Source organism: Castor canadensis, chromosome 3, assembly GCF_047511655.1.
Source record: "Castor canadensis chromosome 3, mCasCan1.hap1v2, whole genome shotgun sequence".
NCBI classification, from domain to species: domain Eukaryota; kingdom Metazoa; phylum Chordata; class Mammalia; order Rodentia; family Castoridae; genus Castor; species Castor canadensis.
Window position 1 is genome coordinate 66,922,027 of NC_133388.1, and position 144,179 is coordinate 67,066,205.

Here is a 144,179-nt window from a genome sequence, read left to right on the forward strand (position 1 = left end):
CTTTAGAACAATTGAATGTTGAAGATGAATGAGTTCAAAATGGCTTTAAACCTTTTGGCTTTCTTTATTTAGAATAAAAGTACTGTCATTAATCGAATTATTCTATGCAGGAAACAAGAAATGAGTTGAAGTGAAAATGAAGTGAAATGAGTTTGGGTATGCTAGGATTTCAATTAATATTTGTTCAAAGGCTAATTTGGGAACATCTATGTACTAAATTCAGGAGAAAAGACAAGGTAACAGACATTTAGATTTGGCAATAACATTTATCCAGAATTGGAATTAATAGAAAATATCTTAAGATGGAATAGATTAGGTGGTGGGGAGTGTAAATGTGGTACAAAAAATGTGTGCATATGTACATAAATGCAAAAAATTATACCTGTTGAAACTATTGCAGGAATGTGAGGAGGAGGTTAACGGAGTGGGTAGAGAAGGTGAATTCAAGTATGATATATTGGAAGAACTTTTGTAAACGCCACAATGTATCCCCACCCAGCACAACAATAAATAAAAGAAAAAAATATATAGGCATTGGCCTTTATTTCACACTTTAATAATAATTTTATTTACCCTTTTCATGAAGAATAAAAAATAAGTACTCTAGTATGGATGGTCAGAAGGTGTATAAGCTGAAGAAAAATTGAAGATTTGAAAACTAATGACTGCTGGTACTGATGATTAGAAAACATTGTTAGGAGAAAGTAAGAAAAATTAAATAAAAATTAGTAAGTATGGAAATAAAAATGACAAGGAAACACTCAATTAAAATGTCTCAATTCAAATGTCCTGGCAGAAATCATTATTGAAGTTAATATATCAGTATTGATAATTATTGTCAGATGTAGCTATGCAATGTTTTTATTCTATGTCCACTTCTGTACTCTTGTGCTATGAGCTGAATTGTGTCCCCAAAAAGATGTGTTTAATTATAACTCTTAGTATAGTTGAATGTAACCTTATAGGGGAATTGATCTTTGAGATATAATCAAAATTAAGACATGGTTATTAGGGTAGACCCAAATCCAATATAAATGGTATCCTTGTAAAAAGAGAAAAGTGCTATATAGAGATAGAGACGCAGGGAGACTGCCACTGAATGATGGAGGATAAAATTGGAGTCATGCATGTGCAAGCCAAGTTACGTCAGGCTTTGATGGATACCACCGGAAGCTAGGAATAGGCAAGGGAAGATTCTATCCAGCATCTCAGGGCAAGCATGGCCCTGATGATATCTTGACTTTATACTTCTGGCCTCCAGAACTATTTGACAATGAATTTCTGTTTTTAAAAAACCTATCCAGTTTGTGATACTTCATCATGGAAATCCTAGAAGACTAACACATCTTATTTCTCTTTTTAATTGTGTAATTTCTTCACTTAATCAGAAAACATTTACTGAACATATTCTATATAGGCCACTCTGCTCCTTTATTTCCCATCTTTCAGAATTGCCCTCTTAAGACAACATTTGGCATTAAGAAGATGAATAAGTAAGAAGAGATGGTAGCATAGCACAAGCTACTTTGCTTGATCTTTTTTCTCAGTTGTATCGAAGATGTTCCCAGTAGTGTCATCCTTGACAAAGCACAATACATTTAGATAAATATTTCTAACATTTATGGGTTCTTGGCTCAAAGGTGTGCTAAAAATGTCAAGTTGGTACAGAGTTCTTTGATAAGTGTATGCATGATGCTAGGCTCAAAAGCTTGTTTATACTAAAAGTGATAAGATCAAAATTGTGAGTTATCACTAACCTGAGACAAGAGTCAGAAGGTATGAAAGGCTTCTCAGGGAAATGAAACAATGTGAGAAGCTCTAAAATTCTTTTTCAAAAAATTCTTATAGGTGGATTGTACCTCTTCTAGAAAGAGTAATGTGCATCTACTGGAAGATGAGTATGTTGGCGGGGTAAATAACTATGACTATAAAAAGCTGTGGTGTAGGCTATCACATGAAGATATACATTGTGTAAAGTTTAACACGTTGCCTTAGTGGAGTCAAAAATGCTAGTCACAGTTTCCTCCAGTAGCTGAATGTGTTCAGTATGAGTCATTCCTTTATGATCAGACTAACAAATTGTTGGAATGTAGAAAATGCTAATTTTGAAAGCATTTCCCCTCAAGTACCCAAGTGTCAAGACCCAGTCTCCCTAGGAGGCTCTAAAAAGTCAGTCACAAAATTTAGGAATGAATTGTGTCATGCTTTTTTGATTATGCCTTTCTATGAGTGACATAAAGTACTCTTGCTTTTTTATTTATGACAATATGAGTCAGTTATTATGTCTTATTAGGAAGATTGAGAACCAAGGGAATACTAAGAATATTTCCCAGGCACCAATAACCTAAATGATGTAAGAAGTGCCTTTGCAAATCATTTTGTTGAAAGTTACTTTGATAGCTACCAAATTCTACATATTTGGACAATTCAATAATATACTAAACTTATTCTTTCCTGATAGCATTTTGGCAAGTCAAATTTGTTCAGCACAATTTTTAGATACATATGTCTCTTCAGACCTAAAATCGCAGGTGTACATGAGGACTAACAGAGACTATGAAAGCTTTTTCACATTTCTAATTTCTTAGCCTATTGTATTTCCTTGGACATAATGTTGCTGTAACATTTTGGTAAAAGAAACCAGATGGTATTAGTTCTGTTTTCTAAGAAAGGGTAGAGGGTATCACTCTTGAATGTGAATGAAAAAGTTCTGAGTTCTTTTTTTAAAAAAAAGTCAGCAGTGGTTAAATTGAATCTACTTTAAAAAACTGATTTAACTTTTGAAAACAGAAACCATTCAAAATAGTTCTAGTTAAGACCCAGTGAAATGTTGACACTTTACGGATCAGAGCAAACAAATCAGTGATATATCATATGAGGTACTTATAGATAAATACCTTTTAAAGATTTGACTGGACTGTTTTCCCAGCAAGGACCCTTAATTGGCCTAGACAATATGCAGCATTAGATATATAGACATTTGGTGATTGAACAGTGATGCAATAAATTACTTAGAGAATAAGATATAATAAAGCAATAAATATAAGCGAGCTCTCTCTCACTCCTGGTTATTACTGAACCTAACTGGGGCTAACTGGAGGCAACAAGAGATGCAGAAAGGACAAAGGATAGATAGACAGACAGAAAGTGTGATCAGGTGTGCTGGGCACTCAGATGGAGATGCACACACCTCATTGCTTCTTATCTTTGTTAATCTCTTCTCTTTGCTTCTTTTCTCTATCTTTTCTTTAAGGCTTTACTCCTTTACAATTCTTTCAAACCTCACTTCTGAAGTCTTCTTTTCTGGTTTTTTAAAGTCTCTTTCCTTGGACTCTTTCTGTCCCATAGTTTTTCTTAGCTTTTCTTTAGCATAATCTCTCTTAAAGTCTTTGCCCTCAGACTTGCACTGTCCCATGTTCTCTTTAGCTTTTCTTTAGCTTAGCTTTTCTAAAGGCTCTGAATAAATTTCTTGGTGCAGACTTGCACTGCCCTATGTTCTCTCTTCAGCTTTCTTAAAGTCTTGGCCCTCACACTTGCAGACAAACATCAGCAGCAGTCCCCTTGCAATCTGCCAACCAATTCTATCAACCCCTCTTTGGCAATTCCCCTTTGTCAATTCTTTTCCCTTCAGCAATCCTCACTCCAGCAATTTCTCTTTGGTCAAAAACTTCTTCAGTCTAAAACCCCCATCCAAAAAGCCTCCCTTCATCAAAAAGGCTTGTGTCCTCCTTCAGCAAGTCTTTTATATCCAGTGGTAAGAAAGGAGGTGGAGCAGCAGTTCTTGGGGGAGGGGGTGTGACATTGTAATTCTGGGGAACAGGAGGAACCTGTGACCACTTCTCTCTGAACATCAATGTCTTAGGAAAAACAGCTATACTGTGTCTTGCCCACTTCTGTGGCTGGGATTGTGCCAAACTCAAGCCTGCAGTTTATTTGATACAACTGTGTTTATGTACTCTGCTCTTCACAATAAATAAAGTAATGAAATTGCTTTTCTATAATAAGGTAAATGTTAAGTAATGGCCATATGGAAGAAACTGATTGGTAAGGCCCAATTCATGTAGTTCTTTCCCTGGTGTATCCGACCCTGTATAACCCCAGCAACAGCATTTGATTAAAGTGATGTAGGTAGAAAAGCTGCAGTCGGGAAGGAGGTTTGAAAAGATGTTGGGCTTAAGGAACTTGTGTACATCAAGGTCAGGGGCCAGCAAGTACCCATCAATAAAGTCCCTTGTGTCTTCCAGATGATCTGGAAGTGACAGCCAGTTAGCTGGTTTCCATTACACTGAGGATCACACAGCAGTTGGTAATATAGCTGGATCTTGAATACTACATAGAGCTTTGACATTATGAAACCAATCAAATACTGCTTGCAAGAGGGGGAAGGCGGGGGAAGATGGGAATATAACGGATGGGTGAACTTGTTCAAGGTACACTGTACATGTTTGGATTTATAATAATGAAATACCCTATTATCAATGTAGGACAACCCCCCTCCCCCAAAAAAAGACATTTGGCAGTATACAGCAATCTAGACAATTAAAAAGGAGGCACTGTATCCAGGGAAGACATCATTCCTCAATTGTGAAAATTTTTCACAGTGAAGTTGGTAGACTTCTACTATCAACTTGTTAGCATCAGCACATGTGATAAACCTATTTTCCATCCTATCTTAAGATGTTCACAGGCTACACATGCATTAGGGAAGGGATGGAGAACTTAGCAAAGGAGTTAATTCTTTGATGTGGAGCTATTCAATTCTTTTTAATTTAAATTTATTTTAGCTGTTCATAAAAACATAAAATTGTACATGTCTATGGGTACCATGTGATGTTTTCACACAAGAATCTATCTTATGCTTAATCGTCAATTGAACTAAAACTAACACACCATATGTAATTCATGCTGCTTTAATAAAGAGTAGAGGTTTGTATTGGATAGAATCCTAGCAAGAAAGAGATAGTGCACTTGAAGTGTTCATTGAAGAGAGAATAGGAGACAATTTATGGAGATATGGCCAGGCTAAGGGCACTAAAATACTTAGCAACTTAGTAACAGAGTCAGAGGGGAGAGCAGTTACTAGAATGTGGTGAGAAATATAGTGGTGGGTGACATAAATTGTAGGAAGAGGAGTAAGCCACTGTCCAAACTCTGCTTGGCAGAGAGGATACAGAGGAGATAGACACATGAATTCTCTTTCCTTCAGCCTTCTGATCTCCTCCTGGTATCTTGTAGAAGTCATCTTGAACTCAGAGGGCCAGAGAAAGCCTGAGGATTCATTCCAAAGAGTTTATTATTCTGGGGTAGACAGCTAAGACAAGAGGGCAGGAATTGTAACTGGAGTGGGAAAATGAGAATAAGCATCAGAAGTCCGGGCTATCAACCCAATTATTTCTGGTTGGATTGTGCCAATTCAAATTAGAATTGAATGAAGAGTTGATTAAAGCCTAACACCCAAGTGTGGCATTTGGACCCTTTGCTAATGACTCCTAGCCTTCCTTTCTAGATCCTATTTGCTACTATTCTCCACATGAATCTTTGCTCTTATCAAGATGGTCTACTGTCACCATCACCCAAGCTTATCTCATTCATTTCTGCATCCCTGTCTTTGTTGCCATTCTTCCTATATAAAATAGTCTCCACTCTCTCTAGCTAAATTTAATTTATGTGTTGAGGCTAACTGAGTTCCTAAATCCTTTGAAAGGGCTTCTTTTCTATTTATATTAGGCAAGAGCTCTTTGAAATTTTATAGCACTAATGTCTGTGTCATTATTAAGAGTGTATCTTATTCTGTCTATATGCTGTTTTATTTGTTCTATTCTTTAATCTCTAGTCCACATTTTCATTTGGATTGTCCATGGCAAATAAGTTTCATCTTGCATGCTAATTTCAATAAGCAAGAAGGATTCAGAAGTCACTTTTGAGGTTAGGAGGTATCATACTCAAATTGATTAGAAATGTCTGGGAGGCCCACGAGGAATATGCCTCAAGTTTTCGTCATTCTTGAAATAGAGTATGAGCTCTTAGAGGATGATAATGTGATTTATTCATCTTTTCACCCTCTAGTTAGCACCATGCCTTGAGAAGAAGATCTATAATAAATATTTGTCAATTGGTTTTTATTACCTAACAATCTATGTAAATGAAAGAGCTGATGTCAGTGAGAAATGTTGAGCACTAAAATAGAATTTTTATTTCCTTGTCTTCTTTGAGAACATTCTTTGACATTACAAGGAAAAATCAGACTTGCAGAATGTGCAGCTAAAGATTGAATTTGCTCTCAAAATATCTTCCTTGTAGTAGTAAAAACACTGATGTGGAGGTCAAAAGAACAAAATGAAATAAAATGATGGCTGACTTCTACAAAGGGTGATAGCTGTGAGTGGCTCATTACCATACACTGCTTCTAAAATCTGGCTCATTGATTTAATGATCATGCCATACATTGAGTTGCTGAATGTTCACTGCAGTTAAAAAGAGATTTCCTCACCAAAGAAGTGGGGAAAGGCAATTCCAGCATATACTTTGTAAGCCAAATTTGAGTTGAACAATTCAAAATGTTTCATTACTTATGCCCTCATGCCTTTGTGCTGATCTTTCCTTAAAATATAAACTTCATGAATTCTTTTTAGAATTTCATTTTTGCCCATTTTCAATCTTATCTCCTTGCATGATTTACTTAGTAGAATTCATCCTTGGTAACACTTTTTGGTTATTGGAATACTGTTAGAAGTGATATTTTTTGGTCACTAGAATTGAAATCTATGAAAACCTTATTAACAGGTCCTCCTGAATCAAGGTTTGTTTTCTTCTTCTTTTTTCTCAATGAGCTTGGGAGCTAAGTACTTCAAGGTTTGCATATTTTGCACTAATAAAATGTGCAAAAAAATACAGTAAGGATTTGCATATTCAGTTCATGACCAAATAAATGACATAAAAATGTTTTAGTGGATTCAAAGGAGAATGTAATCTCACTTTGTTTCTTGGAGAACAGGTGTCCAGGACCAATGCACACTGCTTTAGGATTAAGAATGCTGTCTTTATTACACTGACATTTGCTCTGTTTTTAATGCTTTTAAAAATGATTTTTTTCTCAAATAAAAAATGCTGAGAAAGCTTGAACAGCAAATGCCTGAAAGAGAGTTCTAAATACCATTGTCATAACACACATGCATACAGAATGAGAAAGATACTGATATATGTGGGCATGTGAACTATAGGTTAGCTTTTGCTATTAATGACTAACATAGGGCTGGACTATTTGCCACAATCAAAATTGAAACCTTAGAACTTTGACACTTCTCATCAATTTGATCTTTCCCATTTCCTCAAGCTAATGAAGGTGATGGTTTTATTTGACACTAAAATATTTAGGAAATGCCTTAATCTAACAATGTGACAAGACAAATTGGGGTTAAGATGGAAAAAGACTGTGGTCCATTAATGAAGGCAATTATATTTCTTAGAAGCCTAAACATAGTTCATCTTGTCTGCTGTGTGCTATGAGCACCCTGTAATAATTAATGTTTAAGAACACAAAACAAGGAAAAACATTTGAGCTTCAAACCCTTAAAGAATTTTGTGTTTCTGTGAAATATTCCCTTATTGTCACTTATCTCTTGATTTGAATGTGAAATCAGTTGTAGATCTCTAAATCACAGTATTTGCTAGCATCACTAGGGTAGACTGAGCATATAAAATTTATTAAGAAAAGTCAAAGCAAAGCAATTTGCAATTTTGTGAAGATCTGTGTATCTACAGTATACCCACACATTGCTATCATTTAATTATCTTTCTTGGTGGTCAGGAACTGGTGATTGTCCTTAGGAAGGGTACTTTCAGTATAACTTTTGCCTAGGCCTGTTGTCCTTGATCTTGTTCATACTTGGCTGAGAAAGCCAATTTAAGATTATTTTGTTTGGGGGATGCTAATGTCAATTGGGGGAGGTTGGGAAAGATGGTGGATTAGAAACATCTATCATTTTGACTCTTTGAATGAGAAGTGGCTGGTAATATAGGAGAAACTAGATTCTGAAGACAAAAAGAGAAGAAGAGCATTGAGAACCATGAGAAACATAGCAGGAAGGCTGAAAAAACCAAGCCAACAGAAAAAACCCCAAAAACCAATGCCAATAAGGAGTTACAAGCCCATTCCTGGCTACATGAGTGGGAGAGAAAAATCTAAACACCCCAGTATAAGGCAAAGTAGATGGTCTGGAAGAGAGACCATGAATTCTATCTGCAAGATAAGTCAACACATCTTACAAGGTTTAATCCCAGTACAGGGATTTGTGACTGTCTCTGGTGTGGAAGGCTAGACTTGGTGAAGAGAGACATTCAGTCACATCTCTTATCTCAGATGGTGATAGCAGGGCACCATCTTGACAGAGGGCTTAGTGTTTGAGACTGAGATAATCTGGTGGCTTGAAAACAAGAAACACTAATGGCTCAGAGAATCTTGGGATACCCTGCCACAGAGTCTGGTGAAGTGGTCAAGGAGAGGGAGAGTGTCTGATAGGGGTCCCACCGAGAAGTTTAAACTTCGGGAGCTCAACTGGCAGCTTAACTGCTGAGAATGGGGAACCAGTAGAGACATCTTGGCCCTGCGGCTGGGGAATCAGTAGCCTGGGCACGAGCAGCAGCATGACAGAAGCTTAGATGCTTATTGGTGACATGCAATTGCAGACTTGGGCATCCAATGATGGTGGCACACAACAGGGCCAGGGTGGTCAGTAGTGGTTTGCAGTGAGCACCAAAGTGGTTAGCAGTGGTTCAGGAATCCAGCAGTTGCAGACTGGTCAGGAGTAATATCCAACCCTTGAGGCTAGGGTGGCAATAAAGCTTGAACTTGTGGCTGACCAAGTGTTCAGTCTCTTGGACGTACCTCCTGGCTACAATTGTAGGCTGCTAGGAAGGTCAGAGCCCAGCTACCCAGACCTTCCAGAATCATTTCACCCCATAAAGTAGTAAATGGTTGGGCAGGATCTGAAAGCATGGAGACTCACTCCTGGAAACTGCATCCTAGCAGGTATGCTGACAGGACTAAGTACCCCAAACTAGACACTCTGAATCAAGAAACTTCCACAACATCTTCCATCACAAAGAAAGGCGAAATGCTTGATGGGGTCTGTAAGTAGTAAGACCAGTAGACAGAGTGACTAGCTCTCTCAGTCCTCCCCTAGCCAGTGCAGAACTCAGTGCTCCACTTGCTTCTTTTTGTCACATTCTGGGCTTATCCTGTGGCTTGAATGCTTGATTGGTGTCCCTGTGAACACCAACTAGGTAGAGGGAGTGTGGAGCAAGTGTAAACCTACGTGGCCCACAAGCTGTAAGTTGCCTGCAGCCAACAGCACACAAATAAGGGAAGCTTCTCTAGTGGAAGCAACACAGAAGTAGGCAACCAATCCTTCTCCAAGAGTTTATTTACCTCTGTGAGCAGTTCTGGAGATCAGGCCCAGTGCCTTGAGCACTGAGTGAAGGCTTGGTTACTGAACCTCCCTCAGTCCAGTGGTGAGAAGTAGCACATCAACCCAACCACTATACTGTCCTGTCTGGTGGTTAAAACTTCCAACCAATGACTTAGCCTCAGATGTGTAAATCTCAACATAAAAACAAGTAATATGATCAAATAAAGCAACGTGTCTCCTCTAAAAATCAGCAACTTCACAATGAAGAACTTGAAGGATGGAGATGAAATTTCAAGCAAGTCAAAAGAACAATGGCAAGAAATATCAACAAAATTAAAGAGGACATGTATAAGCATTTAATGAACTCAAAGGATAAAAATAAACAGCTGGATGAAGTAACAGAGAATTCAAATAAGCAACTGAATGAAATAAGGAAGACAGTATACTGAAAGTCTTACTGAGAGAATGTAACAAGTTGAAAATAGAGTGTCAGGCATTAGAGATTTAAAAAAGAGGAATTAACTCACTTAGACAAAGATAAAGAAAAAATACTAAAAAAATATGAATGGGAGATGCAAGGTTCTGGGACACCATCAAAAGACCAAACCCAGGGATAATGAGTATAGAAGAAGGAGAGGACATATAAACCAACAGGACTGAAAACATATTCAACAAAATAATAGCAGAAAATTTTGCCCAGTCTTGAGAAAGGGAAGATCACCAAAGTACAGGCTTTCAGAAAAGATATACCACTAGATACATTATAATTAAAACATTAAATATATACAACAAGGAAAGAATATTGAAAGCTTTAAAAGAGAAGCAAGGAGTCACATATAAGGCCACTCCCATCAGAATGACAGCTGATCTATCAACACAAACTCTAACAGCAAGGAGGGCATGGAGTGATATTTTCCACACCCTGAAAGAAACTGTAAAGTTAGATTAGTGTATTCATCAAAACTATCTTTCATACTTGAAAAGAAATAAAAATCTTCCATGATAAACAAAACTAAAGGAATTCATGAACACACCAGGACTAGAGAAGATATTTAAAGGAATACTACACACAAAAGAGAAAGAAATGCAACCAGAAAAATACAGGGAAAAAATAAATCCCACTATAAGTAAATAGCATGAGGATTAGAAAAGAAGCAAACATCACCAAAAAAACATTAAAATGACAGGAAATACTATCTACCTTTCAGTATTAATACTGAATGCTAATGGTCTCAATTATCTAATCAAAAGACACAGAATGGTGGATTAAAAAGCAAGACTGACCATGTGTTGCCCGCAAGAGAAACGTCTCACTAACAAAGTAAAACAGGCTTAGTATGAAGAAATGGAAAAGAATTTTCCAAGCAAATGAACTCTGAAAATATGATTCATATCAGGCAAAATAGCTTTCAAACCAAAATTAATCAGAAGAGGCAAAGAATATCACTTCATATTAATAAAGAGAATAATCAATCAAGAGGAGATAGCAATTAATAACACATACACACCAAATTATCTGTGCACACAATTTCATTAAACAAATAGTACTGGACTTACAAGCACAGACAAACTCCAACATAATAACATTGGGAGACTTTGATACCCCACCCTCACCAGTAGACAAGTTTATGTAGACCAATAATCAACAAAGAACTTTGGAAGCAATTGCCACTATAAATCAAATGGACTAAACAGACATATGCAGAATATCATCATCCAGAACAGTATATTATTCTTAGCAGCCCATGGAACTTTTTCCAAAATAGACAATATTCTAGGACATAAACAAAGTCTCACAAAATATAAGAAAATTCAAATAAACCCTTGTACTCTATCAGACCATAATGGAATAAAACTAGAACCAACAGTAAAGAAACTACAGAGAAATTTCAAACTCATAGAGAGTGAACAATATATTGTTAAATGATCAGTGAGTCACTGGAAAGAAATTAGGAAAGAAAATTTTAAATTCCTACATTCAAATGAAAATAAAAAACCAAACATCCTATTGGATACAACAAAGGCAGTTGTAAGAAAAAAATTATAATTATGAGTGCTACATCCCCAAAAACCCAAAGAAAAATGCAATAAATAGTTTCTAGACAAAGTAAAAATAAGCCAAACTCCAAATTAGGTTCAAAAAAAGAAATAATAAGGGTTAGGGCACAAATCATTGAAATGGACACTAAAAAGAAAATACAAAGAATTAATGAAAGAAAAAGTCTGTTCTTTGAAGAGATAAATAAGAGCAATAAGCCATCAGCAAAACTGACCAAAAGGAGGAAAAGGACCCAAATTAATAAAGCTAGAAATGGAAAAGGGAAGATCATGACAAATACCAATGAAATCAAAAGGATCATGAGGAAATACTTTAAGAACCTATATTCTAATAACCTGGGAACTCTATAAGAAATGGATAAATTTCTAAATGCATTTGACATACCAAAATAGAATCAAGAGAATTTAAATCACTTAAACAGAGTTATCACAAGTAAGGAGAATGAAGCAGTAATAAGACTGTCCCAACAAAGAAGAGCCCTGGACCAAATGAATCACTGCCAAATTCTACCAGACTTTCAAGGGAGAATTAACATCAATATCCTTAAACTATTCCATGAAATGGAAAGGAAAGGAATGCTACCACACTTATTCTATGAAGCCAATATTCCGCTCATACCAAAACCAGACAAGAACATAGGTTAAAAAATCGACTATAGAGATTATCTTCATCTCTTTGATGAACATAAATGTAAAAATTCTCAATAAAATACATACAAACCAAATTCAACAGCACATTTTAAAGATCATACACTATGATCAAGTTGGTTTTATTCTGGGGATGTAGGATGGTTCAGAATGTGTAAATCAATACCATAAAATAGCTCTTAAAGAGACTCAAGGACAACAATCATATGATCCTCTCAACTGATGCAGAAAAAGACTGAAAAATTCAACATCCTTTCATGATAAAAGCTCTGAAGAATCTAGAAATAGAAGGAACATACCTCAACCTAAAGAAGGCTATATATGCTATATATGTGAAAACTATAGTCAGCATCATACTAAATGAGGAGAAACTGAAATAATTTTATATAAAATCAGGAAAAAAGACAAAGGTAGACACCTCCCCATTCCTATACTGTATAGTACTGAAATTCCTAGCCAGAGAACTAAGTCAAGAGAAAGAAATCAAAGGGATTCAAATAGGAAAGGAAGAAGCCAAATTATTTCTTTGCAGATTACATGATCCTATACCTAGAAGATCCTAAAGAGTCTACTATCAAATGACTAGATATGACAAACACTTTTAGAAATGTAGTAGGCTATAAAATCAACATACAAAATCAGTAGCTTTTCTACATACCAACAATGAACAGGCTGAGAAAGAAATCTGGAAAACTATTCCATTCATGGTAGCCTCAAACAACAACAACAACAACAACAACAACAAAAACCCTAGGTATAAACTTAACAACCTGCAATTAAAACTATAAAATCTTTAAGAAAGAAATTGAAGAAGACACCCAAAAAAAGGCATTCTATGCTCATGGATTGGCAGAATTAATATTGTGAAAATGACTGTACTACCAAAAGGAATCTACAGATTTGATACAATGCCCATCAAAGTCCCAATGTCACTCTTTACCAAAATAGAAAAATCAATCCTAAAATTCATATGGAAGCAGAAAAGACCTTAAATAGCAAAAGTAATCCTGAGCAAAATAGTAATGCTGAAGGTATCACAATACTGAATCTCAAATTATACTACAAAACCATAGTAATAAAGACAGAATAGTACTGACACAAAAAAGACACAAAAATCAATTGAACAGAATAGAAGTCCCAGAAATAAACCCATACTGGTACAGCCATCTGACTTTTGACAAAAGAGCTACAAACATACATTGGAGAAAAGACAGCCTCTTCAACAAATTGTAGAAAACTGAAGCTAGACTCCTATCTCTCATCCTGTACAAAAATCAACTCCAAATGGACGAAAGATCTCAAGATAAGTCCTGAAACTTTGAAACTAACATAGGGAAAACCCTAGGAGATATAGGCATAGGTATTTTTTTTTCTGAATAGGGCTCTAATTGCCCAGGAAGTGAGATCAGGAATGGATAAAAGGGATTACATCAAAATAAAAAGTTTCTACTAGAATCTAGAGACAACCTACAGAATGGGAGAAAATCTTCACCAGCTATTAGTTGGATAAAATATTAATATTCTGTATATAAAAAGAGCTCAAAAATTAAACATCAAAGAGCAAATAATCTAATAAATGGACAAGTAAATTAAGACAGTTCAAAGAAAAAATGCAAGTGGCTAACGAGCACAAGGAGAAATGTTCAACATCCCTAGCCATAAAGGAATTGCAAATCAAAACTATCTAAGATTCCATATTACCCCAGGAGGAATGGCAGCCATCAAGCAAACAAGCAATAAGCTGGTGGCTCAATGCCTGCAATCCTAGCTACTTGGGATGCCGAGATCTGTAGGATCACTGTTTGAAGCTGGCCCAGGTATAAAGTTCATGAGACACATCTCATTCAAGAGCTGAGCACTGAGGTCGTGCTTGTCATCCCAGCACTATGGAAAGTGTAAAATAAGGTTTTGTGGTCCAGGTCCAGGTTGGCCTGGGCAAAAGATGAGACCTTAACTCCAAAATAATGACAGCAAAAAATAAGGGCTTAAGGCAGGGCTCAAACAGTAGAGCATCTGCCAAGCAAGTGTGAGGTCCTGATTTCAAACCCCAGTTCTACTAAAAAAATAAATAAATAAAAAAGAAAGCACACATCACATTCTGCCAAGGATGTAGGGAAAAAGGAACCCTCATACACTGTTGGTAGAAATGTAAATAAGTGCAACACTATGGAAATTACTATAGAGGGCTCTCAAAAAAACTAAAAATTCACCTTCTTTATGAACCTACCATACCACTCCTGGGTATATAGCCAAAGGAGTAAAGATCAATATACAAGAGAGATGCCTGAATACCCACATTTATTGCAGCTCTGTTCACTAGGGCCAAGCTGTGGACTCAGTCAAGATGCCCAGCAAGTGATGAATGGATAAAGAAAGATATGCACATACCATGGAATATTACTCCACCATGCAGAAAAATGAAATTAAGTCTTAGGAAAATGGATACAACTAGATATCATCATGTTAAGCAAGATAAGCCAAGCTTGAAAAGCCAAATGATCATGTTTTCCCTCATTTGTGGAAGCTAGACCTAAAATGATGAAGATGACTGTAATGGGACATAATGTAAAAGGGAACTTGTCTAGGGGAATCAGCAGAAGGGGGAGGAAGAAAGAAAAGGGATGAAGATGATCAATGTATGTTTCATATATATGTGTTTCCTATATATGAACACATATATATATACATATATATATACACACACATATATATACACACACATATATATATATGTATACATATACATAAGATAACATAATGAAAGCCACCAAACACTGTTTGAAAAAGAGGGGAGGAGGGAGAAAGGGTAAGGGAACATAATGGAGGGGGTGTTCAAATACACTGTGTACATCTATGTAATTATCACAGTGAAACCTCTCATACTGTCAATGTATTCTAATTAAAAAGTAAAATGAAATTTAAAAAGTTAATGTTAATTGGTTTCTTTGGTAACCTTGAGATGAGGACATCTTTCCTGTGAGTGTGCTAAGTAATTCTACATAATGATTCCTGATCTATTTCTGAATTTATTCAAATATCTAATACTCTAAAACTAAATTTAGCCTTTTGAGCATGTGTAATAAGAATGTTTGATAGCAGCTGAATGACTGATAATAAAGCAATTTATTTATAGCACTTTCTTTAGTCTCACTTTTTCATACTTGGAAAATACTACCTACATTTAAAAGTTGAGACAGAATTTTCATGGTTTTATAAATATTAATCTATTCACTTCAAAGAGTTATTCAGAAACTACTTCATCTAGCTATTATAAGGCACTAAGAAGAGTAAGTTATATTATATATCTCTACAAATATTATTAACTGAGAGAGAAATAAAGATATGCACACATTCACACATGAAGATATCACAGAGCCAAAGTAATGATGTACAATATGCCATGGTGATAAAGAGGAAGGATGGATCATGTATATCAGTAAAGATATTACCATGTGTTAATATTTTCCCATCATATTCCCTGAAGATATCCTTTAGTGACTTTTTGCTTTGGGAAAGGCTTGTATGTAGGGTTGGCTGCCTGCTTTATTTTGCCATAAAGTGAGAGTTTATTAAAGAGATCATGCTAAATGTCTTTGTGTCAGTCAGAAGAGTGACTAATTTCTTCAAAACAAAAGTAAACAATTGGAAGTTGAGGTAGAAGAGAATCTGGCTGTATTGTCCAGGGATGGGGACACTCAGAAGGGATATCTATGAGTATAGTCCACTTAGTGAAACAGGACTGAGGTTCTGGTCTTGGTAAAGATTCGTGGATTCTACACAGGCAGAGAAGCAGAACTATCTGATCCACAGGAACCATGTAGGCTGGACAATGGGCACCACAGTATATGTAAACCACTGTAAACCAATGACATAAATGGAGGGATCTTCCTAGTCCCAAAACCTGAAAGTCATCTGAGCAGAAGAGCTTCAGTAATATTTGAGAGAAATGGGAACTTTGGGTCTGATTTTATTTCATTTAAGGAAAATGAAATAATGTGTTATTTCTTATTTATGTGAACTTAAGGACAAGATTTTATGTCTGTTACATGTTGAGATTAGTAAATCTCAACATTAGTTTTGCTACCAATGCCTGTCCAGACTAGATCTGCCTCATGGTCTGATTGTAGTTCCTTAAATGGAGTCCACACATTTTAAGGCAATTGCTAAAATCTTGATTTGCATTCAGGAAAGAGTGTGGCTTCTCTGGAGACACTTATTTGGGGGTAAACCAGTAGATTATGATAAGAATGTATTTGAAAGTCCTTGGAAAGAGAAAGGAAATGAGGGGAAATATACCTTCTAATACTTTGAGATTATGAAAAATAATCTGAAAAGAAGGATGACAAAAGATGATCATTAAAGTCCCTTTTTAAGAAGGGGAAGAGTATCTGGCAGGCACAGTTATAGAATCCTGTGGCAGATGGGCATTTGCATAACATCAGCCCTAGACACAACACCTGTGACACAGAACACTGCAACAGGAGATGTGGTGGGAAAGGCTGTTTTACTGCAAAAGGAAGTTATTTCTTTAAGAAAGAATTTCTGGTAAAGATGTTGCTTAGAAGAGGAAAGTTAATACACTGCTCAACTGTATCAAGATCCTTCCTAACTTAGAGCCTTTGAGGGAACATGCCATTCCCTCAATTTGGAACATTCCTTCTCCCCATTCTACTTTCACCCAAAAGCTACTAATTTATACATAAATGTGCAAAGTTTAATCTCCAGGAACTTGGTAAGGTGCTTTGTTATACATTGTCATTGTGCACTGTATTTTTGTGTTGTACTTATCACAACTGTAATTAAAATTTTAAGTAATCTCTTTAAGTAGATTCTAAATTCTACCAGCTCAATCACTGTGTTTTGGTTATCACTGAATTCTCAGTATCTAATTGAAGGTTTTGCTCAAAGTAGATGTTCAATAACTATGCCTTGAATGAATGAATGGAAACTGAGACACGGGTATGTCACAGAAAGTTCTGGGAGATAGGACTCAAGAGATAGTCTGTAATAAGACCTTAGAGTGTTTTAAATAAAGTAGAATATAGTCTTTTTCTAGGTCATGAAGAACCCTTGAACATTATCAGAGTCCAGAGTGTTCTAACCACATTCAAAAATTAGTAGGAGGGTTACTCTTGGTAAACATTCTTAAGTTGTACACAGTTGTACACAGATCCCCAAAATACATGATATTTATTAACAACCATATTTTTATAAGGCAGGAAAACTGGAGCAGAAGGAAGGAGGAAGACATTAACCTTTATGGAGTTACATTTGTTTACCATAGCAGCAAATCCATACAAGCAAAGCAGAGAGGGAGGAAAGAAGGAAGGAAGAAAAGAAAAAAGAACAGAAGGAAGATTTTCCTTAGAAATCTTTGTGAAACAGCTATTTCTTCTGAAGTTAGCTCAGTCTAGAACTGTCCAATTTCAGTCTAGTAGAAATGACTTAGCAGATGATTTCATATAGTAGTGGCTTGGCTTTTTGTACAGTTGCATGGGAATGAAAGGTCACTCAGTGGTCTTTCCAAGGAGGCAGCAATGCTATATCTGCAGGTGGCTTTCAGTATGCTAATAGCTCTGTTAATGAGATCCAAACAGTACTTCTCATGCATGAATGACTAGGACTTCATCATTGCAAATACCTCATCCAGTGACTTTTCTGGCAGTACTAACTTTGTTCTATAGATCTAGATTAAAGTGGGATAAATGCCCACTTTTAGTATTTCCAACAAAAAGTTCAACTCCAAATACCATAATTTTAAAATCTCATGTCCTAAAAGCCTCACTTCTGAGGACTCAACGAGATAGAGAAATGTGAAAGAGCAAGGGAAAGTGAGTAAGATCCCTTCTCCACAGCCAAATATACCTCTGCCACCCCCACATCTTGGAAACCATCTCCAAGCCTTAAGAACTTACATAGGAAGAAGGGAGGAGGAAAAGGAATTATAGTAATGAAATATGAAAAATAATAATACAAGTTATTGCCTATTGAGTGCTTATTCTGCAACAGCAGGTGATTTAAATTCCTTTTATAGATTTCTCCTTTGATCCTCCCAACAATTTTATGAGGTAGATGCTGCTATTTCCATTTCACATGTGAGGAAATTTCAACTCAAGGCAATGACTAGACCTAGCTTGCAGCTAGGTCTGGTCTCTTTAGCTTATAATTTCATGGATGGAAGAGGAAGAAGAAAGTATGGAGTATGTGGTCTGTGATCCCCCATCATCTGTAAGGAAGATGAGGGATGTGCATGGTTAAGAGAGCAGCTGGTGGAGTGGCTCAAGTGGTACAGCACCTGTCTAACAAGCACAAGGCTCTGAGTTCAACCCCTGGAACCTAAAAATAAAAAAGCAGCAAAGCAGCTTTCTTTGAAGGTCAGTAAAAAAGAAACTAATTAAATGCTGAAAAAGACAACTGAGCAAGAAAAACTGAACCTGAGACATGGAAGACCAAATTATTTAAGCAGCAAGGAAAAAGGACAAACACATGCTACTCAGCTACTCTGCTTCCCACAGAGGATCAGAGACCAGGAGGAGGAAAACATGAGAATAAATGTGTCCATCTAGGGTGAAAGGGAGGAGTAGGTGGGGAGCCTGAATAGCTAAATAGAGGAAGCTGGATCATGGGACTCCCAAATGAGAGGCTAAGGAATTTGGGATGTGCAGAGTATATAACAGAAGTTCCTGGTTTAACTTAAACAGGTAGTAACTGATGAAATGAACGTGTCTGGAAGCATACTGGGGAGGGTCAGTTGAAATGGGCTGAGTTGAAATTAAGTCAAGGTAATTAACAAGCAACTATCATATCCATCTGTGAGCACCAAGAAGAGAGAACTGAATAAGATGCCAGAAGAGAATGTGAAAAATGTTATGAATCATTTGCTTATCTGGAGAATTCTACCAATATTATTCAATTACTAACTTAAATTAAGAATCCAGGTAACTTTTGGCAAGAAATAGTGTCTTCAAATTGCTAAATAAACTTTTCAAATGGTTATTCTAATAAAAAGGCATTATTTATTTTTCATATGTTGTAATTTGCCTAAAAAGTTTCTAGGTACTCTACAAATCATACAATTGAACATGATTACATCTTGGATTGATTGAAAATTGGCTAAGGCATGAGGAAGAATGAAATGTTATCATTTGCAAGTAAGTGGATGGAACTGGAGAGCATCATTCTGAGTGAGGTTAGCCTGGCCCAAAAGACCAAAAATCGTATGTTCTCCCTCATATGCGGACATTAGATCAAGGGCAAACACAACAAGGGGATTGAACTTTGATCACATGATACAGCGAGAGCACACAAGGGAAGTATGAGGATACATAAGACACCTAAAAACTAGATAACATTTATTGCCCTCAATTCAGAGAAACTAATGCAGATACTTTAAAGTGACAGAGGCCAATAGGAGAAGGGAACCAGGAACTAGAGAAAAGGTTAGTTCGAGAAGAATTAATTTAGACGGTAACACACATGCACAGGAAAGCAATGCAAGTCAACTCCTTGTATAGCTATTCTTATTTCAACTAGCAAAAACCCTTGGTCCTTCCTATCATTGCTTATACTCTCTCTTCAACAAAATTAGAGATAAGGGCAAAATAGTTTCTGCCTGGTAGCTAGGGGGTAGGGGGGGGTAAGGGAAGGGGTGGGTGGAAGGGGGGAGAAAAAAATAAAATTAAATTAAAAAAAGAAAGTTGGCTAAGGTTTTTTGTCTTTGTGTTTTAGGTTCTTCATTTTCAATCAATCAAACTTTGAGAGACATAAATTTATCTGGAAGACTAATGTCTTCTACAACATAGAAGATTATTATAAAAAAGAATGAAGATCCAAGGAATCTTTTGAAAAATGCAACTGCTGTACATTCTGGTTAAAAGATAATTTATTGCAATTTCCACAAATAGTTATATTGCCATTTGCATTGTCTTTTGTACAAGATGCCATGGCTCAAATTCTTGTTTAAATAATAGATTAGAGAAATATGTATTTATATTTTTAAAATGTAAGCACAGGCCAAATTATAGGGAAACTGAAAGGACAATAGTAAGTTCAACTAGAACATGAGCTAAACCTGGAGAAGAGACTGCCTATGTACCTGCACATCTGGACAGGGATGGTATAAGGCAGATGCAGAGGCTGAGGCACCACAGAGCTCCGACTTTCTGCTTATTCTTTAAGCAGTACAGGTATTCCTCCCCACTGTATACAAGGCTCTTGAAGTCTTTCTAAACTTTAATGAGTCTTCGTTTACAGTGTTCTAATTTATGAGGATTCACTCATACAATGAGAATTTCTTTTTTTTTTTTTTTCAATATTCTGGATTTTTTTAATGTTTTGCTTTGTTTTTTTTTTCATTTTTCTTTTATTATTCATATGTGCATACAAGGCTTGGGTCATTTCTCCCCCCTGCCCCACCCCCTCCCTTACCACCCACTCTGCCCCCTCCCTCTCCCCCCCCCAATACCAAGCAGAAACTATTTTGCCCTTATTTCTAATTTTGTTGTAGAGAGAGTATAAGCAATAATAGGAAGGAACAAGGGTTTTTGCTGGTTGAGATAAGGATAGCTATACAGGGCATTGATTCACATTGATTTCCTGTGCGTGTGTGTTACCTTCTAGGTTAATTCTTTTTGATCTAACCTTTTCTCTAGTACCTGTTCCCCTTTTCCTCTTGGCCTCAGTTGCTTTAAGGTATCTGCTTTAGTTTCTCTGCGTTAAGGGCAACAAATGCTAGCTAGTTTTTTAGGTGTCTTACCTATCCTCACCCCTTACTTGTGTGCTCTCGCTTTTATCATGTGCTCATAGTCCAGTCCCCTTGTTGTGTTTGCCCTTGATCTAATGTCCACATATGAGGGAGAACATACGATTTTTGGTTTTTTGAGCCAGGCTAACCTCACTCAGAATGATGTTCTCCAATTCCATCCATTTACCAGCGAATGATAACATTTCGATCTTCTTCATGGCTGCATAAAATTCCATTGTGTATAGATACCACATTTTCTTAATCCATTCTTCAGTGCTGGGGCATCTTGGCTGTTTCCATAACTTGGCTATTGTGAATAGTGCCGCAATAAACATGGATGTGCAGGTGCCTCTGGAGTAACAGTCTTTTGGGTATATCCCCAAGAGTGGTATTGCTGGATCAAATGGTAGATCGATGTCCAGCTTTTTAAGTAGCCTCCAAATTTTTTTCCAGAGTGGTTGTACTAGTCTACATTCCCACCAACAGTGTAAGAGGGTTCCTTTTTCCCCGCATCCTCGCCAACACCTGTTGTTGGTGGTGTTGCTGATGATGGCTATTCTAACAGGGGTGAGGTGGAATCTTAGCCTGGTTTTAATTTGCATTTCCTTTATTGCTAGAGATGGTGAGCATTTTTTCATGTGTTTTCTGGCCATTTGAATTTCTTCTTTTGAAAAAGTTCTGTTTAGTTCACGTGCCCATTTCTTTATTGGTTCATTAGTTTTGGGAGAATTTAGTTTTTTAAGTTCCCTGTATATTCTGGTTATCAGTCCTTTGTCTGATGTATAGTTGGCAAATATTTTCTCCCACTCTGTGGGTGTTCTCTTCAGTTTAGAGACCATTTCTTTTGATGAACAGAAGCTTTTTAGTTTTATGAGGTCCCATTTATCTATGCTATCTCTTAGTTGCTGTGCTGCTGGGGTTTCATTGAGAAAGTTCTTACCTATACCTACTAACTCCAGAGTATTTCCTACTCTTTCTTGTATCAACTTAAGAGTTTGGGGTCTGATATTAAGATCCTTGATCCATTTTGAGTTAATCTTGGTATAGGGTGATATACATGGATCTAGTTTCAGTTTTTTGCAGACTGCTAACCAATTTTCCCAGCAGTTTTTGTTGAAGAGGCTGCTATTTCTCCATCGTATATTTTTAGCTCCTTTGTCAAAGATAAGTTGCTTATAGCTGTGTGGCTTCATATCTGGATCCTCTATTCTGTTCCACTGGTCTTCATGTCTGTTTTTGTGCCAGTACCATGCTTTTTTTATTGTTATTGCTTTGTAATATAGTTTGAAGTCAGGTATTGTGATACCTCCTGCATTGTTCTTTTGACTGAGTATTGCCTTGGCTATTCGTGGCCTCTTGTGTTTCCATATAAGTTTAACAGTAGATTTTTCAATCTCTTTAATGAATGTCATTGGAATTTTGATGGGAATTGCATTAAACATGTAGATTACTTTTGGGAGTATCGACATTTTTACTATGTTGATTCTACCAATCCATGAGCATGGGAGATCTCTCCACTTTCTATAGTCTTCCTCAATCTCTTTCTTCAGCAGTGTATAGTTTGTAAAGACCTCCTTGTAGAGGTCTTTCACATCTTTTGTTAGGTTTATACCTGGGTATTTGATTTTGTTTGAGGCTATTGTAAATGGAATTGTTTTCATACATTCTTTTTCCGTTTGCTCATTGTTAGTGTATAGAAATGCTAATGATTTTTCTATGTTGATTTTATATCCTGCTACCTTGCTATAGCTATTGATGATGTCTAGAAGCTTCTGAGTAGAGTTTTTTGGGTCTTTAAGGTATAGGATCATGTCATCTGCAAATAGATTTTGACAATTTCTTTACCTATTTGTATTCCTTTTATTCCTTCTTCTTGCCTAATTGCTCTGGCTAGGAATTCCAGTACTATGTTGAATAGGAGTGGAGATAGTGGGCATCCTTGTCTGGTTCCTGATTTTAGAGGGAATGGTTTTAATTTTTCTCCGTTAAGTATAATGCTGGCTGTAGGTTTGTCATATATAGCTTTTATAATGTTGAGGTACTTTCCTCCTATTCCTAGTTTTCTTAGAGCTTTTATCATGAAATGATGTTGGATCTTATCAAAGGCTTTTTCTGCATCTATTGAGATGATCAAGTGGTTTTTGTCTTTGCTTCTGTTAATGTGGTTTATTATGTTTATTGATTTTCGTATGTTGAACCACCCCTGCATCCCTGGGATGAAGCCTACCTGTTCGTGGTGAATAATCTTTTTGATGTGTTGCTGAATTCGATTTGCCATTATTTTGTTGAGAATTTTTGCATCAATGTTCATTAAGGAGATTGGCCTATAGTTCTCCTTTTTGGAGGTGTCTTTGCCTGGTTTTGGGATAAGTGTAATACTGGCTTCATAAAATGTGTTTGGCAGTTTTCCTTCCCTTTCTATTTCATGGAACAGTTTAAGGAGGGTTGGTATCAGTTCTTCTTTAAAGGTCTGATAGAATTCAGCAGAGAATCCATCAGGTCCTGGACTTTTCTTTTTGGGGAGACTCTTGATTGCTGCTTCAATTTCATTTTGTGTTATAGGTCTATTCAGGTGATTAATTTCCTCTTGGTTCAGTTTTGGATGATCATATGTATCTAGAAATCTGTCCATTTCTTTTAGATTTTCAAATTTATTTGAATATAGGTTCTCAAAGTAGTCTCTGATGATTTCCTGGACTTCCATGGTGTTTGTTGTTATCTCCCCTTTTGCATTCCTAATTCTACTAATTTGGGTTTTTTCTCTCCTCATTTTAGTCAGGTTTGCCAGGGGTCTATCGATCTTGTTTATTTTTTCAAAGAACCAACCTTTTGTTTCATTAATTCTTTGTATGGTTTTTTTGGTTTCTATTTCGTTGATTTCAGCTCTTATTTTTATTATTTCTCTCCTTCTATTTGGTTTGGGATTTGCTTGTTCTCGTTTTTCTAGGAGTTTGAGATGTATCATTAGGTCATTGATTTGGGATCTTTCAATCTTTTTAATATATGCACTCATGGCTATAAACTTTCCTCTCAAGACTGCCTTAGCTGTGTCCCATAGGTTCCGGTAGGTTGTGTTTTCATTTTCATTGACTTCTAGGAACTTTTTAATTTCCTCTTTTATTGCATCGATGATCCATTCTTCATTAAGTAATGAGTTATTTAGTTTCCAGCTGTTTGCATGTTTTTTGTCTTTACTTTTGTTGTTGAGTTCTACTTTTACTGCATTGTGGTCAGATAGTATGCACGGTATTATTTCTATTTTCTTATATTTGCTGAGGCTTGCTTTGTGCCCTAGGATATGATCTATTTTGGAGAAGGTTCCATGGGCTGCTGAGAAGAATGTATATTGTGTAGAGGTTGGATGAAATGTTCTGTAGACATCTACTAGGTCCACTTGATCTATTGCATATTTTAGATCTTGGATTTCTTTATTGAGTTTTTGTTTGGATGACCTATCTATTGATGATAATGGAGTGTTAAAGTCTCCCACAACCACTGTGTTGGCGTTTATATATGCTTTTAGGTCTTTCAGGGTATGTTTGATGAAATTGGGTGTGTTGACATTGGGTGCATACAGATTGATGATTATTATTTCCTTTTGGTCTATTTCCCCTTTTATTAGTATGGAATGTCCTTCTTTATCTCGTTTGATCAATGTAGGTTTGAAGTCTACTTTGTCAGAGATAAGTATTGCTACTCCTGCTTGTTTTCGGGGGCCATTGGCTTGGTAAATCTTCTTCCAGCCTTTCATCCTAAGCATATGCTTATTTCTGTCAGTGAGATGAGTCTCCTGTAAACAACAAATTGTTGGATCTTCTTTTTTAATCCATTTTGTCAAACGGTGTCTTTTGATGGGTGAATTAAGTCCATTAACATTAAGCGTTAGTACTGATAGGTATGTGGTGATTCCTGACATTCAGTTGTCTTAGTTGTTTGAAGGTTTGATTGTGTGTACCTAACTTGATGTTACTCTCTACTGTCTTGCTTTTTCTTATCCTGTGGTTTGGTGCTGCCTGCCTTTTCATGGTTAAGTTGGGTGTCACTTTCTGTGTGCAGGATCCCTTGCAGAATCTTTTGTAATGGTGGCTTTGTGGTCACATATTGTTTTAGTTTCTGCTCATCATGGGAGACTTTTATTGCTCCATCTATTTTGAATGATAGCTTTGCTGGGTAGAGTATCCTGGGGTTGAAGTTATTTTCATTCAGTGCCCGGAAGATCTCACCCCACGCTCTTCTTGCTTTTAATGTTTCTGTTGAGAAGTCTGCTGTGATTTTGATGGGTTTACCTTTGTATGTTACTTGTTTTTTCTCTCTTACAGCCTTCAATATTCTTTCCTTAGTTTCTGAACTTGTTGTTTTAATGATGATATGTTGTGGAGTAGTTCTATTTTGATCTGGTCTGTTTGGTGTCCTGGAGGCCTCTTGCATCTGTATGGGAATATCTTTCTCTAGATTTGGGAAATTTTCCGTTATTATTTTGTTGAATATATTATGCATTCCCTTCGCTTGCACCTCTTCTCCTTCTTCGATGCCCATGATTCTCAAGTTTGGTCTTTTGATGGAGTCGGTGAGTTCTTGCATTTTCTTTTCACAGGTCTTGAGTTGTTTAATTAATAGTTCTTCAGTTTTTCCTTTAATTACCATTTCATCTTCAAGTTCTGAGATTCTGTCTTCTGTTTGTTCTATTCTGCTGGATTGGCCTTCCGTTTTGTTTTGCAGTTCTGTTTCGTTCTTTTTTCTGAGGTTTTCCATATCCTGGCAGTTTTCTTCTTTATTGTTGTCTATTTTTGTCCTGAGTTCATTTATCCATTTATTCATTGTGTTCTCTCTTTCACTTTGGTGTTTATACAGTGCTTCTGTGGTTTCCTTTATTTCTTCTTTTGCTTTTTCAAATTCTCTATTTTTATTGTCTTGGAATTTCTTGAGTGTCTCCTGTACATTTTGGTTGACCCTATCCAGTATCATCTCTATAAAATTCTCATTGAGTACTTGTAGTATGTCTTCTTTTAAATTATTCTTGTGGGCTTCATTGGGTCCTTTGGCATAGTTTATCTTCATTTTGTTGGAGTCTGGATCTGGGTTTCTGTTCTCTTCATTCCCCTCTGGTTCCTGTACTAATTTTTTGCTGTGGGGAAACTGGTTTCCCTGTTTTTTCTGTCTTCCCGTCATTGTCCTTGGTGTTGTTACTGTCCCTGTACTGTGTGTAATTAAGTATTTTCTAGCTTGTAATAATAACAATGGTAATATTGAGAATGGAAGAGTGAGCTGAGATGGAAAGCAAGAAGTTAAAGAAAAGGGGAAAACAAATATACAGACAAGAGGGAGAAAGCAGAACAAGGTATCAGACAAGAGAGTTTCAAAGGTATAAACAGGGAGTGTTAGTGTACTAATCGACAGTAAGCTGAACAGACATTAGAGAGACAGAGAGAGGATTGAAAATCAAAGATAAAAAAATAAAAAATAAGTAAATGAAAGTAATATCTATATATAAAAATGAATTAAAATAAAATGGAAAATAGAAAATAATAAAAAAAAAAAACTTCCAAGTTTATATGCAATGCAGTTTCAGTGTTAATAATTTGGGTGTCCGTCTCAATCTCCAGTCCTGGAGTTGTTGCCTCAGATGTTGTTCCGTAGTTGTCTCATCAAAGGGGATGCATAAAGTAGAACAAAACTATACACTCACACACACACACACACACACACACACACACACACACACACACACAAAAACAAAGCCCCACCAAGTGTCCCCAGTTCAAATGCAATACAGTTTCAGTAAGTTTTTCGGCTTGCAGGTGTAATTCAGTTGTTCTCTCATCAAAGGTAGGGAGAAAAAGAAAAAAAAGCATCTGGAGACAGTTCTGAGAGTGATATCTGCAACTGTGGCTTGCCTGCCTGCTGCTCTCAACCTGTAGCTGGCAGCATTATTTATGCAGATCTCTGGGGTGAGCTAGCACTCACCTGGTCCCACAGGTTTTGTTTGCTCAGAGTTATCCTGTGCGGGAGCCTCTGCTACAGGCTTTCCCCTTTCCAAGCACTGGGAAAGGTGACCCTGCCCCCGCGTTGTCAGGCCTGCATGTTTATTTACAGTTCATGTGGGAGGTGGTTCTTCCCCGCTCTCCTGTGCAGTTTTCCTCCCACTGCCACTTTGAGAAGCTTTCCTGCTCTTGCTTACTGGGCAGTGCTGCTGCTCCTGCCGGCCACCATGTTTGTTTACAGTTCATGTGGGAAGTGGGTCTTCCCTCCTCTCACAAGCTTCCCTGCTCCTGGTTGCTGGGTGCGCGCCCCGCTACCGCCAGAGGCTCTCCGGCCCGCCTGGCTTGTTTATTTACAGTCCCGGGAAGGATTCCCATCCCCCAATCTTCAGCGCTCAGGTGCCCCACCCTCTTTCCAGCGTGTCTTAACTGTTCTTGTTGCTTATTACTCAGTTTCTCTTTTTTTTTTCCTGGGTGGAGGTCAGTCTGTCCAGGGGGCTATGCTGCTCTGGCCCAGGCTTGTCTGTGGGGCTACCGCAGTACTGCGAAGCTCACCTGGTCCGCGTCTTCCCAAGCCGTATGGGCGCCCACCACTGGCGGCCCCGGGGGCCCTCCTCGGTTCTCCGTTTAACGTGAAGTAGAGATTCTCTGCACCGGCTGGAGATGTGGAGGGGTCAAAGTTATGCCTTTTCTCGGTGATTATGCCTGCAAAGTGTGTCTCCAGCGTCTCTCCAAGATTTCACTATAGGAGGGTCGCTTTCTGATTCCTACCTCTAACCGCCATCTTGGAATTCCTCAAGAATTTCTTTTTCTTTCTTTCTTTGTGGTGTGGGAATTGAACCCAGGACCTGCTACTTGCTAGGCAAATGCTGTACCACTTGAGTCTTACCCCCCAATCCTTTTGCTTTTAGTTTGTTTTTCAGAGAAGGTTTCCCTAACTTTTGTCCAGCTGGCCTCCAACTGTAATCCTACTATCTCCACCTCCCAAGTACCTGGGATTACAGTTATGAACCACTATGCCTAGCACTTTCTGAGAATTTTTGCATCCCCTTTAATTTGTAGAAACTTATTACACTAGAAGGAATATAGGAGCAATGGAAGAAAGGAGTTCCTATCTATAGGAAACTCCAAGAAATTAAATGTCTAAAAATATGAAAAGAGAGACTTAACATGAACCATGGCATGAGGCAAGTAAGGATGAAGGAAACCAAAGGGACCCAAACAACACTGAGGAGTCTGGAACCCTGGTCCTTGTCTCAACTGTGGCCCATGACAAGCCACTTCTAAATACCTAAGATACTAAACAATGTTGAAGTTTTCATCTAGCCACAGAGTTATTGTAAAATTTTCAGTTTGAGTTAATTTTCAACATAGAAATTATTTTATTAATATGATTTTTCCAAAATCTGGTAAAAATTCATGAGTTAGAAATATTTAAAGATGCTTGGAAAATCTCCATATTCATTAATCAACCAAATTTAGTTACTAGTTTCTTTTTCTGATGCTCAACAAATATTATGTATATTATTTAGATAGCTATAAACTCCACAAAATAATATTATGATTTTTATGCATATAGTTACATGTATTTTAAATAAGTTAAGGGAAAGTGCTTTATTATACTTACATATGTATTTACAATATCCAATGTTTATCATTCATTCCTAAAGTTCCTTTGGATCCTTTGGAATTAAAAAGTTATCTTTGGTATTATTTCCCTTCAGTTTGAAGAATTTCATTAGCATTATTTGTAGTGCAGTTCTACTGATAAATGTCTTTATTTCATCTTCATTTTTGAGTAGCATTTCTGTTGGATATGGAATTTTGGGGTGGCCAGTTTTTTTCCTATCAGTCATCTTGGTCTAATTTATATTTATATGACTCTAAACCCAACAACTGCAGAATACACATTATTTTCAAAATCACATAGGATATTGATCAAAATAGTCCATATACTGGGATATAAAATAATTCTGAATATATTTTACAAGGTCAAATTAATATTGTGTATGTTTATAGATCATAGCAAAGTTAAATTAACATCTATAACAATAAGATATCTTCAAAATCATAAATAGTTGACAATTAAGCAATATGATTCTAAATGTATGAATCAAAGATGAAATCACAAAGATAAACAGAAAATGTTTAAAACTGAATACTAACAAAATGTAACCTCCCAAAAGTTGAGGGATCCAGGTAAAGCAATATTTGGAAGGAAATTTTATTTTAGTTTAATATATTTTAAATGTGCACAGTAGGAAAGAATAGAGTTCTAAAATCAATGATCTTATATTTTACCTGAAAGCACCTAAAGAATAAAGGCAAAATGAACTTCAAAATAAATAGAAGACAGTATATAATAAATATAAGAATAAAAATCAAAAACAAATAATAGGGAAAATTAATAATGACCAAAGTTGCAAAAATAATCAAATTGGCCTCTGGTTTTCTGTTTTGCTATTTTTACTTGGAAGCTGTCATTTCATTCCCAGAACTGAAAAAAAATAAAAAGAAACTTTGAAATCTAACAAACTAAAAATGAACAGCTTTTCTTAGATCCATCTGATAATTTATGGCACATGAGAAGTTGCTGCTCCAAAGTGGAGAAGACAGAATGATAAAGGGAATCACAACTTATTGGACCAAAAAAGTATAACTAAATACATAGTTCCAAGTTACTTACATAAAAATTACATGAGAGGTAAAAGATCTATATAAGGAAACTATAAGACTAAAGAAATGAAAAGATACAAATGAATGGAGAGATATTCCATATACAGTGAGCAAGACTCAATATTGTCAAGATGTCAGTTTTTTAAACCTTATCTATAAACTTAACATAATTCCAATCAAAATTCTGTCAAGTTATTTTGTGGATATCAAGAAACCAATTTTAAAGTTCATGTGGAGGCAAAGACTCAACACAATACTGAAAGGGAGGTACACAGTTGGGTGACTAACATATCACTCATCTTCAAAACTTACCTCAGGCTTCAGTAAGCCAGAAAGTGTGGTGTTGGCAAAAAAATAGACAAATGTATCAAAGGACCAGAGTAGAAAGCCCAGAAATAGATTCATGTGAATGCAGTCAACTACTCTTTGGCAAAGGAACAAAGGCAATTCAATAGAAAAATCACAGATGTAGACACAGATGTTACATCTTTCACAAATATAATTCAAAATGTACCATACACTCCATGTAAAATGCAAAACTTTAAGAATTCTTAAAGATAATATAGGGGAAAACTAGAAGACCTTGTGTCTAACAATAAGTTTAAGATTAAAAAAAACAAAAGCATGATCGGGAGAGACAAAAATTTGTAAGTCAGTGTTCATTAAAATTAAAAACTTCTACTGTGTGAAACATACTAAGAAAGTGAAAAGATAAGGCATAGATTTGGAGAAAAAACTTCAAAAAATGTATAGGATAAGGGACTGGCATCCAAAATATTGAAATAACCCTTAAAACTCAACAAGAAAAAGTCAATTTAAAAATGTGTCAAAGATCTGAATAGATGCTTAGTGAAAGAGATGGAAAATAGTGAAAGAGATGGAAAATAGTAAAAAAGATGCTCAACATCATATGTCATTACAGAATTACAGGTTAAAACAATGAAACACCACTGCATATGTAATAAAATGGTTAAAATTCTAAACACTGACAATACCAAAATTGGCAATAGGAATCCATTCATGGCCAGTGGTTCAAAATGGTATAAGCACTTTGAAAGATAGTTTGACATCTTCTTATAATACTAAATTTATTCTTAACATATGATTCAGCAACTACGATATTTGGTATTTACTCAAATTAGTTGAAACTTATATCTACATAAATACTTGCAGATGAATGTTCACAGAACATTTTCTCATAAATACCCAAACTGGAAAGCAACCAACATGTCTTTTAGTAGATAAGTGAATAAAAAATTGTGGTATATCAATAAGATGGAATATTATTTGATGATAAAAAGAAATGAGCTATCGAGCCATGAGAACATAAAAGAGACTTACCTAAATGAAATGAGCCAAGTGAGAAAGACAGCATACTTTATGATATTCTTGTAAAGGCAAAATTATGAGGGCAGTAAGAAGATCAGTGGTTGCCAGTGGTTAAGGTGGAAGAAGGGATGAATAAGTACAACACAGAGAAATTTTAGTGTATTGAAACTCTATTATAACACAATAATGGTAGGTACTTGCCATATATTTGTCACCATTAAGAGTGAAACCTAATGTAAGCTATGAACCACAGTTATTAATAATTTATCAATCTTGGTTCATCAGCTTATAGCAAATGCACCACATTAATGCAAAATGTTAATAATAGAAGATCCTGAGGGAAGAGTGTATTATATAGGAAGTTTTTGTACTTCTTGCTTAATTTTCCTATAAACCTAAAACTGCTCTAAAACTGAAGTCTGTTAATTCAAAAGAAAGCACAATGAAATTAAAACATCCTGACTGGAATGACCAAAACAAAAAGAAAAAGAATATGGTTATAATATCACTAATGAAAAGGAGTTGTCACTATAGATTCAAAAAGGCTAATCTGAGTATTATTAAATAGCATTATGTCAACACATTTAACAACCAAGATGAAATAGAAAATTTCCTTGAACATTACAAACTGCTAAACTTACACACAACCAGATAGATATCCAGAAAAATGAACATAAAATAAAGACATTGTTTAAGTAATACAAATGCAACAAGATGTAGATTATTAACTCAAAAATGTGTGTGTAAGAATCAAAGGTGGAGAGATTTTATATGTAGTTAAAATTAAGCTATTCTTAGCTTAAAATAGACTATTACAGATATAAGAAGTTTTCTGAAGCCATGTGGCAACCACAAAACAAAAACTTATAGTATATAAATATAAGATAAGGAGAAAGGAATCAAAACATACCACTGCAAACAAAACAAAACAAAACAAAAATCCATCAAATTATAAAGATAAGAGAGAAAATTAGAAATAAGGGCAAAATAGTTTCTGCTGGGTATTGAGGGGGTGGAGGGGGACAGGGAGGGGGCAGAGTGGGTGGTAAGGGAGGGGGTGGGGGCAGGGGGGAGAAATGACCCAAGCCTTGTATGCACATATGAATAAAAAAAAAAGATTTGAAGCCAACCCAGGCAAAAATATAAATAAATAAAATAAAAAAATAAAGATAAGAGAGGGGAAGCACAACAAAGGAACAAGAAAGCAAAAAGAAACCAATGGCCAAGATGGCAATACCAAGCCTCTACCTATCAATAATAACTTGAAACATAAATAAGTTAAATTCTTCCTTCAAAAGACATACAGCTGCTGAATTCATCAAAAGAAGACCCTACTATGTGCTGTCTACAAGAGACTCAGCTTTAAGGACTACTTCCATATGGATGATATACAAATATAGGGGTTTTAGGTACAATTAAGCATTGTTGAGTAGTAAGCTAAGTAAATAATAAATAATCAATAGTTAATATTTTAAACTTATCATATAATAAAAGTATACTAAGAAACCTACGTAAGTATTCCACTAATGATTCCTACCATGAGCAAGTCCTATATCTATATGCATATATGTGGATAGATGGAATTTGTGAAGTTTTAGGGAATAATGCCTTGTATAGCAGTAAATTGTCAGTGTTACCTTAACTTGGTTGTGATTTTTTATTGCTGTTCTTCTTGCTAACAATAAATTATCATTTTTGTCTTCACTGTTACCAATGTATTTTATTGTAGGTTATTTGCTTAGTCTTATAGTGAATTATAATGCACACTTAGAGCATCAATCTCTCAAAATCTTACCTTAGAGCATAGGTAGATGACAATTCAAACATCAATTAACTAAACCTGAAAAATCTTACAGCAAATACTTGATTAGTATTTTACTTTTTTTCATGCCAGAAAATGGAAGCTGATAATGTTTGTTGTGAAACTTCTTCACCTGCAAAATGTCTGTAGCAAAAATAAAAAAAGATAAAGTAAAATTTAGGAACATTGCAACTGTCTACATTAGGTTGGAACTTAGAAAGAACTAAGTTTCAGCCAGGCATGATAGCATACACCTGTAATCCTAGCTGCTTGGCAAGTACAGGTAGGGGGATGGTTTGGTTCCAAGCCATCTTGGGCAAACTTGTTATGGACAGACCCTATCTGAAAAATAAAACTAAAAGAAAAAGGACTGGGGATGTGTTTCAAGTAGTAGAGCACATTCCTAGCAAGGGTGAGGCACTGAGTTCAATCCCCAGTGCCACAAAAAAAGAAAGAACAAACCAAGTTCCAACAAAGAGTATGATTTATCACAGTAACTCATAAGAGATATGGGAAGCAACTTGAACAGTACTGAGGTACTTCCAAGACCCCAAGTCAAGAAGGTTCCCAGTCATGACAGAGAAATAGATGACTACATTACTGCATAGTTTTGTAAAGGGTAGGGTGGGAACAGTCTATTCTGAGAAAGGCAAGAATTAGGGACTGGGGCATGGGAAAAGCATGTACAGGCAGGCATTTAAAGCTAGTGAAAAATCATTTGAAGAATATATGACTATATTATTCAGAGAGATTCCTATAGGGTAGGTGTATAAATACTTTGGTAATACAGAAATACTAGAGAGGCAAACTAAGCCTAGAGCTTACCATTAAGGGACATCCAGAGAATGATGTTAGCAAGCAGGTGACGATGAAGTCAAGATTTTCTCCAACTCAAATTTAGCTTCAGCTGTAGTCTAATCAGCTTAATGTGCCAATAGGAAACATTAGAAAGACTTGTGATATATAATAAAGTTTCAGGTTCCATTTTAAGAATAGAGTCAGAAGATTGAGCCCAAGGACAATGGCTAAGAGTTCAATGCCTGTGTTACAGTGCTGGTATAGATAAACACAGTTATAAATTAAAGATGAAAAGACAGAAATATGAGGTTGAGTGGCAGGGAGAGTGTACTAGGTAGTCTCTAGCATGGTTCCTAATGACTTATTTTCTCGATATTCTCATCTTAGATCATGCCCTCTACCTTAATATGAGCTGGATTTTTTACTTGCTTCTAGTGAAGAAAATATGACCGATGAGATGGGATACCATTTTCACAATGAGGTTATAAAAAAACTGACTTTGGTCTTTGGAATTCTCCCCTTTACTCTCTCTTAGATCACTCTTCTGGAGGAAGTGAGGTATAATATTATATGATAATCCCATGGCAAGGGACTGAGGTTGACCAAAAACTACATGGGTGAGCTTGAGAACAGATCTTACAATTTCTACCACATATCTCTAGTTAAAATAAACTTCCACATGAACTGCTGCCTTGGCCAACTACTTATTACAATCTCATGAGAAGCTTTGAACCAGAGGCACTCAAGTAAGCCATGCCCAGACTCTTGGTTGACAGGAGCACGCAATAAATGTTTGTTGCTTTAAGCAGCTAAATTTCAGAGTGTTTTGTTATGTAGTAATTGATAACTAGTTATCATAAGCATGGTCCTATTCTACAACCATCATTGGTGTTTATGTGAATACCCCTAATATATAGGAGTGCAAGACATATAATCTGCACATAGAAATGATGGACCGGGCAATTTAGGAATAAGAAATAGGTTTAGGTATAGGATATTTGGTATAGATATGGAGTACAGTATTGGTGCATTGGACTAAGTCAAATCTGAATAGGATATTTCTCAATGTCAATATTTATCAAATGGGCTTTTTGTGAGGATTATATAAGATTAAAAATGTTTAGCAAAAAGCCTGGCCTCAAAATGCTCAAGGATTCATGATGCTTAACATGAACTTGAAATTGTTAAGTAGAGATGTGCATTTGCTTGCTTTCTACTGATAATGTCACAAAAAACTGAGAAAAACCCAAGCTTTTAAAAAGTATAATTAGTATAATGATGTGCAGAGGTTAATTTGAATATTAGAAATATTTGCTTTAAATTGAAGGAAAATAAATCAACTCAGCAGTAGATAGCATTCACCAACTAAGAAGAAACTATGAAGTTAGATGAGAAAAGTTTAAAAAGGAGGCTTTAAGTTTTAAACTTTTTAAGTTTAAAAAGTTTAAAAAGAAGGTTTATGTTTCTCAGGTGAAAGAAGAAAGATGGTGGCATTATGACTTTCCGTAATTTTATTGAAAGTATATCTGTTAAAATTAGAGTCTGGCTAAAAATAAAACATTAATTTTGTTCTTTTTAATTAATTAAGATAATTATGACCAGCATCAAAGAAAATATAATAAATTACTTTAATCCAATTACTCAACCACAACTTTTAATTTTCTGCATATTACTTTCTCAGCCTTATCTTTATTTGTTTATATTTATAGTTGTGACATGGCATTTTGTAATTCAGCTTTTTTATACATAAGATCATGTCAAACACTTGAATAATTTTGACATAGCATTTTAAATATCCTTTTTAATGCCTGCAGAATATACCATTACGTTGCTTGGTATAATTTACTTAAAGCAATCTTGCTTTGTGAGAAGTTTATCTAACTTGCTATTTTAAAGTATTTTAACTCTGTACCTAAACTATAGGAAGGCAGCAATCCTAGAGTTTCACTTTAGTGCGAGACCCCCAAGATTATTATGAGTCCTGCCATTCTTGCTATCCATCCTAAACAACAGACTTCGGTGGAGGATGTTGTGGGTGAAAGAGCACACTGAACAAATGTCTAGGCAGAATTAATCCCTATGTGATCAGTCCTAATTTTTCCATGTTTGATTTCCACAATTTTTGTTGTAGTTGTTGAAAAGAAATCTGATGTTCAATTTTTAATTTTGGTTAACTTTGAAACACAATTTTCTTTCAAATTCAGTCATTCCATTGGTTCAATTTGTATTGTGGTTCTCCATGATGAAACCTATATTTATGTCTGTGTAAGTATTTGAAAATAATCTGTTCAGTTAAGTAGTATTTAATATGTACAACTTAAGTTGCTGCCTCACATGCGATTTGAACACCTTGAAATCCACATTTTACATGTATATACATATATATGTATGTGTGCATATCCTGTATATATATTTTTGCTTAGTAGCCTGCTAAGATGCCCAAGTTATTACTCATTTCTCTTGGTTATGGTGTTGACTTGGGAAAAAAATACCTCCCTCTTCAAAAGAAAAAAAAATATTGCAAAACATAAAAGGATCCAAGAGAAAAGATAAAAAGAAAAACGTGATGTTTTTGCAAAAAATGTGTGCACATGCATGTAAATGCAAAAATGATACCTGTTGGAACTATTCCAGGAATTGGGGGAGGGGAATTAAGGCTAGCAGTAGAGGGGGTGAATTCAAGTGTGGTATATTTGATACATTGTAAGAACCCATGTAAATGCCACAATATACCCCCAACCCATCACAGCAATAAAGAGGAAAAAAAGGATGCAATATGAACATTTTCAAATGATGCCTTTTAAACTTAGCTTGGTGGTTATGTTTGATCCCTTTCAGAAGTGGAATGTGAAAAGATAGAACTGGAGGTACCATGGCTGAAGGTAGGTATGTTGGGGTAAGGAGTGAAGTGTTAGAATTTGACTAGATGTCATCAATAGATGTGAAGTTCCTGCACAGTAGTGCAAAGCGTAAAGGATGGTGGATAGAAATATGGAAACGGAAAGATCCAAGATGGCTACTGGGACACAGACGCAGACTGCCTGAGCTCTGTGAATCAGGGAACTTGCTGAGACGATGGAGACACACTTGGCTGAGGTAAAGCACCAGGGAGAGCTGAAACTTCAGCACCCTTAATCCCTAGCCCATGGAAGGCTTCTCCACATCTGGATACGCTGAAAGAACAGGCGGGCCACCACCCCCATGCCGCCACCGCCTGCCAGGCCTCCACCCTGCAGGCCCACCAGGCTGCCACCCGCTGGTCCATGGGGGAGGGGGTGGGGAATGACCCAAACAATGTATGCACATGTGCATAAATAAATAGTAATAAAAAAATGGGGGAAAAATGGAAACAGCATTATTAGTCACATTTATCTGTGTGTATTTCTTAGCTGTAACAATGAAAATGCAAATGTCCTTAAGATGTCAAGGTCAAATGTCCAAAGCTCAGTGGGGCTGTCCTGGGTTTGACTCTTCATTCTCAATATTTAAACTTTTTGCTTGGGAGTTCTTTTCAAAGTGTTAATAAGGTATGCTATTTTAAGTATGTTCAAGTATTTTGAGTCAAACAATGATTCTCATGGCTTAGTACATGGCAGCAAAATACATTCTCAGTCTAATAGTGTTTAAGGTGTACAGAGGATGGACTTGTGCAGGATTTAGGAGGAAAGCAGGATGTAAATTTACCTGAGTGCATTGTGGCGGAAAACTCACATTGTTGACAAGTATGTTAGTTGCTACTCTATTCCATGCTCACTGGAGTCTAATTTAACAGTTCTTATAGAGTAATAAATTTTAAGAATTCATTCCAAGAGTTGAGCAATGCACTTTCAACCATGGAGGAAATCTCACACAGTGCTTGGCAGTGTATCAATAATACACAAAGTTGGTGTTGTTAAGGCTACTCTTTGTATCATTGATTAGCTTTAGGCACACCAGACTTTTCCTGAATTTATACAATTATCTTTGTCCTTTTGTTTTTCTCTATTTTATATAGAAGGTCTAGGAGCATGTTTTAATCCTACAAACAATAGTGGTAAATAAAACACAAGAAATAACTGAGATGTCTCTGTAGTACAAAGAAATAGATCAACATACCCAAGATCTTTTGTTATCACATCAAGCATATTTTAAAGTAAATTGTCTCATGGCAGGCTGTCTAGTAGAATTGTTTTAGCAGAATGAAGAATTAACATAGCACCATCATGCCTGGAAAACTGAGGTAGATCTAAAAATCTCATTTAGTCTGAATTGATTGTAATAAATAGGTTCAAAGATAATAAAGTAATACATTGTCCAAAAGAAGAGTATATCAGAGCTTATACTTCCTCCTTTCTTGTACTTTTTAAATGAATGATGTCTACATCTTTCATATTATAAAAGCATCACATAGTCATTGTATAGAGAGTTTATAGTATATAGAAAAATATAGAGAAAATAAAAATCAAATACAACGTTCAATACCACATTTCTACTAGATATAGTGGTTGATGATGGAGTAAGTGTATGACTTAAGATGGATGGATTAGGATCAGTGAAATTCAGTCATTGTAAAATTTTCTTGAAACTACTACAGGACCACAGAACTGACAGAGTCCTCAAGGATAACTGAATGAAAAGAGAAGGCTAAAAATCCTATGACATAACTTTGAGCTACCAAATTTGGGCAGGTCATAAGCCAATATTCCTTGACTTTATGTGAGTATTTGTCACTTGCATCTAAAGAGCTTCTGAGTTATAAATCCATTGAGTGAACTTCTGAGCATGGAGCTACTACAAGCAATAAAATAACTACAATTCTTTATTAAACTGTTTTGCATACCTAGCATTTTGTTACATAACATGGAGAAAGACAGAGAAAATAGACAATTCTTGTTCAGGACTATAGGAGAATCTCACTTACATGATCTCTTTCTATTCACTGACTCCTAAAGACATAGTATATTGAATGGGAATGAACATTAGAGATCCTCTTATCCAAGGATATCAAATGTGTAGCTCTGGTTCTACAAAATCCCTCTCTCTTTTCCAGGGAAGACACTGCTAATGTATCATGGCATTCTGTCCAGTTGAACTTAAATTTAGCTTTAGGATGACTGTTGCCATAGCATTCCAGAAAGTCATAATAGTCAAGTGGACTCAGTTCTCAAGACAAACCTACCTCTTACCATTGCTGAGTTCATTGTTCTCACTTTAAAGGTAAGGGAGCATAGTACATACTATAAGTTATTCTTCATGATCATTCAGATAGAGACAAGTAAGCTATTTTTTGGTTATCAATGACTTTTTCCAGTTAGCTAAAATCATCATCAATAAATTTTTTCTGTGATTATGTGTATTGTTGATTGAACTTTATTTGTTCAGCCAAATAATATGACATATTCTTCCTTTTATATTTTAAAATAGTTCATACCTGTTGACGTTATAGAAAAAGAAATCCTAGTTAAGGATAAAGAATAAAGGTCATTAAAAAATTTTTTTTATTCATTTATTCACACGTGCATACATTGTTTGGGCTATTTCTCTCCCCTGCCCCCCAATTCCTCCCTCTCTCCTCCATCCCCCTTGCTTCCAGGCAAAATCTGTTCTGCCTTTTTCTCCAATTCCTTTGAAGAGAAGTCATAAGTAATAATAAGAAAGACAAAGTGTTTTTGCTAGTTGAGATAAGGACAGCTATACAGAGAGATTCCTAGCATTGCTTTCATGTACAAATGTGTTACAACCCAAGTTGATTCATCTCTACCAGACCTTTTCACTAGTTCCTAATCTTCTTCCCATATTGACCTCTGTCACTTTAAGGATTCTGTATTAGATCCTCTGCAGTGGGGACATGAAACACTTTCTTGTTTTGGGTTTCCTACCTATCCCCATTCCTCCTGTATGTGCTCTCCCATAGCAAGTGACCCAAGAACAAGAACATTGCTGTATTTGCCCTAGATCTAGTGTCTGCATATGAGTGAGAACATAAGATTTTTGGTCTTCTGAGCCTGGCTAACCTTGCTCAGAATGATGTTCTCCAGTTCCATACATTTACTTGAGAATAATAAGATTTCGTTCTTCTTCATGGCTGGGTAAAATGCCATTGTGTACAAGTACCACATTTTCTTAATCCATTCATCAGTAGTGGGGCATCTTGGCTGTTTCCATAGCTTGGCTATTGTGAATAGTGCTACAATAAAGGATGTGCAGGTGCCTCTGGAGTAACCTGTGTCGAATTCCTTTGGGTATATCCCCAGGAGTGGGATTGCTGGATCATATGGCAGATCTATGTTTAATTTTTAAGACGCTTCCATATTTTTTCCAGAGTGCTTGCAATAGCTTGCATTCCCACCAGCAGTGTGTGAGTGTTCCTTTTTCCCCACATTCTTGCCAACGTTTGTTGTTGGTGGTGTTTTTGATGATGGCTATTCTAACAGGGGTGAGGTGGAATTTTAGTGTGGTTTTGATTTACATTTCCTTTATGGATAGAGATGGTGAGCATTTTTTCATGTGTTTTTTGGCCATTTGAATTTCTTCTTTTGAGAAAGTTCTGTTTAGTTCAGTTGCCCATTTCTTTTTTGGTTCATTGATTTTGGAGAGTTAAGTTTTTTGAGCTCACTGTATATTCTGGCTATCAGTCCTTTGTCTGATTTATAACTGGGAAATATTTTCTCCCATTCTGTGGGTGGTCTGTTCAGTTGAGAGACCATTCCTTTTGTTGTACAGAAGCTTTTTAATTTTATGAAGTCCCATTTGTCCATCCTTTCTTTTAGTTGCTGAGCTGGTGGGGTTCTATTGAGGAAGTCCTTTCTTATACCTATTGCTTCCAGAATATTCCCTGCTCTTTCCTGTACTAACTTCAGAGTTTTGAGTCTTATATTAAGGACTTGATCCATTTTGAATTGATACTAGTATAGGGTGATAAATATGGATCTAGCTTCAGTTTTTTTTTGTAGATGGGTAAACATTTTTCCCAGCAATATTTGTTGAAGAGGCTGTCTTTTCTCCATCACATATTTTTGGCACCTTTGGCAAAAATAAGGTAGGCATAATTGTGTGGATTCCAATCTGGGTCCTCTATTTTGTTCCACTGGTCTTCATGTCTGTTTTTGTGCCAGTACCATGCTGTTTTTATTGCTGTTATTTTGTAATACATTTTGAAGTCAGGTATTGTGATACCTCCAGCATTGCTCTTTTTGCTGAGTGTTACCTTGGGTATTCGCAGTCTCTTGTGTTTCCAAATGAACTTTAGGATAGATTTTTCAATCTCTGTAATCAATGTCATTGGGATTTTGATGGGAATTGCATTAAACATGTAGATTGCTTTTGGTAGTATAGCCATTTTTACTATGTTGATTGTACCAATCCATCAGCACAAGAGATCTCTCCACCTTCTGTAGTCTTCCTTGATCTCTTTCTTCAGGGGTTTGTAGTTCTTGTAGAGGTCATTCACATCCTTTGTTAAGTTTACTCCTAGGTATTTGATTGTTTTTAAGGCTATTGTAAGTGGAATTGTTTCCATATATTCTTTCTCAGTTTGTTATTGGTGTATAGAAAAGCTAATGATTTTTGTAAGTTGATTTTGTATCCTGCCATCTTGCTGTAGCTGTTTATGGTGTCAAGGAGTTTTTGGGTAGAGTTTTTTGGGTATTTAAGGTATAGGATCATGTCTGCAAATAGGGATATTTTGACAGTTTCTTTACCTATTTATATTCCTTTTATTTCTTCTTCTTGTCTTATTGCTCTGGCTAGGGATTCCAGGACTATGTTGAATAGAGGTGGGGATAGTGGGCACCCTTGTCTCATTCCTGATTTTAAGGGAAATGGTTTCAGTTTTTCACCATTAAGTATAATGCTGGCTGTAGGTTTGTCATAAATAACCTTTACAATGTTAAGGTACATTCCTTCTATTACTAGTTATCTTAGAGCTTTTATCATGAAGTGGTGTTGGATCTTCTTGAAGGCTATTTCTGCATCTATGGAGATGATCAAGTGGTTTTTGTGTTTGCTTCTATTAATGTGCTGCATTACATTTATAGATTTACATATGTTGAACCACCCTTGCAACCCTGGGATAAAGCCAACTTGCTCATGGTGAATAACCTTTTGATGGGTTGTTTGATTTGGTTTGCCATTATTTTATTGAGGATTTTTTCATTGATGTTCATTAAAAAGATTTGACCTACTTTGTGGATGTGTCTTTGTCTGGTTTGGGGATGAGTGTAATACTGCCTTCATAAAATGAGTTAGGCAGTGTTCCTTCTATTTCATGGAAGAGTTTAAGGAATATTGGTATTAGTTCTTCTTTAGAGGTCTGATAGAATTCAGCTGAGAATCTATCAGGTCCTAGACTTTTTGTTTTGGGGAGAGTCTTTATTTCTTCTTCAATTTCTTTTTGTGTTATAGATCTATTCAGGTGATTAATATCCTCTTGGCTCAATTTTGGGTGGTAATAAGTATCTAGAAATCTGTCCATTTCTTCAAGATTTTCAAATTTATTAGAGTATAGGTTGTTAAAGTAGTCTCTAATGATTTCTATGGTGTTTGTTGTTATCTCCCCTTCTCCACTTTTGATTTTACTGATTTGGGTTTTTTCTCTCCTCATTTTAGTCAGGTTAGCCAGGGGTCTGTCAATCTTACTTATTTTTTCTAGGAACCAGCTTTTTGTTTCATTGATTCTTTGTATGTCTTTTTTTTGTTTGTTTGTTTCTATTTCATTAATTTTGGCCCTTATTTTTATTATTTCTCTCCTTCTGCTTATTTTGGTGTTGCTTGTTCTTGTTTTTTAGGAGTTTGAGATATAGCCTTAGGTCATTGATTTGAGATCTTTCTGACCTTTTAATATATACACTCATGGCTATAAACTTTCTACTTAGGACTGCCTTTGCTATGTGCCATAGGTTCCAGTACGTCATGTTTTCATTTTCGTTAACTTCCTCTTTTATTTCATCAAGACCCATTGATCATTGAGCAATGTGCTGTTCAGCTTCCAATTGTTTGCATGATTTTTACGGTTGTTTTTGTTGTTGAGTTCTAGTTTTGATGCATTGTGATCAGACAGAATGCACGGGATTATTTTTATTTTCTTATATTTGCTGAGGCTTGCTTTGTGCCTTAAGATATGATCAATTTTGGAAAAGGTTCCATGGGCTGCTGAGAAGAATGTATATTGTGCAAAAGTTGGATGAAATATTCTGTAGACACCAGCTACGTCCATTTGATCTATGGTATGATTTAGTTTTAATATTTCTTTTTTGATTTTTTGTTTGGATGACCTATCTATTGCTGATAGGGGGTAGTAATATCTCCCATTACCACTGTGTTGGAGTCTATATATCCTTTTAGGTCCTTCAGAGTATGATTGATGAAATCGGTGCATTGACATTGGGGGCATATAGGGTGATAATTGTTATTTCCTTTTGGTGTATTTCCCCTTTTATTAGTATGGAGTGTCCTTCTTTATCACATTTGATCCATGTAAGTTTGCAGACTACTTTGTCCGAGATAAGTATTGCTACTCCTGCCTGTTTTTGGGGGCCATTGGCTTGGTAAATCTTCTAGCCTTTCGCCCTAAGCCTGTGCTTGTTTCTGTCGATGACATGGGTCTCCTGTAAGCAGCAGATAGTTGGCTCTTCCTTTTTAATCCAGTTTGCCAAACAGTGTCTTTTGATGGGGGAGTTAAGTCCTTTAACATTCAGTGTTAGTATTGATAAGTATGTGGTGATTCCTGTCATTTAGTTGTCTTTGTTATTTAAGGGTTTGATTGTGTGCAGCTGAATCAGTGTTACTCTCTTCTTTCTTGTCTTTTCTTCTTCTGTGGTTTGGTACTGCCTGTCCTTTCATGGTCTTGTTTGCTTTCATTTTCTGTGTGCAGAATTCTTTGAAGAATCTTTGTAGTGGTGGCTTGGTGGTCATATATTATTTTAGTTTCTGCTTATCATGGAAGACTTTTATTGTTCCACCTATTTTGAATGATAGTTTTGCTGGGTAGAGCATTCTAGGGTTGAAGTTATATTTATTCAGTGCCCAAAATACCTCACTCAATGCTCTTCTTGTTTTCAAGATATCCATTGAGAAATCTGCTGTGATTTTGATGGGTTTACCTTTGTATGTACAGCCTTCAATATTCTTTCTCTCTTCTCTGTGCTTGTTGTTTTAATGATAATTTGTCATGTGGTATCTCTATTTTGGTCAAATCTGTTTGTTGTCCTAAAAGCTTTCTGTATCTGAATGTGCATAGTTTTCTCTAGAGTTGAGAAATTTTTGTTATTCTTTTGTTTAATACATTAAGAATTCTTTTTGCCTGCACTTTTTCTCCTTTTTTAATGCCCATGATTCTAAGGTTTGGTCTTTTGATGGAGTCAGTGAGTTCTTGCATATTCCTTTCACAGGTCTTGATTTGTTTTACTATTAGCTCTTCAGTTTTTCCTTTAATTTCCATTTCATCTTTAAGTTCTGAGATTCTGTTTTCTGCTTGTTCTAGTCTGCAGGAATGGCCTTCCATTGTGTTTTGTATTTCTGTTTCATTCTTTTTACGGAGGTTTTCCATATTATGGGTCACTTCTTGTTTAATATTGTCAACTTTTGTTCTTAATTCATTTATCTCTCTATTTATGGTGTTCTCTGTTTCACTTAGGTGTTTATTTAGGGCTTCTATGAGTTCATTTATTTGTTTTTGTTTCTTCTCATGTTCTTTGTTTTTGTTGTCTTGGAATTTCTTGAGTGCCTCCTGTACATTTTGGTTTACCATGTCTAGTAACATCTCCATGATATTCTCAGTGATTACTTTCAGGATTTCTTCTTTCAGGATGTTCTTGTGGACTTTGTTGGGTTCCTTAGCATAGTTTGTCTTTGTTTTGCTGGAATCTGGAGCTGGGTATCCATTTTCTTCATTTCTGTTTGAATCTTGTATTAATTTATTTTTTGAAGGGGAGAATTTTTCCATCCCTTTTTTGTGTTCCCATCCCAGCACCACTTGGTGCTGTTTCTGTCCCTGTTCTATATGTAATTTAGTATTAGCTAACTTACAATAGTAAAACTAACAAAACAAAGAAAGCAAGGAAAAAAAAAAAGAAAACCAAAGAGATCAATAGGGAGAAGTGGTGGACAAACAGGGAAGAAAACAAACAAACATACAAACAAACAAACACATAAAAAATTCCACGTTCAGGAAAAATAGAGTTTCAGTCTTAGTAGTTCTGGTGTTACTCCTTCAGCATCCAGTACTGGTGTTGTTATTTATGCAGAGGCTGTGTCTTAGTCTCCCCAGGTGGTTGGGGAGATGTGCCAGTTTTTTTTCCTGTCTTTCTGTGGCAGCTGCTTAGTCAGTTCTTCCCTCAGTGAGGTGTGGCTTGTCCTCATGTTCTGGAGATCAGCTCTGTGATCCACCAGCAATCTTGCTTTGGAGTTGGTTTTTCTCTCTGTTGGTTTACTGTGGGCTTATTTCTTTGCCTTGCCCCCTATCTCTGGGGCAATGTCAGAGACCCATCAGCCGCCCCCTGCTGTCAGCATGTTATGATGGTTTGCTGATTGTTTTCCAATTTTGCAACATCATTTCACTTTGGATGTTGCTTACAGCTCAGGAGATGAGGTTTGTGGACTGCTATCTGCCCTATTTCAGGCACTTGCTTATCACCTGCCTTCTGTTGGCCAGTCTGCCTTTCCAGCCTTTGTTTACTGTAAGTTCACACAGATGTTGGCTCCTTGCCCCTCCTCCCTTCTCCAGTGTGCTTAGAGCACCCTGCCCCTTCTGCTGCGTGTTCCTTTTCAGTTCCTTGTTTATTATTCAGTTTTTTTTTTTTTTTTTTTTTTACTGGGCGGGGTGTCAGTCTGTCCAGGGGACTATCCTGGTTTATCCCAGGGGTGGCTGTGTGCTGTTTATTTGCTCACCTGTTGGTCTGCTGGATCTGGATTTCTACCAAGCAGGTTTGGAGCCGGTATCTGGCAGCATGGGAGCCCTCCTGTTTTCTCAGTGTAATGTGGTGTGGAGAAGCTTTATACGGGCTGTGGTTTGAGAGTGTTGAAGTTTTGATTCTTCTTGGTGCTTTATTTCTGCCAAGTGTGGCTCCAATGTCTCAGCAAAATTTTTGATTTACGGAGCTTATGCTGTCTGCTTCTACACTCTAGTCTCCATCCACAGACATTTTTTTTTCATTTGGCTTTGGCTTGGTTGGCTAAACCTGTTGATTCCTGCTAGGATCAGCTGAAGAGTGTTAAGATATAGGTTGGGTCTGCTACACACATCTCACTCTTCTTAAACTTTGATTACTTCTACCTACAGATGGGGCAACCTAACCACAAAAGAAAATTTCAAGTCCAGGTAACAAGGCCAAGCTTTAAGGCAAGGGATGAAAAACTATACATAACATCTGTAGTAAGAGGTAAAAAGTGGCAGGGAAAAGTGTTTGCATATTGGAAAGATGATAAAAGTAGAGCTAATAATGCAGTGTACCAGTAGAAAGGAAAAGTACACAATACCTGAAAAATTAATAAATAAATGAGAGGAGACATGATCTTCTTTGGAGTAGGGCCACTGACACCCTCGTTAAGGAAGCCAGATCTGGTTTGCAGGTAACAAGGTTAGTAGCTTCCACGTAGAGGAAATAGCTTGAATATGTGTGTTCTGGAAGGTTGGAGAGAGCGTGTTATAATTTGGATCTGAATTATTCCCCAGAGTCTCAGATATTACAAGCTTGGTCACCAGCCTGTGTCACTATGGAATGGTAGTAGAAACATTAGGAGGCAGGGCTTAGTGGAAGGAAGTTAGGTTATTGAGAGTGTACTCTTGAAGGATATATTGGGATCCAAGCCTCTCCAGCTCCCTTTCTCTCTGCTTCCTGGCTGCCATGAGGTGAACAGCTTTGTTTTAGCATGTGCCTCCCACAATGATATTTTTTCCTTGCCACAGGCTTAAAAGAAATGTTTAACTTAGAAATTTTTTCATAATAATGCAAAGCTGACTAATACAGAAAGCCAGGGTGTAAGGAACATGGAAGGCATTTGGGCAGTTCAGATAATCCTGTGCAAATGGGATGCTATTGATTATAATGTAATTTGCATTTTAAAAAGATCATTAGCTACAAATCAGAGACCCAGTTATAGAGAGCAAGAGTGAAATAATAAGACCCAGCAGTAGAGAGATGCACAATTCTAGGAGAGACCTGTATTTGATCCTACTATCAAGAAGGGTAGTAAGAGTGGGGACTGACAGAAATTAACACAATGTAGAGACAGTTTGAAGATAGAATCAGCAGTACCAGCAGTATTCAGCTTCTTAGACCCAGATCCCTTTTGCTTCCCATGCTTCATACACACTGCCTTTCAATTCTTTGTATTCCCTAGGTACATTTCTACTGCAGGGTCTTCATCATGCTATTTGTTATACCTAGTAAACTCGCCTCTGCACTCTTTTCTTTGTTTGGCTCTTATTAATTCTTCAGACCTAAGTTCCAATATCATTACTTCAGGGAAGAATTATATAATCTTCTAAAAATATTATGATGTGTTCCTTATAACATGTCTTGCCTAGTAATGTCAGATTTGTTTTTTGGTTATTTGATTAGTGCCTATATCTCCCAACTAAGCTCTGAACTCCACAAAGACATTGTGTTTGGCTTTATTTATCATAATCTTTTCAGCTCTAGCTCAGTAATGATGCATTAGTTATCATGAAAGAATGATGAGTGAATACTTCTGAATAGAATTTTTGGATATATATGGCTATATAAATGTTGATCAATTATTATAAGTGAACAGAAGGGCAGAACAGGTCCTGCTCATGGGGGAGGGTTGGCACTAGTGGGAGGAGGGCAGGTGGCAGGGAAAGGGGGAGGAGGGTTAATACAATGCAAAAAGTATATACACATGTATGTAATACAATAATGATACCTGTTGTAACTATTACGTGAATTAGGGGAGGGTGATAAAGGGGAGCAGTGGAGGGGGTGAAATCGAGTATGATATAATTGACACATTGTAAGAACCTTTGTGAATGCCACAATGTACCCTCAACCCAGCACAACAATAAAGGAAAAAAAGAAAAAGAAAAAAAATTATTCTAAGTGACAATATTTTTGAAGTTAATTAAGGTTAGTAATTAACTCATGATGAAACAAAAAGCTGAAAATTAAAATTGGAACTACATTTCAAAGACAAGGATGAAATAACTAAGAATCTAAGCTGAAACTAAGTATGCTGTTCTACTCAAGTTTTGATGCCAGTGGCAAGGACACCCCTCCATGACTTGGTGAATATGGCCAATACCTCCCAAAGATGGAGAGTAAAAGTGAGCCACTCAGTTGTCATAAGTATCATATTAAAATTCATAGTGCTGATAAGTGACAAGCAATCTGTTGGAGAAGAACCCAGATAAAATTTATGTTTGCTCTGAGGCTTTCACCTTGGTGTCATGTTTCCTCCCTCCAGTCAGTGACTAGAGACCTCAAAAGCCCTTAGAATAAGGTCTGAGAGTGCAAAAAGGCATTAGACAAAACATCCTAAAGCAATCACGGAGCAGACAACAAATTGCAATATTCTGCCATCAGCACAAAGAAATCACAGCAAACAAGCAAACAACACTGTCCCAGAGGCCATGTAAATCTCCATAAACTTTTGCTTCATCCTAATTGTTACTGGATGCACATCTAGCTGTTAACTGCTCAAAATCCCCTACTCAGGAGACAAGTGTTGGTGGAAAGGAGATCAGTTCTATTCAAGGGCAAAGGTGGTTTGGGGGGATTCCTTCAGAGCCCCATCTTAGGGAACTACAGGGTACAAAATTCTTCCATAGAGAGGGAAGAAAGGATTAGGGATTTTGAGCAGGAAAACTAACTTCTGGGTGGAATATTTGTCAGGAAAGTGGGTGTGTGTTTCCTTTTATCCTTCTTTTATGGTCAGAACATGACAATGGATCTCGGCCTCCTGGGGCTAATTCCTAAAGTAATAGCTCTTTAGACAGAGTATTACTTTTGTTTTCTGTTAATTGATGCACAGACCTAATAAGGAGGATCATTAAATAATCTGATGTTATCTGAAGGTCACCCAGATGTTCTGGGTTCTATAAATCTAAAGAAAGATTATTTGGTATATAACATCTTAATTATTTAGGTGTGGTTTCTCTTTAGAATTTAGAATGTGGCCAAGGGAGGGGAAGTAATCTTGCAAAGCACAACCTACAAAGGGATGTTATATAATCACTAAATACTAAAGACTGGTGAAATTGTATGGTTTTGAGAAATTGAATAGTTTTACATTCTAGGAAACTCCAAAAGAAAACATGAGATGTCAGGAAAGAAGAAGCAGGACCTTGGGAAATAAATGTTACATATTTTAATAAAGGATTTCTTTGTGTGTGTGTGTGTGTGTGTGTGTGTGTGTGTTATTATGGCTTCAAGAAGCAAGGACTAGAAAGGTCTCTCATGGTATGAACTTAAGAGGCTCTGTGCCCACTCACTTGGATTTTCAGTTATGATTATTCATTATTTGGACTTATAGGTAGTAATGTTGCTGGATTACTGTCAAATATCTTTTGGTAACAATGAACTTTTCAAAATTATTTTCTTATGTTGCACTATTGTAAGAAAATCACATAGCTTAATGTAGGCTGCGACCTGCTAATTCCTTCTTTCTTGACTGCCTTATTCTCAGTTTGACTTAGGGAGTTTGCTTTCTCTCTGGAGGGTGACTATGCAATTCAGAGTTCTGGGAACTTCAAACCAAACCTATAGACTCATTGCACATGAGATATCTTCTTGCAAGTGAGATGAAAAACTTGTAAAGTTAGTTGCAGTGGCCTTTTCATAGAAAACACAGCATGTGACAATGTGACAAATTGTGACAAATTTTGATCCTGGAGTATTTTTAGCAATTTCCAGATTTTTAACTTTTTTTATAAAGATTTTTAAGTGTGTGCATGTGTTTTGCTTTGGGGTTTTATATTTCATCTGAGTTCAATTTCTTCACAGATTGTTTTTTGTGATTGTATATAATAAGGTTTATTTTTTAGCTTTGGAGATGAGAAAAAAATGATTTTAGAAACTCAGCATGTGATTTTTAAGACATTGAATAAGTACTAAGAAAATAAATATTCTGTCAGTGATGAAAATGTATTACTGAAGTGAAATATGCCATTTCTAAGTTACTGTACCTAGAATGATAAATTTGAGGTGGTTTCAGACACCAAAGTAAAGGTGTTTTGTGCTAAAATCTAATCTAGAATTTTCTTTGCTATGGTTTGAGTGTTTGTCTAAATCCAAACTCATGTTTAAAATTAATTGCCACTGTAACTGTATTAAGAAATGGAACCTGTAATAGGTGATAAAATCATGTGTGAGTCTGCCCTCACACATGGATTAATAATGTTATTATGGGAGTGTATTCATTATAAAAGTATAATTTGGCTTCCTTTAGTCTGCTTGTTTCCCTCTCCATGTCTTGCCCTTCTGCCTTGCACTATGAGAAGGTACAGTAAGAAGACCCTTACCACATGTCAGTTCTTTGATAACATGCATTTTGACTTCTAGAAATGTGGTGCTTAAAGTTGTATTTGGTATAAATTACCCAGTCTCAGGTGTTCTGTTATAGCAGCACAAAATGGACAAAGACACTACTCACCAGTTGTGCTCAATAATCTAAACTTTTAGTTTCTAGTCCCTGCTAAGACCTGGAGAAACCCCCCCAAATTTCCTGTCTGCCATGGTAACAAAGGCCGTAAAATCATTTCTTTTTTCTCTTGGCTTTTGGGTGAGTCTGACTACATAGCCCATATCAGCTTTACACTCATGATCCTCCTGCTTCAGTCTCTCAAGTGTAAGAATCACAGGTATGTGCAATCATGCCTGGCTATGGTGTCACTTCTGAATAAGAATTCCAATTGTTAATAATAAGTTACACAAGAAACTTAGAATCCAGCATATATGAAGTTTTCATTGCATACTCAGAGGACTCTAGAAAAGTACAAATAATGTGTTCTGTGTGGGGGGAGCTTCACATCTATAAGGAAATAATTTCAGACAACAGATAGTAAAGAGGCAGGTTCTATGTTACAACCTACAAGTGTTATGGATGCCAGAGAAGGGGAAGATGACATGGTTTGCAGTTGTCTAAGGAGGAAGTAGAATGTGAACAAGGTATAAAGGCTGTATAATCTTTGAAGACATGGATTAGATAGACTGGGGAAATGCATACAGGGAATAGAAAGAGGTAGGTTAGCAACAGTGGGATATAGTTAAGAAAAAGACAGGTGTGAAGGGGATTAAAGCATGGTAAAAACATGCAAAGGTATTACAGGAAGAAGTAGTGGTGTGTGACTTGAATGTTGTTTTGACTTCTCCCTTTGATGCTTGAACTTTTACCTTTCCTTGTAATAGAGGCTTTGATTACCAGGAAAAGAAGTTTGATCCTATATTGAGCAAGACATTTTACGATGAATATGAGAAATGTTTGAATAGCCTTAACAGGAAAGGAATGGAAAACTAGAATTCTTACAATCAAACAGGACATTAGAGCAGCAACCTACTGTAAAATAGTGAAGGCGTAAACTAAACATTGGTACTTTTTTGTAAAGGTAAGATTATAAATATTTTAAGCTTTTCAGTTGCTATTGTAACTATTTACATGATTTATTTTGCATCAAGAAAGTAGCCAAGGGCTGGCAATGTAAGTCAGTGATAGAGTGCTTACCTAGCATGTGCAAGGACCTAGGTTCAATCCTTACAACACTCAAAGAAGTCTTCTTTTGGCAGGGAATGTAGCACAGGAACACAGTACTTTTGTAACATGCACAAAAACCTGGGTTTGATCCCAAGGGCTATAAAAAAGGACCCAAATGGATTTGAGGAAACAAATAAACAGCTAAATGAAGTAAGGAAGACAAAACAAGACGTGAAAGGGGAATTCAATAAAGATATAGAAATTCTCAAAAAAAAAAAAAGCCACAATAATAAATTGAAGCTCAGGAAATAAAAAATTCCTTCAGTCAAGTAAAAAATCAGTTGAAAGCAGATTGGAACAAGTGGAAGACAGAATTTCAGGGTTTGAAGACAAAGAAATGTCAAATCATCATTAACAGCAAACACATTAGCATAACAGCAGATTTCTCATGAGAGACCTTAAAAGCAAGAAAGGCATGAGATGAGGTATTTCAAACACTGAAAGCAAATAATTTCAAACCTAAATTACTCTACCAAATGAAGCTATCATTCATAATTGAAGGAGAAATAAAAACCTTACATGATAAACTGAAACCAATGCAATTTATGACCACTAAATCAGTACAACAGAAGATACTCAAAAGCATCCTACACACAGGAGATGGGGATAAACATAGCCATGAAACTATGGGAATAAATAAATAACTCCAGATGACTGCATAACCAAATGAAGAGTAGGAAAGAATTAAACCCTAAATAAAAAATGCAATAAAATTGAAGGAATTACCACATGCTAAACCCCCAAACTAGGCAGGAGAAGTTATACTTATATTGGATACAGTAGACTTCAAACTTAAATTAGTCAGAAGTGACAGAAGACTCCATACTAATAAAAGGAATAACACATAAAAAGAAAATTACAATTGTTAACTTATATGTGCCTAATGTTGGTGGACTCAATTTCATTAAACAAACACTAGTGGACTTAAAAGCACAGACAAACACCAACACAGTGATAATAGGAGACTTCAATACTTGTTTATTGCCAATATATATGTCATTCAGACCAAAAAAAAAAAATCAAACAAGAAACTTCAGAATTAAATGGCACCATAGATGAAATAGACTTAAAATGGTATCTATAGAGAATTTCATCCAGTAGCATCACAATACACATTTTTCAGTAACCCAAGGAACTTTCTCCAAAATAGGTTGTAATTTAGGATACAAAACAAATTTTAACATATATAAAAAAGTTGAGGAGAATGGGACAAAATGGCAGATAATTGACATCCCCTAAATCCCAGAGACTTACTCCAAAGAAGGAAGACACTGGGGACACTAAGGAACACTTTCTTCAAACCCACAAAGAGAGAAGCAACTAAATACATGAAAAAACAGCTTGTAGGTCAACACTCCCTCACTGCTGAAGTCTCCACAGTTCTCTTCCTCCACATCCCACAGGTTAAGTCCCACTTCTCTGCACACACAGAGCTCTGAACTCCATGCTCCCTTTGGCTCTGCAGCCCACCACTCCATACCCTGAAATGCCCAGGAAACCCACATCTCTGCACAAGTAGGCTGAGGGCTCTGCTTCTCTGCAGGTGCGAGAAAACATACCTTCAATCCTTTGTTGTTCTGTGTCCCACTCTGGCCCACCTTGTAATGCTTTTCAGCTCTGTGAAGCTTGCTCTCCTGCACAAGTAGGCCCAGGCCTTGCTGCTCCACAGGCACCAGAAAGCACACTCTTGAGAGGTCCAGTGCTCCCCACTGTGCCCACCCAAGTGTCTTCACTCTCCCGTCACAAAGCAGGAGTGCCAGATCCTCCACTGAGGGAAGGAAAACAGTAATCTGAACCACAAGAACCTTGTGCAGTGCATGGTGTAAAGTTCTCCCTGAGGAAAGTTGCTGGAACTCCATGAAAAAAAGCTAACATGCTTCACATGGCTGAGTTTGAACAAGGACCTTCCCTGAGCTGAGTGAACACAGGACCCTTGGCAGCGAATGCCTCCAAGGAACTCTTGGTACCAGTCTTCTGTCAGTGAGGACATCTGGCAAAAGTCTGCCTCTGAACACAGCTATAGATTGTAGATACTGGGAGCCAGAGAAGGAAAAGCTACTACAGATGATGGCATGAGACTGGCAAATTGACAAGAAACCCACCTTAGATCTCCAAACACCCCTCTCCCCATCATCAGACAAGACTCAAGAGCCATGCATCTAATTTGACTGCCATCTAGTGGACTAAAAGACTCAGTCACAAAGGGAAGGGGGAAAATAAGTTGCTCTTAAGAGCACTAGAAAACTCTCAATTTTTAACGTAAAATTTGTGTTTGTCATTGTTAATACTGTGATAGCTTCTTGCGCTGTGTACTCCAACAGCAGCTTCACATTCTTGCTCTCCAATTTTCTCTCAAGCCGTATCCTCTACCCTTCACACTCTGGGCCATATCACTGGAGAGCCCTGTACCTGCATTCAGACTTTAACCTTAAACCACTTCTTCCCTTCTCTATCACCATCCCCAACTCACTCTTTCCACCTAAGAACAGCCAGAACCTCTCCCTAGCTCTTAATTTCCCCTTTTACTGCTTACCCACCCATAATCCTATAATACTATAAGTGGTTAAACCAATTTCCAGATCAGTTTTTTAAAATTTTTTTATTCATTTATTCATATGTGCATACATTGTTTGGGCCATTTATCCCCTTTGCCACCTGCCCTTCCCTCTCCACCCCAGCCACCTCACTTCCTGGCAGAATCTGTTCTGCCCTTTTCTCCAATTTTGTTGAAGAGAAGACAAAAGCAGTAATAAGAGAGACAAAGTGTTTTTGCTAGTTATGATAAGGATAGCTATACAGAGAGATTCCTAGCATTCCTTCCATGCACAAGTGTGTTAAAACCCAAGTTGATTCATCTCTACCTGACCTTTTCACTAGCTCCTGATCCCCTTCCCATATTGACCTCTGTTGCTTTAAGATCTCTGTATTAGCTTCTCTACAGTGGGGACATCAGTCACTTTCAAGTTTTGGGTTTCCTACCTATCCCCATACCTCCTGTGTGTGCTCTCCCCTTATCATGTGACCAAGTCCAACAACATTGCCACATTTGCCCTAGATCTAAAGTCCGCATATGAGAGAGAACATACAATTCTTGGTCTTCTGAGCCTGGCTAATTTCTCTCAGAATGATGTTCTCCAGTTCCACGCATTTAATGAGAATAATAAGATTTCATTCTTCATGGCTGAGTGAAATGCCATTGTGTATAACTATCACATTCTCTTAATCCATTTGTCTGTAGTGGGGCATCTTGGCTGTTTCTGTGCCTTGGCTATTGTGAATAGCACTGCAATAAACATGGGTGTGCAGGTGCCTTTGGAGTAACCTGTGTCGCATTCCTTTGGGTATATCCCCAGGAGTGGGATTGCTGAATCATATGGCAGATCTATGTTTAGATTTTTAAGAAGCCTCCATATTTTTTCCAGAGTGGTTGTACCAGCTTGTATTCCCACCAGCAGTGCAGAAGAGTTCCTTTTACTCCATATCCTCTCCAACACCTGTTGTCGGTGGTGTTACTAATGATGGCTATTCTATCTGGGGTGAGGAGGGATCTTAATGTGGTTTTAATTTGCATTTCCTTTATTGCTAGAGATGGTGAACATTTTTTCATGTGTTTTTTGGCCATTTGAATTTCTTCTTTTGAGAAAGTTCTGTTGAGTTCAGTTGCTCATTTCTTTATTGGTTCATTGATTTTGGAGAGTTGGATTTTTTAAGTTCCCTGTATATTCTGGATATTAGTCCTTGTCTGATGTGTAGCTGGGAAATATTTTCTCCCACTCTGTGGGTGGTCTGTTTAGTTTAGAGACCATTTCTTTTGTTGTGCAGAAGCTTTTTAATTTTATGAAATCCCATTGGTCCATCCTTTCTCTTAGTTGCTGAGCTGCTGGGGTTCTATTGAGGAAGTCCTTGCCTATACCTATTACTTCCAGAGTTTTCTCTGCTCTTTCCTGTACTACAGAGTTTAGGGTCTGATATTAAGGTTTTTGATCCATTTTGAATTGGTACTAGTATAGGGTGATAAACATGGATCTAGTTTCAGTTTTTTGTAGATGGAAAACCATTTTTCCCAGCAGTATTTGTTGAAGAGGCTGCTTTTCTCAATCATATATTTTTGGCGCCTTTGTCAAAAATAAGGTGGGCATAGTTGTGTGGATTCATATCTGGATCCTCTGTTCTGTTCCACTGGTCTTCATGTCTGTTTTTGTGCCAGTACCATGCTGTTTTTATTGCTATTCTTTGAAATGTATTTTGAAGTTAGGTATTGTGATACCTCCAGCATTGCTGTTTTTGCTGAGTATTGCCTTGGCTATTTGCGGTCTCCTGTGTTTTCCAAATGAACTTTAGGGTAGATTTTTCAAAATGTGTGATGAATGTCATGGGATTTGATAGGAATTGCATTAAACATGTAGATTGCTTTTGGTAGTATAGTCATTTTACTATGTTGATTGTACCAATCCATGAGCACGGGAGATCTCTCCACCTTCTGTAATCTTCCTCGATCTCTTTCTTAAGGGGTTTGTAGTTCTCCTTGTAGAGGTCATTCACATCCTTTGTTAAGTTTACTCCTAGGTATTTGATTTTTTTTAAGGCTATTGTAAATGGAATTGTTTTCATATATTCTTTCTCTGTTTGTTATTGGTGTATAGAAATTCAGTGCCTAGAAGACTTCGCTCTATGCTCTTCTTGCTTTTAAGGTTTCTGTTTGTAAATCTGCTGTGATTTTGATGGGTTTACCTTTGTATGTAATTTGTTTATTCTCTCTTACAGTTTTCAATAGGCTTTCTCTATTCTCTGTGCTTGTTGTTTTAATTATAATATGTTGTGAGGTAGTTCTATTTTGTTCAAGTCTGTTTGGTGTCCTGGAGGCTTCCTGTACCTGAATGGGCATAGTTTTCTCTAGATTTGAGAAATTTTCTGTTATTATTTTGTTGAATATATTATGAATTCCTTCACCTCTTCTTCTTCTTCAATGCCCATGATTCTCAGGTTTGGTCTTTTGATGGAGTCAGTGAGTTCTTGCATATTCCTTTCACAGGTCTTGAGTTTTTTAACTAATAGCTCTTCAGTTTTTCCTTTAATTTCCATCTCATCTTCAAGTTCTGAGATTATGTCTTCTGCTTGTTCTAGTCTTCTGGGGTGGCCTTCCATTGTGTTTTGTATCTCTTTTTCATTCTTTTTTATGACATTTTCCATATCATGGTCACTTCCTGTTTAATATTGTCAATTTTTGTCCTTAATTCATTTATCTCTCTATTTATGGTGTTCTCTGCTTCACTTAGGTGTTTTTTAGGACTCATATGAGTTCATTTATTTGTTTTTGTGTCTTCTCATGTTTTTTATTTTTGTTGTCTTGGAATTTCTTGAGTGTCTTTTGTATGTTTTGGTTGATCATGTCTAGTAACATCTCCATGAAATTCTCAGTGATTACTTGCAGGATTTCTTCTTTCAGAATGTTCTTGTGGGCTTTGTTGGGTTCATTAGTATAGTTTAACTTTGTTTTGTTGGAGTCTGGAACTGGGTATCCGTTTTCTTCATTTCCCTCTGAATCCTGTATTAATTTATTTTTTGGGTGGAATAGTTTCCATTCCTTTTTTGTTTTTCCATCACTCCACTTGGTGCTGTTTCTGCCCCTGGTCTGTGTATAATTTAGTATTAGCTAACTTACAGTAGTAAAACTAAGAAAACAAAGAAAGGAAGAGAGAAGAAAAAAAAAAAGAAAACCAAAGAAATCAATAGGGAAAGGTGATAGACAAACAAACATGGAACAAAACAAACAAACAAACACATAAAAAATTCCATGTTCAGGAACAATAGAATTTCAGTCTTAGTATTTCTGGCGTTACATCTTCTGCATCCAGCCCTGGTGTTGGTATTTAAGCAGAAGCTCTGCCTTAATCTTGCCAGGTGGTTGGAGAGATTTGCCACTTTTTTTCCACATCTTTCAGCAGGAGGTGCTTAATCAGCTCATCCCTCAATGAGATGTAACTTGTCCTCAGGTTCCAGAGATCAGTTCTGTGGTTCACCAGCCATCCTGCTTTTGCCTAGCCCCCTTACTCTGGAGTGAAGTCAGTGATTCATTGTCTGGCTCCCTGCTGTCAGAGTGTTATGCTGGTTTGCTGACTGTTTTTCAATTTTGCAGTGTCATTTGACTTTGGATGTTGCTCACTGGCTCAGGACATGAGCTTTGTGGACAGCTATCTGCCCTATTTCAGGCAGTGGGTTATCACCCACCTCTGTTGGACAGTCTGCCTTTCCAGCTTTTGTTTACTGTAAGTTTATGCAGAGATAAGCTCCTTGCTCTTCTCCCCTTCTCCAGTGCTCTTAGAGCACCCCGCCCTCTGCTGCATGTTCCTTTTCATTTCCTTGCTTATTATTCAGTTTTTTTGTTTTTGTTTTTGTTTTTGCTGGGTAGGGTGTTTGTCCAGGGGGCTATACTGATTTATCCCAGGGGAGGCTGTGGAAATACTACATGCCTCTTATTTGCTCACCTGTTGGTCTGCTTGATGTCTCCCAAGAAGGTTTGCAGCTGGCGTTTGGAGAGCTCTCCTGTTTTCTTAGTGTAACATGGTGTGCAGAAGCTTTGTATGGGCTGGGTATTCAGGGTGTGGAATCCCTGATTCCTCTTGGTGCTTTTTTTTCTGCCAATTTTGGATCCAGCATCTCAGTAAAATTTTTGATTTACAGAGATCAAGCTATCTGCTTCTGCATTCTAGTCACCATCTTGGATCCTACACTCCCTGATCAATTTTACAATTTTGCTGTGGCCATATCTGTTTGTCTGACTATTCAACTTTCTCTATTGTTCTCCCCCCTTCTCACCCATTTCAGCATCTGACTCTCTTCACCACATCCTAGTTTCCTTCTTAATCATTCCCTTCTAATACCTAAGCTACCATCCCTTCCTGCTACATGAACTTTTCACCTCATATAACCCACTAGAGCTTTCTTCCCCTTTGCCTCCCTTCTATCACAACCCCTACTACCTTTTGCCTCTTGTGACCATGAACATACATCCTTGCTTCAATAGATAACCAAAATAATAGAATAACTGATAATAATAATAATAGTAGAGCTGTAGCAATAAATGATCTTCATGAAGGATTACTGTAATTTCAAGGCTGCAGTTTAACAACAGTAGCAGCTTTAACAGCTAAGTGGCACAAGGTGTAGAATTCAGCACCCTGAGAATAAAAAGCAGAAAAAAGTACTATTGAGCCTGTACTTCACCATGTAGAGACAAGAAAACACATTAGAGCTCAACCACCAGCAGTTCTGTATAATCCTGCATGAAACCCCAACCATGGGGGTATAAGGGATTGGAATCTTGAACCAAAAATAACACCAGAGGCATAAATATCAATGCAGAAACATGAGACAGTAAGGCAATAGCTGTCCCTCAAAAGCCAACTGCAGTACTAAGGATCTAAATGACAGTGAAGAGAAGAAAATATCAAATATTGAATTCCAAAATATAGCAGTAATAATGATTAATGAACTCAAAGAAGACACACAAAAGCTAGTATCTGATCTCAAAGAGGATATGACTAAACAACTAAATGAGGTCAAAGAGAATACAAACAAACAAATGACATTAAAAAATGCAAGATATGAAAGAGGATATCAATAAAGATATAGACATTCTGACAAGTAGTCAACCTGAAATATACATCTCAATATCCCAAATAAAATCTCAATTGAAAGCTTGGTGAGCAGAATGGAGCAAGTTGAAATAGGATATGAAGAAAAGAAGGCAAAGTAGAGGAATCAGATCAAATGGCAAAATATCATGATAAAATGCTAAGAAAATATGAATAGAACATACAAGATATCTGGGACACCATGAAAAGTCCAAACCTATGAATCATGGATATAGGAGACAAGATACAAACTAAAAGCAAAGATAACCTAGTCCATAAAATAATGGCTAAAATCTCTCCCAACCTTGAGAAAGAGAGGGTCATCCAGGTGCAGGAAGTTCACAAAACACCAAACCATCAGGACCAATAAAGAAAAATGCCGAAACATACAATCAAAACACTCAACATACAGAACAAAGAAAAAATACTAAAAGCTGCAAAAGAGAAAAGACAAGTCATGCCTAAACGCAAATTCATTAGAATAATAGCAGATTTCTCAACACAGACTGTAAATGCAAGGTCATGGAAAGAAATATTTTGGGCCTTGAAAGAAAACAACTTTCAACCCAGTCTAGTCTATACAGAAAAACTATCCTTTCTAATTGAAGGAGAAATTAAAACCTTTCACAAATGAAAACTACAGGAATTTATGTCAATACATAAAGGACTGTTACACACAGAAGAAAATAGAGTGAGATAGGAAGATGCAAGAAAGAATAAAACCTTTTGACCAAGCAGAGCAGTAAACAAGGAATAGGTAAAAAGTGAACAACAGGGGAAGAAAAATAACTGGTAACACTTCTCAATACTAACCCTGCATATCAGTGGCCTCAATGCCTCAATCAAAAAGACATAGAATAACAAACTGGGTAAAAACAAGGCCCAACTATATGTTTCTTACAAGAGACTCATCTCACTGTAAAATAAACATTGGCTTTTAGTAAAAGGGTGGAAAGAAGTTTTCCAAGCAAATGGCCTCCATAAACAGGCAGTAACTACACTTATATCAGACAAAGTAGACTTCAGACTAAAATCAGTCAAAAGAGATAATGAATGTCATTTCATATTAATTAAAGGAACAATTCATCAAAAGGAAATATCAATTTTTAACATATATGCACCAAACATAGGGGTATCCAACTACATTAAAAATGCTAATGGGCCTAAAGCACAGATAGACACAAACACAGTGATAACAGGAGAACTGACTACCCCACTGTCACCAACAGATACTTCATTCTGGCAAAAGATCAACAAAGAAACTTCAGAACGATTACCCATGTTAGACCAAATGAACAATAGATATCTACAGAGTATTTTACCCAATACCCATGCAATACACATTTCTTTCTTCAGCTCATGGAACTTTCTGCAAACTAGGTCATACTTTAGGATTCAAAAGAAGTCTCAACAAATTTAAGAAAATTGAAGTAACCCCCTGCATCATATCAGATCACAATAGAATAAAACTGGACCTGAACAACAAAAGAAACCATAAAAAATATTCAACCACATGGAGACTAAACAACACACTGCTTAATGATCAGTGGGTGACCTAAGAAATTAGGAAAGAAATAAAAAAGTTCCTAGAATCTAATGAAAATGAAAATATAGCTTACCAGAATCTGTAGGACACAGCAAAGGCCATGCTAAGGGGCAAGTTTATAGCTTTAAAAAAATCCCCAAACCAGAAACTTTTCAAATCAAAAAACCAAATGATACATCTTAAGCTTCTAGTAAAACAAGAATAAATCAAAGCTAAAAGTAGAAGATAGAGAGAAATAACAAATATCAGGGTCAAGATCAATGAGATCAAGACCAAAAATAACTATACAAAGAATCAATGAAACAAAAAGTTTGTTCTTTAAAAATGTTAACAAGATTGACAAATCTTGCCAACGTGACAAAATGGAGGAGGGAAAAGACTGAAATTAATAAAATCAAAGATGAAAAAGGGGACATAACAACAAATACTAATGAAATCCAGAGCATCATTAGAGAATACTTTCAAAACTTATATTCAAGTAACCTGGAAAATATAGATGAAATGGATAAATTTCTAGATGCATGTAACCAGCCAAAATTGAACCAGGAAGATATTAGCCAACTAAATAGACTTATAACAAGCAATGAGACTGAAGCAATAATAAAGAGCCTCCCTACAAAGAAGAGCCCAGGACCTAATGGATTCATGGCTGAATTTTACCAAACCTTTAAAGAAGAACTAATACCAATACTCATCAACCTTTTCCAGGAAATAGAAATGGAAGAAAAAATACCAAACTCATTCTATGAAGCCAACCTTACACTTATTCCAAAATTCAACAAAATCACAACCAAAAAGAAGAGAATTATAGACCAATATCTTTAATGAGTATAGACACAAAGATTCTCAACAAAATATTGGCAAACAGAATTCAACAACACATCAAAAAGATCGACACCATGACAAGTCAGTTTCATTACAGGGATGCAAAGATGGTTTGACATATGTAAATCTATAAAAGTAATTATAGCACATAAACAGAAGCAACTACAAAAACCACATGATCCTTTCAATAGATACAGAAAAGTCTTTGACAAAATTCAACACCCTTTCATCATGAAAGCTCTGAAGAAACTAGGACTAGAAGGAATGTTCCTCAACATAATAAAGGGTATATATGAGCAACATACTAAATAGCCAACACTATACTAAATGGAGAACAACTGAAACCACTACCACTAAAGTCAGGAATGAGAAATGGATGCCTTCTTTCCCCACTCCTATTCAATATGGTTTTGGAATTCCTAGCCAGAAAGTTTGCACTTTTCTTATTGTAGAAAAGAGTCTCAAATAGGGAAGAAAGAAGTCAAACTATTCCTGTTCGCAAATGACATGATCCTATATCTAAAATACCCTAAATTCTACCAAGAAACTATTAGAAATCATAAGCTCTTTTGGCAAAGTAGTAGGGTACAAAACTACAAAATTAGCATACAGAAATCAGTAGCCTTCCTGTATACCCACAATGAACAAACAGAGAAAGAAATCAGGGAAACAATCTCATATTGCTTCAAAAATAATAAAGTACCTTGGAATAAATTTAATGAAGTAAACCAAAGACATTTTCAGTGAAAACTATAAACCACTGAAGAGAGAAATCAAAGAAGACATCAGAAGGTGGGATGATCTCCCATGCTCATGGATTGGTAGAATAACATTGTGAAAATGTCCAAACTACCAAAAGCAATCTACATGTTCAATGAAATCTCTATAAAATCCTAATGGCATTCTTCACAGAGATAGAAAAATCAATCCTAAAATACATATGAAAACACAAAAGACCTCAAATAGCCAAAGCAAATTCTGAGCAAAATGTCCAATGCTGGAGGTATCATAATACCTTATTTTAAGACATACTACAGAGCCATAACAATTAAAAACAGCAAAGTATTGGCACAAAAAGAGACATAAAGACAAATGGATCAGAATAGAAGACCCAGACATGAACCTACACAGCTATAGCCAACTGATCTTTGACAAAGAAGCCCAAAACACATGATGGAGAAAGATAGTCTCTTCAATAAATGTTGCTGGTAAAACTGTATATTCACACATAGACAACAAAAACTAGATCCCTATCTCTCACCCTGTAGCAAAATCAACTCAAAATCGATAAAAGGCCTTAATATAAGACCTGAAACTTTAAAACGACTACAGGAAGTAGTAGGAAATACACTGGAACAAATAGGTATAGGGAACAACTTCTTATGTAGAACTCAAAAGGCTGAATGAACAAATGGGACTGCATCAAACTAAAAAGCTTCTGCACAGTGAAAGAAATAGTCACTAGACTCAAGAGACTGCCCACAGAATGGGAGAAAATCTTTGCCAACTATTCATCTGATAGTGACTAATATCCAGAATCTACAGGGAACTCAAAAAACTCACCTCCCAAAGAATCAATATCTCAGTGAAGAAATAGACATATGAATTAAGCAGGGAATTTTCAAAGGAAGAGGTACAAATGGCCAATAAATACATGAAGAAATGTTCAACTTCCCTGGCTATAAAAGATGCAAATCAAAACTACACTAAGATTTCATCTCACCCCAGTTAGAATGGCCATATTCAAGGGCAATAACAACAAATGCTGGTGAGGATGTGGTGAAACAGGAACTCTTATATACTGTTGATGGGAATGCCAATTAGTACAACCATTATGGAAGGAGTATGAAGATTCTTCAAAAAGCTAAAGATAGAACTGCTGTATGAACCAGTGATACCTTTCCTGGGCATAAAACCAAAGGAATGTAAGACAGGATACAATACAGACACCTGTACAACAATGTTCATCACAGCACTATTCACAATAGCCAAGCTATGGAAACAACCCAGATGCCCTATAACTGATGAATGGATTATGAAAATGTGGTATATATACACAGTGGAGTTTTACCCAGCCAAAAGGAAGAATGACAACATGTGGTTTGAAGGTAAATAGATGCAATTGGAGGACATCATGGTAAGTGAAGTAAGCCAGGTTCAGAAAGACAAAGGCCACATGTTTTCTCTCATACATAGAATATATGTCCAAAAGATAAACATATTCACAAAAACAAACATGATCAATTATAAACTCATATGTAGAACATATTTGTAATAGGGGAACTACTCTATGGAACTCAGGGAAGGAGAGAAAGAAAAAGAGATTGAGAGTGACTCATTAATATCACAAAACATAGCATCTGTGAAGGTAGAGGATATAAGGATATGTTTTGAAAACTGTTGAAAAATGGAGGGTGGAAAGTAAAAGGGTAAGAGAGTATATTGGAAGGGGTTGAATGGACCAAAGTGAAGTATACTTACAGCTAGATACATTGAGAAATCCCTTTGAACATTGACTTAAATACTGACAATGAAAGATAGGACTGTAAAATAGGTACAGTGTGTATGTGGGGTACTTGTGGGAAGGGAGGAGGGTGAATGAAGGAGATTAAGACAAAGGTATATAGTTGATGGACTTCATATACTTATATGGAATAGAGAAAAGAAACCTCTTGTAATTGCTTTATGTTGGGTGGAGAGTGAGTTGAGGGGAGTGACAGTGAGGTGATCTAACCAATGTTCAGTGTAAGCCTATTTGGAATTTTCAGAATGAACCCCCCTGTTCAATGAATGGATCCTAATTAAAAAAGGAAGAAAGAAAACTTAAAAAAGAGAAAACAAATAACTCCCTGTAGCCTGTCAGACCACAGTGGAATATAACTAGAACTCAACAACAAAAGTAAGTACAGAAAATATTCAAACACACGGAGACTGAGCAACACATTTCTAATAACTGAGTCATTGAGGAAATTAGGGGGAAGTCCTAAAGTTCCTGAATCTAATGAAAATGAAAACACAACCTATCAGAACCTGTGGCATACAGTAAAGTCATTGCTCAGGGGAGAGTTTATAGCTGTGAATGCCTACACGTACAACAGAATAAATAACTTAATGTTGTGCTTCAAGTTTTTAGAATAAATAAGAATAAGAAGAGAAATAATAAAAATAAGTTAAAAAATAAATGAGATAGAAAAATACAATGATACAAAGAATTAATGAAACAAAAAGTTGGTTCTTCAAAAAATAAATAAGATTGATTAAACCCTTTGCCACTAAATAGAAGGAAGAGAGAAATATCCCAAATTAATAAAATTACAGATGAAAAGGGAATATCACAATAAATACCAGTGAAATCCAGAGGATTATTAGGGAGTACTTTGAAAGTCTATATTCAAATAAACTGTAAAATCTAGAAGAAATGGATAAAATTTCTGGGTGCAAATGACCAAACAAAACTGAAAAAAGAGGATGTAAACTATGAAAATAGATCTATAACAAGCAATGAGATTGAAGCAGTAGTGAAAAAGTCTCCCAACAAAGAAAATCCCAGAAACTGATGGATTTACTTCAGAATTCTATTAGTTTTTTTTTTTTTTTTCTTTTTTTGGTGCTACTGGGGTTTCAACTTGTATCAGCTTTTTAAAGAAGAGCTAATATCAACACTTTTCCAACTGTTCTATGAACTAGAAAGGGAAGGAACAGCTTTGTCCCCAAAACTGGACAAAGCTGCAGTAACATAAAAAGGATTATAGGTCAATCATTTTAATGAACATGATGCAAAAATTTTAAATAACACACAGGCAAACAAAATTCAAAAACATCATATGCCATGATCATGTCAGTTTCATTTCAAAGATACAGGATTGATTCAACATATGCAAATTAATAAATATAGTACAGCATATAAACAGAAGCAGTGGCAAAAATCATATGATTATATCAATAAATGCAGAAAAAGCTTTTGACAAAGTTCAACATTCTTTCATGATAAAAGCTCCAAAGAAACTAGAATTAGAAGGGATGTACATCAATATAATAAAAGTTATATATGACAAACCTATGGCCAACCTCATACCAATTGGTCAACCTCAGACCAATTGGGGAAAAGCTGAAACCATTTTCTCTAAAGTCAGGATTGAGACAAAGGTGTCCACTCTCTCCATTCTTATTTAAAATAGTTTTAGAATTCCTAACCAGAGCAATAACACCAGAGGAAGAAATAAAATGGGCAGGAGGGCTAACAGAATGGCTCAAGTGGTAGCCATTGTAAGTGTGAGGTCCTGAGTTTAAGTCCCAATACCACAAAAAAAGAAAGCAGGGAAGGAAGCAGTAAATTATCCTTATTTGCACATGATATGATCCTATATTTAAAAGACCCAGTGAAAAACAGAGATCATAAATGGTTTCATCAAAGTACCAGCATGCAAAATCAATATACAAAAAAATCAATAGCTTTTCTATATACCAACAATGAATAGACTGAGAAAGAAATCAGGAAGACAATCCCATTTACAATAGCCTCAAAAAAAAATACTGAGGAATAAATTTAATAAGGGAAGTTAAAGCTCTCTATAGTGAAAACTATAAATCAGTTAAGGAAAAAGTCAAAGAAGACATTAGAAGATGGAAAGATCTCCCACACTCATGGCTCACCAGGATTAATATTGTGAAAAATGACCTATATGTTCAATGCAATCCCCATCAAAATTCCAAGGACATTTTCAGAGAGATAGAGAAATCAATCTTGAAGTTCATGTAGAGGCACAAAAGAGTATGAATAGCCAAAGCAATACTGAGCAAATGCTAGAGGTATAATACCTGACTTCAAACTATAATGCAGAAACATAGTAATAAAAACAGCATGGTACTGTTATACTGGACACGAAGACCAGTGTAACAGAATAGAAGACCCAGGCATAAATTCACATAGTTACTCGTCTGGTTTTTGACAAAGGAACCTGAAGCATACATTGGAGAAAATACAGCCTCTTCAATAAATGGTGCCAGGAAAATTGAGTAGCTGCATGTAGAAGATCAAAACTAGATCCCTGTCTTTTACCCTGTACTAATATCACTTCAAGATGGATCAAAGATCTTAATATAAGGCCTGCAGCTTTGAAACTACTATAGCCAAAAATAGAGAAAATAATGAAATATATAGGCAAAGGCAATAAGTTCTTGAAAAAAAAACTACAATAGCTCAACAATTAAGAGAAAGTATTAATAAATGGGGCTACATGAAACTAAAACCCTTCTGCACAGAAAAGGAAACAGTCACTAGACTGAAGAGCCAGCCTACACACAGAATGGGAGAAAATCATTGCCAGCTATTCATCTAACAAGGAATTAATAACCAGAACTTGCAGGGAGGTCAAAAATCTAAACTCCCAAAGAATCAAGGATCTAATGAAGAAATGGATAAATGAGGTGAGCAGACATTTTCAAAGGAAGAAGAACAAATGGCCAATACATACATGAAGAAATGCTCAATATCCCTGGCCATAAAAGAAATGCAATCAAAATTACACTAAGATTTCACCTCACTCCATTAAGAATGTCTATCAATAATATCACAAACAACAGCACATGTTGGTGAGGATATAAGGGGAAAGGAACATTTATACAATGTTGGTGAGAATATAAATTTGTACAACCACTATAGAGAGCAGTCTGGAGGATCCTCAAAAAAATAACTGAAAACAGAACTACCATATGATCCAGCAATACCACTCTTGGGCATATATCTGAAAGTATGTATTTCAGGATACAATAAAGATACTTGCACACCCATGTTTATTGTATTCACAATAGCCAACAAGCTCTCTCCTCTTTCTCTAAATTATAATTATAATTTTGGGATTGTTTGAGAGGATTGGGGAAGAATGGAGAGGTAAGGAGAATGATAGAGGGTGAATAGTATTGAAATACATTGCATCTGTATAGGAAGAAGGCATAACAAAATGCACCAATAGTTGTTGAATAAAGGGGTTAGGGGAAAATGGTAATGAAGAGTATATTGATTAAAGAAGTACAGTATATTCACAGGTGAAAAGGTGAAATACCTCAGAGAAACCCCTTTGAACAATGAATATGCACTTAAATAATGAAAGACAGGAATGTAAAATAGGTCTTGTTAGGAAGTGGGTACTAGTGGAATGGGGAGGGTGAATGGAGTGGTTAAAGGGTGGTGAATATGGTAGATTTACTTTCTATAATTGTATGAAAATAGAACAATGAAAACTATCCAAATGATTTTAAGTTTGGGGGGAGGGAGAAGAGGGAGAATGATGGTGGGGATGAACTTATCCCAAGGTACATTGTAAGCATATGTGGAAATGTCTCGATGAAATCCCCTGTACAAATAATATATGGAATTAAAATGTTTTATAAAACAATGTTTTGTTCAGTCTCCATGTGTTTCAATATTTTTTTTGTAGTTTCTTTTGCTGTTCTAGTTTTACTCCATCATGGAGTTAAAGTTTCTTACATTTGCTGAGACTTGCTTTGTGTTCTAAAATATGATCTATTTTGATGAAAGTTCCATAGTCTGCTGAGAAATATGTATATTGTGCTCCTGCTGGATGAAATGTTGTATAGATATCTATTAAGTCCATTTTGTCTACGTGTCAATTCTGAGGTTTCTTTGTTGAATTTTGGTGGGGGGTCTGGATGATCCACATATTGGTGAGAAGGGAGTATTGAATTACCTACTATCATTGTGTTGGAGTCTATCAGTGCTTTTAAATCAGTAGTGTTTTTTATTTTTTAATATACTTGGGTACACTGACATTTGGTACACATATGTTAAGAATTGTTATTTCCTCTTGATGGATTGTTCCCTTTATCAATATGTACTGATCTTCATTGCCTATTTTGACTAATCTTGATCTGAAATCTGTTTTATCAGATGTGAGGATAGTTACTACTGCCTAATTTGGGGGTCCACTTACTTGATAGATCTTTTGCCACCCTTTCACACTAAACCAATGTTTGTTTTCATCAGTGAGATGCCTTTCTTCTAGGCAACAGATAGTCAGGTCTTAAATCCAACTCACAATTCTGTTTTTTTGTTTGTAGAATTGAGACCATTACCATTCAGTGTAAATTTTGAAAAGAATGCAGTAATTAATGCCATTTTTGTAGTGTTTGATTCTTTCCCACTCTTCATTTGCTTATATACTCATCTGGTGAGATTTATTTATTCTCATACTCTCATGGTTATGTTTATTTTTATCTTCTGTGTGTAAGATTCCTTTGAGTATCTTCTGCAGTGCTGGTTTAGTGGTCATAAACTGCTTTAGTTTTTGTTTCTCATGGAAAGTTTTTTTAATTTCTCCTTCAGTTATGAATGATAAGCTTTGCTGGGTAATCTAGATTGACAATTATTTTCTTTCATCACTTGACATACATCATTCCATGCCCTCTTTAAGTTTTCTGTTGAGATATCTGCTGGGCTTGCTGTTATAGCTGATTTGACGTTTCTCCTTACAGATTTCAACATTTTTTCCTTTTTGTCTATACTTAATGTTTTAACTATAAAATGCTATGAAGAATTTCTATTTTGGTCTTTCTGTTTGAAGTCCTGAAGGCCTCCAATACATTGATGGGCATGTCTTTCTCAAGATTTGGTAAGAATATGAACAGTTAAATGAATTTAAAGAAAACACAAATAGGATTGGCATAAATAGAACTCATTTAACTGTTTGTTCATGTTCTTTTTTATTTCATTCATGTGATTATGTCTTCTTTTATATTATCAGTCATTCTTATCATCTTTGAGTTCAAAGTTTGAGATTTCATCCCATTCACTATCATTCAGATACTTTTTCTATGATTATTGATTATTTGAGTTATCATGTTGCATTGCTTTTTCATATTTTGTGCATCTTTACCTTCAGATTTGCTCATCTGAAGCCAATTCATTGGTTGGGGTTTTAGTAACCCAAAGTCTTTCCATTGGATTTTTCTCTATGATCTGGTGAGACTAGGTAGTAGCAGGGTTGATGTGACATTTCTTATCACTGGCCTGAGGGTATAATTCAGCAATAAAAAATTCAATATCAATTCAATGCCAACCTAGATATCTACATGAAATAAAATGCCATTGGCAACATTAACTATTCTACCAGTCATGTTATATATGAAGGGTATAGAATTATTATACCATAGTAAAATAGGAGATTCGCAAAATTAAACTTTTTGTGTGTTGGAGTTAAAAATTAGGTATTAAAAGTAAGGAGAGTGCAAGAATCAAAAGAAAGAAGGAAGACAGAGTAAAGGGGAGTGAAGTGTGAAGGCTTAAGATAAACAAAATACTAGTGTGTAGGAATACAATTCACTTATTGTGGAGAAGGGTACTATTGTCATTGATTACAAAGTGATATAAAGTTTAATAATAAATTAAGGAGGTATGATGAACCACCTTAGTATAGCTTGTAAGTGAGAGATAAGAATAACAAAAAGAAAAATTAAGAGAAATGGCAATATATAAAAGAGATTAATTAGAAAATAGAAAACATAAAAAATTTAAAAGTCTGTATTTCTTCCTTATTGAAGAGACAGGTGTATGTCTGCTGGGCACTCTAATAAATGCTCTTTTCCATCACTGGTCTTTCTCTCTTCAGTTCCCCTGTTGTGTTTACTCATGTATCCCCTCAGGGCCCTGGATTGATCAGGTGCTGTCTGATCCTGTCTCTGGATCACGGGCAACTGCTGGGTGAGGTAGGGCAGGTCTTGTGGAGTAGTAGCAATTTCCAGGGGTTAGGCTGCTCTGCCAGAGTTTGGTGGGGTAGTTCTAGTTATGTGATGTAGCACTTGGGGGTGAGTAGTAGGGTGTCTGAGCACAGATAGTGGGTCAGAAAGTGCTCTGCCACTCTCAAAGCCTGTGCTTTTCCCTGCTTGTGAAGTCTAGAGGCTGCTCTGGTTTGTCCATGATGAGCTCTTTTCTTCTTTTTCCACCTAGGTCTCAGTTTAATGTTTTGCTTGAGAGTGAGAGACAAATAGCTACAGTCATTTTGTATTTACATATACCACTAGGACAAGTGGTGGGTTTAGCTCCAGTTAGCCAGCTAGCTTCCTTCTGTGTCATTCCTTTGGGTAGAGACCCAGATGCTGATCTCTAGTCAGCTAGCTTGTTTGCATCTGCACCTTTTCTTTATGTAGAGACCCAGGCACCCAGTCGCTATACTCAGCCACTAGTCTGGTCCCATACTTGGGGACCTTTAACAGTCCACTCATCAAAAGTTTTATCAGGGTGGAGATTTGATTTGTGTCTACATGCTGGACTTAGCTGGGTGATAGCCCTTAGGGATGACACTTGTGTTAGGAAAGTTCAACCATCTTCTCTCACTCCTTGGACAGGGCCCATTGTGAGGGCCTTTAATCTCCCTGTTTAGCCAGAAGTTTTCTCTGGAGACACATTTATTTGGCTTTGTGCACTAGGTTGGCCTGTGCAGTGGACTCAGGACAAATAACAGTTCATCCTATTGGCTTTATTACAGGCTTGTCATTTTGCCTGAGGTGGTGGGGCACAGATGCTGGTTGGCTTCTGTCTGGTGGCCCAGGCAAGGCTTGCTAACCTATACTTAGCTCATGAGGCAGTTGTTTTGCTTTGTGCAGGTGGTTCTTACCAGAAGCAAAACAGAACAACAATAACAACAACAAACAGGCTGGGAAGGTCATAGGATAGAGCAGATTCATGTGGTGTTTCTTTCTGAGAAAGGTTTTCTCTTTGTTTCTTTACAGGTCTAGTTTAGAGGCTGGTATTTAAAATTTTCTCTAGCTACTATCTTTTCCTTTACTGGTTTCCTCCCCTAGCTTACTAACTCACCCACCTCTCTTTATAGCCCATACTTGAGGTTTTATTTCTTACTCATGGAGACAAGGGAAAGTGGTGCCTGTTTTGTTTCTGACTCATGGAGACAAGAGAAGGTGGTGCCTGTTAGCAGTCCTCCATTTTTGGTCCCCAGTATTCTGTTTCTTAATCTGGAAGCTGTTTATACCAGATTATATGACTCCTAAAAATTTATGAAACCACACAATCATGCCTTTTGACTTTTATATTCATACTATAGTTTGCTAAACATTAAGGAAATGGAAAGTCAACAAACAAAGAAATCATGATTAGAGAAGTAGGAAAAGAGGAATTTGAAAAGGAGAGACTAATTGTCAGGCCCAAAAGAGGAAACAAGGTTAAAGCAAGGATGGAGAAATGGACTTCAGCTCAACTAGGAGGAATGAGATGACCTCCAAATGATACCTTTAGCTTTTAGTGTGATTGAAAATTAGATTCCAGATTTTCAAGCAGAAAGGAGAGGGTAAGGAAATTTAGTAATTTTTAAAAAATACTCAAGGACAATGGCTGTAAAAGAAAAGAAAAAACTAAGATACATTGGAGGGAACAATAGAATAAAGTAGGGATTTCATTTCTTATTATTTTCAATGAGAAATATTGTGTATGTTTGACAAAAAGAGGAAATAAGTCATTGTAGATTGAAGATGTTGATATGACACAGTGACTATATGGAACAAAATAAACTACAAAAGAAGTATATCTACTTCTAAAAACAGAGATTACATAATTAGAATGACAGGCAGGATAAATATAGTTCAGGAGCTACTCGAAAGAGGGCCAAATCTACTCCATGGTGGTAAAGTGGTAAAGTCCTCCTCCAAGGGTACAGTTTTGTTTGTGTTTTGGGGAGTTGGAGTTGGGGAGTGATTTGGAAGAAAATAGTACTTTAGGAATAAGTTTTAAAAAAAAAAACTGGTTAGGAATGATTCTTAAATAATAAGAGATACTTCTAGGTATTCCCAAAAGAATGTCACTAAATGGTTGGATGGCACCCATACAAAACTGCAACATTTAAAAATGTATATGGTTAATTGGAAGTTCAAAGTATAACTTTATATAAATGATGTCATACTGATTATAGGAGAAATTCCACTTACTTAAAAATTCACCCTGAATTTCAATGTTTCCTTTTAGTATACTTTATTTAATGACAATATTTGTATAACAAATTTTAAAAAGGTATCTAGAATATCTCATTAATCAAACCAAAAAGTCTAATACTAAGATCAAAACTCTAAGCTGTGTTAAATAGACAAAATATTTAATCAAATGAAAAATATACTTATATGTAAATTTATTTATATAAGCAACCTTAAATATTTAGTGACATTTCTTTATGTAATCTTAGATAGGATTATGTTACTCACATACACACAATACTATCAAAATCAGATTCCTGATTTTAAAAATGGTTTGAATATTTATTTAAAAGTTTTCATCACTTGTAATTCACTTTGAAAATATGCCAGACTCCATCAAGTCCACTAAAATGAAGACCATGAAATAATAAATAAAAAAAAAATCACTTTGTTAAATCACATTATATTGGTATAATTGGATACACCTAGTTGCCTCATGGTGGTACTTAGCAAATATTTTTTTCACATTCAATATAATTATCAGTCCCACTGAACTATGCATGCAAAACTGATGAAACAGTTGAGCCTCAATGAACAGAGATATTTGCATTTCATTACTACATTTTATAATTCTCCTCATAAGCCATATGAAACAATTTTAATGCTCAATTCATTGCAGACGAAAGTGAAAATTATATTAAAGATCTATCCTGTTTTCTTTTATTCCTCTGCAATGTCCAGTATATTAATTTCCCTTCATTTTAATAAAGTGGATTGAACCAGGGTAAGATTACAAATTCCATAACTTCTTCCATTACTCTCTTAAGATCCATGAAATGTTTATCAATCTGTTAGATCAAGGTAGAATTTTAAAACATGTACATGTTTAAATAACTTCTAACTTCTTAACTTATTTTGATTGGTATTAATGCTTATAATAAAGACAATAATAACAGCAATATTGTTTATAACTTTTGGGTTTTGCATTTCCATACTAGTACTATTGAATAGTGAAAGAGTAACAATGATTATTATTGAAAGCATCGTTGTTTGTTTTTAGTACTGAGAATTAAATGCAGATCCTCATGCATGCTAAGCATATATTCTAACATAATGTAACAATTTTAATATGATTTTCCTGCTGTTACATTAGGTTTATTTTATTTTAGAAAGCTCAAACTTCTTTGTTTCCATTATGTCCTTAAAGGTAGAGGAGTGTCAAGGTCATTTGGATTGTAGCTTACTTTCCAGCAATAGAATCATTTTCTTGATTAAAGATCAGCATATTTGTGATTAAGTCACTTTTCTTCCTTTCTTACCAAGAAGAAGTAGGTAATCCCTATTTCTGAATACTCCTTACCCCAACATAAACTTATGTTGGTCAACCTACTTAAATAGAATTCTAGAAACTGGTGTAAAGTTTTTATTTCTTATTATTTTGTCTTTTGGGTGGAAAGCATGTTTTCAGTGAACCTTCTCTTGATTTGGAATCAAGCTGCAAACTAGGGATAGGAATAAATAGAGCAGACATATAACTTCATGCTTTAAGTGTACTTATGATCGGAAAAGTGAAGTTTTAGCTCTGATGTAAGGTCCAACTTCCAAATGAGCATCTAAAGGCAATTTGTTACACATGAATAGGAAAGTATAATTTTGAGTATTAGGGTCCCTTGAGTTTGTTGTATAAAATCTCTACATCTCATTAATGTCAGTGTTTAATTATCACCCTATTTCTTTACTCTAAATCAGATAGTTATGGACATAAAACAAAGAATTAAAGTTATTTCCTTTATTCATATATTTGCAGTTTTAATTTTAAGATTTAATTCATGGTTATTATAGACTTTGGGAAGTGATGATTTAATAGTGAAACACTTGAATAAGACTTAATACTTTCAAAGCTACACATGGACAAATACAAAAGAATACAGTGCAAATGGAGTTCTGAGTGTGGATGGATTGGTCAGAGTTTAAGGTAGAAATGAAAGATAAAAGATAATTTTGCTTTCTTTTCTGCGTGATCTTTTCTCAGCAGACTTATTCATACTATATTTTATCGTCTTTATATGACTATAATTTGTTTTAATTTATACAATGTACAATTGTGTTCCAAGCTACAGCTACAGTTGTGGTGTCTATGGAGAAAACTTTCAAATATGTTTTCCCATTTGAGGTCTTTTCTCTGCGCTCTAATTTTGCAGATATAACTCTTTACGGGATTCGGGTACTTGGGTATCTTTATCTACCCTTTTTAGTGATATCAGAGATCTTTCTATAGAATAAGTCTGCTAATGCTCAAATTCTTTGGTAACACATATGAGACTATCCATCCATTACCTGTTGTTTCCTAATGGTTCAACCTCATCTCTCATTTCTACATTTTATATTCCAGATTTGACTCAGATATTTTGAAGGCATCAGATAATTTCATAGCCTGTTTTGTACCCATCCTTGTGCATGGAAATTATGAACAATCTTAGTACTTTCCCAAGCATGGCTTCATCCATACTGACTTGTAGAAATATCATTTTTGTTGATGGACACCCCAACTCCCATATCTTAAGCAAATGCATGTGGTAATTGCTGTCATACTAGCATTTGTATCTGTATTCTCCACTTAACTTAAATCTTGTCAGAGCAGAAACTGTGTCTGGCTATTTCTGTTCCCTTTGCACTCATGTCTTGCCCTGTCTTGGAGATTGGTAACAGTGGGAGTGTGGAGGATGTGGGGAAAGGGTGTAGGAGGGTGAATACAGTGTAAATACTGTGTACACATGTGTATAAGTGGAAAAATGAGATCTATTCCAGGAATGGGAGAGGGGGAGATAAAGGAGGATGATGGAAGGGTGAATTCAAGTATGATATATTTTATTTACTTTATTAGAGACTGATACCATCATCTAACAATGGTAGCAAAAGAAGAAATAAACACTATGATAAGTAGCTTGACTCCATTTTTTGATGGTTGAGTGCTGACAGTTTTCAAGGTCTGCCCTTTCCTTTTCCTTCTCACCTCACATTTGGCCAAGCTGATAAGAAGCCCAGATCTCTCCCTCTTTCTCATGGCATCAGGGAAGTTCAAGCCATGCAAACTCTGGCCTGAGTCAAGAACCTGCATCCAGGCCTTATTCCCCATGGTACAGTAAAAACCAAGGACACTTGGACCTCCCTTTGCCCAAATTATTTCAAGGTAGCTTTGGTGTCTGTCTTGCTCTTGCCCTAAACTCTCTTTCTGTGAATTGCAAACTTTTCATACGTTCTTGCTGCAAGTCTGTAGCATCTTCAGTCTTGCTATGCAAACCAGGTTTAGATAGGGGAGTTGATTCTATCCTCAGCAAGGTGACTATAAAACAACTGGCCTGTGAGTCGTGAGGGTTTTTCTTTTGCTTTTGGCTTACTAACTGCTCTACCATTTGCTGGTGAACAAGTATATATAGCTGCTGCCTCTTGCAGTGTGTGTTTATGTTGCTGCCTCTTGGTGTATTGCATTTTGAGTCATGTTGTGCTACGATGCATTTTCTGAGCCCTACCAAGCCTGTTAGAAATTTAACTAATTGTATTGGAAGTAGTGACAGTGGGAAGTTAAGGACAGAAGTATGAGATTTAAAATCCTCTTTAAAGTGGCCTCGGGCCATATGCTATGGCTTGGAGCTATTCATGTATCTCAATTCTAGCATAAGCCATGGCTTATTCCAGGCTCATGGAACAACTTTTACCCTGAGCCCATTGGTTCTCTGTCTCAGCAAGACATTTACCCTCTGTTTAAGATATGGGCCCACTAATTGTTTGCCCAACTTAGGAGAAGTATCACTAAGTTATGTGTCGAGGCCCACATTCCTAAATTTAGAGTTCACTAGGATGCTATAAAGTCTTAAAATGTGTCTGTTGTTGCTGTTGTTGCCCCTGCCATAAAGACCCTACTCCTAAAGATTATATGGAAAAAACTGCTAAGGAAGCCAATGACTCTTATGAAAAATGACCTTCAATGCTTGTACTCAATGCTTTTAAAGGTCTTAGGATAGCTGTAAAAGGAACTGACAGTGACTTTGGATTCCTTTGGAGTATTGCAGCTTATAAACATATCAAGAAATAACTCAAACCCAACTCTATCATAGAATCGCTGGGCTCAGTAGAGCAACAATTATTATGAAGGAGGCCCCTAAACCTTTTGATATTGATTTGGTGCTCTCTGGAGGATAAGACTTACAAATAGGAGCAGGATAGAGAGGACTCCCCCTCTTTGTAGTATATCCAGTAAACAAAACAAAAAATAGAAGTAAATAAAATGAAAAAGAAATCTGTTCACACATAGGAGGAAATAGGAACTAAAACAGGAGTTTGTGATTTGCTCCAACAGGAAATCAACATTTACCAAAAGAATTTATCCAAAAGAAAGATATAAGGGTGCCAATTGGTTATTGTATCTCTACAATAGCTTCTTCTTCTTCTTCTTCTTCTTTTTTTTGATGATAGTAGGACCTCAAACTTGGCGGGCAAGTGCTCTACCACTTAAGCCTCAGCCCCAGGCCTTTTTGCTTTAGTTTATTTTCTTGTGCTTTTGACCAAGGCTAGCCTTGAACTGTGATTCTCTCAACTCTGCCTCCTAATTAGCTGGGATTACAGACGTATACCACCATGCCAAGTCTGTTTTTTGAGGGGGAATCTTGCTAACATTTTTGCCTAGGCTGGCCCTAAACACGATCCCCCTATCTGTGCCTCTCACATGGTGAGGATTACAGGGATGTACAATCACACCTGGTCTCTACAACAGTTTCTAAATTAAAATCTCCTGGTATGCATGAAGTGGTAAACCTTCATGGCCCAAATCAATACTGGGGTTCAAGTTATGGTTATGTCTGTGAATCCCATTCAGTTTAAACAAAGTTCCCCTTACACTCTTATAGCAGCTACTGAAAGTAAAATAGAGAATAGTGGTGCCTCGCCTTAACCACAGCTTAAACTTCGACTAAATTCTTCATGGTCACAGTGTCCATTGTTCAAAATATATCAAACTGGGCACAGATGTTTTAACTCAATGAGTAATAAGGAAAATAAGCTTTCAACACTTACAATTGACTCAAGAAAATGAAGCCCCGTGGAGTTCCTCCCTCATACCTTGCATCACTTAATAATTCATATAGCACATTATGAATTTAAGCAAAACCTGCAGAAATTAAGACTCACCACACAAGATCTACTGAAAGAAGGGATTGTTCTTCCTGTAGCCTGATTTTGCTAGTGCTCAAGCCAGGTGTCAGAGGATCGCTGCCTCGTAATAGTAGAACAGGAAGATGTTGTGCAATGGGAGAAGTTAGATCTCTACCGCACATTCTACATTAAGGTAAATTCAAGATGAATTTATGTATTTATTTATTTATATATACAAATTCTAGATGGTCACATGGATAAATAGCTACAGTCTTGCATTGAGGAAAGACTCTCTTAGAATAACAATATATCTGAAACCACAAAGGAGAGAAATATAGACTTTTATAATCAAATGTCTTAGATTTCCTTATAAAATAATAAAATATAAACAGAATTAAAGGAAAAATAAAAAATGAACTGAGAACATTTGCAGCATATGTATCAAGGAATAAATATCTGTGACTTATAAGCCTCTTTTAAAAAGTAAATGCACATAAGTTGAAATATATACAATGAAGAGACTGCTTGTGACAGAAAACCTTAAAATCAATCATTAAGGATATGACAGCATCTGTTTTTAAGTAGTAGAAATTTAAATTTTAAAATGGTAAATATGGAGAAATGCTTTGGTGTAGGTGCTGGCAGGTGTGGATTTTGATCTGGTGCTAGTGGTAGTATAAGTTTATATACCTTCCTGAAGGCCTTGTGTTTTATAGAGAAGTAAAACCAGTAGAGTATGTGTATGTGTGTGTGCTTATTTATTATGAGGAATTGGGTCATGGGATTATGGATTATGTTCAAGTCCCAACGTAGGAATTGCAAACTGGATAATTAGTAGACCAGTGGTGCTGTTCCATCCAAAGGCCTGCAGGCTTGAGACCCAGGGATGAACCAGTGTTTCAGTTTGAGTCTGAAGGTCAATAAAGAAATTCAATATCTCAGTGCAAAGGCAGGGAGGCTAAAAGAATTCTCATTTAATTAGGGGGAGGTGGACCCTTCTTGTTCTATTCAGGCCTTCAACTAATTGGATAAGGTCCATAAATACTAGGGTGGGCAATTTGCTCCACTCCCTTTGTCAATTTAACTCATCCAAAAGCACCCTCAAAAGAATACCTGAAATAATAATGTCTGACCAAATATCTGGGCTTTGTGAAGTTGGCATATACTATTAACCATCACAGTATGAATGTATGTAGTATATGCAAATATATATGCATATATGTGTATATATGTATATACACTTATATTCCTTATATACATATTCTAATATATTCTAAAAACATGTTCATAGATTGAATTATCAAATCTATTTGTAATGATTTATTCTAAGGAAATTAATATTAGTAAGAGATTTACTTACTTGAATGTTCATTGCAACACTCTTTACAATAAAAATTAGAAAGTGTTAAAAAGTTTAAGTGTATGCAATGTGCTAAAAATTTTTTTGAGACAGGATCTTGCCATGTAGCCCACCATGGCCTGGAGCTCATAAACCTCCTGCCTTTCACCCCCCAAGTGCTAGGATTACAGGCCAGTGCCCAGCATAATATAATTTTAATTTAAAATATATATGCACATAGGAAAAATGTTCAGAAATGCATATACATCATCTGTTAATGTTGTTCATCTTTTCCAGAATTACAGACACCTTTTTATAAACTATTTATCTGTGTTTTCTGATTGTTATTCAACAAATATAAACTAGATATTCAATAAAATATTTTAAAATAGATAAGTTGTCACATTTTGTATATTATTTTTCTATTCTGTATCTACATCTATCCAAGAAATTAGATAAGTATTGCATTTGTATATTGCTTTGTTTCTCCTGATATTTTAATGATATATTACATTTTCCATGCAATTTACATTACTTGAAAGCACAATTTTCAATGTTTGTATAAAGCTTCATTATCTGTTTGAACTATAATTCATTTAAGCATACTCTATTATTAAGCAATAGAAAGGTTTATAACAGTGAAAAACTGGAAACATTTTGCTCTATAGATATCTTGAACCATGGTTCTGAATATCTTTTTAGCACAGATCTCAAAAGTAGAACTATATACTCACATTAAGATTTTAAGGTTTGTTTAATGTATGCTGAGATCGTCTCCTAAAATAGCTGAATGAACCTTTTTCCTGCCATATTTTAATAATGCTGTGTTAATCACATGAAATGTAAGTATGAATAAACAAACAAGCAAAAATCTGCCAATTTCAGCAGTGAAGTATGATACTACATCAACTTTTTATAATTTGCGTGCTTTTGTTTTAGTTATCTAATGACTGAAGTCAAATATATTTCACATTTATTACTGACTTGTTGACCATTTATCAGCCACACATAACCTCCATTCATTTGTGTACTTGATTTTTCTGTACACGTAAGGCAAAGGAGGGAATCTCACTTAGTATGAATCTTCACATTGTAGAAACTGAATCATTCAGGTATTTGTGCCTAATGTTTGTTCCCAGTTGGTCATTTGTGATGTTTCATCATTAACAATATTAGAGTTTGCTATATGCCAAGCATTAACTGTTTTAAATATATTGCCTCATTAGATTTTATAACAATATTATGCCTAAATGCCATTGTCTCCATTTAACAGATGAGGAAGTTAGGCCATATATTAAGTATTTTGTCTGATGTCACAGACTGGCACCATATTGTCTAACTGTAATCATGACTCCATAAACTGAGAGAATGATGGCTTCCCACTGTCCCAGAATGGGTGGATGTCAAGAAGGAGCCACATGTAGAAGGACCTGTATACATGATCACAATGGCAAGTTCTCCCACAGATTGAAGAACAACATCTTGTTAAATTTAATGTGCCCCAGAAAGCTGTGTCTCCAGCCACTTTGTTAGATCCCTGTACTAAAATGAATACAGGTTGATACTGCTTTGCTATTTTCTGTTTTTACCTATTATGCATTTGAAGACGGTCAAGAATATTTACATGCCTTGGAGCTTGTTCTGTACCAAATGAACTCTCAGGTTCTGTTTTGTTACCTGTTCAAGTTTCAAATTTTAAAATGGTATTTCATTTTGCAACTTTACTGCATGGTTTGCATTGATGACTTAATGCCATCATAGAAGAGGAAAAGTTTGCTTGTGTAGTCACTATACCACTACACAGATTTAACAAATTAATAAATATTAACATTTGTTCATATTTTCCACATATATATCTGTGTGTATATTTTCAGTAAGAAATTAATCTACTTCATTCTTGCTTTCCAGGTCAATTCCTCTTCCTGTCTATAAACAACCAGTATGGTGAGAGACTGTAGCAAAATCACAGATCTATGTGGCAGATTGGGAGAAGTCTCAATATCACAAACATACTCATAAATATGCTTTATTAAATGGATTAATGGTTTTATATTTTAAATAGATAACAAAAGAATATTTCTTTAATTGCACTTACAAATACTTTTTTTTTGTGATTTTACAATTTGAATCCTGATAAACAGAGCTATTTCTTTTAAATCATGTCTCATGCAGAATGAAAACTGATATTCATAATAGTCACTTCTTTATGGCACATCTATCTATTGCTTTCTGAATCTTGAAGGCAGATTGATTTTCAAATTTTTAATTGAATTTTACATTGGAAAAAACTATTGAAACTTACCAGGCTTGAGGCCATTATTTCACAGATCAGGAAGCTAACCAAGTTCAAGAGTACTCACATGACTTGTTCAAGAGCATATAACCAGTTAATGAGATGCCTAAGATTGAATTCAGTGTACTACTTATTTTGAGACCTGTGCTTTGTCCCATTTTAGACCATGTTGCTCTATAGAAATGAAGCTTTATAATAATACAACTTTGGAGGATATCTTTTGGATTATCACTTCTATAGGAAATTCTTACATGTTGGAGCTTGAATTACCAAGGGGTAAGAAAATTACCATAATAATTATCAGTACTGTAGTCTACGGTGATGGAAGTAGTAAACAAGTTCCTTAGGAACATGTTTTTAATTAATTTCTTTACTATTTATACTTGTTTGTTCTTAAAATTTCCCCTAAATCTAGAAGTAAAAAGCTGCATAGATAGGTGCTGACATCCAGATATCTAAAGAGTTTCAACATCTGTCTTTTTCAGTTAAATAACACTTTTATAGAACAAAGTCTAGAATGAAGGATATTACTTTATATTGAGGAATTGTTTAACAAAAAGAGCATTTGTTAAATTTTGGCAGGTAAAAGGGGGATGAAGGATCCAGAAAATTAGCCATCTAAAATAGAAACATGTTTTTATAGCTTTTATTGTTCAAAAAGTGTTTCTATTTTTGCAGTTTTTTATTTTCTGGCACGTGTGATGAGAAATTAATCACTAACATATTGGCAAAAAAGTTTCAATTCTGTAACAGAAATTAAAAGAAGAATTGTCTACTAGAAAGATTTTCTTCTGCTTAATTATATTACACAGAGATGATTTTAAATTGCAAGAAAAGAAAGGAAAATATGTTAGTATGGTTCTGAGAGTAATTGAATTTTTTAGTTGCTATTGCTTTTTTAATCAAGAAGAAATTACATGTTTAAAAAATGTAAAAACACAAAAACATACTCTTTACCTCTGTACAAAATCAGGACAATAACAAAAAATCTGTTTTATAATTTTTTTTCTAAGAAATGCTAAACACTTTCTTGATATTATTGCATGAGTCTTCACAAAATCTTTGGACATTACTGATTGTAATCTATATGAAAAAGTAGAAATATCAGGCAAAATTTGATGTCTTCACTATATAATAAGTGAAGTAGGTTTGCTGCATATGATCTGTTTATTTAGTCAGGGACCCGTCTAGAATTAAGCCAGTGCTTCTGGACTTTTCACTCATTTGTTTCACTCAGGCTTCATGCTGTGTGGTAAAACAGACATTGGATTAAACATTGGTGCTATAAAGGTAGAATACAAAATGTTTCTGCCTTCAAATTAGTCACAGTCTTATGGAAAACAGAGAAATGTAAATGGACAATTACATCATATTAAAATTAAACCCAGGAGACTTGGGGAGGATATAAGAAGGGTTCATTTCCAGACTAGATGATGAAAGGATGTGAAAGGCTCCTTGCTGCAAGGCTGACATGCTACAGTGTCTACTAGATCAAGTCATTTTTCAGGATTCACCTGTGACTCTACCTTGAAGGAATCACAAGTCCAAATATCACAATGTTCTCATCTCATGCTCTGTTTTTACAGTTTTTCCTTATGGGAAAGATACACACTGTAATGGAAAGAATGTGGAGGTGAATAATCAGATCTGGGTTCAAATCATAGTACAGTAACTCAAGTGGTGTGACTTTTAGACAAATGTTTACATTTCCTTGGACCTTTTTAAATTTTTTCTAAATGACAGCAATAAAGGGGCAATTTGCATGATTAAATGAGAAAGAATTTGTTGACATAGTTCCTGGGATTTGACAAATATTTTAAAACTGTGAACATTCATACCCAAATATTTAAAAAATACAATTAAAAAACTTTAAACAAATGTCAACTAATTTCTATGGGGCATTGTTTTAAACTAGATACAGAAACTAGGATGGCAAGGGTAGTTCTTAAGTATCAAATAAGGTTTATCTAAAAATTCACATGTATGTCCATTATTTGGTCTTCAAAAATCATGTTTTCACACATAAATAATATAATTAATCAACAAAACCATCATCAAACATTTGTTGAACATAATATTTTTGTGTTGTCTCAGGTTAGATCACACAATACTATGTATCCCAGAACATCAAGTGAAAGGAAGAAATTCCTTCCATGTGCTTCTTCACACATTGCACATTGAATCGCTTCATGCAACTGAGTTCATACACATTGTCACCATTTGTATCCATTTTTGTAAGAGCACTGAGATTGTAGTTTTGGCATGGATGTAAAAATGCTATATCTATATCTATAGACATATATACAATTATGCCTACATTGTTTGGTTTCACCATACATAATATATCATCAGTCCTTTGGGCCCTTATAAAGACATGTCAGTTGGTATCACAGATCATCAATAATTTCTGAAGCTCATTTGAAGTGTTCAGCATGCCTTAACAGTTTTATTTATTTCATTCAATTTGCCTACTATGATCCAGCTCTGTGCCAAGTGTGACACAAAAGTAATAAATAATGGTGTTTTCCAGCTCTGCAATCCCTGTAAAATAACAAAAAGAAATCTGCTGCATTGAAAATGTACTATTTTTGGTGCTGCACAAAACACCAGTTTGGTGGTTGTTCACAGTATGCAAGCACATGTGTGGTGTAGCACTTGTTATGTTTCCAATTCTTTTATTGTGTATAAAATACTTGTGTATATATATATATATGTGTATGTAATATTATATGTGATATATAGATGAAAAGAATAAAAATGGTTATACTTTAGGTTGACTTTGTTATTCACCATTTTTTAAATTTATTTTTAATATATATATTACTTGCATAAAATAATGGGCTTCATCACATTTTCATATATATATATATATAATGCATTTTATTTATTTATTTATATTTATTTATATATATATATATAAAATGCATTTTGATCATATTCAACCCCCCTTTGCACTCTGGTTGCCCTCCTCTTCCCAGTAGTCCCATTCCTATTCCCAAATAGTCCCCCTTCTATTTTTATTTCTTTTCTTTTTTTTGAAAATTAGATTCTTCATATGAGAGAAAATCTGTGATAATTGTATTCATGAGTCAGGCTTATTTCACTTAACATGATCTACAACTCCATCCATTTTCCTAGAAATGTCATAATTTCACTATTCTTTATAGTTGAATAAAACTGCATTGTGTATGTGGTATGTCATGTTTTCCTTAGCATTGAGAGGAGAGATTGCATTGAATCTGTATATTGCTTTTAATAATGTAGCCATTTTCACAATATTAATTCTGCTCATCCCTGAACATGAATCTGTGGAGAGCAGATTATGAGAAGCCTATGAGAACTGGACACAAGCAAGGCGAGAAGCAGCTCAACTGCTTTCATCTGTAGGCTGAGATTGGCACAGCCCTGGCCAGCAGACCAACTGCTTCTCCTAAGTTGTTTATGTTCAGAGAAGCAGGAATGCAGGTATCTCCTGTTACAGTGTCACGTTCCTCCCTGAGAACCACTGCTCCACCCTGTTTACCACTGGGTGTAAAAGACTCACTGAAGGAGGATGTTAGGCTTTTTGTTTTGGGGCTTTTGCCTTTGATTTGAGGCTTTTGCTTTTTGATGGGGAAGGCTTTTGGGTTTTTGGCTTTTTGGTGTGGGAGGTTTATGGAGGGGAAAAGAATTTCTGAAGGGAAAAGACTGTTGAAGGGAAATGAATTGCTAAAAGGGAATTGCTAGCAAGCCTGAGGGCTGAGACCTTAAGAAAGCTAATGAGAAAACATGGGACAAAGTGAGTCTAAGGAAAGAGGTTTTAAGTAAGGTTTTAAAGAAGACTTTACAAGCAAAGTTTTAAAGAACTATAAAGGAGTAAGGCCTTAAAAAATGAAGATAGAGAAAGCAATGTGGGTTGGGTGTCTCCGCCCGAGCACCCAACACACCTGATCCCACTTTCTGTCTGTCCATCTACCCTGTGTTTTTTCTGAATCTCCAGTCGCCCCAGTTAGCCCTAGTTAGGTGCAATAATAACCAGGAGTGAGAAAAAGCTTGCTCCAACAAAGGAATGAGAGAAAAACTCACTCCAAGGTGTTTCAACTTCCATCTAATGTCTTCTATTTCTTTCTTGTGTGTTTTGTAGTTTTTGTTGTAGAGTTCTTTCACCTCCTTGGTTATGTTTATTCCTAGGACTCTTTTGAGGCTGTTTTGAATGAGATTGTTTTCCTGATTTCTTTTTCACCATGTTCATTATTGGTGTATAGAACAGCTACTGATTTTGGTAGGTTGGTTTTGTATTCTACTACTTTGCTTAAAGTGTTTGTCAGATCTCTGAGTTTTCTGGGTGGAGCTTTAAGGTTTTAGGGTCTTTCGAGGATAGGATCATATAATCTTCAGATAAGGATAATTTTATTTCTTCTTTTTCCTATTTATGTCTCTTATTTCTTTCTCTTGCTATATTGCTCTAGTTAAGAATTCATATACTATATTGAATAAGAGTGGTAAGAGTAGACACTCTTGTCTCATTACTAATTTTAGAGGAAATGGCTTCAGAAGTTCCCCATTCAGTCTAGTGTTGGCTAAATATTTGTTGCATATAGCCTTTATTATGTTGAGATATTCTTCCATTACTAGTTTCCTCAAGGTTTTTATCATGAAGGGATGTTGAATTTTGTCAAAGGCTCTTTCTGCATCTATTAAGAGGATCATGTAATTTTTGTCCTTGATACTATTTAGGTACTATATTAACATTTATTTAGTTGTGTATGTTAAAGCATCTTTGTATCCTGGGAATGAAACCAACTTGATCATGGTGTATGATCTTTTTAATATGTCTCTGAGTTTGGTTGCACATATTTTATTGAGAATTTTTGTGTCTATGCTCATCAAGGAAATTGGTGTATAGTTTTCCTTCTTGTGTGTGTCCAGTTTTGGTATTAGAATAATATTGGCTCATAGGATGAAGTTGAAAGCATTCTTTCCCCATATATTTTAAGAAATAATTTGAGGAATATTGGTATTAGTTCTTTAGAGATATGCTAGAATTCACCAGTGAATCCACCTGCTACTGAGGTTTACTTTTTGTTGGGAGAGCCTCTATTAGTGTTCTGTTTATGTTGTTAATATCTTCTCAGCTCAACTGGCAAATCACGTGTGTAGAAATTTATCCATTTTTCCATATTTTCCAATTTCTTGGAACATACATTTTCAAAATACTCTAATGATTCTGGGATTTCCATGGTATCTGTTGTAATATCCCCATTTTCATCCCTAGTTTCATTAATTTGTGTCTTCTCTCTTTTACATAGTTTGCCTAAGGGTTTGTCAATCATGTTTACCTTTTCCATAAGCCAAATTCTTGTTTAATTGATCTTTTGCATTGTTCTTTTAGTCTACAGTTCATTATTTTCCTCCCTGATTTTTATTATGTCCTTCCATGTACTAATTTTGGGTTTTGCTTGTTTTTTTTAAAGACCTTGAGGTGTGTCCTGTCCTCAGGTTATTTGAGGTCTCTCTGATTTTTTAATATAGGCACTCATTGCTTTAAACTTGTCAGAACCACTGTTACTTTATCCCAAAGGTTCTGGTAAGTTGTGTTTTGATTTTCATTTGATTCTAGAAAACTTAAAATTTTCCTCCCTAATTTCTTCAGTAATACACTGGTCACTCATAAGTGTATTGTGCAATCTCCATGTGTTTGTATAGTTTCTGTAGTTTGTCTTGCTATTGATGTCTAATTTTATTCTATTATTATCTGTCATAATACAAGAAAATTGAAATATTTGTGAATTTGTTAAGACTTGCTTTGTGGATTAAAATGTGATCTATTTTGTTGATTTTTAAAAAAAATTTTGGATGATCTGCCTGTTGGTGAAAAAGGTGATATTAAGGTCACCCACTGTTATTGCATCTGGAATTATCTGTCCCTTTTTAAGAAATTGGGTGCAAAAAATGTTTGGTGTGTATAATTTGCAGTCATACTAAACTTTTAATGGACTAAGATGTAGGGACCTTTTTTTTCCATTCTAACTAATTTTGGCTGACAGTCTCTTTGGTAAAATCTGAGTTTAGTGACTCCTGCTTGAGTTTGGGTTCCATTTGCTTGTAATAGCAATTTTCCATCCTTTCAATTTCAGCCTGTGTTTGTCTTTGCCAGTTGGATCCATTTGGCCAATCTGTACCTTTTAACTGGGGAGTTAAGACCATTCATATTTAAGGTTATTATTGAATATGTACTAACTTCTCCCTTTTTTATCTTAGAGATTTGCTAGTTATTTAATTAATAAAGTTTGATTCTTTCCTGCATCTCAATTGCTAATTCTTCTAGTGATATTTACTCTTTACTGAGCTCTCTCTCGTGAACATCTGCTTTCTCCCATCCAAATACTAACCAGGCCTGACCCTGCTTAGCTTCTGAGATCAGGTGTATTCAGGGTGGTATGGCTGTAGACTACATCTGCTTTCTTCTTCTGTGTTGTAGTATTCTCTTCAGTTTCTTCTGCAATGCTGGATTACTGATCATAATTTCTTTAGTTGATGCTTATCATGGAAGATATTAATTTCTTCTTCCATTTTGAAGGATAACTTTGCTGGCTACAGTACTGATTGTTGGCAGTTCATCTGTATTCTTGGCATTTTAACTATGAAAGAATGTTCAGAGGTTATTTCCCAGTTTTGTCTATTTGAGGTTTTAAATATCTCAAGTATACTTGGTTTTCCATTTATTTCCCTAGATTTGGTAAGTTTTCTGCTATAATTTACTGAACAAATTTGTATGCCTTTACTTTGTACCTCATTTTCTATTCTACTCTACAGATTTGTAGATTTGGTTTCTTAATCGTGTCCCAGAGGTCTTGGATGTTTTTTTCACGATTGCTTCCACCTCAACCTTGTCTACAATCCATGATATTTTTCTTCTACCTGGTCTAATCTATTGGTGATGCTTCCCATTGAGTTTGATTTGATTTATTGAACTTTTCATTTCCAGGTTTTCTGTTAGTTTGTTTAATTTCTTTAGAACCTCTATTGGTTATATTTCTTGTCCAAGTTGAATTTCTCATTCAAGTTATTATCTTTCTCATCCGGGATTCTTGAATTGACTTCTTTAATTCATTTATCTCTTTAGTTGAGTCTTTTTCAAGGTCAGTTTTATCAGTAAACTTTTGAATTGTTTGTCTGACATTTATGCCATTTCAATATCTTTGGATTCAATTATTGAGAGTTGTGAACTTTTGGAGGAGTCATATTGTCTTGCCTTTTCATGTTTCCAAATTGTGATTTGCATGTCTTGTGTATGAATATCTTTACTTTTTATTTGGGATCTTAGTGAGCAGCTTCCTTTAAAGTGTTCAATCTCCAGTATCCTCTGAGAACAGAAAACAAAAGGCTATACCAACAACACCATCAGAACTGAAATCAATTAAAGCCAACTGCTACAATCCCAATAACCATTGAAAAGAAAATGGAATAAACTATGATGTTGAAATTTAATTAAGTTATAAGCAATAATAATAAATGAATGAATAAAAGAGGAGGTCAGGAAAAGGAAAAAAGAATGAGAGAAGGTAAAAGAAAAGGAGAAGACAGAGGAGGAGGAAGAAGAAGAGAAGGAAAAGGAGGAAGAGGAGGAGAAAGGATAACAATTAGTAGGAGGTGAAGATAAAATAGTAAAAGATAAAATCTGACTACAAAATATTGAAAAACATATAAAGAAAATTAAGTAAAGATAAGAACAAAAATAAAACTATAAAAAATTTTAAAATAAAGTAAAAACAATACTAAAATAGAATAAGAAGAAGAGAAATATAAAAAATGACAAAGAACTGATGAAGCTTCTTTCTGGGTCTCTAATATTGGAATCTGCTTGGTGGAGGAACGGTGAGTTGTGACTGAAGGCTATTGTAGTTGCTACTGTTTAGGCTCATGCTATATGTGAGATGCGGGCCAGGCTGTTTAAGGATCAGTTGTCAGCTTCATTACTTTAGAAGCTTCCCTTCTTTGCATACCCAGGGCTGCTGTTGGCCCCATGAACTTTGTGGCCTGTGAGCTGGTCAGGTTTCCACTTGCCCCAGAGTCCGCCTGCCTCCAGTTTGTGGGAAATACCCAAGCTTAGGGATTTCTCCCAGATGCAATGGAGAATGAGGGAAGCAAATGGAGCACTCAAATCTGCACTGGAGGGGAGAACTGAGGCAACCTCACACTCTACTTACCACTCTCATTGCTTCAGATCCCACTCAGCAGTAAACTACCTATGGGAGAGGAGGCTGGGAACATCCAGCAACCTGCTGGACCTTGGATAAGAGTCCTCAGTCCCTCCTGATAGCAAACCACCCACAGAAGGGAGGCAGCTCTGGAGGCTGAGCAATTTGCTGGCTGTTGGGTTTAGGATTGGTCCTCTTAGTCACCTCAGTAATCGTTAGGTGGTGGGGTTTGTTCCTCACCACAGAAAGTAGGGCCATTGCCCACTGCACTCTGCACAGCCCAAGCTACTTGCTGCTTAAACTTCTCAACAAGTCTGTGACTGACCATCCCTCTCTCTGTAATTGCCTCTATATCTATCTGCCACCCAGACATCCCAGACATTGTGACTTGTTGACCCCTGACTTCCTAACTTGTCATTGTTCCTTTCAAGTCCCACAAGTAGCTTAGTCTCTGTCAATAGGTTCCTTCTCAAGATGGTGCCTGGCTTTAGTACTCTGAGATATGAGGAGTGACAAAACAGACTTCTCCAATATGGGCCTGTCATGCAGGAGGAGTCACTGTCAGACTTAATCCCCCATTGGATTTAAGACTTGTCAGAACTATCAACGTATTCTGTGACTAGGACAGCCAGTCCATTTTCACTAGGGTTGCCTGTTTTACCTTGTGGTTGTGGATATTAACAGCTCCACCTCTGCAGGAGCCAGAATTGGAGCTGTGGGTTGTTTCTAGCTGTTCTCTGCAGAGCCTTTCTGTTTCCATGGCTTTTTAGCTGTCCAGTCACCTGTTTTGTGGTTCCTTTCTTTCTGTTCTTGGTATATAGTCTGTTCTTTGTTACTCTTACTTTTCATTCAGGGACCTTCATGAAGGAAGATTGTAATCCACTATCTTACCCTGGAAGCCCTTATTATTATTTTTTGAACAAAAATGTTTTTAGTTTTCCTCCAAACTTATGGATAAATTCAATTAAAAATTCCAAGATTATAAGCTCCTGTTTTACCTAACTAATGGCATCTGCAGCCCAGTATAATAGTATTTTCCTCATTCTGGGCAGTCAGAAAAATAACACAGAAATAAATTGAATGATAAAATTTAGAGAGGGGACTGAAAATGTTATTAATTACACCTGTTTTTGTATTTCTATGTTCAATGATCATACCTACTGTTCTTAGTGATTGACTCTGTAATAAACAGTGCATTTTAGTAAGCTTATAAAGCATATTTCTACTAATTAATTTTGCTGTTTTAATTGTTGGGATTACTTGTAAGATTTTATTTTCAAAGATTTCTTTCCACTGGATATCTCTTAAAAACTGAAACAAAAGATATAGAACAAAAGAAGTTATTTTCATTGCTGTCTTCATCATCATCATTGTCAATAATAACAGACATAACTAAGAATAATAAATTGGAACTATGTACTCCTATAATACTTTAGGAGAGGAGTAAGGCCAAAGAGAGTAAAAACTTTCTACTTATTAAGTGGAACATTTTCAGAGAAAAATCAATGTACCAATTCAAGTCTTTGGAACTGATATTTTAAAAGATAATTTCTATAAATTATATATTTCCCAAAACTCTTTCAAATGCTAAGATATCAAAGAAAATTACTGAATTATTATTATTTATTATATATATTACATTAGTATTAGGTCAATTTTGTAACATATTTTTATTTAGTTATCTATGTATAGAGAGATAAATATTTAGATACATTGGGGCCTTTTGCATAATCAATATATAATTGAAAAGCTATTTTTAATAGCTAAAGAGGTTGAACAGATTTTCATGTATTTATTGGCCATTTGGAATTCTTTTAAGAATTGTCTATTCAATCAATTTGTCATTTATTAATTGGATGTAATTTAGTGTTTTGAGTTCTTTATATATTCTGGATATTAGACCCTTGTCAGATGAATAGCTGGTGATGATTTTCTACCATTCTGTAGGCAGGACTTTTAAAAATTTGTTGCCGTTCCATTTGTCAATTCTTGCTCTTATATCCTAAGCAATTTGGGTTCTAGATAAAAAGTCACTACTATGCTTATATTGTGAAATGCTTCCCATTGTTTGTTTATGTTAATTTCAGATTTTCAGGTCTTACATTAAGGACTTTGATTCATTTTGAGTTGATTTTTTATATAGGGTGTCAGGGGTCTATTTCTAATCTTGTACATGTGGATATCTAGTTTATCTAGTTTCTCCAGCACCATTTGTTGAAAGTTGTTTTTTTCTCCAAAACATGTTTTTTTTTTTTTTTGAGGCCAAATACTTTTTATTTATTTTTTTTTTTGGTGGTACAGGGGTTTGAACTCAGGGCTTTATACTGAGTAGGCAGGTGCTCTACCACTTGGGACACGCTGCCAGCCCCCAGCAAAATACTTTTTAATGAGTCTTTTTTTTTTACAAATACAGCCAATAATCATGCAATGCTGCCTGCATTGGATGCAATCCTGGGCCACAAGTCTGCACACTCCTTTGCAACTGGTCCTGTGATTGCAGAACCTTTCATCTCGCCTTTATTGTTTACTATGACTCCTGCATTATCTTCAAAATAAAGAAACACGCCGTCTTTTCTCCGGTATGACTTTCGTTGTCGAATTACCACTGCTGGATGTACCTTCTTTCTTAGCTCTGGTTTGCCTTTTTTAACTGTGGCCATCACCATGTCACCTACACCAGCAGCAGGAAGTCTGTTCAGCCGTCCCTTGATCCCCTTCACAGAGATGATGTACAGATTTTTGGCTCCGGTGTTGTCTGCACAGTTGATCACAGCTCCTACCGGAAGACCCAGGGAAATCCGGAATTTCGCTCCGGAGGATCCACCACGTCCTCGCTTCGACATCTTGGACGACCGGAAGGAATCAAGAATCAGATAGCTATAAATACATGGACTTATTTCTGGGTCCTATATTCCATTCCATTCCATTGGTCTGCATCCCTGTTTTGTGTCAATACCATGCTGTTCTTGCTCCTATGGGTCTGTTGTATAATTTGATATTGTGATACCTTCAGCATTACTCTTTTTGCTCAGGATTGCTTTGGCTATTCAGAGACTTTGTAATTCCATATGAATTTTAAGATTTTTTTTCAGTCTGTGAATATTGTCTTTGGGATTTTGATGGGAATTGGATCATGTCATCTGCAAATAAGGATAATTTCATTCCTTCCTTCACTATTTGCATTTCTTTTCTTTCTTTCTCTTGCTTATTGCTCTGATTAAGAATTCTAGCACTGTATTAAATAACAGTAAACAGAGTGGACACCCTTGTCTCGTGCCTGACTTCAGAGGAAATGACTTCAGTTTTTCCCCATTCAGTATAATGTTGGCTATCGGCTTGTCACGTATGACTTTTCTTATGTCATGGTATGTCCCTTCTGTTCCTACTTTCTTCAGGGCTTTTATCCTGAAGGGGTGTTTAATTGTTTAGAGACTTTAATGCATCTATTGTGATGATCATGTAATCTCCCCTTGATTTTATTTATTTTATTTTATTTGTGTGCTTAGGTTTATGTGCTGTATTAGGTTTATTGCTTTTTCATCCCTGGAATAAAGTGGCCTTGGTTATGGTGTATCTTTACAATGTGTTGATGAATTCCATTGGCAATTATCTTATTAAGGATATTTTTAATCTATATTCAGGAAGGAAATTGTTCTATAGTTTTCTTCTTTTGTTGTGTCCTTATCCAGTTTTCACGTTGGGGTGATACCAGTTTCATAGAATAAGTTTGGTAGCATTCTTTCCCTTTCTATTTTGAGGAGCATTCGTGTTAACTTTTCTTTAAAGGTCTGCTCTAGCAGACTTTTGGTCCTGGGCCTTTCTTTGTTGGGAGATTTTTTTTTTTTTTATTACTCCTTTGGTCTCATTACTCATTATAGATCTTTTAAGTTATTTGTGTCGCCTTGGTTCAATTTGATAGGTCAAATGTGTCTAGAATTTTATTCATTTCTTCTACATTTACCAATTTCTTGGAATATAAGTTTTCAAAATATTCCCTAATGATCCTCTGAATTTCACTGGGACCTGTTGTAATACACACTTTTTACCAATAATATTTATTAATTTGGATCTTCTCTGTCTCTCCTTTGGTTAGTTTGTTTAAGACTTTGTCAATCTTGTCTTTTCTCAAAGAACCAACTCTTTGTTTTGCTGATTTTTTGTATTATTCTTTTCATTTCTACTCCCATCTTTATTATTTCTTTCTATTTACTAATATTGGTTTTGGCTTGTTTTTGTTTTTCTAAGAACTTGAGTGCATCACTAGGTTATTTATTTGATATCTTTCTGATTTTTTAAAAATGTAGTCACTTGTGGATATAAAACTCCCTTTTAGAACTGGCTTTGTTACATCCCAAAGGTTGTGGGATGTATTTTCATTTTCTTTTGATTCTAAGCGTTTTTAAATTTCCTCCATATTTTCTTCAATGATGCCCTGGTCATCCAAAAGTATATTTTCAACCTCTTTCTCTATCTGTTTTTTACAGTTTCTATAGTTTGTCCTGCTATTAATTTCTAACTTTATTCAATTATGATCTGAAAAAATTCAAGAAATTATTTCTATTTTCTGGTATTTGTTAAGACTTGCTTTATGGCCTAAAATGTGGTCTACTTTTTAGAAAGTTCCATGGGCTGATGAGAAGTAAGCATATTCTGCAGCTATTGGATTGAATATTGTGTACATATCTGTGAAGTCTACTTCATCTGTGGTGAAGTTTAACTTTGAGGCATTTTTGTTGATTTTTTTGTCAGGATAGTCTGTGTATTGATGGGAGTGGGAATTAAATTCACTCACCACTATTGTTTCTGGACTTATCTGTCCCTTTATGTCCAATAGTGTTTGTTTTATTGGGTACACCATGTAAATTTACAATCTTCTCAATGAATTGTTCCCTTTATTAGTATATCTTGACCTTCTTTATCTCTTCTGATTAATTGTGGCTCAAAGTCTACTTTGTCAGATATGAGTATAGCTAATTCTGCTTGCTTTTGTTTTCTGCTTGTTTGGTATATTTCTTTCTGTCCTTTCACTTTCAATCGGTGTGTGTGTGTGTGTGTGTGTGTGTGTGTGTGTCTTTGCCAGCTAGGTGTGTCTATTGCAGACAAATAGTTGGATCATTTTTGTGTGTGCATGATACTGGGGATTAAACTGAGGACCTTGTGCTTGTATTGCAGGTGCTCTACCATCTGAGCCATGCCCCTATCTTTTTGATCTTGTTTTTTAATCCAATTATCAAGTTTGCATCTTTTAATCTAAGACTTAAGACCATTTACATTTAGGGTTACTATTGAGAGGTATTGTCTAGTTTCTGTATCTCATTGATTTTGTTTCCTTGTTTGATTTGAGTACTGCTTGTTCTTTTCTTTCTCTCTTGTTCCTCTTGGTAGCTTGCCAGTTTACTGAGTTAAGTATGTTTGATTCTTTCCTTTTTCTTATTTATTTACCTATTCCTCTTCTGAACATAATGATTATGACTGCCTGCTTTCCTTATCTGTGTAGGATTTCTGTAAGTAATTTCGGCAATGCTGGATTAGTAGTGATGAATTAAATTACTTTGTGTTTACCTTGGAAGGTCTTATTTCTCCATTGATTTTTACACCTAAAAGAATGTAAGACAGGATACAGTAGAGACACCTGTACCCCAATGTTCATCACAGCAATATTCACAATATCCAAGCTCTGGAAACAAGGATAACTTTGTCTGATATATATAATATTGGTTGGCAGTTATTTACTTCAAGAACTTAACATATTTCAACTTACCTGCCTTTTAGGATTTCTGCTGAAAGATCTGGTATAACTCTCATGGATTTGCCTTTGTATGTAAGTTGGGATATTTCTTTTGCAACTTTCAATAGTACTTTGTTCTGTATTCTTAGCAACATACCATTAATGTGTTGTGGGGAGGTTCTTTTCTGTCATGTCTAGTTGTGCTTTGATATGCATCTTGTTTTTTGATGTGCATAACTTCCATAGATTTGAGAAATTTTCTGCTCTAATTTCTTTGAACAGATTTTTCTATGCCTTTAAGTTTGTATTTCAGCTCTACCTTTTATCCCAAGGATTCTTAAGTTGAGTCTCTTGTTCATGTCTCAGAGTTCTTGAAAGTTGTGGTCATGCTTATTTTTTTTCTTTATTGCTGTCTGAATGTAGTATTTTTTTTTCTTTGTCTTCAATCCCTGATAGCCTTTCTTCTTGGTTTTGTCTATTGATGATGCTTTCCATTGTGTTTTTTATCAGTTATTGAGTTTTTCATTTCCAACACTTCTGTTTTTTTTTTTTTTTTTCAAAATCTCAATATCCTTTCTGAATTCCCAATACGTGTTGTTGACTTTCTTATCTAGGTCTTTTTTTTTTTTTTGCCATGGAGTAAACTTTTTAATATCCCACAAGAAATTTACAATTAATAATAAAGACATTTTTGAAGCAAGACTGGAAATCATACACACTTTTTAAGAAATCTTTAATCCTTATTTTTTTTATTATCATAGAATTGTTGTGATATGTGCTTAATCTTAGTTAGATTCACCCCCTCCATTGTTCTCCCTCTCCTTCTTTTTTTTTTAATTTATTTTTTTATTATTCATATGTGCATACAATGCTTGGGTCATTTCTCCCCCCTGCCCCCACCCCCTCCCTTACCACCCACCCCATCCCCTCCCTTTGCCCCCTACCCCCTTGATACCCGGCAGAAACTATTTTGCCCTTATGTCTAATTTTGTTGAAGAGAGAGTATAAGCAATAATAGGAAGGAACAAGGGTTTTTGCTAGTTGAGATAAGGATAGCTATACAGAGAGTTGACTCACATTGATTTCCTGTGCATGTGTGTTACCTTCTAGGTTAATTCTTCTTGATCTAACCTTTTCTCTAGTTCTGGTCCCCTTCTCCTATTGGCCTCAGTTGCTTTTAAGGTATCTGCTTTAGTTTCTCTGCAGTGAGGGCAACAAATACTAACTAATTTTTTAGGTGTCTTACCTATTCTTGTATCTCCCTTGTGTGGTCTCACTTTTATCATGTGATCAAAGTCCAATCCCTTTGTTGTGTTTGCCCTTGATCTACTGTCCGCATATGAAGGAGAACATACAATTTTTGGTCTTTTGGGTCAGGCTAACCTCACTCAGAATGATGTTCTCCAATTCCATCCATTTACCAGCGAATGATAACATTTCGTTCTTCTTCATGGCTGCATAAAATTCCATTGTGTATAGATACCACATTTTCTTGATCCATTTGTCAGTAATGGGGCATCTTGGCAGTTTCTATAACTTGGCTATTGTGAATAGTGCTGCAATAAACATAGGTGTGCAGGTGCCTCTGGAGTAACCTGTGTCACAGTCTTTTGGGTATATTCCCAAGAGTGGTATTGTTCTCTTTGATCCACTCTTGCTCTCAAGAGTGGATCAAATGGTAGATCAATGTTTAGCTTTTTAAGTAGCCTCCAAACTTTTTTCCAGAGTGGTTGTACTAGTTTACATTCCCACCAACAGTGTAAGAGGGTTCCTTTTTCCCCGCATCCTCGCCAACACCTGTTGTTGGTTGTGTTGCTGATGATGGCTGTTCTAACAGGGGTGAGGTGGAATCTTAGTGTGGTTTTAATTTGCATTTCCTTTATTGCTAGAGATGGTGAGCATTTTTTCATGTGTTTTTTGGCCATTTGAATTTCTTCTTTTGAGAAAGTTCTGTTTAGTTCACTTGCCCATTTCTTTATTGGTTCATTAGTTTTGGGAGAATTTAGTTTTTTAAGTTCCCTATATATTCTGGTTATCAGTCCTTTGTCTGATGTGTAGCTGGCAAATATTTTCTCCCACTCTGTGGGTGTTCTCTTCAGTTTAGAGACCATTTCTTTTGTTGAGCAGAAGCTTTTCTCCCCCACCTTCTTAGAACAATTTCAGCAGATTTCTTTCTTCTATTTTCATATATAGATACAAAATACATCCACCATATTCACTCTTATTTCTCCTTTCCTTGTGCCCACCCACCTTCCACTGGTACCCACTTTGGAAAAGACCTGTTTTTCCCTCCTGCTCTTCTTTTTTTAAAAGTGCATATTGATATTGAATTCCTTCCTTAATTAAGTTGTTTGATTCATCTTGCAGGTCTCTGATCATTTTTTAAAGCAGACTTTTGAATTCTTCATCTGGCATTTTAGCCATTTCTGTTCTTTAGATTTATTATTAGGGTGGTTTTAGCTACTAGAGGAGTTATACTGCTCTGCCTTTTCATATTCCTTGCATTTCTAGGCTATGATTTGTGCAGTTTCATGCATTTGACTTCTTAGTGAACAGTTTTCTCTTGAGGGCTTAATCTCCATACCACTCAAAGAAGAGAAAAACACAACCATCACAGCAACACCTGTGTAAAGCTGATGCTGTATGTGTACTAAGTGACAGGCTAGTTGAGGGTCATTGTCAGCATCCAGGCTGCATTCACTTCAGAGGATTCCTTTACTCTCACAACTGGGACTGCTACTGCCCTCAAGTAGCTTTGTAATTTGTGGAACTGGCAGCTTACCTCTTTCTCCAGTCCTCTCAATTTGTTCATCCAGAGGTGGCAAGCGTCCAGGTCTAGGGATTTTCCCCAAAGTGTGTAGGAGAGCCCCAAGATCTGCAATGGAAGGGGAGAACTGAAGAAATCTGGTTCTCTGTCTGCCAGTCTCAGAGCTTTCAGATACTGCCAATAAGTAAATTGCTCTGTGGGAGAGAGGAAGCTATGGAAATAATGCAGTCCACCAGACTTGGACTCAGAGCTCTTGGACTCACACAGCAGCAACCATGCTCAGGAGGGCAGCATCTCAAGAGGCTGAACTATTTCCCTGGCCATGGGCTTAGTATGGATCTCTCAGTCTCTTGTGGTTGTAGCTGATGTGAATTATGACATTTAAGATGATAAGAAAAAAATTCTGATTCACCTGGCCCATAGGAGTCATTGTTGGAATTAACAGAAGCACGTTCCAATACAGAGACTAATTTATGTGAAAATCCTAATCATAGCCATCCCTATTTCTTATAATGCACTGAATATCAGGTTAGATGGTTTAAAATGATAAAACGTCTCATTTGAAACTCAGAGGAATATAGGGACCTGTTGCAGGTGTGCTAAGCTAAAATTGACCTCACAATCCTGCCTGCAACATGAAATTACAACTGTCTGACAATTCCCCATTTGAAAAGGATTCTTCTTTTCTTACCTCAGGTTCTAGCACCCACAGACTAGTTGCTGAAATAGTATGATTGGTTAGAAGTGTCCTTCAAAGGCTTACGTGTTAAAAGCTTGGTCCCTAGCCTATGGCACTATTGAGAGGTGGTAGAACCTTTAAAAGGTAGGACCTTGTGGTTGGAAGTTAGGTCTTGAACTGAATATTAGTATACCCTGATTGCTTCCTCTCTCTTTGCTTCATGGCTGACATGAAATGAACATTTTCCTCTGCCACATGCAACTGTTATGAGATGCTGTGGTGCCAAAGTCCAAAGTCTATGGACCAGAACCTCCAAAAACTGAGCCCAAGTAAACCTTTCCTCCTCATAAATTGTTTCTCTCAGGCATTTGTCACAGGTACAGAATCTGACTCATATAGGTTCTGACTTCTGGCCTGCTGCATTTGCTCACATTTCCTGTAGCACTACGTTATGGCATCTGTGCGTAATGAATGGAGGGGTTTGTTGCTCCTGGATATGCTTCGGTGAGGCAGAATAAAGTAGGAGATGATGCTGAATGTGAAGGTTCTGGAAATTTGAGTAAAACCTCAAAATTTTCTCTCAAAAGGTGTCTCATGCTTACTCTGTGGAAACAATAACAAACTTTGCCTTCCTCCTATCAAGTTGCCTCATTAATAGTGACATGTTTATTCTTCTTATCTAAATATATATTTTGCTGAAAAGATTCTCCCTTTTGTCATTCCTTTTGTAAATATGGAGACAGTTGTACTCTATGGCCCATGTATAGTTTTCTCTTCATTTGGGTAGGGGATTGTTACCTAGAGGAAATTTGGTACCCATTGTGGGTACCAAAATCCAAGGATACTTAACTCCCTTATATAAAATGGTATAGTATTTATATATAAATTACATACATTTTCTCATTTACTTTGTCATCTCTAAATTACTCATAAAACCTTATACAATACAAACACTATGTAAATAGACACTATGTTATACTATGTGGTTTAAGAAATAATGGCAAGAAAAAGAGTGTACATGTTCAGTAGAGATGAAAATTCCCCTCAAATATTTTCAGACCACATTGATTGAATTCATGGGTGTGGAACCCATGGGTAGAGAGGGCTAACCACCTATGCATACCTTATTGGGGCATGTTTTATGGGTTATTCACCTCACATCTTTAGGTAGAGACCTTAAACTGTAAACTCAAAACATAATACTAATAAAACTTGATAGGCTTTTTCCATCTAGAATCATGATATCAGTTACATGAGCTTCTATGGAGGGTAAATGGATTTATGAAGGGTTTAAATCATTTCCTGACTGACTACAGGAGCTTCTCCTATATTCTATGTAAAGGGCCATGTAAACTATCAAGGAAATTGGAAAATTAATCTTCATCAACTTATTTTCCCTCATTCCCTCTGAATGAAGCCAGAGGAGCAGAAGAGAAGAGAAGAAAATTGTCAGGTGTTGCCAGATTTGCTGATCTTTTAAAGGAATTGAGATTTTTTTTTCCCTTGTGAAATCAGTTTTAAAGAGAAGGTCAACTACATTTTTAACTGTGTAGGCAAAATAAAGCAGGTCTGTTTCTCCCATCTTATCCTTTCTGAGTTATGAGACATACCAAACACTGCTGTGTATATCAGTAAAGATACTTTTGTCTACAAATCAGAACAAACAACAAGGATGTCAACAGCTCACTTAACAGTTCCAAGGTTAATTCACTGATTCAATAATGTCTTCTAAAGCCCTCTTTCTCTTCCCTGTTTTTCCATGCTCAGCATTTGGTTTTTTAATCCTTGATTTTCTTGACTCATGTCTGAAATAGCCTCAACCACTTTTTTCCACATATCCACATCAGAAAAATTGAACAAAGAGCCTTCCTACTGTGTGTCTTTCTCTTTGTCAAGAAGGAACTGCTTTTGTCTTACAATTCTCCCAGAGGCTAGCTCTCATTTCATAGGCCATCACTGGATCAAATGCAAGGAAAATGAGTAGCTAAGCTTTTTAGCCTTAAACTAGGATGTGGGCAAGGTGGCAGAGAAAGTAGATGCTAGGAGGTCATAAGGGTGGTGTCTTTTATGTCATTCAGTCATTAAAATTTTGTATTTCTTATGGTTGTATTCCTGTAGCTAAGTTAAGAATCAAGTATTGTTAAGGTTTGAATCTGCAATGTCCTCTGAAGTTTCCTGTGTTGAGGCCTAGGTTGCCAGTGGATGACATTTTTGATCCTGAGAGATCCCTTCATGGTTTTATAATATGATGGCATTAGTGGGAGGCAGGTATTAGCTGGGTAAAGTGGATCCCTGGGCATGTGCCTTGGAAAGATATGCCTTGTCCCTAACCCCTTCCTGTCTTTCTCTCTCTCTCTCTTTTTGCTTGCTGGCTGCCATGAGGTGAACAGCCTCCACCACCACACTCTCACCACCATTATATTCTGCCTCTCCTCAAGCCCAACAAGATGGAGCCAGCCAACCATGGACTGAAACCTCTGAAACCCTAAGACAAGTTAAATCTTTCCTCTCTTTAAGTTGTTTCTGTCAAGTGACTAGAAACTGTCTAACCCATAGACAGAACTGCACTAATAAATTGCCGCATTAGAAGGATATAGTATCACTGTGAGGAAAATAGTCACAACTGCAAGATTCTTGATAAAGAAAAACTCATGACAGTCCTGCTGATAGCATTTTGTTATAATACATTTTGAATTGATTAGGAGGTAAAATTACATGAAAATGTTTTAAAAGCCTTGGGGCAATCTATTAATCTCATCTTTAAAACAATAAGTGACTGTTCTGAGAATAATACTTCACCTTTCTGGGGCTCATGTACCAAACACATGACCTTGGTCTAACCATTAGAAAAACATCAGAGAAATCCAAATTGAGAGACATTCAGGAAAACAAAAAATTCAGCAAAAGTTGATCAATGTTTTTCAAAACTGTCAAGGTCAGCAAGGACAAGGACATTCTGAGAAATTGTCTCAGCCACTAGGAGCTAGGGAGATGACTACATGCAGTGTGGCATCTTTGATAGGATCCTGGAACAGAAAAAGGATACTGAAGAAAGCTAATGAAATCTGAATAAATTTGTATTATAACAATGCTGGTTTCTTAGATTTAACAAATGTACCGTGGGAAAGCAAGACATTAACAATAGGGTATTGGGATAAAGGGCATGTGGAAATTCTCTATCTTTGCAAATTTTCTGTGATTTCCCCCCAATTTCTCAATAGAGCTCAGCTCTTAACATTTCTGTAATGCAAGGGTTTGGTATCACCTTCATTCTGCAGGAAAACTTTTAATCAATGAGAGTTTGTGATTTAAGTCATATTTATTCATTTAAAGAAATTGTATTAATACTTCTCTTTCCTATTTCCCATAAATTCCTTAGCTGCTGTGAAACTTTCAAGCCTAAATAACAGGTGCTGAACCTTATTTCATCTCTTCTGCTCTGAGCCTTCATCCTGTTCCCCGTACTTTGTGGATTTGGCTACACACTTGATAGACTCCAATGATGGCCCAAGAGGGCAAACGTTTTTGTGGTCAGATTACTTGAATAAAGTGAAATTGAAATCTTGCCTGGGATTCTTAGCTTACTCTCTCTAGCATACCCTAAATACCAATAGATATTGGGGGGTTCCACTAATTACATATTTTAAACATATAGGGGAAACTCAAGTAAGGCAGCACCAAAAAAAGGATGACCTGACACTTGTGAGGGGAATGAGAATAGATTAGCAAATCAGTAGAGAGGACCAAGGTACAGATTAAATATAAAATCTAAGTAGTGCTAAAGGACTTTGTTTTTTAAAATCTCATTTTATTCTTTATCTGTTTATATTATCTTTTTCCCTCTCTCAAAAGGACTATGTCTCATTTTCATTTTATGTAAGCATAAGTAAACGTCATTCAGATATGTGGGTAGTCAGAGAACTCTATGTGTAATTAATAGAAATTACTCCTACAGGCTCTTGAGTCCTTTTCTTTAAAATCCTCTATAAATGGAATAGACATCACTTAAAGAAATCAAATAGAGGCAAAACTTTTTGGTTTTATAATCACTATAATCAGACTTAAAAAGTCAATTTCTTTTTCTGTTGCACACAGAAAACAGTGAATGTGCTTTCTGAAGGCACTTTTTCTAGGTACCTCAGGCTGACAAAAGTTCTAATTTTATTGCTCTCTTCTTTCTGAATGAATGTGAGGAATGCTGCTGTATTCTTAGAGTCTATGTCCTCACTGTTCACACTGCCATTCTTGTAGATGCATCTCCTGTCGAAAGAATGCCGCTATCTTCAAGGGAAAGTTGGCATACTGGGAGACTAGGATATTTCAGACTGGATTGATTCCTTTCTCAGGGCACCTTGGGTTATAATTCATTGAGGATACAAAGAAGAAAGGGGCTTTCAACACAGAAAGTGTATGAGCGGTGGATGATAGGAAATACTGCTTGCAGTTCTTGACATCCATAACATATCTGCCTGCTAATCTGAGACACACGTATAAGACATTTGAATGTGGTTGGGTTTTCTGTGTACTTCACATGACATTTAGCTATAGCTTGGAAACGTCGAATTTTTGATGAGTGTCCTTTTAAAATAGATAATACTGTTCCATATTAGCATAGAAATTAGTGTTTTTATAGCTTGATGGAAGGAATATATAATAATAAATCTTTGGGAAGTCATTTTAGCAATATATATTGAAATTCTTAAAAGTATATGCATTTTGACTGAATAATTTCACATGTAGGAAACTACCCTAATAGATAATTAACGATTTACATAATATTTAGCTATGACAAAAATGTTCGTAACAGTATTGGTTATTACAGTGAAATATCATAACTTAAGTCTTTAATAAGTTATGATAAAAGTTATGATAAAACCATAAGTTATGATATTTTGATATTATGATATGTAAGTTTTGATATTATGATATATAATAATATTATTCCCCTATTATTAGGGGAATAATGTAGAATAGGACAAAATACTAGATATTCATTTAATCATCTAAAAATGACTTATAGGCTAGATTTTTACATAAAATATTCTCACAATATATTAACTAAAATGCAGAGTAAAAATACTAATGTAGTACAACATAAAGTTTTTTCTTTAATCTGAACAATGAAATGATGCCAAAATTCAGATGTTATTCTCTCATTGTAACTTATTAAGGAAATTCAATAGTTCTCTTAAATGAATAAATTCTTTATCACTCACATCAACATTTGAAAGACAGTGCTTTATATTTACAGGTGATACTATTTATTAATTCTGTGTTCTGCTTGTAATAATTAAGTGATCCTGCAACAGTCTAAGGTTCTGAGTTTATGAATTGCTAATTTATTTTAGAACTTTCTACATGTTCATGTATCAGATACTTTGGTTTAATGAATTCATACACATCTCAGCTATAAACTCACTTTCTGCATTAAGTTCCCTTTGCTTCTTAATGCAGGAATGATTGTTTGCTGGGCCTGAAACTGAACTGATCTCTTTCACTTAGAATTCTTAAGTTTTCAGAATCAATGTCCTTTTTTTCTTCTAGCTATGACTCTTAAAATCTGAAGGAACTTTCAAAGACTAGTTCAAACTCCACATTTTCTGAAAAGCCTTCCCTGAAGTTTCTGCTTGGATATTAAGCAACTTGAGCACCACTGCTACACTGCATGCTTCTTACCACTTCCCTTCCCTTCCTCTAGCTCATTAGTTCACATATATACATTATTCAACAATCACTCTTTGAATTAATTATCTGACAATGACAATGTCTACAGGAAATCAGAATCATCAATTTAGAGCAAACTGTTTATGGGGAATCTAATGAATTACAACATAAATAGTAGTCCATTGGTATTTAAAAACAGTAATATAATTTAAAGATGCTTTAATAAAAGAAACAATAACAACAGCAACAAAACTATTAAAATACCATCTATATTTGGATATTTAGAATTTTTTATTCTTTACAAACCTTGTATCTCAAAGTGTTATGTATGGTGTTTTAAAAATCTGTTAATATTTGATAAAACTACATGCTTTTATTACTTGGAGAAGGTCCAGTAATTGACTTCACAACCTTTATTGAAAAATTCTCTTATTTCTTATAGCTTCTAGGCCAAAATTAGTTGTGTGAGACCTACTTTAGTATTCACCCAACACAAATGAAACTTTAAAAGAAATGAAGAGGGCATGGAATCCCACTGCTTAATTATAAAAGTCAGAAAAATGTGTCCCAATACCAGTCTGATTTCCTTTTTTTAATAACAGATGCATAATCATATCTAATTAAGAGAATCCTTTTTGTTGCTGTAAAATCCTTTCATTGTCTGCTTTCCTATCTCACACTTATTCTGTCATTTTTAATTTCATGTTCTCACCACTAATGTGCATTTCCTTATCCACCAATGTCATCTACCCATTTCCTTCAGGAAAGCACAGTCCAATCCTGGCCTCTCACTAATAACACCATCTGAACAACCTATTATGAGGTTCGTAATTTGGCAGACCGACTGCATTATTTATGTGGAGCTGATAAGGCACAAAACACAAAGTTGAGTTTCCTGAGGAATTTCACTGTTTAACACCTCTATAGGGCTGAATCTTTTCAAACATAGCTTGTACTAAGCTTTCTTTGTTCCATTTATATTTTGGAAAATGATACAAATAAATGGAATGTTAAGAATACATTTGTAGCTTTCAAGCATTCAGTATATTCCATAGATTAAAGTTATATAGTCAGATCTGAGCTTGAGTAAATTTTTTTGGCATCTTTCTTGCTCAGAAGTAGGAATTGAAATAATATTTCTATTTTCCTTCTAATTTTTGTTCCATGTAGATTGTTTGGGGAAGTTTAAATCCAAACATCACAAGGATCATTCTTTGGAAGTCACCAGTTTCACCTGTTTGTTTGCATACAAAGATTCTTTTAAGAGTTACTATGATAAGCAAATAATGATATAATCTTGGTTCCAGAGTAATTTCCTCTGCAGAGTTTGCCAAAGCCTGTGAAACAATGGCAAATAAAAATTTGGTTCCCATTTTAAATGTGTAAATCTTAAGACTGTGTATTGTATAAATGTGAAATTTGTAATTTTGTCACTAATATACTTTTTCATATAGGAATAGCTGTTGCCATTTCTATTCAGTAATTAATTTCCAATTACTGTTACAGTTGATTTATTGTTGGTATATTACAACCTTACCTATATAAATATATTATATTGGCACATTTTAAGATCTTTTGCTTATGACATATTTAAGCATGAATTATATTAAATTATTATAATTATGTGGTCATGATTTTGTGATGTTTAGGTTTCTTTCTGGTTCAATGTTAAGTACCTTTTAAAATTAAGTTTAGACTAGGAGGTAATAATAACAATTCTGCTGTCAATTACTAACTACTTGAACCCTAATAAAAACTTATGCACTGGGAAACTCTGACATTTAATAGAAATTTTCTCTCTGCTTTTGAAAATGGGGTTGAGGGCATCACAAATGACATGGCAATGGAAAGTTGGGAACTGAAATCTACCTTGGAAGATTTTCAGGGAGAAATGAGAGAACATGTATTTAGGAAGTTACAACTAAGTGGCTAAAGTACTAAAAATAGGAGAAAGCTAAATTCTAGTCATAACAGGCTAAAATAGTCAGATGATTGCAGTAAGGCATATGAAGAAGTATGTATTTAATTTTTATACTTTTAATAAAATATTTCATGCTGTCAAAAAATAAAATAATATCCATCCATGTATTTATTGTCCAGATTTAACCAATTTTAACATATTTCATATTTGCATTTAATCTCTCTCAAAGTTGTTTTGTAATTATATCTAAATACAATTCATTTTTATTTCTCTCCAAAGATAATCACTATACTGGAGGAGTATTTAATCCCCATTTTATTTTATGTTTTTCCTATTTTATAATATATACAATTGTTGTGGGTTTTTCATTGTTTATTTTTTTCAGATAGATTCTTACTCTATAGCCCAGGCTGGTCTTGAACTCATGATCCTCCTGCCTCAGTTTCCCAAGTGCCAGGATTCCAATTACCATGTCTAGCTAACTGTCTACTTTAAATATATGTGTATGTGTGGGTGTGTTATGTACACTACAGTGGTTTATATCTATATCTTTTGCAGTTTTCTTGATTCTGTTTCACTCATTGTGTTTTTGAAATTTTTCCATTCTGATATATTTTAACTACCATATAGTATTTCCAAGTGTAAATAAGCTCTAGTAAATCCACTCCCTTATAGACCCATTATTTCATTCTTATTTTTATTTTATGTTTTAGTACTGCTGTAAACAGCTTTGTTTAAGTATGGTTTAGAGACAGACATTCAGAACATCAGGGATAGAGAATTTCTCTTAAGGAGGCTTATCTGCTGTCTGCAGGAATATCGAGACATTTTTCTGCACGTTGATTCTATTTTTACATCCTATTTTAATTTTATCCTATGTATGCTGTGGGTAGTTATGTCCATAGTAAACTTTGTCTGAGATGAGGCTGTACATTTCTTCAATTAAGTGGTATACTGCTACTATAATTCCTTAGGATGATAACTAGGAAAAATGAGTTTTCTGAAAATTAATACTTTATAGTACTCTAGAAAGATATTGTCTTTTGAGTTAAGTCTATTGCTTTGAGACTCTTATTTTTATGTATTTACACTTGTGTTTCTGACTTATAGTGGTGGAAAGAAAGCATAAAACATTTCCTTTTTCTATTTTAGCTGAGATTTTTCTAGAATGTCTCAGCAGTACAATTTGTGCCCACTAAGGTTCTATGAAAAAGCAAAGAGTTACATGATTTACTTGAAAGTCAGAAAGCTATTTAATAGTGAAGATTATTTAAGGGGTTTAAAAAAATAAGTTAGCTTGAAATGATCTTATACCATTTGCCTATGGTTGATGTTACAAACAAGAAAAATCATTTCTGTAGATAATTTTTATTGGTTAAACTTAAAGTGTCTTTAACCCAACTACAATCTCATGCACTATTAAAAATTTTATTTCCTCTGTCCATTACACTGGCTGGCTGGGGCTGATACGTGAAGGACTGCTAGAAACCTCAGCAGGATAGCCACTGTCTGCCCCTAGGCTCAGAGAGAACAGATATCTGCCCAGCTATGGAGTCCCTGTAAGAGCCCCATCCTGGGGTGCCAGTGGGCCACCGTGGTTTTACCACTCGCTTCTCAATGACCATCATGAAAGCTGTGTGTAAAGCATAGCAGTCAGGAGTCTCAAGGTAGCTACCATGGGCATTTGTGCCCAGAGATCCAGGCTATGAGTGAATGACAGACTGAATGTTTAAAAGAAATAACTGACTCAACATTCAATTTGAGGTTAAATTCCAACCACCTGTGAGTAGCCTGTGGATTTGCTAGAGGCGCTCTATTCTTTCCTCTATAATTCGGAATATATTTTTAAGAGCACTAGAAAAGGAGCAAATTCCAGTGTATCTTTTGTTATATAAATACTAGAGAAGGTGTTGAAGACCCCAGACCTTGTTCCAATCTAGAAGAGAGCTTAAGGCAAACTTCCAAATAAAGGCAATGACTTTTGCCACATTGGAAAGATATTCTTTAAGTAGTAATGTATATAACTGATATGGGGCTAAGAAGCCCCATGGAATAAAACAAATTCTATGAGGAAGGAAGATAAGCACATAGGTCTCTTGATATGGAGGAATCAATGGTTGTTTCTTTTATCTTTGAATAACTGTGATTACTGAAGTAAATTGTGGTTTTAGATTTTTGTTGTTATAGGAAAGAAGATTCTCTTGGTCTTTATAGTTTCCTAGAATATGTCTAGGGTATAGGGGAATCTTCTGAATGTTACTCATACTTTCCAAAAGGCAAACTAGTTACAAATCCATGGATTTATTAGAACCCCAGTGTAATAAGAAATCAATTTATTTATTGCAATACTTACTGTAAAGAATACTTCCTAGAATGAAGTCAATGACTGTGTTCACAAACTATTGGCCCTGGGCAGAATTTATTTACAAAAGCCTAAGAGACAGTTTATAAAAGACTCTTAGGAAATAGTATGTTGGAATAAAATATGGACACATATTTAGTTACTAAAATACCTACAGTTTCAATATCTTCCTGTGTGGATCATCCTGTGTGAATCCTTGCATTGAGAGAAATATTACAGCCTTTAGAGTAAATATCACTCTTCTCAAGCTCAACAGGAATCACCTGTCAGTTTTAAGCATCTTAATTACTCCACCTCATGGGCTCTGCAAGGCTTCTGGCCGAATATGCTTTTGGACTTCTGACTTGACAGTTGAGCTTAGTTTCTCTCTGCTGCCTTATTTCTGATTATCATAGGAGGAATCTATGACTGTCAAGATTCCAATTAGTTTTCAGAGTTCAGGAACTCACCTTGATGGTGCCAGGTAAAATTAGTTTACCGAGGAATCAATGATGAAGGCATGTAAAATGCTTAAATTAAAACTGTGCCAGACACTAAGTAAATCGTAGATGTTATTAGAATTATTTGGTACTCTGAGTGATTCCCCAAACAATGAGTCAGATCAATGAAGTCAATTTCCAAAAGGAATATAGTAAAAATATTTCCCACACTAATCCTGCTGCTGCCGAGAGGATAGAATAACTTCATAATCCTGGACAAGTAATGACTTGGAAATGTTTTTCTTCTAGAGGTATAAATGTATGTTTGAACTGCTCTGAAAATCAAAGCAATGCATTTGTATTTGTTCATTCCCACAACGTCTGGCAATCTGTGAGTAGTGAGTGAAAACGTTTTTCAGTTTTGGAAGTTGTAGGATAATGGAGTTTCTAGGCCAGTAGTTTTATTTTAGAGAGCACATATGATTTGCACGTGTATAAATAGTCCTATTGAATCCCAGAGGGGCTCGATTTCAGCAGTGCCGGCAGCTCCATACAAGTGCACAGAGCAAGATTGTTCTAAGAAATGAGCTCTCTGAAAATGTCACAACATTCTAATACGGTATGGTCATTTGCTAACTATTTTTCACGTTGTGTCTAGCTTCCTTAATATCAAGACTCTCTTAAAAATGTCAAAGATACCCCTCCAAAAATACACATGAATCAGTCATTTGCATTTGCTCATAAAGCTCTCGCCTTTTCAAAGATCACTGAGTCTGAGACAAGGGCGCCTTTCTATCTTTTCACTGAAAGCCACTCAGTCAGAACACCATATAGTTTCCCTAATTTATTTATGAGTGCATTACAGGGCACTGCTCCCTCCATACTTCAAAAGACCGAAAATCTATTAAGCATTTAAATATCAGCTGTCCTGCTCCCTGATATTTTATACACCATGTGGAAGAAATTTGTGATGATCTGCTAATTTTTTCCTATCATCAACCCTATTCAGTCACAAATGGAAACTCACTTTCTCTTTAGCTGATCATTACCTTTCTGCACTACATTAGTTGGCTCTAACCAGAAGATTGTTATTTCTCACCGTTTCTTTTTGTTACCTTCCTAGCTCACTCATCTTTAATGTTACTTTCTTCTTTCTTCCTGTAATTGATTTCTTTCTTGCCTTTTCTCTCCCCCTGTCCCTTATTTCATGATAATTCCTCCATTACAGAAGCTTTTTTTTTTTTTTTGCAGTACCAGGGATTGAACCCAGAGTCTAATGCTTGCCTGAGTACTCTACACTTGAGCTATGCCCTAGTCATTACTTTCTCCATTACAAAGAGCTGCTACTTGAGCTTTTAGAAAAGAAGAACTTAATGTCCTATTTCCTGTGCACCAAGAATAGTACATTGGGTGCAAAACGCCATGACTCTGCTGTTTATTCCTGAGCATTCAAGGCCTTTTAGGGGCGTAGTGTTTGGAACAGAGCACTCCCTGACACTGCGTGTTGTATAAGGCTGGTATATGGACCTCGTTACTGGGGGCATAGCTGTCACTGAGGTTGATACTTTCAGCCTTGGGTGGAGGAACAGGCAGGAGAAAAACTGAAATCAGGTGCTTGGGTTCCCGTGGCTCAGAATGAGGCTCAGGATTGATAATGCACTGAAATTAAAAGTGAGACTGGGGAATAGATGAGAGAAAGGGTGAAGGTAGAGGTAGCAAACACCCAGTATCTATGGGTTACCTGAGTCTCTGTCAAGTGGGAGAACCAAGGCATGTATCCTGCAGTTTAGGGGCCTGCTGCTGGCAATATCAGGGAAGGACACTGATTTGCCCTTCATTTAACACCTGAAGTGGCACCAGGCATGGTGGCACATGCTTTTAAACCTAGCTACTCAGGATGCAGAGGTAGGAGGATTGCTGCCTGAGACCAGGCTGGGCAAACTAAGCTCAAGACCCTACTTGAAAAACAAACTAAAGCAAAAAGGGTTGGGGGTATGATGTGGTAGCAAGTACCAGGTCCTGAGAGTTCAATCCCCAGTAAGTAAAAAATAAATAAATAAAAAAAACAAAAAACAAAAAATCCCCTGAAATGAATCATGCTTTGTCTTGAAAGGTAGTCTCAGCTCCTTCGTGAGTGTCAGGAGCAACCGACAAATTTTCACTTTAATTTTACTCTATGTTACTGCACTCATGTTAACTACTAAAAGTATACTGTGTTAACTGAACAGGAGGATGATAAAGGTGATTGTGGAATTTCACAAAAATTCATTAAGTTACTCACAAAAATTAAATGGTTACCTGATATCAGAGATAGAAGACAAGACAAACCAGGATTCCAAAAATAGTAATTCTAATTTGTATATGATTGTGAGTCTGTCTTTGTGTAATAATTTATAATATGCATACTCTGAGACTTACAGAATTCTGTCCCCATACCAAAGAAGGAAAGAACTGAGACCATTTTTGTTTTGACATTAGTTCTTCATCATTTCCCCAAGGTATTTTTTATTTTAGATTGTTCTTTCTTTTCAGAGCCCCTAAGTCTCCTTGGAATAACTTCACCTTGGGGAGGTAGAGACTTCACATTGAATCTTATGCAACTCTTTTTCTGGCTCTGGAATATTTAAAAAGAGCCCAGAGGAGGGATGACTATTTTGCATTTTATTATCTCATGTTTTGCATTTTAAGGATAATCCACATATCTAAAATGTGTTTGCAGCAAAGCACTCTTCCAGCTTGCAGTGTCCTTGAATACCACTGAATATATCATCAGTTTTCTTGTACCTGTGGTTGAGACTAAATCTAACCACGTGAGGCCGTAAAACCTAAGTTATACTCTCAGAAATACTATAGGGATGTTAGTAATACTGTCCTCTAGGTAGAACTCTGCTGGAGTTTACTGTGTGTTTAATGAAAGATATGATCAGGCAAATTAAACTCCATATACTTCATTCATCTTAATGCAACTCTTGTCTTAATCATTCACTCCCATGAGAGGCCACATTGCTCCATTCACACCCCTGGCCCACCCTGCTCACCCTTTCTCTTAAAAACGAGAGCACATGCAGTACCCTCACAAAGGCCTAAGACAAATGGAGCATTGCTGCTACCCTGGGGAAAGGAAATTGACTTCTATCATGTCAGGTCACCATTATTCTTCCTACTTTTTTCTCACTCAACCATCAGCTACATATGTCTAATTTAGAGAGCTCAAAGTGAGTGGATAAGCAAGGCAGGCAGGGTCTAGCATACAGAGAAGGGACACTTGTTGGTCCTTGTTGATGGCTCTATTCTTAGTGATGAGAATTTCTGAAAAAAATCTTTAGTGGACAAAGTGGAAAAAAACAAGAATAAAAGCAACAGCAGATTTATTTATAGAGTGAAGCTTATTAATTAAAGTCTTGTCTGGCCCAGTGTATAATCTAGCCTGGACTTTTCTCTCTGCAGGAGATTTGGAGTATATGGGATAAGACTGAATTTACAATCAGCATCTCATATGGGCATTGGAGTTTTGTTCTAAATGGGTCTCTCTTACAGACAGCGTGTTATTAGGTTTGGGTTTCAATATGAATATTTTTCTTTCTCATGGAAAATTCAAACCTTTGCTGACACTACAAAAATGTTTACTCTTAATTCTGTCATTATATTTTATTTTATGCCTTCTGGTTTTACTGCAAAAGAAAAATACTTTTTCTCTTTTTTTGCATGCTAGGACCAAATCCAAGGCCTTCTGTATGCTTGACAGATACTTTACCACTGACCCACATCTCTAGCCCCCAAATCTTCCAGTCTATATTTTTTGTTTTAAGTAATTAACTTTGTTCAATATATTGAACAAAGATATGTTCACTTTGCCATTCTCGTCCTTTGCTCCATTACCTAAATTTAAATTGTTTATGTATTTTTAATATTTATTATTATATTTTATGGTTTTATTTCTTGCTTTATTTACTTTAATTGCCTATGAAAGATCAGCCTACCCTCACTATCTACCCTTACCTCTTCTTTCTCTATCCAACAGCTGTGATGTGTTATCATTTCTATATGGTAGAGATTCAGACATTTACATGCTAGTCTACAACCAAATATTTACTATTTATTTTTTCAAATCCTGGGGTTAAGTGGATTTATGATCACAGTCATGTCTTTATCATGGAAAGCTAAAGCTGTTTTTTCACTTTTTCAGGAAGTTCAGCTATGTATATTCATTGCATGGTTTAGAAAGTTTGTCTTCTCTCTTGATACCTGATGTACATTTTGCCTAAATACAGAAATCTCAGTTTAATCTTTCTTTGATGATGTTATAAGCATTGCTTTGCTACCTTTGGATAACCGTTGGTAGATATTTGTTTCAGGATACACTTATCGGGCAACTGACGCAGAAACCCACTCTTTGATATTCGTTCAAGTTAAAAAAAAAAAAAAGACTGGGATATGAATGTTCATTGAAGGTATATCCCCAACAGCCAAAGAATGGAGATAAACCTGATGCATATCAACAGAATAGATGAACAAATCCTGGTGTGTTTATATCATGAACATTACCTAGCAATTAAAAGGAATAAACCACTGATACACTCATTAATATGGATGAATTTCACAGGCATTGTATTGTTGGGTCTCAGCAGCATAACAAAGAACTTAGTTCAGGGAGAGGCTTGCTCTTGCACTTCCTGAAACCAGTGAAGCTGTTTCACAAGTCGGCCCAGAAAAGAGCAGCAGGGTGAAAACACCAGGGCAGAAAACAGGATATTGCCACAATAGGCTGCTGATGGGTGCTGACCATGTAGATGGGGGAAGAAGAAAACCTCCACCCCCTCTTTCTGACAGAAGATAAAAGAGCCTTCTGCTGTTGCTGCAGGGAGCTACTGGTTTCTGGGCTCTGCTGTGCTACTTTAGCTGCAGCCCTTTCTATCCCTGATAAATCTACCTGTGTGTGCACTCTTTGTGTCTCATGAACTTCTTCCTAAGCCCAGCGCTGACAAGAACTCTGGAGCAACCCACTCTGCCCCCCAACAATATTGGTAAAAGAAGGTAGACATAACAGTGGTCAAATACAGGCTTTGACGTTCTCTGCAAAAACAATATCGCACTAAAAATCTGAATATCTGGTACTCAAGCCTTAGTTTGCAAGGTTTATCTAAGTGTGCAAGGATTTTATCTTCATCATCTATAAAAAGAGAGAATTAGATGAAATTATGTCCAAAATCCAGAGGTTTTAGTTATTTGTAGCCTGCTATAGTATGGCTAAGAATTTAGAAATTCACATGAAGAAACATTAATTGACTCTTCCATTCCTTATAATTTATTACTTGTTCTTGCTAATGACCTTATAGTTTTAAAACATGATTTCTAATTGTTACATACCCTAAAAATGAAAAGTACAAGGCTATTGGTAAACAAGATGAAGTTGCATCAGATTCACCAATCTATTCATTACTCAGTGTTTCCTCTTCTACTCTAACAGTGGTCAATCTTTCCTTATATTTTGTTATTGATTTATCAAGTATGTGTTAAATGTTTATTTTAGAAGTGTATACACTCCCATAAATCTGTTTCATCATTAGATAGGAAATTGACTTTACTGTATCTGGTTTCTTCTTTATGAGGCAGATATGAAAAGTTTCTAATCTTTATGAATGAACTTCAAGTATCCTCTGATTAATATATTTTTCCCAATGCTGAAGTTTTCTTTCCTCTAATTAAGATTCCTGTTCATAAATAAAATAGGAATTCTGCCCTATCTAAGGGAGATATATTCCAAGATCTCAGTAGATGCCTGAAACTGTGGATAATACTGAACCCTACATGTACTGTTTTCCCTATACATGCATACCTATGAGAAAGTGCAGTTTATTAGTCACAGTAAAAGATTAACAAAAGTAATGTATCATAGATCTCAGCAACCTTGGTGTATAATTTTTTTTTAACTATTAAGTAAAGAACTTTCTTATTTTCATTTAATGGATGGACTTGATGGCTTCTCCTTACATATGCAAACTGAGATGAATTTTGGGCCATTATTAAGTAAAATAAGGGCTATTTAAACAAAAGCACTATGATACCATAACAATTAATCTGATAACTGAGAGAGCCACTAAGAGACTCACAGGCCAGCAGTGTGTACAAGGTGAATATGCTGAACAAAGGGATAATTCGCCTCTAGGTAGGCTGGAATGAGAGAGGCTGAGATTTCATCATGTTTTGCAATTTAAAACTTCTAAACTGTTTATTTCCAGAATTCTAATTTAGTATTTTCAGACCATGGCTGACTGGGATAAATGAAACTGCTCAAAGTAAAACAGATAACAAAGTGAAGACTACTGTAATTGCAACTATCTCTAAGGATTTTAATGGTCTCTAAGCTGCACACAAAGTACTATTGCAACTCATAATTCAGATACCGTTTATGGTTACATGGAAGAATTCTATTTACTTTCTAAAACAAATTCTCTCAGTTTCAGCAGTATTCTACTCTTGTCCAGTGGGTCTAAAAAATCCTGGATTTTAATGCTGCTGCTGTTCTCTGCAATACCAAGAGAGACAAATGTACTTCATTTTATTGCTGTTCTCTGGAGCAATCTTAACATTCTAAGTTTTTCAGTTTCTTGACACTAAACTTCACACAAGAAATAGAAACCACTATCCTAGCTCTCAGGTTTGTTCAACAGAGTATTCTCTCTAGTTCAGAAATGATTTCTTCTTCTGATCTTTTAGACCTCACTTATAACTGTCTGGGGGTTTATAGGACAACCCCCTTTATTCTTAGTGAAGGCAATTGTGAGATAAAATGAGAAAATCAGAGTTCTGTACTCCTGGAGAAGACAGAGTTTCCAGGGCTGATGCCTGAATCCTTCATAAAATATTCAAAAGAGCTTTAGTGGAAGCCTCTCTCTGGTAGAAGTGCATTCTGCAACAGTCAGGAACCTGCTCTGAATCTTTGGTTAGACCAGAGATTACTTATTCCATGAATGTGAAATTTGACCCCTCCTGTGTATGTATAATGATCAGTTAGCTGGTCCATAAGGTTGGATTCCTCATCACATACTCTTCTTTTCTCATAGATCTTACTCAGTAGTTTATACACAGGTAGCCATTAATCATTTGATTGACATTTCCTGCTAAACATTGTGTTTCCTCTAAATATAAACTTTACTTAGCCTCTTTCTTAAGTATTTTTTAAAATAAGGAAAAGATCCATAAGCATCTTCCTGGGATATAATTAAGTAAGGATATAAAACTTCATTTCTGAAATAATTTGCTTCAAGTCCTTTTTGGATTGAAAAGAATGACTGTGAAACAGATTGCATATATGTTCCCAATCCTTCATCTTTTCCTGTACTTTCATGGTTTAGGGGTGGGGTATTTTTCCCTATCTCATTAAAGTTGTATATTACTCTAACCAGGACAGTGTGAGTGGGAATGTAGTCTGCCAGTTTTGAGCTATGTCTTAAGAGACCACAAGGTTTTTGTTCACCCCTCTGGCACTTTTGGCATTATCCCAAGAACATTCCTTAGTCTGCTAGTCCTGGAGCAATGACAGACTGTGATGCAGAAGTGCTCCAGTGACCTGCAGTCTAACCAGTGTGGTTGCCTATTGTCTGCACTGTGTCTTGAGGGTTTATAATAGTGTTATTGTGACAATAGCTGTCTGGTTTAGGCAAGAAACACAGAAAAGAAGACTGTCTTCCTTAAGTTCGTTTTTAGCAGGAATATCTCTCTGATATAGTACACAGATTAAGTAGATGAAGAGCTTGTTAGTATGTGATTGACACATGTTCACCATGTCATGGGGTAAAGTGTCCATTTTCATTAAGAACAAGTGGTTGCATGATACCTTCTGATGTCTCCTCAGAGAATACATTTGCACTAATCTAGTAAAATGAATCTGAGGGGTATTTTTCAGTTGACAAAGCCATCCTCAAATAATTTTTCACTTTCCATTTTATTTTACCACTCATTATTTATCTGTCTCTTATCGCTCCATGAAATAGGATCTAGTAATCTATCAAGAGTCTTATCTGAATCAAACAAAATCCCATTCCACTCTTAATATAAAATTAAAGGTATTCTAGGACTTCTTTTCCTAGTACTCCTTCTACTCACCCTAGTCTTATTCTCCCCTGACCTTTTAGAAGACCCAGACAATTGTACCTTGGACAATCTTCTTAAAATCCTACCTCGTATCAAACCAGAACACTTCCTATTCACCTACACAATTTTATGATCTAGACCTATAATGGTATCTTAGCAGTGTTAGTCAGCTTTTTATTTGACAAAATACTTGAGATAAACAACTTGTAAAGAGGAAAAGTCAATTTTTTTCATGGTTTCAGAAGTTTTAGTCCACAGTTGCTTGGCTCTGGTGCTTTGTGCCTGTGGCAACACAGTACATTGTGGCAGGAGTGTGCAGCATACACAGGAGGATTGTGCACCTCATGGCAGCCGGGACTCAATGATAAAGAAGAATAAGTAAGGTCCCACAGTCCTATTCAAGGGCATACCTCCAAGGACTAACTTTCTTTCACTAGGCCCCACCTCCTGAAGGTTCTACCACTTCCCAATGGCATAACATGATGTAACATTCCAGATCCAAACTATAGCACTGACCCTTGCATTTTCAACCTTAATCTGAAGTATTATCCCAATACTTCAATCATCTGAACCACAAAGCATAATATTCTGACCACTAAACCCATACTTATTCTTCATCCTAGCAGCAGCCACCTATGCTCATGGGAATCAGAGGTTAATAAGAACACTCTTTTATTGTCTTTGGACAAGTCACATCCATCTTATATTTCCTTATTATTCTCTTATTAATACCACTTGCAAATTTAATCCAGAATAAGCTTCTTGCAGTATATCAACCTACTGTGGTCTTATAACCAAAGCTGAAAAGCACTGCGCTTCTCCCCAGGGTAATCAAAGGAAACATTCTGTGGTTCACTATCACCACCCAAAGTTAAAATTCTACCCAAACTGTTCCTTGATTCTTGTATTTGAGACAAATATCTCATTCTTAATTACTATGTCAAATTGAAAAAATAAACATGAAATTTATTTGAATAGTATTTTTTCACATTGAAACCATAAGATGTTAATTAATCCATTCTTAGTATGCACAATAATAGAGACACATACATATATACACATGTATGTGTGTGCCTTCAAAGCCAACAGACAAGGAATTCTGTGTATTTAAGACATAATATGTCTTAAATATGTACTTTCCTATAAAGATTTAATACCATTAGTAGACTACAAAATCATGTCCTAATTTTTAAGGGATAATCTGATAATTCCAACTACAAGGCAGTTGCAATCTTCTTAGGAGAAAAGTGGCAGAATAATGAATAAAAGTCAAAAGGACTTCCCTATCTTTTGGACACTTTAGAAAAATAAGTGGATGAGAAAGAGGAAGCAAGGGGACAGGTTGATTTTTAAGAGGGCATATATAAAATTCAGCTTAAGTCCTGGGGAACACTCGTTGCAGAGGCAAAGAAGAGTGTAGAGTAAATTGAAAAGAAATCATTGGCAATCAACAATATATAGGAAATAAAGAAAAATATAATAGAAATTGCAGGTACCTGATTTTCAGGGTAAGAGACAACCTAAAGCTTTCATTCTTTCAAGCCCAAAAGCACACAGCAAAACAACTTGTCTGTGCAGATGAATGACATCAAGAGGGAAAAAATGGGCTCTGTTATCCCTTGAGGAGACAAGTAAAGGAAAGAATAAGGTGGAAGATGACAGAGGTAAACACTTGGAGAACAAAGAAGGAAGTGCATAATGGAAGGAAAGGCATTGGATGTAAGCTGTGTTCCCTATTTTAGCAATAAGGATAATAATGTTTTTAAAGACAAGGAGAATTACAGAGTTCTACAGGCAAGGAGAAAGAACAAAAGTCTTAATGGAGAGGTGAGGTGTGTCAAAGAGAACAGCAACATGTGAACATCTATTCAAAGCTACTAAGAATGCAGAAAAAGGAGACTGGGCAAAAGCCTGAGTCCCTATGTGAAAAGCAAACTGAAAACAAAATGACTGGGTTGTGGGTCAAGTGGTAAACAGCTTGCCAGCAAATTCAAGGCCCATTCAATGAATAAAAATAGCAAAAAGCAAATATGAAAACAGAGTTTTGTTATTATAAGAAGCAATATTAATAGTAGCAGATTTGGTCTTTCTTTTCTCCAGGAAGAAATTAAGTTGATAGCATGTATGATACTCTCTCCTGGTGATAATTGCATGTGTTTCTTTTTTCTGATTTTTCACATTATTGTCACTTTAATGCAATAATATTTTTGTTCAAAAGAGAATTTGTGTGTCTTTACAAACATGTGAATTATAAAGTGCAAAAATAAAATGAGTTCCCAAAGATACAGCACCCAGAGCCAAGTACCAGCATAGTGAGAATGCATTTACCAGTGTGCTCGTCCTCTTTCCCTCCCCACTGGCTTCCTCTCACAGATAATCTTTATCTTGAATTTTCACAATAGTTTTTCCAGATTTAACAGGACTCTAGGATTTCCCTATCATTGGGTTGAGTACATTATAAAACTTCTTTTTATTTTTAAATATCAAGAAGGAATAAAATCTAAGAATCAGGTCAATATTCTTACCTCTCTTAACATAGCCTCTCTCCTGGGGTCTGGCTCACTCTCTTCATTCCCACCAATTTAGGCCCTGGATGTCATCATAGTTATTGACAAGGCTGCTCACTGACCTTAACATTAAGGGAGTCTACACTGTAGGTGTCTAATTGGCAATCTGAACTCTTCAGGTGTAGTTTCATTTATTTAAAAATAATAACAGTGAAAAGCTGAGGAAGAACTTCCTTGACACCCATTTTTTTAAGATAAATAAAAGCCAGGCATGGTGTCTCATTCTACTCATGAGGCAGAGATCAGAAAGAAGATGGTTAGAGGCCAGCCCAGGCAAAAAGATTTCCAGGCCCCATCTCAACCAATGAAGCTGGGTGTGGTGGCATACATGCCTGTCATCCCAGCTACATGGGAATTGTAAGCAGGAAGATGGTGGTCCAGGCTGACCTGGTCATAAATAGGAGACCCTATTAAAAAAAAAAAAAACTAAAGCAAAAAGGGCTGGGAGCATAGCTCAAGCAGTAGACAGCCTGCTTAGCAAGGGTAAGACCCTGAGTTCAAACAACGATATGGCCAAAAAAAGAAAGAAAAAGGAAAAAAGGGTGAAAGAGATACACAAAGACCCTGTGTGATAAATCATTCTTCTGCTTCTCAATTCAGTTATTTTGTATAATGCTACCTACTTCATGCAATGTTGAAGTTTCTAATTTGTCTGATTTGTTCTGGAGCAAAATAAAGCTGTTTCTTCTTGTGCTTAAAAACCATTCAAATACAGTACTGAGCATCAAATATGTTTTATTCTTTCTCATGACTTTTCATCTGACAAAATGGTCTTATTTTTCTGATTTTTTTGAAGCAGAAATCAAATATGTAATATGGTTATTTTATTAATGAATCACATATTAATTATATTATATTCCATTCCTAATTTATATGTTATATATTTGAATAAACAAAATTAATGAGTAATTGCATATTAATTAATGTAATATAGCATAATGTGGTTAATAAAGGCATTGTTCTTAAAATAAGAAAGTGATAATAAACCCCTAAAACACACAGTAGGTGTCTCCCATATTTACCTATTAATTTTTTCATCACAGAATGCCAACCCCATCTTAGAACAGAGAATGTGAGCAATGAGTAACTATAAATTAGTGTTTTCCTTAGAAAGAACCAAATTATATGTTTATGAAAGAGCTCAGAAATTCCAAAATCATAATAATTCCCTGTATATGCAAATCAGGAGTAAAATGCACTGCTCTGACTAATCTTTTGGAAAATTTCACAGATGGTGCTTCTAGTAAAGTTCTAAGTGTTAACTCAGAATAGTTTTGTAGGAACAAAGATGAAATGACCTTACTGAAGAAAGATGATCTCAGCGGTAAGGAAATTTTGAGTCCTTTTTGTGGTGGTAGCAGAGCTGTTGAAACTTCATGTTAGTGAATGTAAAGCAAATGTGAACTAAGTGGTGAAACAGAAAAAGGACTAGGTATCCTACATCTATCACAGTGTCACATACGGAATAAAATTTTCTAACAACTCCCAGAACTTAGCGATAACATCACACAATACTACATGGTTGAAGATAGCTAACATTGATTCTGATTTTGGAAGCTGTGTTTTAGCTGATCTTTCATACTCAAAGCTGTTGCCCCAAATGTGTCCCTTTAGCACATTCAGGGTAGGGATTCCTCTTTTTGGCCTGTATGATGCTCTTGGCATCTATGTTCCCTCCTCACTCTTTTGAAACTTTCCATGACCACCTCAGACACCTTATTTCATCAGATTGCATGATTTTTAAGTCATCATTGTTTTTAAAATGTATTAAATTATTTGCTTCGAAATTATGCTTCAGATCATCCAACAGTAAGTAGAAATATCTTATACTTTACCAAAGGCAATTACAGAATCCATTATATTGTATAATCAATAAAATCCCAGAAAAATCAGCTCCTGATCTTATGTTTGAGCTAATGTAATTCAGGAAAAAGGTCTCTGTTATTTGCTCTGGTGCTTTCAAAGCATTATGGAAATCCATAAATATAATAATTGCCATTTAAATAGCTGTTCCATCCTGAAAGCACAAAATCTGTGATTGAGTTTTGCCAGATAATCACTGAGAACTCACACAGAATACGGCTACCTTTTTTGTTTCATTTGTCGGAATGTTTTATCACCTAGGATTTTGATTCTATATTCAGCACATAATTGAATGTAATGTGGTTTAAAAGGAAAAGAAATTTATTCCTTTTTATGAGAACATTCACCTATTAAAGGTTAAATAAAAGGTGAAGCGTATTTAACTTGTCTTGAATACAAATGACTTAGCTTTGACTATTAAATAGTAAATGATCAATTTCTACCAGTAACCAAGATTTTCCATCATCCCACATATATTGGCACATATCTTTTTAAAAGTCTTACACGATGAAGGACTTATAGTAGTTTTAAGTATCTTTTTGGGAATACTTTTATTCATTTTAGGAAGTAATTTAGATAATCTCTACTTCTGCATTTTTTGTAATCAAATAATATGTATATATACACATATACATGTTCTGTTAGAAATCTATTACATTTTAGATAACATAGCATTTTCTTACTTATTAGTGTATTTTTCTTAGTTTAAAAGCACCTGAAGGAAGACTCATTGATGGTTTAAAATTTTTCTTAGAAAGAAATGGTAAAAAACTTCTTTTGTTATGGGTTAATTAGCATCACACTCTCCTAGGAACCAAAATCTGTCAATTTATTTACCTTATGGATTTTCCTTCTTCTAGCTTTCTGAGAAATAGATTATAGAAAAATATAATAAATTATATTTAAAACAATTCAGAAAGAAATAAATTACATTCACATAATTGAGTAGTGGAGCAAATTAAAACTGAAGAACGTGTTTTGTTGCTGTGCTTCTCTTGAAAAATTGTGCCCTGAAATAATTTTTACATTTAGTCAAACTACTGCCTAAGTGAGCAGTAATTACAGCATGTGAATATATCATCTTTCATTATGTCTAATTTGTATGTTGCCTGTAAACATTGTTGAGATGATCTCAATTGGAATGTAGTAATGCATATTTAAAGTAATATCCATAATTTCAAAAATTTTGGTCTATAATAGTTCCTGTTACATAGAGCCTGTTTACTAACTAGCCTTGTTTAGTGAGGAAATATAAGAATATATCAAGATATTAATGGCAATATGAGCACTAAGACATTTTCCAGGATGTTAGAAAAAGAATCACCTCTTAGGAATATTGATAGGAAAGATGATTTTTTTCACCAATAAATGAAAATGTGATTTTTTTTTTCTTTTCCAGAACTCTGATTCTTCATTGCCGTTGTTTCATAACAGTCTTGGGAGGAGTGGATAGGAATGTTACATGTGTAGCATCCAGTAGTTTGTAGACAAGAGACCTAGAATCATGGGTAGTGTTTGAAGGAAGCTTAGATATTCCCAATATTACCCTTCAACCTCTCCAACAGGTGGACATTCGTTGTTTAACTTATATATGAAAAATGACAGGGGACTTACTTCTTCATAAAGCTGCTCATTTAGTTGTGGTTTAAGTTGGTTATAATTATTTTAAAGACTCCTCTTTATATTGGGGCATTACCTACCTCTTCATGATTTTCACCTATTAATCTTAACTTTGACTTCCAGACAAATAAGGTTCACCCTCCATTCCCCTCTGGGGGCTATGTGCTCTGGTGGAAAAAATGAATCGCACACCACTAGCAATCTTGGAATCAGTTCCAATGTCATTATGTTCAGCTGTGGGATGTTAGGAAAATGGAAACTCTATGAATTAATTTCTTCATTTATAGACTAAGAGTAAGGATGCATGCTCACTGTCCCAAATCAAAAAATAAAAGAGAGCTCTTCCTAAAATAAAAAGCATAAAGCAAATAGATTGGTATTATTTACATTACAGTCATTTGAGTATCTCAGTTTCCTGCAAGTCTTCTTTTTTTCAGGGCAAACCTTCCAACTACTTTTTCATTCTTTGCAGTAGTGGCGTTTGAACTCAGAGCCTCATGTTTGCTAGGTAGGTCCTCTGCCACTTGCGACGTGCTTCCAGCACTCAAAAAGTACTATTCACTTTACAGTAGGATTTAGGCTTCTTCATTCTAGATTCTCTTTGGCTTCTCAGTATTTTTATTAATATTATTTTTAAGCAGATGACATTACTGGGTGCTTACATTTATCTCCTCACTTAATGATCAAAACTTTTATTATCAATGTCAGACAAAAATACCCAGACTTAGAGAGGTTAGATGGCAAGCCCAAGGGCACATAGCTATCGTGTGGAGGAGCTGACAGTTTACTTCAAGCCAGAGTCTGCATTCTCAATGCATCCTGGAGTCATTGTTTAGTCTTTCATTCAGCATTTGTCTGTATTATATTTGAGGCATATAAAGAACTCACAGTATAAAAGAGAAGTTAAATAATGAAGCAAGCCATTGTCAAAAATCACTGCAAAAATACAATGCAGTGACTTTCATAATAGAAGCAAAGAAGGATCATACTATCATCCCTTTGGACATACTATTTTTACTGAAGCAGTGAAGATTTAGTTATATTTTGCTATGTTTTCTTTTTTTTTTATCAACTATCACTTGACTGACAATGTCATGGAAATGTTCGCATGGAAGACAGCGTGTCCTTTATCAGTAACTTGTGAATTATGTAGAGACTTAAACACGGTCATCTGTAATGTGCTTTCAAACTTTTGGATTCTATGAGTTTGAGATGGAATCAAACAAACCCTAAAGTCATATTTACCTACACTAATATTCCACAACCCTACATTTGCAGTTGATTGTTCAGAGGCTAAGTGCAAAACTTGACATTTTTCTCTTATGAAATTCCTTTCTGTCAAATGTGTTTCGCTCTTCTTTGGGAAACTGCTTTCCTTATCCAGCATGACTGCTCTCAAGTCCACCCTTCCAGCTTCTGTAAATGTTATCTGCATGCCCTTTTTGCCCCCATTCATCCAACAAAATTTGTTAGGCATTTGTTGATGCAGGGAAGGATTCTCAGATAAGTTAATGGAAAAGCACAGAGTGTCATGGTCGATGCCATTATTGAAAGATGTACAGAGAAGGCGGTGCCTTATTTTGACAGAGCAATAGAGATAGAACAAAGCAGAGAAGGCTACCTGACTTGGTCTGGAGATAGATGCAGAATTAAGAAAAAGCGATGCAGAAGAGCATCCTATGAGCAGTGAGGTGAGCAGAGAGGAGGATGAAATGTAGAGAATGGTGAATTAGTTCAAGAGGTCTATCATATCTGATATAGAAGAGAGATCATGAAAATGAAGCTGGATGGGTCTTTCAAGACACTGACTGAAAGGTACCCAGCAAACTGCAATTGAGAAGTCACTTTAGAGTCAACATCCATCAGCCCCTTGTGAGTCAGAACTTGTCCTTTATTTAAAGGGCTGTATATTATTTACTCATTCATGATGCTGTTGTATGGGTTGAGAAAGGGAAAAGAGAAAGGAAGAATGAAGAGAGAAAGAACAAGGAAAAGAAAAGTGGTCTCTGGGACTGGGGATCAGTGGTCAAGCTCTTGTCCGGTGTATGTATTCTATACCCAACACCACAAACAAATAAAAAAAGCAACAGCAAACCAAGCAAGAAAGCAGACAGACCTCCAAAATGTGATTTCTGATTATTAAATCTAAAAGCACAAAACTATGAGGGAGGCATTTCTGGCAATAGGGAGAGAAGATCTTAAGCGTCAAAAATGGAGGATCATCTGAAAGGATGCCAAAGTCTCAGTCTTTTTAAAATTTATCTTTTTATTGTTGTACCATGGTTACGTTAGGAGATATGAAAGTTTTTACAATATATCATAGTTGAATTCATCCTCTTCATCATTCTCTTTTATCTCTCCTCTCCCCATTCCTGGAGGAGTTTCAATAGGTCTCATATTTGTGTTTACATACATGTGTACATAATGTTCCCACCATGCTCACCCTTCTACATCCTTTCCTTGTACCCCATTCACACACACATCCTCGTCCCAATCCCAGGACAGCAGCTCTTTCGTCTTCCTGTTCTCCATTTTTGTTTGTTTAAGATACCTACACAGGGTGTTTCATTGTGAAATTTCATGTGTATATCTACTACAGCCCAAATTGATTCATCCCCTCTATTTTTCTGCTTTCTCCTTTAGTCCCCATCTTATGGTGATTTCAACAGGTTTAAAAATTCTATATCCATTCTTGTATAGGAAGCACATCAACCATATTCACCTTCTTCCTTCTTTTACCCTCCCTCTCTTCTATGTGATCCCCCTTTGAGTGACCTGTTTTTCACAATATTGCTTATATTTGTATTAGGTCTATATTCCATATTTACAAACTCTCAATCTTGATGCAACAGCTATATTCTGCTTCTAAGAAACCTTGTAGACTATGTCTATTAAGATTTTGTATTTAAAAGTAGGCAAAAAACTAGAACTAGGTTCACTATGACAATTTATTCACCCCAAGATAGAAAATACATTCTAATGAAATCTCTCTTTATGGGTAATCATGCTTAATTGGCAAGATTATAGGATAGCTGGTTCTTTGTTAAACCCAATTAAGTTTTTGACAAAGAATGATGGGAAAATCTTTAGAAAGTATGATGAAGAAAGCCAGGAACAATTTTTAATATTGACTATCCTAAATTCATTAAGTACTGTGTATCTTTTCAGTCAAATTTTATTTGACTGAAATATAGAAAGTTCAAGAAGGCTCCACAAGTTCCTTATCTTCTTTGCATACTTGATTCTTTCTAAATGTTCTCAGTTCCTTTTAGAATTCCCTGCAATTTCATCCCTTTCTTTTCTTTCATCCCTTTTGTGATGATAGGGATTGAATGCAAGGCCTTGTGTACTAGGCAAGTGTCACTGAGCTACATCTCTTCAGCCTGTTCCTACTCTTAATAATTATATACTTGCCACTTATATCAGAAAAATAATTTTTTAAAATGTTGTATGTAGATATGAAGATGTTTTGTCTGACCCTTTAGATTTAAATTCAGGGGAAACATCTTGGAACAGTGTTAGGCCTCTTTTTTCCTGACCGAATATCTGCCAGAAAACATGTACAAAATATTTAAGCACTGAAGTTGTGTAATCAGCTCCTCAAAGGTAGAGCCAGGTTTAAACAACCATATCTTTTTCCAAGGAGCCTTTTCCTGAAACACCAGGGAATACATTTTATGTACCTTTGCCATATAGATAATAGCTCACAGACCCACTGTTGCCATCTTTTCTGTTCCTTACTGTCCTCTGGTGCTGGAGCCATCAGTCATTCTTGAACTAACAGTTTATATTCATTTATCTGGATCTTTGTTGTATAAATCAAATATACATTGACTCTGCTTTACTCCGATTTTTGTACCTCCAACGGCCTGTTAAGATCTTTACAAAAAGTCTTTTTTCTGAAGTTCATGATATGCTGTTTCTGTGCCTTTCTCTTTGAGCCACATTTTCCATATTGGCCCATTCTTAAGCACAATTTGCTGATATGTCCTTCTGGGCTGTTTTGACCAAATGCATGTACAGGAGCAATTTACCCTGGTCCATCTACTTACAATTGAGATATATAAAATGAGAAAAGCCAGTAGCAATCACAACTAGCTTAATTAATATAATTTGGAGAAGTCTAATTTCTCATTATCTTAATTACATTTTTCTCATTAAAGGATTTCAAAGACATCTGATCACTTCATGTTCCATTTTAAAATCATCAACACAACTGAATTTCCCTTGGTTTCTCCTTTGTCTGAATTTATGTTTTGTTTTCTTGTATTTCCTCTGAATTCAATGGCATGCACTTAACCTCTATAGTTACCCATTCACATCATGTCTGAATCATCACACCCTCTTTTGTGGACCTATTTCACTTAGCATAGACATGGAGTACCTATTATCCTTCCCTATACAGAATAAGCATCATTATCATTTGCTTTTCTGTACTAATGGCACAGTGGCTACCATGTAATAGGAGTGCAATGCATGTTTATACTAAGTGGATGGATAAAGGTTCTCATCCTCAATTGGTCTCAGCTTGCATATAGACTCAGATTTGCCTTAAGTCAACTCAGGCAAACACCTAATGCTCTCCTATCCCATGCACAGTCTTCTAAACCTTAGTCTGGTTTTATAATGCAGATGCCTCCTCTGTGCAGATGACAATCATTTATCATTCATTCACATTAGTGAATGTAGTAGAATTTAAAATATGGATTTTCATACATATTCAGCCTTTTCTTTTTTTCAGTACTGGGGATTGAATCCAGGGCTTTGCATGTATTAGGAAGGTGCCCTATCACTTATCTAAGCCCCTGCTATTTTGTTTTGTTATCTTTGTTTTTGAGATAGGGTCTCACTGACTTCGCTCAGGCTGGCCTCAAACTCTTAATCCTCCTTCCTCAAAAAAAAAAAAAAAAAAAAAATCCTCCTTCCTCCACCTCCTGAATAGCTAGAATTACAAGCATGAACCACCATGTTCATCTAGCCATTATTTTTTATGAGGGAAAAGTTTTAGGTGTTTGATTGGTGATCAACAGTAAAATGGATCAACATATATTTAATTTAGGATCAATAAAATCAATTATATACTGTCTATGTATTCTTATCTGTATGCTATACAGAAGTAAGAAAGTATAATGGGACAAGATCTGGAATTGGACCAAAGAGTTCAAATCCTTAATCCTTCCTTTACTAACTATGTAACTGTTATGGAGTGAATTATAGTCACTCAAATTTCATATGCTCGTCATAATACCCAACACAACTTTTTAGGGAAATAGGACCTTTATGGGGGTAATTAAGGTTGAATGATGTCATAAGACTAATGTCCTAATTTGAGAGCCTGGTGTCCTAATAAGAATAGGAAGATATACCAAGATTCCTTTTCTCTCTCTCTCTTTTCCTGTTTCCCTCTTCTCTCTTTCTCTGTCTCCCTTCATTCCCATCCCCTGCTTGCACAGAGGAAAGATTATAAGAGGACGCAAAGAGAAGGTAGCCTTGGCAAGCCAAGAAAAGAGAGCTCATGAAGAATCAACCTTACTGGTACCTTGAGTTTGGACTTTCAGCTTCCAGAATTGAGAGAAAATTAATTTATGTTGCTTAAGTAAACCAGGATGTGGTATCTTGTTATAGGAGCCTGAGTAGACTAATGCAGTTACTTCTAATCATTTTAATTTTATTGTAAAATTAATACTATACTACCTGTTACACAGTTAGATTCAAGAGATGTTCAGATGATGCATTTGTCAGTCAAAATGGTGCCTGACACATAGTAAGTGCTCAAAACCATTAACTATTATTGTTACTTCACTGCAAAATCATTCACTATGACATGTATTCTTGTGATCTAGAATCCTTGAGTCACATTGGAATAATTAGGTCAAGAAAATTTAACCAGTGGGAACTCTGCAAAGTTCTGGGCTATCTAAGTATGTATACATACAGCTTAATTGTCCTCGCTAACTATGGAAACTCCAAATATGCTGTAGTGGTAAGAGATGAGGCATTTTATGACACATTAATCAATTAAAAAGACAATTAACCCATGGCTAGGAAGTAATTGCTGTATTAATTAGTAATAAATTAATAAGGTTACATTCATACAAAAAAGAGTAGAAAAGAAGGTGAAAGGGCAAAGAATGTTAATAAGGTTTTGCAAAATAATAGCAACATAAGACTTCAGAAAAACTCACCTTACCTTATATGTAATTTCCACCAGAATCTTCCTCATTTAGAGTGACCTCTGGTTCCATATCACTACACCTACATTTATCTCTATACAAAATTTCTTGTTAAATTGGAGATAGGTTTTTTCTGATAGGTAGATTTTCAAGATACAAATAGCTCATTCACATTAATTTTTCTCTGTGTGCTGGTCGTCTTGGTATATAACATGCTCAATGCTCTTGTGGAACATCATTGTACATTTTTGTAGAAACAATCTTTGTCCACTGAGAGCTTTTATTCTTGACCCAAGTATGAGAAGCCTTCCCTCCACCTCTTCTATCTCTTTGTGGTTCATTGCAGTGTCTGGTACCCTATTCCTCAGCCTGTGTAGTAGGATTTCTGTGATTTTGTGAGTGTTGGTGTCAATCGCATCCACTACTTCCTTACTGTTCTTCCTTTCCCCTTTCCAGCACATCATGGCTGGCAGCTTTCATCTCATAACACCAGTCACTTCTACCTTTCCTCCAAGGTGACTAATGACAGCCAGATGCTCATCTGGGATGCACTAATGAACCTTGTGGAAATCAGTTCTGAGATCATCTAACACATTCACATGGTTCTTCTTTAGATCAGCACATGACCTCTGTTCCCCATATAAACTGTGATGTCTGTAGTTGAATCATTATTTTTCAGACATTTTGGCAATTATCCCCTCTAGGCCTTTCTTTTTTTGAAGTTGTTTTGTAAAAAAAGAACAAACCACATCAATTTCCCCACAGTTGCTCATTAAGTTCAGTTTTGCTGCCAAGTTCCACCTTCTCATCTCTTTGCTAAGACTGTGACACATCTGTTTCCTTTTTAAATTTTTCATATTTTTGACTATGTCTGTATTGGTGCCACCCATTTGTTGAGTCATTTTTACTTTTTGCCTTAACTTCTTAACTTTTCCCTTAAATATCTCCATTAATTATGACTGCATGGGGAACATCTGTTTTGCTCTTTTATCCAAGTTCAAAATTTCATAAGCTATTCCTCTGGCCTCTGACATTTTGAAAGTGTACTGATGCTCACTTACCCTTGATAACCTGTCATATTTTAAATGTTGTTCATACACAACAACAACAAATGTTGGCAAGGATGCGGGGAAAAGGAGCACTCATACACTGCTGGTAGGAATGTAAGCTAGTACAATAACTATGGAAAACAATATGGAAGCTCCTTAAAAAACTGAAAATAGATCTGCATATGATCCAGCAATACCACTTCTAGGGATATACCTGAAGGAATGTGAGTCAACTTACAACAAAGGCACCTGCACTATTCACAATAGCTAAGCTATGGAAAGAGCCAAGATGCTCCACTACTGATGAATGGATTAAGAAAATGTGGTATTTATACACAATGGAATTTTACTCAGTCACGAATGAAATCTTGTCAGTCACAGGTAAATGGATGGAACTGGAGGACATCATCTTAAGCAAAGTTAGTCAGGCACAGAAACCAAAAAAAAAAAAAAAATCACATGTTTTCCCTCATATGTGGATTATAGACCTAAAACAGATACAGTAATATTGTGGGTCATGAGTCACAGTAAGTGGAGGCCATGCATGGGAGGTATAAGGCAAGAAAAGGAAACCAAAAACTTGAATGTGGTTGAAGTGCTCATTGTACAGGAATGGATATAGAAATCTTAAACTTGCCAGGGACACCTTGGGAAGGGGACAAGGGAGGAGAAGAGGACTGGTAGAGATGAACAAATTGAGGTTGTAATACATACATGCATGGGAACAATAAAAAGAAGCTCCCTGTGTAGCTATCTTTATTTCAAACTAGCAAAAATGCCATGTTTCTCTTTTTTATCTTTTATGTTTTTTTCTACTACAAAATTGGAGAACAGGAGGGAAGAACAGGTTCTGCAGAGGGAGGGTTGGCACTGGTGGGAAGGGAAAGGTGTTAGGGAAAGGGGTAGTAGGAGGAATATGGTGCAAATAATGTATACACATATATGTAAATACAAAAAATGATACCTGTTGAAACTGTTTCAGGAATCAGGGGAAGAGAGATGAAAGAGCAATGTAGGGGGTGAATTCAAGTATGATATATTTGATATATTATATTAATTTTTGTAAATGCTACAATGTACTCCCACCCAGCACAACAATAAAAAAAGAAGCATAAGCTTTAAAAAGTTGTTCGTTTATAAGGGAATGTTCCATATTATTAGCATTTTCATTCAATATTATACTATTGTGGTCAAATTCTAAATATTTGGTTTCAGTTTTTTCATTACTTCCTAACCTATTAATTTCTATAAATAAAGTTGCTTTGAATAAGGCTTTTGGATTAACCAGTTATCTCAGTGTTTGTAAGCAAATGCTATTAGCCAGAATTCAGGGGTAGAAGAGGTTCTCCTCTTCCAAGTACAGTATTTGGGCAGCAAACATGAAGTAAGTCTTTTTTTAAAATGTTGGACCTTTATTTGCATATCTGTGTACATGTATGATTCACATGTTTTCTAATTTTTAATTTTGAAATGACTTTAGATTTACAGAAGAGTTACAAAGTCATCCCAAGTATCTTTCACCTAGTTTTCTTTAATATCTTACCATAACTATGATCATTTATCAAGCTATTAACTAAACTTTAGACTCGATTCTACTAATTTCCTTATTCTGCTCTAGTACCAAATCCAGAATCCCACTGTGTTGGTCATATTTTGTTACTGTACCAAAGAACTGAGATAAAAACTTATAAAGATCAAGGGCTTATTTGGCTCACAGTTTTAAGAGCTTTAGTTCTGTTGTTCTGTTGGGCTGGTGGCATTTCTTCATGGTGGGAAGCACACTGCAGAATGCTCGCCTCATGACCTGGAAGTGAGAGAGCAGAATCCCATAATCTCCTTCAGGGGCACTCCCTCATGACCTCCCACTAGGGATCACCTCTTAAACTTTCTACCAATAGTGCCTAGGTAGGAACCAAACTTTTAACATGTAGGCTTTTGGAGGACATTCCAAACCCAATCTATAGCACCCACATTACATATATTTAGTTGTGAAGTCTCTGTAGTTGCCTCTTGGCCTGGTGTTTTGTAGAATATCCCTCATTTTGAGTTTGTCTGATGTCTGTGCATGTCTGATGGCATGATGTAGTAGTGATCTTGATCACCTGGTTTAGGTAGTGTCTTCCAGTTTTCTCTGGCTAAGTTACTACTTTACCCATTGTGATTAATTGATATTTAGGGGAAGACACTGCAGGGGGGCTGCAAATATCCTACTTCTCTAGAAACTTTCTCTCACTAATTTTAGCATTCTCTGATTGATTCTGACGTAATAATTATTATTTTGGTATTATAATTGTGTTTTCTATTTCTCTCATTTCGTTTGAATTTATGAATTGTAATATTTCTGTAGAGAACAGCTTTCCTCTTCACATGTAATTTATTTATGCAATTGTTTATTCATATTAGCAAGAGATAATGTATGATTACCTTATTCTTCAAGTTATAAACCACTTCTATCATTATTTGGCCACTGAGAGCTATTTCTGTTCACTTCTGGGGTCACTGACATGTTATCATTTATTACAAAATGAGCAGTTATAATTTTGAATAATTTTAGATTTGCAGAAAAGATGCAAAGATAGTATAGTGAGCTCCCATATATACATCCTTCATTCTCTTTCACCTATTTTTGGCATCTTATGTTATCATGATACATTTGACAAGCCTAAGAAACAAATACTGGCACAGCACTGTTAAGTAATTGCAGATCTTGAATTTCACCAGATTTTCTATTAGTGTCTCTTTTCTGTTTCAGGATTCAGTCAAATGCACCACATTGTCTTTATTTTTCATGCCCCCACCTCTAGTCTCCTCTGATCTATGATAGTTTCGTTGTCCTTTCCTATTTTTCACTATTTTGACAATCTTGAGGAATATTGGTCAAATATCCTGCAGAATGTCCCGTCTAGATTTGTCTGATGTTTTTCTCATGATTGAATGGGGTTTTGTGTTCTGGAAAGGACACCATGTAGCTGAGGTGTCCCTGACACATTGTATCATATGGTAACTGATGTCCACATTAACCTTCCTTACTTGGTTCAGGTAAATTTTGCTACATTTCTCCTAACCTATTCTATAGAAGCAAGTCACCAAGTACAGGCCACCCTTGGAGGAAGAGGGCTAGGAATTAAGATCTCTTTCTGGAAAGAGGAATACCAGCATATGTCATTTAAAATTTTTGTATAAGAAATGTTTGTCTTTTTCTCTCCCATCAGTTTTTTTTTTAATTTTCCACTAAGAATATACCCAATTTCTCTTCTTGGAGAGTCCCTTATGTCATATCTCCAATTTTGTGTTCTTTTTTGTATTATTTTCTTCCTGTTCATTTTACTTGCTCCATGCATGTTTTTAATTAGTGCTTTATGGCTTCTTTGGAACTTCATTTTCTTCCCTTTTGACTCATCTCTTCCAATACCCTCAGGAGCTATCTGGTGCCTATGCTGCAGCCCAAGAAGGAGGTTGTCTCTGTTCCCATTCTCTTGGGTTGCTCTCTGCTTCTTTAGCAATGAAATTTCTGTAACAACTTTCCTTGCTTCTTTGTTCCAAATCTAAGGATCTTAGTTCCAGTCAGAATAGTCTTTTAGACCATGATTCTAGCAGCCGGTTTTGTTTTTTTTCTTCCTTTGCTGCAGCTGTTGTTTATCACTAACTCCTCTGTTTTCCTTCCCTTTTCCACCCACTCTACCATCTGGAAATCAGTGTGTTTATTTTCTCCTTCTTCCCTTTTTTTTGTTTCCCTAAAGGGTCTCCTTGAACTCATGTCACCTGGTCAATTGTTTGATACCCCTTTCCTCATGGTGACCTGGTTTTGCATGACTCTGTCTCTCTCTTAATTTACTGTTTCAGGTTTTAGAAACACCTTCTTTTTCCATGAGTAGCTTATACACAACTTACTTTGTGTGAAAGTTATGTCTTTGTCCTCCATATTTCAAAACACGTAAAAAGTAATTATAATAATCTTCCTAATCAAAGTTATTATCATTTATCCAGCACTAAGACTGCCCAGTGCTGTGCTATCTATCTTATATTTATAGACCTACTGAATTCTCACAAGATATTTTATCATATCCATTTTATAGGGCAGAAGCTGACTCAGAAGTTTAATTTACAATGTCTACACAGGTAAAAGTCCCAAGGCCATTTTTCCTCATTATGTAATTCCAAATCCTTTAGTCATTATCAAGACAAATCTTGAACCATTCTGCTAGCACCTCTTGGCTCTCTGGACAGCCTTTGTAACACTTATTTATTAATTAATTGATTGATTGGCAGTAGTGGTGTTTTGAACTCACAGCCTTGTACTTGTTAGGCAGGCACTCTTGTCACTTGAGCCCACCCTTAGCCCTTTTTATTTTAGTTGTTTTTCAAATGGGGTCTTGAGTTTTTGCTCAAGCCAACCTGTACTGCAATCTTCCTAGTTATGCCTCTCATGTAGCTGGGATGACAGATGTGTGACATCATAGCCAGCTTTATTGGTGGAGATGGGGGTCTTGCTAATGTTTAGCCCAGTCTGGTCTTGAACCTTGGAACTCCAGGTCTCTACCTCCTGAGTTGCTGGGATTGCGGGTGCAAGCCTCTGTACCTAGCCCAGTATTTGAGTGCTTGATCATGTTTAAATCAAAGCACTTGGTTTTTGGACAAACTTATTCTCTTGCTGTTTTGAAAAGTCCATACAGCTATGACTTTGCCCAATAATGAATGAGGGTTTCACATATACTGCAAATATATTATTATGTATAATCCTTCTAACAATCTTTTGCAGAATATACTATCATCAATCCCCATTACATATAAGAAATCGAATTTTAAATAATTTTAGTATCCTTCTCAACCTAATTAGACAAACTAGTTAGTGGCCAAGCTGGAATTTCGGCATAGGTTGTCTAACTCAGAACCCATGTAATTTTAACTAACTCAGTAGACATCAAATTATTTCTAAAGTCTGACCCTACCTGTGTTCATATTGCTTTTCCTTAGAAATTTTTGCATACATTATCTATTCTGTTTACCTTTCATCTTTAGCCATTCCCAAGAATTATCATGTGGTCAATAAAATTTCAATTGTGTCTCCAAGGTTAAATGGAACTTTTCATTTAGAAAACATCATTTAACATATTCTCAGACTATGATATCATACCCATCTCCAAGCTATTGAGAATAGTTAGTCATAAAGGAACATCAAGAATTTAAGCAGATATTAGTCACAAAGAAAAGAAACCTTAGAATCCTTCTTTGATTCACATATTCCAGGTAATAGAAGATAATCACAGTAGCCACTACAAATTCATTTCTCAGGCGCATATTCTTACAGATTTCCAAGTATCAGTGATTTATTGGATGTTCTCCTTCATCAAGCATCAAGGAATTTCATTACCACAAGTTTTAAAGGGTTGCTCTAATGCTTTCATTTATGTGGAAGTTTGCTGCATTCAGTATCAGGCATAATAAGTGAGCCATGGATTAAGACTTGAAAATCTTTGAGATTACAAAGATATTTATTATTAGGGAACTGATTATAATGGGATTTAACTTGTTACAACCAATTAGTGCAAGTCTCCTAAGTAGAGAAGGAACCTAACAATTATTTAGCAATTTCAGTTGTATGCAAAACCATCTCTATAAAAAATAAATGTACTTAGATTCCAAAAAGCATAGTGATTTAGAAGAAATAAAACACAGAAGAAGGTGAATTAAGCACGTTTTCCAGTAGTTTGCTCTTGAATTGCTACATTATAGTATCTATTAGAAAAAAGGATGATGACAAAATGACTGAAATATAATAAAGTGTGGATAACATGTTATTCTCCAAAAACCTTCTGAATGATCACTCTTGTATCAAAGAGATAATGGCCTCACTCAGACTTTGCACCTTTGGTTTTCAGCTCTGTCACTATAGTGAAATATGCAGTTTCCTTTATCTCAGTCTCTCTATACTGTTCCTTCCAGGTCCCTTGATTCTAGGATATTGCCACTCAAAGCAATATCATTCTGTGATTTAAAAGTGGTTGTTTCCAAAAACAGGTAACATAGCATTTTTTGGTTAGGCTATCCTTCCAATGACCTTTTTACCATTAATGACATCTCTACAGCAGCCGAGTATCTTCTTATAACTAAGAAATGCAAAAGTCTTAATGTTATTTATGAATAATGACTACATGCACCTGGTATAAAATTCAAGGAGCATAAAATATTACAAATGATTTTTTTCTTCTTCCCCCTCTCAGCCCTTCTGCCCCTGTCTCTCCCTGTAGAGAAACTGTTGCTTGTTTCTTATGTGAGTTTCCAGAGGTAATCTGTTCTTTTCCACAAGTGATAGCATTTCAAACAAACCCTCTGTGTAGTGTCCTAAAAAATTAATGGCTTGAGCCAGATACGGTGGTACACATCTGTAATCCCAGCACTCAGAAGCCAGGCACAGCAGTATTGTGAGTTTGAGACCAGCATAAGGTACATAATTAGACCCTGTATCAGGAAGAAAAATGGCTTTCTTGAGCAAAATTTCCACACATAATTAACTTATTTTGAGACTGAGTCAACATTTAATGACAGTGAGTTTAGAGTCATATGATCATTGCTGCAGCCTAATTTTATTAGATTAATTTTTTTGGTGGTACTGGTGTTTGAATTCAGAGCCTCATGCTTGCTAGGCAGGTGCTGCACCACTTGAGCCATACTTCCAACTCTTTTTACTTTAGTTACTTTTTAGGTAGGGTATCATATTTGGCCCAGGATGGGCTCAAATCCTTGATTCTCCCAATCTCTGCCTCCTAAGTGGCTGGGATTACTGGCATAGGCCACCACATGTGGACATGCCATAGTCCAATTTTAGAAGATTTATATCACTCCATTCCCTGTTCCCATCCCAGCTCCAGGAAACCACTAATCTATTTTCTGTTTTTATAGATTGAGCCTTTCTGGACATTTTAAGAAATGCAATCATACTATATGTAGTCTTTTATGTTGGCTTCTTTCACTTAGCCTAATTTTTAAAGACTTACCCACATTGTAGCATATATTAATTCATCTTATAAGTTTTTCTTTTTATATTGAGTATAATAGTCTAATACATACTAGTATATGGTAGTATAATGTATAATATATACAGCATATAGTATAATAATAGTCCTCTATTATCAGATAGAGAACTACATAAGTCTGAGTTTATTCCTCATCCTCCAGATTCTCCATCCATATGTGCTGTCTCTTTTACCCTGTCTGTGCTAACTCAGAATTCAACATTCAGTCTCCTCCAAATGAAACTACTCTTCAAAAACCTTATTAATTTTGTAGTAAAAGTTCCTGAAGATTTTCTAGGGAAGTAAAAAAAGGGTATGTGCATTATACCCCTCAATCAACCAATTGGACAACTACTAACAAGCATTTGTTTTGTTCTGGTTCTTTTGGCTTCATACTTCAGCTTTTTAACTGCTCAGCACCCATGCTTATTGCCTCTCTATCATTTCCCTTCTTTTTATTTCAGTTTCCTTGCTTAACTTTCTTCCTCTCAGAACAACAAATTTTCCCCTCTTTGATTTACATATAGCATGTTAGCAATCATTTTCTGTAATTCCCTACCATTCAAGCTTCATTCTATATTTTAATGACTTCTCAAAGTATTTCTAACACAAACAATGGTTTTCCTAAGAAACATTTTGATGAAAAATATCTCTTATCTCTTTTTGTTACATTAGTATGAAAAAGCTCTTGGGAAGCACAGGCTCAACATAATTGAGCCTTTTGCAGAGATGTCTGTTTTAAGGTGCCTTCTGACAGGTATTCTAACATGCTTAGACAGATGTCTTCTACTGAGTCGTGCCAGATCTCTGTGTAGTCAGATAGAACACTTGATAATTGAGCATCTTACAACATTTGTATGATAAAATCTTGATTAGAAAGAATAAAAGGCCTTAGAACTTACAACTCTGCTCTCAAATCCCCGCTTCATTGCTTCCTAGTGAAGTAAATTCTTGGGGGAATTTTAAAACACACCACTGCGTGAGAATCAAAAGAAGACATACACAAAACACCTTGGTGGTTGGCACTAAATAAGTGCTCAGTAAGTGGTTATTATCATTATCACATTTCTCTAGAAAAGAAATAACTGACTTTCTCTTTTGGCAACTGTTTACCTTTTTCCCTTACTAGTAAATCGATATATTCCAAGACAATCATTAAATACATTAAATTTTCAGTCTTCATAGGTAAAATGACTGTAAGAACTTTCTTCCATCAATATAATCAGTCAAGTCATTGACAGTTTCTACATGAGGATGATGGAACCATCCTTACCATCAGTCACCATCAGCAAGTGGTAGATGATTAATTCAGAGTTTGATTAATTGCAGAGTTTGGTGTTATAAATTCACACCAAAATGGAATTAAAATTATTTTTACATACTGCCATTCTTTTTGACATTTACAACTATGCTTTGAGGTAAATAGAGTTTCTATGATTATCTCCAGAATGGGAGAGGAAACCAAGACTCAGGCCCATGCATAAATCTGAATCCTGGACTTTCCCCTCTATATTGTAAAAAATTGGTTGAATGATAATGAATGCAAAAAGCCTCATAAGTTATAAGGGATTGTGAAAATATCATTGCTGTGACTGTTTTCATCAAGTAGTAGGCAATCCAATAAATCCTAGGACCTGAAACTTGCCATTTGTAGATCAAACCAGAATGAACATTTAGTTTCACTACCAAAATTTCAGAAGGTGGAGCTCTTTTCAAATCACCTTAACCTTGCTTCTTATTCTGCAATAAGGATTTGCCTTTCCTCCAGGTCTGCGTAATGAAGTGGGATTTAGAAAAGACCAAGGGACTGGTACAGTGGTACATGTTTGTAATCCTAGCTACTCAGAAAGCAGAGATTTAGAGGATCACAGGTCAAGGTCAGCTTGGGTAAAAAGACCTTATCTCAACTTATAAGCTGTGCATTATGTTGTATGCCTATGGTCCCATCTATGTGCGAGGCCTAGGTAGGAGGATCACAGTCTGAGGCCAGCCCTGGGCAAAAATGATGTGTGACCCTATCTGAAAAATAACTGAAGCAGAAAGAACTGGGCATGTGGCTCAAGTGGTACATTCCCTGTCTGGTGAACATGAGGCCCTGAGTTCAGAATCTGGTTCAGATGCTAGCTGAGAAAGAGAGAGAAAGAGAGAGAGAGAGAGATGTGGTCTTCAACCTACTTACCTTGGGAAGCATGTTACCCACAGCAAGATCTCCAACAGAAAATGGACCAAATCCTTGCAAACAAAATACATATAACCCATTAAACTTTGGCTGAAATACAAAATGAGACATTGAGATCTTGTGGGTCAGAAGGTGTCTTCACATTAATGCCTCCTGTTTAATGTGGAATTTAAGGACCTTACAGTTTTATGATGCTCCTTCCCTGCTGTGCTCCTTTCAACTCTGTGTTAAGAGATATCACCCCATGTATTCATAGCTCTTCCACTATCCAGGTGGACCCCAAATCTCCACCTCCAGGGCTAGAGTCCCTAGTCATTATTCAGCCTTAAAGCAATTCAAAAAGTGACTTGAAGGTCTCTTTTACATCATCATTTTAGTGGACTTTTCTGAGTTTACTGTTGTACAGAATTCCTGAAAACTAGACAATGCCTCTTCTCCCATTAGCTAAAATTACACTTGTTCCATTTATGAAAAGAATCTTGATTATTTCTAGGTGAGTATAATCAGCTGTGTATTTCAGAAGATGAAAGAGTCTACAATCTTGGGGGAATATATTTACATACAGATGTTTAATGAAAATGTGCAGTATCTTTCAATCAATAGGCATTCTGAATAATTCTCAATATCTTTCCTACAGGCAAAATTGAAGTATCCAATTCAGCTTAAAAACCTTATAAAACCAAGTTAAAGACATAAATGCTCAACATTGATAAATGTCTGTCAACTTAAATTTGTCTTAGCTTAAAAAATTCAAGGGGAACTAGCTTATGGTTTCAAAAGCATTTTTTCCCTTTTCCATCATGTAGTAGAGGACAATGGTAGCAGTTTTCCTGAAATGCTGACAGAACTGACTAATGGGTCATCTTTTGACTAAACTTCCTTCATCCCAGGTGAAGAGTAGACCAGGCGTGGTTGCTACCTGCTGTTCCTCTTTCCATGTCTGAGACACAGAGTGAAAGTACAAGAGAAAAACCCATCAAAGTAAATGACTCCAGGTGCCATAAAAAGTCTGCATCTGTATATCCTTTAGCTGATGTAAATTTAGCACCTTTCTTTAAGGTTCAGTGTGAAGAGATTTTCCAGCTTCTACATGAAGAAGATTTTAAGTAACAACGCTAAGTAGCTACTATGAGCTCAATTGCATTCTTCTCACTAAAGCATATTTTGAAGTCCTCAGCCCTGGTGCCTCAGAATGGTACACTATTTAGAGAGAGTATTTGAAGAGATAATTAATCAAAAATAAGATCACTAGTATGGCACAAACACACAGAGGGAAGACCATATGAAAAACAGGGAGAAGACAGTCATGTACATGCCAACCAGAGGTCTTAGAAGAAACCAACCCTACTGAAACCTTGGTTTTGGATTTCTTTCTAGTCTCAGGATCATGAGAAAATAAATGTCTATTGTTTAATTACCTTGTCTGTGACCTTTTGTTATGACAGCCCTATTTAAACAATATAATAAAAATAAAACTCTCTCTTACACACACACACACACACACAACTTCAGAAAATGTAAGAGTTCCCATAAATAGCAGGCAATTTTTATTGACTCTTTCATTACTCCTGACCTCTTTCCCACCATAAACCTAAAGGTACTATTCTATATAAACCATTGAACAAAGGGTTGTTGAAAGAACAAATGTTGAAGTCCAGTACTTACCATATTACCTCCAGGAGGTAACAGGTCCTTTGAGTCTTAGTCTTCGTCTTACATCATTCCCATTTTACAATACAATCTGTGCTTTGTTACTTTACCATGAAAGCAAGGACAAATTACTGTACCCTCTCTTTTCCCATTGAAAATGTAAATAAAAAATAGTACCAACTCTACGATCATTATGATGAGACAGAACAGCTTAGTGCACAAGAGTACCATGTGAGTTTTTGCCTTGTTATTTTCATTATTATATGCATCTTCTTTTCATCCTCTCTTCAGAATATAGTCTTTCCTTTGTTCCCCTGAATCCTTTCATTCATGGAGTCAAACAGGAACAACTTCTAATCTTCCATCTTGCCCCATGGCTCCATGTTTCTCTTACCATTCTTGTGGTAACTGAGAACTCCATTTCAAGTTGCAACTTTTACCCAATTGATTTTATCTCCATTTTGTTAGAGTATTTTTCATAGATTTAACATTTGAAACACTATATATTTCATTTTTTTCTTATTAATTACTATCTTTGCTCACTATAATATAAGATTTTATATTTTAAGTAAAGAATATTGAATAGTATTCTAAATATTCTAAACATAATATTTTTTCTTGAGCAAAAAGGAGTTTTGTTACTTGTATTAAATAATGCATATTCAGATCATCCTTGTACTTGGCATTTAATATGTACTCAATAAATATGTTTTAATGAAGAGATGGAAAGATTATTTGAGATAAAATGGATAAGCAAGTGCACAGAAATGCCATAAAAGGCAAAGAGTGATCAAGAAGAGAATTTTAAGAAACTTAAGCAGTTGAAAACTTGGCATGTGAGTTTGAATATTTCCCAACACATGCTGATACATGCCAGTTGTTCCAATGGACTTTGATGACCTATATCTGAATGACAAAGTATAAAAGTTTTATGGTTCAGATGGGCACTGATGGCTCACACTTGCAATCCTAGCTACTCAGGTGGCAGAGATCAGGAGGATCGTCGTTGGAAGCCAGCCTGGTCAACTGGTTCATGAGACCCTGTTTTGAAAATATCCAACACAAAACAGGAATGATGGAGAGGCTCAAGTGGTAGAACCATTGCCTAGGAAGCATGAAGCCCTGAGTTCAAACTCTAGTACCACCAGCACCACCAAAAAAAATTTTTGTGGGTCAATAGGATATTTAGTTCTTTTTTCCCAGCAACTTTCTCTATACTTTAACCTTTCTGTATATATATAATAAATATCCTTATGATTTTAGCTCACACATATAATAATTATAATAGGATTTGTATACTGGATGCTTAATATACTTAAGGATTATCTGATCATGAGAGAATGCTTAATATATTTCCCATTTCAGAAATGAATGACAAATCTAGGATCTACATATAGATTTGGAATTTATATCTAGGACTAACTCAAAAATCTGGTTCTTATCATTGTTATAATGTGCTAGCTAGTTAATAATATATATTCTGCTGGGAAATATATAACATGTTCATTATTATTTGAAGTAAAATTCCTTGGAAGTAAGAATTTTATAGTAAGACTTTGCTTAGCAGAAAGTTTTGTACTTACTTTTGGAAAATTTTAACTGTATCTTGCCTATTTTGAGTAAAAGACCAATAGACAAGGATCAACTGTAGTTTTAGCTTAAAATTACATTACTACTTCCCCCAAATTGTCTCAGATTGATTGCAACATAATTAGACAGAGGATTTCATAGGCTCTTGCGCAGTAAGGAAGTTGGTTGGCCTTTGTCCTCCATGCAATTGGAATTTCCTAAATAATAGAAACTTACTTGTTATTCATGGTAGGCCCCAAAGTCATTTATGTTAACAAGATGACCAGAATGGAAGCTGGCCATGCCAGAAAAACCAATGATGTGAACAGATGGTTAGGACAGTGAGTCACATGATATCAGTCTGATCTCCAGGGAGAAGGAGATAAACATTGAGATCAACCTCAGAGTTAATGATCCAATCAATCACAAAATCTCAGGAAAACTCCAGAGCCCAAAGCTGAGCTTCCCTGGTTAGTAATATTTTGTTATCACACATTCATATGTCAGGAAGGTGATGTTTCCTTTCATAGGCAGAAGACAATGTAAACTTCAAGGGTGGAGCTCTTTGTGCATTTCTTTCTGATTTGTATCATTTTTGTTGCAATAAAACTGTAAGTATAGCATTTCCCTGCATTCCACAAAATCATTCTAGCAAATTATCAAACCCAAGGGGGGCAGTATGAGGGTAGCCTGAGAGCCCCTGAATTTGCAGCTGATACCTAAAGTAACAGCAGTCTTGTGATGGATTGTCCCCCTAAACTGAGTTTGGCCCAACTTTGAGTGGTTGGTGTCAGAAGTCAGTGTAACTTTCTTCCCCTCCCTCTATCCACATGTTAACAATCTTCTGGAGTAAGTAACTCTGGCTGAACATCGATTCTTTAACAAAAGGAGGCACTTCTCCTCTGTTAAAAGGAAGAAAGAAGTATTTTAACACTGACAGAATCAGTCACATGATGCATTTTGTGAGATAAATGGATTGTCATGGTCTCCTTGAGAAGATACAAAGTGAGAGATCTAGCCATATCTAAAATATCTAAGGACTTCTCTTTGACTCTTCAAATGAATATAAAATAAAAAGGCTGATAAGAGAAAATGAAATTCATGGTGATTTCTAGAGGAGAGTGAAAAAAATAGCTTACCGTGGTTCTACTGAGAAAATACAAAATGTAGAAGATCTCTGTGGGTTTTCAAATTTACAGTTTAAATGTTTACAACTTAAATGTTAACATAGGGAAGTCACTTATAGCCATTTCTAAACAATGGTTAAAAAAACCACACAGCTCTCTTAATCAGGAAGATACCCTTGATACTACAAACCAAATCAAATACCACATTTGATTAAATGTAGCATTTTGGAACTTATACTGAATAATCATATGGCTTTTTAATACAATATATAGTACTTTCTTTAAGACTATTAAAACTATATCAGAAAAAAATAATTCCACTTATTCTACACACAGTTATATCTTTGAGTCATTTTTTAAAAGAAACAGTAACACTTCAACCTTTTTATATCCTGCTGTCTTTGTGGTAATATCACTGATTTTTAAATGTCGGCACTATGTCTGACAAGACTTTATACTCTATTAGACAAATAGAAAGGTATACAGACATTTTTATTTTCAGAATTAGTTCTGATCAGAAGCTCCAGGTGGTGGAACCTTGACTTAAGATAATTCAAATGAATCCTTAAGATATATCTATTCTGGATAGTGTGTTGTAAGAGATTCAGTTTGATGGGAAATGGCAATTTAAAAAGGAATTTATTTCTTACTGACAATTTAAAAAGTGTTGATCTGTTATGGTTTGGATATGAAGTATCCTTCCAAAAGGCTCATG

The 144,179-nt window shown here is 35.8% G+C and overlaps 1 protein-coding gene across 1 annotated transcript; it reads right to left on the reverse strand.

The window, feature by feature from the left end:
- Positions 1–91,291: 91,291 nt before the first annotated feature.
- On the reverse strand, positions 91,292–91,886 carry LOC109696722 (large ribosomal subunit protein uL14). Its single transcript, XM_020179883.2, has one exon. The coding sequence runs from the start codon at positions 91,861–91,863 to the stop codon at positions 91,441–91,443; it is 423 nt and encodes a 140-aa protein (XP_020035472.2). The 5' UTR covers positions 91,864–91,886; the 3' UTR covers positions 91,292–91,440.
- Positions 91,887–144,179: the final 52,293 nt, after the last annotated feature.

What these genes read in the sequence shown, in the direction of transcription:
- LOC109696722 (XM_020179883.2), bottom strand. Translation starts at nt 91,863, where the DNA reads ATGTCGAAGCGAGGACGTGGTGGATCCTCCGGAGCGAAATTCCGGATT.